Raw genomic sequence first — 144,179 nt, forward strand, 5'->3', positions numbered from 1 at the left:
GTAATTGTCGCATAGTATATCCAAAAGCATCAATAACCACTTTGTAAAAATAAGGTTAGTTGTAGTTTCTTCCTCCTTTTCCCGATGATTCCCAGTCAAGTTCTTCCAATATGCCACACACTCCACTGGTGCTCCTAACGGTTGTTTGGCATAACGAACATGACGCTGGACCATCGCAACTTTGTTTTCACCTGCTCTTTTTGCAGGCAGGGCTCTATACTGTTGCACATCAGTCTAAGTTAGTTTTGACCATTACAACAAAGGCGTGTCTTTGTTCTATTATAAGATTCAATCACTTGCGTTTTAGAAATCTTAGAATGCTGTTTGCCTCTTTTTGATACGCTGTAGGTGTGTTTTTTCCGGGACATGTCAATTTCGAAAGTACTAGTATTTGATAATCCCTGATCTTTCCAGCATTTGTCCCTAAAACGTGTGTGAGTGTTGTGTTGGTGATCGGCGTGTTTTGGTGAGTTATACACTGCTTTTCTGTCTGTGAAAGTCCATGTCACAACAATAATTACATTCTGTAAGTTTGAAAAGATCTTCTTGTAGTACAATACTATCAGCAAGTGATGTTTTTGTTCTGTATACTATGCCATTTTCTGCAAAGAATCGTGTGCTAGTCATTTGCATAGCATGTCTTTGTTGTACATTGTATGTTTACATATGTTTGGCTAGCCTCCTGTGTTCCAATTATTATCACCTAAGAGCAGTAGGTCCGTTTGTGTTTCTCGCTCAATTTTGTCAATATAAACGTTACTATAAAACAATTGGTATACAAGTGGGAGATTTAGCTAGCTATAATACCAGGTTGTACCTACCTTTTTCTTCGGAAGATGCATGTATCAAATCAAGAAAATGGCAATTGCTTTTCACTTGATCCCTTGGTGGATAGCTCTTGATCTTGTCGATTAAATAGACTTACGTTTTGGAAATACCTTTGATTTCGGTATTTTTTTTATGAATTATGTTGCCGTTTATGTCGTTGATAAAATACAAGAAATCGTAACGGTCCGAGTATAGAAATTTTTGTTACACTTCATTGTTTCTGTTGTTCTGCAGTTTACCTTGTATAGTTAATGTGTTTCCCTCGGTTTTAGTTTGCTACCCGGATTTGTTTTCTCTCAGTCGATTTGTGACTTGAATAGTGATATGTTACTGTTGCCTTTATAGTTTAGTTTCTTCGGGGACTCCACTGACCACAGTAAAATTCTCTGATGAATCTCCCTTGACGATGAAAAAGGGACGAAAGATACCAGAGGGACAGTCAAACTCATAGATTGAAAATAAACTGACAACGCCATGGTTAAAAATAAAAAGACAAATAGACAAATATTAGCACAGAATACACAACATAGAAAACCAAAGACTCCGCAACACGAACCCCACTAAAAACGGAAGGCTATCTCAGGTGCTCCGGAAGGGTAAGCAGATCCTGTTCGACATGTGGCACCCGTCTTGTTGCTCATGTTATTACAAATCCGGTAAATAGTCTACTTCGGTAGGTCACATTCGTTAAATGGGAAGGGTATTGTTGTTAGGACATAAAGAACATAAGGGTGTTGTAGTTACGACATAAGAATGACTTGTTTGGTACGATCAATTAGGAATAAAGCCTAGTATATCTGTTCCGGACCATATGAGTATACGCGTATGGTCATGCCCATATGGGTATATACTCATATGGTCGGGGTAATTAACACTCTGTTACGGTTTACTTTTAATACTTCTAAACTCTTCATATGGTATGATCGTTCATTAAAAAGACGCTTTCATACATGATCATATAGGTAATTTTATTATCATATTATAATAAAAAGATAAGCTAAATAAAAATAAGAAGTTTTACATAGTTAATTTTACTTAACAGTCAATTTTATAGTAAACACATTTTATATACGTACCGAGGGTCATTACCGATTTGTTATTACGAGTGAAAAGTAAAATCACAAAAATACTGAACTCAGAGGAAAATCAATTCGGAAAGTCCATAATCACATGGCAAAATCAAATAACAAAACGCATCAAAAACGAATGGACAAGAACTGTCATATTCCTGACTTGGTACAGGCATTTTCAAATGTAGAAAATGGTGGATTGAACCTGGTTTTATAGCTAGCTAAACCTCTCACTTGTATGACAGTCGTATCACATTCAATTATATTGTCACCGATGCTTGAACAAAACAAACAGACACAATAGTCAAAAATGTCAAAAATAGCGGTACAGCAGTCAACATTGTGTTATCATATTAATCACTATAAAAACAACAAATGTAACGAAGAAGCACACATCAAATTAACATCCTCATTTTGATTATATTATACGATTTTATTTGTCTATGTAAAATGCACCCATCAAGGAAGGAGGGTTTTGAGTACTAGTGTAAAATTGCGCGTTTGAAATTCGCACAGGTAGACATGAAATAATTTTGTCGTTCAACGTATGACAAGATGCATAAATACAGTCACGCAAAACAGATATAACAAAAACTGACTAAACAGTATAAAGTAATAATAAATAAAATAATAGTGTGGTTCAAAGTATGACGAGATACATGAGTACAGAGTCAAGTCAAATGTATATCACAAAAAATGGGTCAACAGTAAAAGTACTATTAATAAATAAAATAATTTTGTCATTCAAAGTATGACAAGATACATAGGTACAGAGTCACATCATAAAATAATTTTGTCGTTCAAAGTATGATGGGATACATAAGCACAGAGTTAAGTCAAAAAGGATATCTAAAAAACAGACCTAACAGTAAAAGTAATATTAATAAAGACAAATAAAAGAATAATATAACACGTTATTAAGATGATAAACAACGTCAGTATGCAAAATCTATACTTCAAGACCATCGTGTATTATTTGTGAAGTTGATACGGAATATTTATCAACAAGTTCTGGGTACCTTCCAATGAACTTTTTTAGAAAAAGGACGAGACGTTCTTTGACATACCCCTGGTTCATCAACTTTCTGCTAAGACATTGGTGACGTTTTACAAAGTCTGAGTAGGAGCTGCAAGCTCTTGAATACCGAATAAGTTGGGAAATGTATATTCCATATGCAGGTGAAGTTGGTATATTGCTACTAAGGTGGGGGAAATTGATAATTTCAAAATCAAAATCGTCTCGTTTGTCATAGATTCTGGTACTAAGATGACTGTGTATGTCAAATTCGAGGTATAAGTCTAAAAATGAGGCGGAGGAAGCCGTGTCTGTTGTCTCTTTAATTTCTAGTTCTGGTGGATATATTAATGGAACCCAATCAGAAAAGTTCGGATTGTTAATGGAAAGAACATCATCAATATATCTGAAAGTGAAATTAAATAACCTGGCTTCTTTGATCTTCTTGTTTTTAACAAGTGTCTGAAGGAACTCCGATTCATATGAAAATAAGAAGTGGTCAGCAAGGAGAGGCGCGCAGTTCGTACCCATAGGAATGCCGACAATTTCTTGAAAAAGTCTACCTCCAAACTCAACAAATATGTTGTCGATAAGAAACTCCAGCATACTGACCACTTGTTCTTATGTGTAGCATGTTTTACCTTTTTGTTTGTCACTATTAACGAAATATGCCTTATGAAATCCCAAAGTAATAAATTTATAGCGTATGCTACCATTTTTATGTTGAAAGGCATTGTGGATTATTTCTTTTAGGCGATTTTTCAATTTCACATGGGGAATGGTGGTATACAGGGTTGAAAAATCAAAAGTTTAATAACTTCAGAAAAAGACCGAGATTTAAAATTGTCTAGAAGTTCTTTAGAATTTTTAAGAATCCACATATGGTTAATACCACTACGCGAGTAAACAGTTTCACAGTATTTCTGAAGACCCTCTTTCACTGCGGATAGAATTTTAGTCAATCTAATGGACAATTCTGTAGTGCAATATGAAGATGAGCCAGCAATATACCGTTGTTTGTACGGAATTTTATGAAGTTTTGGTATCCAATACAAACAAGGTATTAAAGTCCTCCGATTTGGTGTTCAATGTAATGTTTATTGAAGCCATGAAGGACTTATGATTTGCTAAAATCTCATCCTTGTCAAATGATATGTCTTTGTATGTAGGATTACCTGAGTGCTCCTTTATACCCAATTCTTTTACAAGACATTCGTAGTAATACGATTTACATACAAAGACAATATTATTTGAAGCTTTGTCCGCAGGAACAACAACATATTTATCATGAAGAGATGATAGACATTTCGTGGCCTCTTTGTCTCTGAAAACGGACTTTGGTCGATCGTTCACACAGTTTTTCAACTTGTGAATGCGACGTTTTATCAGAGACCTGATAGTTTTAACCCATTCTGACAAAGTGTCCAGTTCAACATCTTCTCGCTTAGCCCATGCTCTGGCGTAGTCCTCAATGGAATCCATAATTATTTTGAAGTTATGGTTCCAATTGATGTGTTGGGGTTCTCTAAACTTAGGACCATGAGAAATCACCTTTCGGAGATTTTCATGTTGAATTATGTTTAGATCTCCAGTTATAACATGACCAGAGGGGCTGTAATTATAAGGCGAGTGGGAACATTCACATGTCGGAGGGTTTTTTAAGTATTGTTCTAAGTCAAGGTCCTGCAATGCTTGTTTGTAGCTAAATATTTTAGGTGCAATGGTTTTAGTGTAACTGTAGGATACAATAGGAACAGATTGATTTTGAAAATAAATAGGAATTTTAGATGTTACTTCCTTGTGATGTAGATCGTTGCCGATATTGATTGCATCAATTCCTCTATTGGCAAAATCAACAGGAAGGAATTTCCTCTTTTCCTCATGTAAAGGTTCCGATCTTACTGGTTTGACAGGCGCGTAGCTACGTTTACGTCAAAACGCCCGGGCGTACACTTGAATTTTGGTAAAAAAAAATAATCTTAATAAATTAAAATGATCTGATTTTAAAGCACACCAGTCTTGTAAATCTTTCTCTAATAGCTTGCAATTGCGAATAAAAGTGACGAAATTTACTTTTTATCAAATGGAACCCATTATATATTTCTTCATTTTCTGTCAGTCAAGGTCTGAATCTACTGGGAATTCTTCTTACTTTTCTTTTGTTTAAAGCAATGTATAATAATCTGAGATTTGATATGTGCTTTGAATTTAAGACGAGCCTGTGGCATTTATGACGCGTAGAAAAGAAAAAGTGAATCTTTATTTTGTTGGCGGCGTCAACGTTTAGGTTCAATATGTGGTTAAATTGTTTTTAATATCAACAATTTTGTCAAACCTTCATGAAATTTTACGAAAGTTGGCCGACGTTTTTTTATTCTCAAAAGAGTACTCAGAGCATAATGATGAGTTCATGTTCTTAATTTCCCCGTATTTAACTAAAATGGAATTTGCAGTTAACAAGTTGATATACAGTCTGTGGTTAAAGTTTGTTACACTTCAATTACTTAATCAAACCTCCATCAAATTTTATGAAACATTGGCAAAAGCTTTTTTGTGATTTATGTCTAAAGCAACATTTTGAGGGTATTTTTTTTCATTTTTCAATTGACATACGGACTTATATTTTAGCAATTAACAGAGCCTTTTTCATAATGCACATAAACATCTATGCAAATTAATCATTTCATATCCATTAACGAAATTTTCATAAAAAGGGGTTTTGGTCGAGTTATTGCGTTACCACGCGGGTCCTTTTAAACATATTTCAAAGTAACTGGTTTGGATATTTTCTCTTAACACAATGACCAATAGATTCCAGATCAACACAATGAATACATTAAACATACAAGATTTAAAAAATAGTCTCTAAAGTATGTTCAACTCGCTACATGTATTGATAAGTTTTTAATGACAGAAATGGGTCTCCCCCTCCTCGAACCGACCGTGTTATCATCTGGATCCGATTGGGACTCTTAAAGTGAAACCCCTCGCCGTGGTTATGGCGTACACTTGAAAATTACCGATCTACGCCACTGTTTGAAAAGACGGAAAAGAGCTACATCACAAATAATACTGACTAGTCTGTATATTGCAGAAAATGTATTGGTGCCTCCTTTGTCAAATGCATAATCTCTCAAACGTTTTAGAAAATTAACTGGCAGTGAAACTGAAGAGAATAGTTCTTATGTAATGTAACCCTAGTGGATGATGAAGATGTGAAAACAGGTCATCAAAGCTCCCAGAGGGTGATGTAGATTTGGAAGACTTTTTTTTACATTAGGCCGATGGTAATGTTTTTGCCTTACGACTACGTTGTTGTCGTAAGGTAGTATTAAATAAACTCATTACATTAACATCACTGCAGGCAGGACTTATTTATATAATAGAGAACAATGGACAAAGACCACAGAATGGACACAAAAAATGGAATGAAATAATATGATAAAAATAGAGAATAATATATGTAAACTACAACCTAAAGACAAAAATGTATATTTCGTTCTTATTAGACAAATAATGATGCCTGTCATAAACATGAATGAGGGTCTGGTTTGGGTGTTGATACAACAGAAAATAATGGACATAGACGACAGAATGGACAACAGATGAATAAAAAATAAAGAAATTGAGAATATTGAGTTGCTAGGATTTAAAGAATAGAGAATAATGGGGTAAAATATAACGATAATATAGATAGAGCAGGAGCAACATTACTTTTCTATTTGAATTTATTGTCAAAAAGAAATAATTGTTGTCTCGAGCAGCAACATATATATTATATTCCCAGCTTTGACTTTGCGCCTCTTTTATCTTGTATTGTTTTGCAAATCAATATTTTATTTACTATAAAAAAGACAAAAAATATAAAAGTGTATTCAAAATTTACAAACCATTTAAATTATATATTCCCGCAATCTTACATAAATAATGTCTATCTGTTATTTATCCTTATTTATGTTATTTATAATTAATAAAGTTACATCATGGTATTAATTTTCAATTTAAATTCCGTTAATGAACAAAGGGAAGCAAGTTTAGTTGTTTTACATAGGAGTAACATTGGCAGGTTAATGGTAAAAAATGGTGATCTAGACCTCGTCATCGAGCATATCCCCTATGGAATGCGGGTGTCAAAAGTGGGTGGCGATGCCGTAAAAATATATGGTTCCCTCCACTTCTCCTTGGGTTTTTGAATTGACTATAGTGTGTCACCCCTACTGCTTCTTTGGTTTTATGTGATTCGTTATGGATTCAAATTTAAATTGGTTGAACCATATAGTAATTGAGACAAGTGAATTGAGAATACATATATATACATAATTAAAAAACCAGAATCGAAACTGTTTTCTGCGTCTTCAATATTAAAACGTAGGTGAAAAAAATGTCAAAATAGGTGCAATTAATTAGTCTTTAGATGCAACTTAATTGGTTGACACCCGTTAATTGTTGTGTTGTTCTTTTGTACATTCTCAATTATATCTACTTTTTAATACAACAATATCACTAGAGCCGATTTTTTCATTCAGGCCTTGTGGTTTAATGGTAGACTGAAAATCCGGGAATCCTGCTCAGGTGTTCAGCTTAACGAGCCTCGGTAATCTGTAGAAGTTATTTATAAAACAAATCCCATCTGTACCATTCGTCCTATCCTCAGAAAGTTTTAACAAATATGTGAATAGAAGACCTGCCTAGTTCGTTGCATATTACAAATTTATTTCGGTTTTCTGACTGATTTGCTACCAAAAAATGTCAACAGGAAGTTGGATTATTTTGTGTTGAGAATTTTAATTTTTGACTTCTTGAATGCTGCCTATTTAATAATTTCGATTATTAGGAATGGCACAGTTCGGGAGAGATTTGGACACAGCATGTATAAGAATAATTTCATCCGAAATTGTTGACAAGCACACGGTATTAAAATGGATAAGTGATTTCTTCAAGGAAATTTATATATATGTACCCCTCCCCTTGGAAGTTCAAGACATCTGACCACCAAATTATCTGCACTTCCCACAAAAAAAAAAAAAGAAAAGAAAGAAAAGAAAGAAACTGCCTTGCATCAATAATATAAGTTATTGTGCTACAGGAATTTCACACACATCTAAAGGAAACATGCCAATTCATATATGTCAAGAAAATAGTGCTTAAAATATTCATATCTTCATTTGTAACCAGGGAAGATGATACACATTTTCTTTTTAACTTTGATAGTTTATCGGACCAATGGAAAGACATGATAACAATGATAAATAATTGCTGCAAGAATTTTTAAAATCTTTGACCCTACCAACATGACCAAATTGGCAAAAGAATATGGTTAATGAATAATGAAGATGAGAATTTGTTCTCAGAATAATGCATGTTCATTAAGGAATCTGAAAAGTTTTAATGGGATTTATCTCCCTCTACTACTTGTAATTTGAACTTATATTTTCTCTATAATGAGATCTAGAGCACCGTCCCTTGATGAATCTTGCCCAGTACCAATGTCAACCCTGGCTGCTGTGCATTAGTCATGAGAAGAATCACTATTGGAGTGATCTCATAATATGTCATGTCTGTAGTTAGTTCTGAATGGTCTCCCCTTGATGACCTCTACATTCATTTGACATTGTTGTGATGTAAAAGTCACTCACTGCTGTGCACTGGTTATGAGGAGAAGTACTACAAAATGAGAAACTGTATTTCTGGTTCTATTTATTTTCCTATGATATTAATAAATTTTATATCATATTCTTTTAATTTTTTTTATTAAATCGACCTCAATGCTTCTTACCATAATTATATCCTACATTGTTCATATTATCACTTTATTACGTCGTGTATTATGTTTTGTGTATTTCACTAAAAGCTTGTTTTATGATAATCATTATTCAGGCTTCCCTCTAAGGCGAGTCCATGAGTCCTGGACTTGTTCAAATCTGTCTGGACTCATCATTTTTAAAACTTGTGAGTCTGTGAATTGGATTTCTTTTACTTGGAATGTGTTAATTATCCCACATGTTTTCAGTTGATCACCTTTAATTGTATCATGATTATCCAAGATTTCCTTTAAACCATCATAATTTGTATTTATTTTAGGAATATTTGATAGAGGTTACAGTTGGTACATATACATGGACAGTCAAACACAGATACAGTGATTTCTATGAACTCCATGAGAAGGTTTGAATACACTTAGACTCTAAAGTGAAAACATATAATATTTGACAAACTTACCTATTCAGGAAGTAAAAAATAGCCAGAAAAGTGTCCCATTTGACATGCATAAACATGTACATTGTATATATATATATTGATGAAGTCATATAAAATTCAGAATGGAAATGGGGAATGTGCCAAAGAGACAACAACCCGACCATTGAAAAAAACAACAGCAGAAGGTCACCAACAGGTCTTCAATGTAGCGAGAAATTCCCGCACCCAGAGGCGTCCTTCAGCTGGCCCCTAAACAAATATATACTAGTTCAGTGATAATGAGCGCCATACTAATATGAGTGATAATGAGCGCCTATATATGTATATATATATATATATCAGTCTAAAGATTTGCACAACGGTACTGATATATATATAGGAGTCTAAATTGAAAACTACGTTCAAACCTATGATTGCGCTGGATAAAAACCGCAATTTTTATACGTGTGCATGTAAAACAAATGTCGTTGGAAGGGTCTAAAAACAGCACAACAATATTTTCCAAAAGACCAAAAAAGTGAAAAAGTATATTTAAACAAAACGCATTTGACTAACAGGTCGAACAACTGATGTTCTTTAACCCTGCTGACTGCCATTGGCGATTGCCAAATAAAATTGATCACAAGATGTAACAAAATGGATCTTAATATAAATTTAATACTAAACAGAAAATTTTTTTAACTTGTGGCCACGATGTTATGCCACAAACATACGGTGTCAATATTTTTTTAGTACACCAGATCCAGATTTCGACAATAAATATCTCTTCAGTGATGTTAGGGATCGAAACGGTATTTGGAAGGCCATATAGAAAGTACCCTCATTTTTAGAAAAAGTATCCTCATTTTTAGATAGACTCATATATATATATATAAAGTTTTAACTGTTTCAGCTTGTTTCACAATGCAAAATAGACAAGACTTTACTTCCACCAAAGAAGTTGTTTGGAAACCAGAATGAGACTTTTATCAAGAAGAGACAAACTGAGTTAGAGATCTATCTACAGACAGTATTATTTTACATGACACACAAAATTGCATCACCCTTGGCTGCATTTTTGGAGTTTCATAACTATGTAAGTTTCATATACCAGATATAAATATGTGAAAATAATATTTATGAAAATATTTTCTCTCTTAACAAACATTTTTATGTCAATGAAGGGATACTAGCATAAATATTTATTTCAATGAATAACATATATCAGTTTTTGAAGTTATATATCGTACATTATTCTTTATCCAATATCAACTCTTGATACAAAACTTTCTCCTTTAAAATGATTGGGATAGTTAGAACAAAATAAAGTTACTATGAATTTTACTGGGTTTAGAAAGATATCTGATGAATTTGAACTTACTTGCCAGATGTGGCTTAGAATAGAAAATAAAAGAGGGCCACACAAATACTGATAATTTTACTGCACCTAATGAATTATATTGCTTGTCCTGTGTCTATGGACTTGTTAAAAATTTAAATATAGTATCTGATAAGAATTGTCAACAAGATTCTGAAAATAATCAATGACATTGTATAAAATGAATGTGAATATTGAATGAATCTAGATTAAAATAAGCAAGTTAATTCATGTATCCTTTATGTAATGAACAGGAGATTCATGGCATTACACAGACAATGGCAGAAGATCTTTACAATAAAGGTAAGGTTCCCAACTAAATGTTCATTAATGTTTTTTTATAAAATATTACCTTTCTTTTCCCATGGTCTGCAAAAAGATGTGTCTTTTTATGCGACATGGTCACATTTTTCTTTGTGATTCACAATAGCAAATTCATACGAACATTATTGAATTTCAACCAATAAAAAATGAGATCAAACAAACCATACCTGTTTAAAAAATGATAATCAAGCCATAGGGTAAAAAATAAATCAGTAAATAATTTAGAGAAATATTTATTTTGTTATTCCATTTAAAGTTATATTTTGTTATTCCATTTAAAGTGATACATGTATTTTATTATTCAATTTTAAGTTATACATCATGACGTATTTAATTATTCAATTGTAAGTTATATTTTGTTAATAAAACTTAGTTTTTATTATGTGATTCAGTCCAAAATTATATATTGTTATCTAATCCTAAGTTATACATTATTAAATTTTAAGTTAAATATTTGTTACTTTCATTAGATTTGTTGTTCAAATTATTTTTTTTATATTTTTCTCCTAATTTATAGTTTCTTAAAATCCACACAAGTTACATTTGTTTTCAATTGGAATTTATATTTTCTTATTGTATTTTAAGTTATATGTTGGTATTAAATCCAAAGTTACTTTGTTATAATTAAATCCTAAGTTATATTTTATTCGTCAGGTGATGTACTGCTCCAGTTCAAGGAGGTTTATTCTGTTACGCCATTACAACTACATTGTTTGACAGAAAGACTTAAGTTACCAGAGCCTACATGTGGTAAATATTGTAATAACAGTTAATAAAGTTATCAATTAATATCACTTAAAAACAGCATTGTAGTTACTGCATATCTTTTGTCAGAATTACCTGTATACATGGTATATAGATTTCTGTTTGTCAATAAACCCATGAAAAAGTAACTCAGTGTTCACTAGTATATAATAGAAATTATTTTATAATATCATTGATCAACATCAAGGCATCAGTGTAACCAGACTTTTGATAACCAAATGCCAAAGTGCTTAGATAATTCTTAGATGATTGATAATATTTGAGAAGAAAAAGTCTTACTGAAAATTTAAAACAGACAAATATAAATACTTTAATACAGACAAATATAAATACTTTAATATATCTTTTTACATTTTAGTTCAAGGTATGTTTTTATAAATGCTAGTTTGATTAGAACACTGCTTTGACACTCTAACCCTTACTTTCATTTAATCAGATTTTTTGTATTGTGTGTGTTTTCTTCTGTCAATTAAATCACTTTTCAGAATTTTTAATAGTAAATATTTTGAGTGTGTGGAATTAAATAAAATTATTACTAAAGAAATTAATAGGTACATTTCCTTGAAAAAATACTTTTAAATACTGCAAGTTAAAATGAGATTTCTTGCCCTGGGCTGAAGTTGTTAATGTGAGTTATTAAAATCACTTGTAGCTGTGTGGTTCAATCTCAACATGCTCAAGATAATTTTATTTAGGATGATACAAACTTCAATTAAATCTTCCAATGGTTATATACATTAAAAATGTATTTATCAACTGACACATCAACTTGATTACTGTTACTAAAATCAGGAAAAGGAGGTCTAATAAAAAAAAATCACACACCAGGTGAAATATATATATATACTTTTTGCCATCATGATCATTTAATCCTTTCAAGTACATCTGACAATAGCTTATTTGCCTCAACCAGTGTTATAGAATTCTTTAAGACAGTTGACCATCAAGTTCTGGACATTTCAACTAGAAACTGGTTACACACATTCATTATGGTATCATATGCCAATAAGGGATTTGACACTGATTTTATGGTTCAATGAACATAAGGCAACTGGGCAAGACACGCTTAATTAATGTTTTATTTCACCCAGGAATCCTTCCTTCCAAACACAAGCACACTTCACCCCCATTAAACCATGTGGTTTCTAAGTGAATTATCAGTAATATCACTATGGATTCATGTATATTTTGAGGAAAGCAATTTTTGTTAATATTTGAATAACATGTTTTTTCCCCAAAGTCTGCATACAAGCATATAAAAAAAGTTTACTAAGTTGAATATTTGATTTGTGGTTAACCATCAAATCCATGGAAAATTGGTATAATGCACCACAAATATTGATTATCACAAATCTACAGTAATTGATCATATTAAATATATGGTAGGAGATTTTAAGGCTTATAGTTGTGACAGATCTATTGCAAAATTGTCATATACAGAAAAAGATTACCTGTAACAATTAATCAAGCTAACTTCAGTGAATTAAAAGATATCTTTCTTAAAACCAAATACAGCGGATTAAATACTTTAAAACGCTGCCGAATAACTCTGACTAAAACAGAATCGGCCTATCACAAATTGGACTGTAACCAACATATAGGTACATGAAGTATAATCAATATATATACTAAAATTAAATTACAAAAATATAGGATCATGACAAAACAGACAGAAGTATTAAATACACAAAAATAAAAACATATAAATATAATTCCAAATAGCAAATATATGTTACAAATAAATTACAAATCATCATTTTTTCTTTTCTTTTTATATATATCTTTCTTCTCAATAACCATTTGGACAAGGTATAGTGTATACATATCTGGTGAACGTAAATTTTATATTACACACTTCTAAAATTTAAAAATAAATTATTTAATTAATTGTAAAGTCATAATTAATTTCAAATTAAGTACGGATAATAAATTTCCAATAAAGAAAACAACATCAAACATCATACTTATATTCTTCTAGTAGTCTGAGTTTGTTATACATGTAGTCAGTTTTGGGAGGCCGATTATGTTTTAGGCCAAGTTTGATATAGTCTGATTTTGTTATAGGCCAAGATATCATGGATTCCTTTAAAACACCTAAAGTTTAAAAAATAAAATTAATTAAGATGAAAATCAATATCAATAGCTTGAAATTTAAGTTTATTTTGAAGCAGTTAGTATCTTTTTTAAAGAAAAAATGAATTACGGTATCTGAATTGATGTTCAATGTTCAATTAATGTTTCTTTTGTGACTATGACCAGTATTCATTTATATTTACAGGTTTATGAATTGTCTTTAGGATTTCGTTTATTTTATTTGATAGATGGCTTTAGTTTTATGTATTGAACTACAAAAAATGTTTTAAAAAAAAATTAGTATTTGTAATAAAAAAGATATATATTTGTAATTAAAAAATGAATATAATGCAATAAAAAAATGAATATTTGCAATAGAATAAAAGAAAATTTGTATTTATACCATATGTTTTACAGATAGTGGAGACACAAAGAAAGACATAGGGCATATTTTGGATTTTATAACCAGAGTGAAATGTTTACATGTAAGTATAGTAGTATTACCATTGAAACATGTAACTGTGCCATATTTAGAACATTGTTAAGTTTTTCTACTGTATGGAATCAACTTTGTTATGATATTATAGTTCTTGTCCCTAAATTACATTTTACACCTTTTTTCAATTTGTTATTTGTCATTTTATGCTGTTTTTCATTTTTAGCTCACCTGGCCTAAAAGGCCATGTGAGCTTTTCTCATCACTTGGCGTCTGTCGTCGTCGACGTCGTCGTCGTCGTCGTCTGTCGTCGTTAACAATTTTTCAAACATCTTCTCCTCTGAAACTACTGAATGGATTTGAATGAAACTTTAACTGATTGTTCCTTAGATTATCCTGCACAAAGTGTGTGCTTCGATTTTTGATCCGTCAAAAAACATGGCCGCCGTTACTTAAAATAGAACATAGGGGTCAAATGCAGTTTTTGGCTTATATCTCAAAAACGGAAGCATTTAGAGCAAATCTGACATGGGGTAAAAATGTTCATTAGGTCAAGATCTATCAGCCCAGAAATTTTCAGATGAATCAAACAAACCATTGTTGGGTTGCTGCCACTTAATTGGTAATTTTAAGGAAATTTTGCAGTTTTTGGTCATTATCTTGAATATTATTATAGATGAAGATAAACTGTAAACAGCAAAAATGATCAGCAAAGTAAGATCTACAAATAGGTTAATATGACCAAAATTGTCAATTGACCCCTTAAGGGGTAAATGTCCTTTAATGACAATTTTTCACAATTTGTTCATCATATTTGCTAACTTTAAAAAATCTTCTCCTCTGAAACTACTGAATGGATTTGGATGAAACTTAGCATGATAGTTCCTTAGATTATCCTGCACAAAGTGTGTGCTTAGATTTTTGATCCGTCAAAAAACATGGCCGCCGTTACTTAAAATAGAACATAGGGGTCAAATGCAGTTTTTGGCTTATATCTCAAAAACGGAAGCATTTAGAGCAAATCTGACATGGGGTAAAAATGTTCATTAGGTCAAGATCTATCAGCCCAGAAATTTTCAGATGAATCAAACAAACCATTGTTGGGTTGCTGCCACTTAATTGGTAATTTTAAGGAAATTTTGCAGTTTTTGGTCATTATCTTGAATATTATTATAGATGAAGATAAACTGTAAACAGCAAAAATGATCAGCAAAGTAAGATCTACAAATAGGTTAATATGACCAAAATTGTCAATTGACCCCTTAAGGGGTAAATGTCCTTTAATGACAATTTTTCACAATTTGTTCATCATATTTGCTAACTTTAAAAAATCTTCTCCTCTGAAACTACTGAATGGATTTGGATGAAACTTAGCATGATAGTTCCTTAGATTATCCTGCACAAAGTGTGTGCTTAGATTTTTGATCCGTCAAAAAACATGGCCGCCCTTACTTTAAATAGAACATAGGGGTCAAATGCAGTTTTTGGCTTATATCTCAAAAACGAAAGCATTTAGAGCAAATCTGACATGGGGTAAAAATGTTCATTAGGTCAAGATCTATCAGCCCTGAAATTTTCAGACGAATCAAACAAACCATTGTTGGGTTGCTGCCACTTAATTGGTAATTTTAAGGAAATTTTGCAGTTTTTGGTCATTATCTTGAATATCATTATAGATAAAGATAAACTGTAAATAGCAAAAATGATCAGCAAAGTAAGATCTACAAATAGGTTAATATGACCAAAATTGTCAATTGACCCCTTAAGGGGTAAATGTCCTTTAATGACAATTTTTCACAATTTGTTCATCATATTTGCTAACTTTAAAAAATCTTCTCCTCTGAAACTACTGAATGGATTTGGATGAAACTTAGCATGATAGTTCCTTAGATTATCCTGCACAAAGTGTGTGCTTCGATTTTTGATCCGTCAAAAAACATGGCCGCCCTTACTTTAAATAGAACATAGGGGTCAAATGCAGTTTTTGGCTTATATCTCAAAAACGGAAGCATTTAGAGCAAATCTGACATGGGGTAAAAATGTTCATTAGGTCAAGATCTATCAGCCCTGAAATTTTCAGACGAATCAAACAAACCATTGTTGGGTTGCTGCCACTTAATTGGTAATTTTAAGGAAATTTTGCAGTTTTTGGTCATTATCTTGAATATCATTATAGATAAAGATAAACTGTAAACAGCAAAAATGATCAGCAAAGTAAGATCTACAAATAAGTTAAATATGACCAAAATTGTCAATTGACCCCTTAAGGGGTTATTGTCCTTTAATGACAATTTTTTCACAATTTATTCATCATATGTGAACAACGTTAAATTTTCGTGGTCAAGTCTATATCTCAGATACTATAAGCAATAAGTCTAGTAGATTTGGTGTATAGAAGAACTGTAAAGTGTACATGTCCAACTGGCAGGTGTCATCTCACCTTGACCTCATTTTCATGGTTCAGTGGTTATAGTTAAGTTTTTGTGTTTTGGTCTGTTTTTCTTATACTATATGCAATAGGTCTACTAAAATTGGTGTATAGAATGATTGAAAGGTGTACATGTCTAGCTGACAGGTGTCATCTAACCTTGACCTCATTTTCATAATTCAGTGGTCAAAGTTAACTTTTTTAGTTTTGGTCTATTTTTTTAATACTTTATGCATTAGGTCAACTATATTTGGTGTATGAAAATATTTTATGATCTATATGTCGGTTACACAGGTTTTATTTGAACTTGACCTCATTTTCACAGTCCATTGCTAAGTTTTAAGTGTTTGTGTTTTGGTCTCATTTTCTTTATTTATAAACAGTAAGTCATATATATTTGTAATATTGAAGAATTGTTAGCTGTACATGTTTGCCTGGCATGGTTCAATATGTTCAATAAGGCATTGTTTACCAGCTGAGCGATTCAGGCTCTTGAGAGCCTCTTGTTGCTTATTATCTTGAAAACTGTAATGTATAGGTAAAACAGTGTTCAGAAAAAAATATCAGCAAGATAAAAGTGTCAGGTGAGCAATACTCTTGAAAATTTGGCAATGCAATTTTCATAGTCATAAGTCTTCTCTTAATTAGACCAGATACATGACCATATTATTTTGTGCATATAAAAAAGTTGAATGAATGGGAAACTTAATATCAAATGATGCATTCATATCTGATTCAGATTTTTTAGGGGAATGATGTTATGAAAATTTTGCATTTTAAACAGTTCATCATATTGATATTGTTTTTATTTAGGTGAAAGGTCAACAACAACCAGTAGGAAGCAGTAATATACTAATGGCAAAGTTAAAGTTTGATTTGACTCTGTACAAATCATTGGAATGTGTAGAAGTATGGATAAGGATTTTATTTATTTCTGCAATAGTTACAGCGATTTCTTGTATATACAAGACAAATAGATTTTTTTCTTATTTTTTATTCATGAATACTTTTTTTGATTCAAGTGGTAAATTACATTTTGAACAGATACTACATGCTTATACCACAGCAAAGAGGGTAAAATAGAGATAATTTTTTCATATACCCCATCTGAGATGAAATATAAACGAAATGTATCTGATTTAAGAATAATACATGCAAAATAATCTTACTTTCAACCAGTAAAAATCCGGACACTTATACAAAGTGTAACTGCATGGTGGGAAAATGAATTCAGGTCACAAATAACACCAGTAACAATAATAACATTATTATGATGATGTATTTATTAGCGGCGTAATTCTACATCATGTATATTATACCATTCAACAGTCATTTTAAAGAATTGTAATTTTCCTTTATTAGCATCATAATTGAGTGTCATTTATACTACACCAGACCACAACGGTATTATAGTTATACCCCAGTTATAATAATATAAATTATATACTGTATGTGTTATACTTTATAACTTTGATATTTTCCAGTTAGAGCATTGTGATCCATTATTGATATCTGGTTTAGAGACTAACAAGCAGTCAATAGAACATCTGTTTATACATTATTCTTTAAATTCAATAAGGGTAAGTTTGTCATTGAAGTGAAGAAGAAGTAATTTTTGTTATGCTTTTATTATTGAGTGTTTACATATGTTTCAATATAAATGTCTTCATAATTTCATATAATGTGTCATTCTAAATAGATCATTGTTATCAGATGTTTTTGCTGCTTTTAAATATTTCTAACATCTTATTGATAGTTAGATTAGAAATCAGAACCTATTTAATGTTATTTTCCTTAACTCTTTACCGTTCCTATGACCCGAATTCGGGTCATAAGCACTTTTTTGCGTAAAATTTGGATTCAAACCTTAAGTTCTTTGCCATTTGGCTATCAACAGATTTCACCAAGGGCTTAAATGAAACCTGTGAGTTTTCGCTACACGTTAAAATGGCAGTTGTGTATTTTGGGGTAGATCTTTGTGGTTGAATAAAGCAATTAAACTATCATCGTTTTAAAAAAAATCAGCTAAAATTTAATAGAAAAAAATTTAAAATTATGTTAATCTCGAATTATGAAAATATTGTGTTTGGTTGCTATAAACCGCAAAAATCGGTCCGTTATGGATCTTTTTCTTTCAGGTTTGTGTAAAGTTTAATAAAATGAAGGTTCATTGAGTTATTTTTTTTATTAATTTCTACGAAAAACGAATACAAACAGTGAACATTGTCAACATGTCAGTAATTTTCAGCAACTATTTCTTAGAATTTCTGTGGTTCCAGAGGCCAAATAGTATAAATAAAATGCATTTCTTACTACTTGTGTTACTTGTTTTTGAATTAAAATCATAAAATTTTACAGACGATCCCACATTGTGTGTTCTTTTAAAGATGTAAAAAAAATAAAGTTTTTACGTCTTTCTGAATATCTTGTTATAATCTAATATTTGTATGTGAAAGGTCAACATAAAAATAAATATTACAAATAACATTGAAAATAAGTATGAATTTAATCAATTTTAACCATCTGGTTCCGTAGCTGAGGGGATGCATCTGAGGCTAGTAATCAAGCAATCCGGGTTCGCATCCCGCAAGGATGAATGTACGGTTAAAAAAAAACAATACCAATATTAAATAACTTGACTTGACTTTAATTCTAATTTCAAATTGAAAATGCTTTTTTCCTTGTGACAAAGTTAATTGTCTGTCTTTTGTTTATAGTCGTTTATATAATAATAGAGACATACATGTTAAGATAATCTATTACAAATCGATAACTATGGGATTCTGAAGCGGCAAGACTTTTGTTTTTCTGTCTTTTAAATGCTTGTAGGGATAAGAGTGTGGATGCACTTCAGTTGCACAGTTTAGCTACTTTTTTTACCCAGAAAGCTCGAAAATAGCAATTTTGACCCAAATCACCCACATAGCATGTTTGACTATAAAAATTGCTGTTTCTCACATAAATAGACCACGCAGGGTTCTTTTTCTTAGAGATGTTATTTCTAACATTGTATTTGAATGCTCTGTTGATACTATTTCCATTAATAAATTTCTAAAAAGGACATTTTGTATCGACATTTTACAAATTTCTGAGTATTTTGTTGTTGTCACGTGACATTGGACTGATTATCACTTGATCAAAGATGAAATATATTTTTTACAAACCTGTCATTAATATTACTGAAAAACTATTTTTTATAAAAAGTCTTAGTTGATAAGTCTACTAACAGTAATAAGAAAGTTATGATTGATTGAAATTTGATCGTTCCTCAGCGGCAAAAATAGTGCTATTTTTGCCAAATGGTAAAGAGTTTTAAAATATGAAAGGTCTGTTAGAAAAAAACTGAGTGTTATGACTTTTGACATAAGCATTTTCCAACACTCAGTTGTTAATGTATGTACACTATTGCAATATTGTATCACATTTATGTAAAGTAGTTGACTGTTTTGTTGATTGTTAAAGTAGTTGACTGTTTTGTTGATTGTAAAAGTAGTTGACTGTTTTGTTGATTGTTAAAGTAGTTGACTGTTTTGCTGATTGTTGAAGTAGTTGACTGTTTTGTTGATTGTTGAAATAGTTGACTGTTTTGTTGATTGTAGGATATAATGTTACAAGATATTCCCCATTGGAAAGCCGAGGATGGTACTATGGTTGTATCACATTGGGAGAATTTGATAGAAGTGGATTTTAGTCACAACTCTATATTACACATAGATGATAGTGTGGTACGTTTTATACAGTAGTTTTCAAGATTTCCAAAATACATTAATTACCAGTATGCTTATGATGTAAAAGAGAGCTTGAAGTTCCAAAAACAAAACCAAAAGATTGCATTAGATACTGTATTTTACTTTGTTATTTTTTTTTATATAATAATTTTTGTTAACAGCTGTATAGTTTATATAAAAAACTGTACTTACCTGTCTGAAAAACATTTGCACTTATCCCTTGGTAACCCCTCACAATCGCTAACTTTGGAATAATCTCCCTTAAACGTTCTCCCTAATAGAAGTTCACCTTACCTTTAGCGGACAAAACTAGTTGATTTTATATATTTCAGACTAGCATTTTTATACGACCGCAAAAATTTAAAAAAATTTTGGAGTATATTTGTATCACGTCGTCGTCGTCGTCCGAAGACGGATTGTTTCCGGATAATAACTTTCAATGTTTATTACCACAAAAGGAAGCTTGTGATTGATTTTGGGGGTTATGGTCCCAAAGGTTTAGGAATTAGGGGCCCAAAGGGGCCAAAAACAGCATTTATAAAATTGAGAATGGAAATGAGGAATGTGCCAAAGAGACAACAACCCGACCATAGAAAAAAACAACAGCAGAAGGTCACCAACAGGTCTTCAATGTCATACCATAAATAGAAGGTTGGGATTTATTTTAAGGGGGTATTGGGCAAATAGTCTAGGAATTAAGGGCCAAAACAAGCATTTTTCTAGTTTCAAGACAGTAATTTGTGTGTAACTGTATGGATCTCTCTGACATTGTACCACAAGTTTACACATAACGCAGTGAAGGCTGCATGGATCTCTATAATTTTTTACAAGAAGGTTCAATACCCCTAAAAGAAGGTTGGGATTGATTTTGGGGGTACTGTCCCAATAGTTTAGGAATTAGGGGCCAAAAAGGGGGCATAAAATAATCACTTTTGTAGTTTTCAAACAATAACTTATGTTTAAGTGTATGAATCTCTCTGAAATTAAACCACAAGTTTCCATACCATAAAGGGATGGTTAGTATTGACTTTGAGGGGTTATGGCTCAAAAAGTTTCAGAATTAGGGGCAAAAAAGGGGAAAAACTAGGTATTTCTAGTCAATGGACAATTAAGACAATTTAAAAGCAGGGTAAGGGAGGTAATTCTAAAACGTTGGGTATGTTCAGATTAACCTCCCTTACACTACTTGTATATTATGCATAAAGATATGTTTTTTTTTTCTTTTAAATTTCTCAAATTCCAAATTTTTGAAAAGTAGAAAGAAGAAATCTTTAATTGCACAATATTGCGCAATAGATTTATAAGATCTTGACATTTGTTTTGTGTCAGAAACTCATATTATGTCAAAAATTAGATCGCAATCCAAATTTAGAGCTGTACCAAGCTTGAATGTTGTGTCCATACTTGCCCCAACTGTTCAGGGTTCAAATTCTGCGGTGGTATAAAGCTGTGTCCTGCGGAGCACCTGGTCTGTTTTGATTTGATAAAGCATGTGAATTTGGACTGATATGATATCAAGCATAACAATAGACAACTTTCGAGTTCGATGCATTTCCGTCAAAAATTTTGGTTTTACTGAACATCATTTATGAGCTTAGGGGCATCGTTACTTCCGTTCCCATATTGAGCGAGTGGTTGGGAAATTATGATGCTATAGTGCATGAATTATTCAGCAAATTGAATCCTCATAATCAACAATCAGCACTGCTGTCATTAGGGAATAGTGATTAAGTACCGATGCATTTCCGTCAAAAATTTTGGTTTTACTGAACATCATTTATGAGCTTAGGGGCATCGTTACTTCCGTTCCCATATTGAGCGAGTGGTTGGGAAATTATGATGCTATAGTGCATGAATTATTCAGCAAATTGAATCCTCATAATCAACAATCAGCACTGCTGTCATTAGGGAATAGTGATTAAGTACCGATGCATTTCCGTCAAAAATTTTGGTTTTACTGAACATCATTTATGAGCTTAGGGGCATCGTTACTTCCGTTCCCATATTGAGCGAGTGGTTGGGAAATTATGATGCTATAGTGCATGAATTATTCAGCAAATTGAATCCTCATAATTAACAATCAGCACTGCTGTCATTAGGGAATAGTGATTAAGTACCTACAGAGCAAAAATTATTTTCTTGTTTATCCTGTAATTGAAGTCATAAAGGCGCGCATAATTAACGAGTTCCGGTGAAGGACAAACTCGAAAGTGATCTATTGCCATTGATTGTATTTACTAACAAGTACAATGGATATACACATTATCAGAATTTTCTGTTTTAAATTTGCAGCAATTAATACCACGTGTAGAAGTACTAGACTTGAGTTACAACAAACTGGAATCAATAGAGCATCTGAACTGGCTGAGTCAGCTGACCATACTTAATCTGTCATACAATAACATCAGTCATCTCGACTCACTACATACAAAATTAGGAAATCTCAAGAAACTCAATCTAGCTGGCAATAAACTCAGTAGTCTCAGTGGTAGGTGCAACATTATTATACCTAGACTTTCTACATACAAAGCTAGGAAATCTCAAGAAACTCAAACTGGCCGGCAATAAACTCGGTAGTCTCAGTGGTAGGTGCAACATTATTTTATGACTTGATTAAAGATGCTTTATAAGGTAGACCTTTGCTATATATATACTATATGCTTTCATTTATTTTTGTAGGTAACAGTTTTTGTCACTCATTTAAATTCCCTATACCCTGAAGTCAATGGAAATTGTTTACCAAGTAAAAAAAAAATGACTTTGTTAAAAAATGTCAGGTGTTTTATAGAAATGGAAGAAGGTTTTTGTATTTGTCTTATTTAACAAAGAATTTGTTTTAACGTATTAGTTTAATTTTGTGCAATTATTTCACTCACAAATCATCTAGCTGTATCAGCAGAAAAGTTTGCTGGTCTATGGATACTGATACAAAAAAATGTCATTGTGAAGGAAATACAACCTTCCCAAGAATCACTTGGAGGTTATCGGGCCATTTAAATGTTTGCACATTGAAATGTCTTATTGAGTAAACACACTAACTATTGTTTGAAAGTACACGAGGAACAGAGAACAAAATCTATTGTGTGAATTTAATGGGACAATTCACATAGCAAAAAATTAAATCACAAGATAAACTACAACTGATTCTAAGAGAAAGTTGCATTCGGTTCCCAATAAAAATATCATTTATCCATGATAACACATTCCACTTTTGAGAAAGTCATAAAACATTTCACTTTATTTTCTTTGTAAGTTTTTATGCCCCACCTACGATCCACCTACGATAGTAGAGGGCCATTATGTTTTCTGGTCTGTGTGTCCATCCGTTCATTCATTCGTCTGTTCGTTCGTTTGTCTGTTCGTCTGTCCATCTATCCCGCTTCAGGTTAAAGTTTTTGGTCAAGGTAGTTTTTGATAAAGTTGAAGTCCAATCAACTTTAAACTTAGTACACATGTTCCCCATGATATGCTCTTTCTAATTTTAATGACAAATTAAAGTTTTGACCCCAATTCCATGTCCACTGAACATAGAAAATGGTAGTGGGAAGTTCAGGTTAAAGTTTTTGGTCCAGGTAGTTTTTGATGAAGTTGAAGTCCAATCAATTTGAAACTAAGTACACATGTTCCCTATGATATGATCTTTCTAATTTAAATGCCAAATTAAAATTTTGATCCCCATTTCACGGTCCACTGAACATTGAAAATGATAGTGCCAGTGGAGCATCCGTGTACTATGGACACATTCTTGTTTACCCAATTTCACGGTCCATTGAACATGAAAAATGATAGTGAGTGTGGGGCATCTGTGTACTTTGGACACCTTCTTGTTTAGTTCTTTAATTGGACAGATGACATAAGTAAAAAACTGTTATTAATTTTCTGATATTCTATTGTAGGTTTGTCAAAATTATTTTCATTGGAGAATTTAGATGTTATGGATAACAATATCTCACAGGTTAGTTTGTAATATTGTTTTGTTTTTGTATACTGATTTAAATACATGTATCTATAATACTAAAATTACGAGGTCCAATTTGTCAGCCGTCATCACGTAAAAAACGACGAATCAAAAAATTCAACTTTATATATAACTAATATAGTACAAAGGTGTAGATTAAAAATTACACCACTCCAGGCCCTTTTGTTTTCCACGTAATTAATATTGCCAATAATTAAGAAGTTCCGGGTCGAGTCCGATACCGATACCAATAGTATATTCACCTGTTACTGATAACCTTATCTGTACGTTCCGCATCTGACAGGCGCACCACCAAACGGTGTATTCAGGATTAATATGCTATATAGTATTACACGGGTCATAATCACAGGGTTGACACTACTTAATTGTCAAATTGTTACCTATTGTAGTATTTTAATCAGTTAGACTTTCTAAGATAACAATACGAATACTAAAAATCTGGACTAAAATAAGGCGTATAGGTACAGTTTTCAATTTGTTAGCGGGCATGACATAAAACAGCGAATCAAAGAATTCAACTTTATTTATAACTAATATAGGACAATGCTGTTGATTAAAAAATATTCCATTCCAGGACCTTTTGTTTTCCAACTAATTAATATTATCAATAATTGATAAGTTCCAGTTCGACGGGTTCAAACAGAAAGATTTGAAAGCAGAGAAAACTGTGTATCTTATAATCGGCATGACTTTATCAGATGACAATACTAATACTAAAATAAGGCTTGCGCATAGTTATATACTTTAATTCAGCCACGGACCCGCGATATCACGGGTGTGTTCTAGTTTGATATTAAATAGATGTTAAACTATTATAAACATTTCACTCATTACCAGATCTTAACTTTTATTCTAACATACTTATTATCCTGTTACCTACAAGTTTAATACATTGTACAGTGTAATTGGACTCTTTGTTAGCCTAATGCTGACCTCATTAAAAAAAAATGAAAAAAAAAAATATTTTGACAAAATTTTTAATTATAGATGTCTTTCTTATTCATAATTTGTCATAATTTGCTTTTCAGATACCAGAAGTTAAGTATGTGTGTGGACTTCCATGCTTAGAATGTCTGTATTTGACAGGTAACCCAGTGACTGCCGTATTGGACTATAGAACGAAGGTCTTAGCTATGTTTGGTGACAGGGTTGTTGAGGTATGTTAGATGCTGGTTTCTACAATTATTTGTCATATGTAAGGTAATATTCATACTTTTATGCTCTCAATGATATCCTCAGACAACTTCGTTTCAGAGCTATTTTACTAACTCCTGATGAGAAGCCTTCTAAATAGTCCTTTTCATTCTGGCAACAATTTCATTATGCAAGAGACAAGGCATATTGAGGGCTTTTGGCTCAGCTGCTTTCATATTAACATGTTAAACATTTTGTAACTTAAACAACATATCCTGTTTGTCAGTACAGGTGTATGAATCTATAAATAAAATGTCTGAATAAGGCCATGTTTATGATAAAATATATGTATTACGGGTAAAATTTATACATCATTTTAGGTAAAGAGTCATAAGTATTTAAGAATTGGAAAATGTAAGATTTACCTTAACTTACAGGCTACATTGGATCAAGAAAAACCAACAGAGAAAGAACTAGATACTGTCAGAGTTGTTCAAGCAATACAGAAATCTAAAGAGAAGAAAGAAGAAAGGGAGAAAGAAAAAACAGTATGTTTATTTATGGATTTCCATTATAGAAAAAAATAGGATAGATTGTTGTATATTTTTATACCAAAAACATTTGATCAGAATGCTGCATTATGGGTATGCAGATACACTATGTAAAATAAAAAAAATAAAGGATAAAATTTATCAAAATATTGATAGGATACACTGATACTGTTCTATTGAAGACAGAATAAATGGATTTATCTTACCTCCTATACATTTCTAGGAATATGATTGATTAAAAGCGTCCGCGTGGAGACGGTGTATATTTGATATTAGGTTAGTAGGGAGGCGGGACTTATTTCATACACGGTTAGTAGTGGAGTTACGTCCCTTTATATTCCATATTAGGTAAGAAGGGAGGTGGGGCGTATTTCATACACTGTTAGTAGTGGAGTTACGTCCCTTTATATTCCATATTATGTAAGAAGGGAGGCGGGGCTTATTTCATACACGGTTAGTAGTGGTGTTGCGTCCCTTTATAAAAAAACGGTACTGAGAAAAATCTTAAAGGTTCAACAGACGAAGAAATTGATGATTAAGATTGAAATAAATTCATAAAACACATTTAAACCTATTAAGTTGTTATTGCTGGCATCTGTTTTTATAGGATCAATGAAAGTAGTTTCTTAATGCTAACAGTACTGAAAACTTGCTCATTTTGATATGTCACTAGTCTAAATTTCACACTTAAGATAGTCGGTAAGATAAATTCGTTACGTAGTGTGCTAGTGACCTAATACGGTATATATGGGGTCAGTAAATTCCATATGGGGATTCGAGTTTTGCTCTCACCTATATGGAATTTACTGACCCCATATATACCGTATTAGGTCACTAGCACACTATGTAACTAATAATATTGATAAGATATTTCAATATTGGTTTATATTCATTTTAAATGTGTATGTTTTGTTCTGAATTTTCATCTTATAAGGACCCAATTCTATATTATTTACATTTATTATGTATTTCAGACATCCTATACAAGTTTGAGGAGAGAATCTGAGTGCAGTCAAACTTCAGGTAATGAAGTATGTATCTTCCTTCCTTGTTTACCATCATCTACATACATATACCCTATCACTGTGTTAAGGAAGAATATTGGAATTAAAATATGAAACTATATATTCAAGGAATAAGGAATTGTTTATTTCACAGTAATGAAATTGATAGATTTATCATTATAATCTTCTCCAAATTGTTAAATGATAACTTGGTGAACTTTATATTTTAGCTGTTTCATCTATTCAACATTGCTCTCAATTTCTCTAAAATATCATAGAATAAACTGACAGTTCATGTTGTAAGATAAATAATTAGTATATTCATGCTTTCTGCTGTAATCACCAACTTTCACCATTGCCTCATCCAACTATGTCATTACCAGTTCAATATCCACCTCCTTTTATGACCGTCATTCAAATATAATCACAATGAATTTGCTATAAATGTGTTGAAGACCGTACATTGACCTATAATGGTTTACTTTTATTAATTGTTAATTGGATGGAGAGTTGTCTCAATGGCACTCACACCACATCTTCCTATATCTAATAAAATAATCATGTACAGTATATAATATATGATATCCTCTTCAAGTTTTATAAGTATTTGTATACAGCATTTCCTCAAAATCCTAATAATTATTCTCACATTTTTGTATATTGTTCAACATTTGAAATTAATACAGACAGAAATTTCTTAGTTTGCCTATCAGTAATATCAAGAGTTTATCATTATACAATTATCATGATAATAGCCTTTGTATGAGGTCGATACGAAGTTTATATCAACCTAAGAGAACCATTCTGACTGAGGAAGAAGTCTGAGGTTGATCTGCTTCTCTAGGTCGATATATAATCGCATTGACCAAAGGCTACAATTGTTTTATCATTTATCAACTTCTATTGCCTTTGCAATATAAAATTGGGGATATCTAGAATATATTTTTAGTAACATGCTGTATGCCCTGTGCAATAAGCTGTTTTAGCCTAGAAAAAGCTAAACACAACAGTATCTATGTGCAAACTTAGTATATACAAATGTACATGTAATCAACTTTTAATGACTCACAAATCCTCAAAATTATTTCGATTAATGATATCTAATAATATTATCTAACTTTAGAATGTAAGTTTTATTTTTGCAAAATCTATTCAGTTGCAACACTAAAAAACTTCTGGAAATTTTCTGAATTTACAGTATGGATTTGTTTCCCTTTGGTTTTGATAAAATCAAACAGTCCTATAATCCAGCAGTAAATATGTTTATGTTGACTTTGTAGAATTAGGTTGGAGTCCTATAAACCAGCAGTAAATATTGATGTTTATGTTGACTTTGTAGAATTAGGTTGGAGTACCGTTCGTCCCACTAGTCTTTCATCATCAAGTAACCAAGAATCATCTAACATAAAATCATCAGATATTGGCCAGAACAGAACATCAAGCACTTCAAGCATGGCTTCACTAACTTCATCTTCAGAGGTTAGTTTTATTACAGCAGAGTTTATTCATGCCTCACCTAGAGGCATTATGTTTTCTGGTCTGTGCGTTCATTCATTCCTTTGTTCATTCCTCTGTCCAATTGTCTGTCTGTCCATTCATCTGTCCGTCCGTCCATCAGTCTGTCCAGCTTCAGGTGTTTTGTTTTCAGTCAAGGTAGTTTTTGATGAAGTTGAAATCCAGTCAACTTGAAACTTAGTACACATGTTTCTTGTGATATGATCCATACCCGTAGCCAGGGGGGGTTCGGGGGGTTCGGACGAACCCCCCCTTGAAAACAAATAAGCACTGTTAAAGTCGATGTTCTGTTCGAATTGTGACTGTTAAAGTCGAGTTTGTTAGTCCAACGAACCCCCCTTTGGAAATTTCTGGCTACGGGCCTGTGATCTTTCTAATTTTAATGCCAAATTAGAGTTTTTGCTCCAGTTTCACAATCTACTGAACATAGAAAATGATAGTGCTAGTGGGGCATCTGTGTACTATGAAAACTATGCTTGTTTCTATTCATTCCTAATACTTGCACCAAAATATGTGTATAAAAACCCTAAATTCTTATGGTGTGATGCTAGTGTAATATAAAATTGATTATAATTGATTCTATGGTTCATTTTTGTAGAAAATAATGGGTATTAAATGTTATACAGTAGAAAAAAGTCCCTTGCTTTTAATATACAGTGACACACAAACACAAATATACTTATAAATGATTTTATTATTTTCAGCCTAAACAGGATCATCTGGAAGAACAAACAATGATGTAAGTAAATGTGTGCATATTATAATCCTCCTCTCCCCTAATACCAATAATGGAGAAACAAAAATGAAACAGTTTGTTGCATCCCACTGATAAAAAGTGAAAAGCCTGAAGTTCATCATTTTTTTTTAAAGAAAACATGAATAGAAAAGTTATTGGCTGCTCCCTTAATAATTTACTGGTACAATTTGTATGCCGCCTCCTCGGCAGAGAGTATTAATTGTTACCCTTGTCTTTCAGTATGTCCCAAAATAAGTTTCTGTTATCTGACTTTTGTTTGACTCAACCAAATGTTATGAAAGATTATTATACACAATGCTTATTACCATAAAACACAGATCAACATAGAATTTGTGTTGCTTCACTTTTACAGTTCTTGAGTTGTGTCTCTGTATAATGTTAAATGCAAGCAGGGCCATCATCTGTGTCCCATAGACACATTCTAATTTTTTTTTCTACTGAGGATTGTTTGATATAGATTCTAACCAATCTTGCAGAACTATATAAGACTAAGAGTTCATGTGAGGAGCCTGTAATTCAAATCTATATAAGACTAAGAGTTCATGTGAGGAGCCTGTAATTCAAATTCTACGTTTCTTGTTGCTGTTTATCTTTTGTTTTTAGTTTATTATTTGAACAAAAATCAGGCCTGACATAGTAAATCAGTTTTGTTATTATATACATACACATATATCATTCGAGATGGTTAAAATGTTTTTTATTTTATTTTAGAGGACATAAAATGACTGAAAAAATGGTGAAATTATCCAAAGACAGTTCAGCAATTAACTGTAGTAAATTACCCACAATGCACAACAAAGATTTTGCTTCCTGGATGCAGAATAGACTGTTTGGAGCTTTAACTGATTCTGAGCCAGTGACAGAAAAAATCATAGATATTTTATGGTGCATGGTCGTTCAGTATTCAAATCAACAGGTGATAGAACCAAGTTGTGTTGTGTTGACTGAAAGAAGAATCTTTATTCTAAGACTGAAAAAGGGAAAATCTACATCTATGAACATTCCAGACATGGAGACATTTTACATAATGCCATTGTCAAATATACATGAGGTTTTGATTGGTGCCTGCTACTCATTTATACGATTGGAAGAGTCGTTTGTTTCCTCTAGTGGAACATTTGCATTAGTTGTTACTGATGCAGATGCTGGAAAATCTTTTGCTGATGGAGTAGAAAACTGTCTAAAGCAGGATCAAGCTGTGGCTGGAATATCACCATTCACCAATCATTCTCAGTATGGAGACCTTGCTAAGCATATCTTTAAACTGGAGGATGAACAAGGCTTAAGTACTGGACGATTAGCATTTGCCATGTGTGTAACCATAGCTGGTATAGAGCAAATGGCAATGTTACTGTTATCAGAGAACGGTGTATATTTAATTGATTTAGATTGTCTGTTCTGGCCAAAGCCATCATACATCACAATATTAGAGGATATTAAATCTCCTAACTTCACATTCCTACAAAATCATTCCATTGGCACTAAAATAAGTGATATCACAATCAACATAACATTCAAAGAGAAACATAAAACATTACCACATCAAAATCATATCAAATATGAAAAATATGGATTTTCAATGATATTTCATGAACTGATTGGCCCTGTGGGCTTTCATGTGTCTTTTTTCTCTGTCAAATCCAGAGATACATTTCTTGACAGATTAACTAACCTTAGGTCTGAACATGCTCACCAGATGTCACCTACAATTAGGGAGGAACCAGAAGGAGGCAATGAATCCTCCGACAGTCAGGACATTTCTTCTGAAGATGACGGAGATATAAGCATCAGAGTTTCTCCAGCCAGTAATATGACGGGAAAAGATAGGTCATTTACTATGGCCGGTACAAATGTCCACTCCGAACAATTAGGCCTGTCAGGACTGTCAAACAAAATGTTTGATGTTCCTTATCTAACTCCTGAGTTAGGTTCACACTTACAAGAATCGCTTCAAAGCTACAGTTTGATAAAACCATTAACCTCCAAACTGGAAATGTTAGCTAAAGCTTCTGGTAGTGACTTGGTGCATTACTTTCATTCAGACATTTCTCTGATTGGTTCAGAACAGGAACAATTACATCATGTCATGTGGGAAACAGTTGTACCCTACCGAGATATCAAACATGAAATTGTTACTCTGATCATGTTTAGTACAAGATCCATGTACTTTATTTCCGAACAGCTTGTCAAGTCTCCAGTGGTTGAACGTCCGTCGTGGATGACTCACTCCCGTAATAAATCTGACTCTGTAATTGGATTCCAGGTTAAACATCTTGACAAACATCACAGTTCAGGGATAATTCATAGCTCACAGAGCAGAGGGACAATCATCAGATCATATCACGTCTTTAATTACCGTGACCTCAAACAGGTCAATATTGGCTTATTTGATCAATGTGTTCGTATCACTGGAAAAGATCAGAATTCTGTTTACACAATTGTTACTCGTGATTCTATGGTCACAGAAAAAGTATTGCACTATCTCAATGCAATGCTTTCCATTTTCCAGTCCTCACCCATGTTAGAGAAGAGTTCAAGTGACTTAGAACAAGATTTTTATAGAGCATTTGATAAGCGTACAAAGACAACTATTGAAGGCATGGAGTACACTCACCCGAGTCGAGTACAGTTTGTTTATCCAGGAGAGGATGTTATCACAGATCTACTGTATGTCATTACTGAACATTTACGACTGCCTCTTAATGCCAAGAGAAAGGCAGACATTTTGATGTATCTACAGGGCTATATAAAGTCATCTGAATCAGGTGGGATTGAATTATTGGCAAAGTCAATCGTATTAACCAATCAGTACTTGTGTATTATAAATGAGGATGTTGTAAGTTATCCATTGCCAGACTTTGTAAGGGGAATTCCCAACACTCCAAGATATGTCCTGACTGAATGCAGGAAAGTAGATTTTCTAAAGAGAATATTATTATTCAAAGAAGACAGTAAGATAGCAAGACTGATCTTCTCTGATGAACCAGATGACATTGTGGTCGATGCTGATCACTTTAGTTTAGACAGTGATTCCAAGGGGAGACAATCTCCACCAGAAATAGAAATAATGTTGTTTATTCAGAGTGAAAAGGAAATGGACAAATTTGTTCTGTTACTAAGAAACCAGTGGCGAGATATACAACATGGCAGTGAATTGGAAGTACATTTATTGTAGAACTAGACATGGTGATGAACTGGAAGCTTATTTTCTAAAAATTATTAGATGTTCTATTCCACAGCCAGTTATTCTTTAAAAAATATTTGGCTATACAGCTTTTAAAGTTTATACTAATTTCTTATGTGATATACAGAAAGGGAAATAACTTTTTTAGTAAAGTTTTTAATTTGCTTCAATTGACATTAAAATTGGATCCAGAGGATATAACATTAACTTACTGAGCTCATTATAAAGCTTCTAAAAACCACAAGACTTATTGCAATACATAAACGTCTTTCACAAATAATAATCAAGACTCAAACATGAAAGTTTATTAATATTTTTATGTTTTTGATTTATATATATTTTTTTTATGGTTTTGACAAACAATTGTTAAAATGTGTTTTATCAAGTTCTGCTATATCATGCATATTTTTTTATGTTTATTTGCTTGTGATCAGTAGCAGGCAGACACAAAGAAATTATCTGAAAAAGGAGAAAATGTTTAAAACTGTGTAACAAAATTAGTTGAGGATTATTAAGACAGATTTTTGTTTTAACTGCATTAAGGTTTCCAGCACAATATGTTGTCTTCAAATCAAGCTCTTCAAATTTGCAGCTAGAAACATTTTTAATTTTCAGTGATTTATAACACATCTTTCTTAAATTATCTCTCTATGAATTAATAAATAATTGAGCGACTGAAAGGTTTCAACTACATTGTACCTCTGATATGCAAAGTTGACTTTAAATAGTTTTGCTATTATTATAGGATCATTTTAGTCACATGTTTCAGGAATGATACATACTCATGATACTCACCCTTAAAATATTTCTGCTTTCCTGATCAAGGTAAATCAGAAAATCTTATTTAAATGTTATTTTCAATGCTCCATGTTTTCCCTGTAAACATTTTAAATTAAAAACAAATTGTGTAATTTACATAAAAACAATTAGTTCTGTATTTCAATATAGTTAATGATCCTAAGAGAATAACTGTTTTATACAATGTTATCATGTCACACTATGTTGCCAGAACAATTTTAATGTTTTTATGTTTACTTTAATATATATTTATACACTGCCTTCTGTATATATTTTAACAGAGGTCTGAATAAAATAATGAAACTGATATTCTGGATTTTACTCTAACATGAATTTAGTCAAATAACTTACTCTCAAATGGAAATTATTTTACAGAACAAATCAGTGATACAGCCCCCATATAAAACTTACTGTAAGATGTCATTCTTATGGTCTCACATAATTAAAGCCATCAAATGAAACCATATTTTAATATCTAAACTGCATGTTTTCACAAGTTTTAAAATAATGAGACAACTCTTAACCAGAGATCAAATGACTATAGGTCACTGTAGGGCCTTCAACAATGAGCAAAACCTTTACCATATAGTAAGCTATAAAAGGTCTCAAAATGACAAATTCCAACGAAAATTATGCATAAATAAACACACTAACATTTCAAAAGATAATGAGTATCTAAACATCTTAAATCTCCATTTGGCTTTCAACAATAACCAAATATAAAAAAGAAGATGTGGTATGATTGTCAATGAGACAACTGTCCACAAGAGACCAAAATGACACAGACATTAACAACTATAGGTCACCGTACAGCCTTCAACAATGAGCAAAGCCCATACTGCATAGTCAGCTATAAAAGGCCCCGATAAGACAATGTAAAACAATTCAAACGAGAAAACTAAAGGCCTTATTTATATAAAAAAATGAAAGAAAAACAAATATGCAACACATAAACAAACAACTACCACTGAATTACAGGCTCCTGACTTGGGACAGGCACATACCTAAATAATGTGGCGGGGTTAAACATGTTAGCGGGATCCCAACCCTCCCCTAACCTGGGACAGTGGTATATTCTAATGCAATTTGGATGTAACAATTTTTTTCATTGGCTAAAAGTTGCCGTCATATCCACAGTTGACCAGGCATAACTAAGGAGGGAACTGCCATTTTGAATTGATTGAATCAACAAATATTCGATTACTACTATATAATCGAAAATAAAACAACACCTACCTTGAATTCGTCGTTTAAATGTAATTTTATCCGAATTTGAAGCGTACAGGTACAGGCTACGCGTCGCCAGTAAAACTGCATTTGCGACCATCAAATCTACAATTGACGGTGGCAACTCTTCAACTACAGTACTGTTGTTCCTTGAACAGTACAACATAAGAACAAACTATAAAAATCAGTGAAAAAGGTTTAACTCATCAGATTGACAAACATACAAGTGGATGTGGCTGGGTACTTATACATCCCCACACAAAAAGACACAATGAACAGATCTGAGGGTACTCGCAGTTATCTGACAGCTAGCTCAAAGCCACTAACAACTAATTAAAAAATCATGCATCTAAGACTAAACTATCAATCCGTACACATCCAACATCCAATGGATTTAATGTAAAGACGTCATAAACACCCAAAGAAAAACATATCCTTGTGCAATGCCAAATTACAGGTATCGACAGATTGTAGATCCATGAATATGTATATGTATATAACATACTAGTTAGTAATATTTAGTTAGCTTTTAATTTACTGATAACAAAATCAATATTTATAGACTGGTAAAGTAAAAGTAAGCTATAAGTGGCTCTCTATTAATCAAACGTCAAAATATTATACAAATAACACTGGAAAGAGGGGTATTCACAAATAACACTGGTAGGAGGGGGTATTCACAAATAACCCTGGAAGGAGGGGTATTCACAAATAACACTGGAAGGAGGGGTATTCACAAATAACACTGGAAGGAGGAGGTATACACAAATAACACTGGAAGGAGGGGGTATTCACAAATAACACTGGTAGGAGGGGGTATTCACAAATAACCCTGGTAGGAGGAGGTATACACAAATAACCCTGGAAGGAGGGGTATTCACAAATAACACTGGAAGGAGGGGTATTCACAAATAACACTGGAAGGAGGAGGTATACACAAATAACACTGGAAGGAGGGGTATTCACAAATAACACTGGTAGGAGGGGGTATTCACAAATAACCCTGGAAGGAGGGGTATTCACAAATAACACTGGAAGGAGGGGTATTCACAAATAATACTGGAAGGAGGGGTATTCACAAATAACACTGGAAGGAGGAGGTATACACAAATAACACTGGAAGGAGGGGTATTCACAAATAACACTGGTAGGAGGGGGTATTCACAAATAACCCTGGTAGGAGGGCGTATTCACAAATAACACTGGTAGGAGGGGGTATTCACAAATAACACTGGATGGAGGGGTATTCACAAATAACACTGGAAGGAGGGGTATTCACAAATAACCCTGGAAGGAGGGGGTATTCACAAATAACCCTGGAAGGAGGGGGTATTCACAAATAACACTGGTAGGAGGGGGTATTCACAAATAACCCTGGAAGGAGGGGTATTCACAAATAACACTGGAAGGAGGGGTATTCACAAATAACACTGGAAGGAGGAGGTATACACAAATAACACTGGAAGGAGGGGTATTCACAAATAACACTGGTAGGAGGGGGTATTCACAAATAACCCTGGAAGGAGGGGTATTCACAAATAACACTGGAAGGAGGGGTATTCACAAATAATACTGGTAGGAGGGGGTATTCACAAATAACACTGGTAGGAGGGGGTATTCACAAATAACACTGGATGGAGGGGTATTCACAAATAACACTGGAAGGAGGGGTATTCACAAATAACACTGGAAGGAGGAGGTATACACAAATAACACTGGAAGGAGGGGTATTCACAAATAACACTGGTAGGAGGGGGTATTCACAAATAACACTGGAAGGAGGGGGTAGGTATTCTGCTATATGTCTATAAATAAGGAAATTAGGTGTCGAGCTTCATGTCAGCATGGTTATACTGTATTAGAATCAATTTTAAGCACCTAGGAATCAGATATTCATAAGTTTGAGATAATGTGAGCATGTTATAAAAAAGTATAAAAAAATACTTTACTCCAAGGTAAGTTCAAAAGGAAGTTCAGAAAAAAATTTATAACAAAATTTAGTTTTCAACCAAGGGAACAAGTGATAAATATCTGATAATCCCGACTTGATACAGGCCTTTTTTGAGTTTTGAGTATGACATGTATGACAGTTGTTTATAGTTTCTTATGATTGACATAATTGGGTGGGCAACTCAAACAAACATAACAGGTTAATGGGACAATAATTGGGATCCAGCAGCCAAAACTGAAAACACACACATCTCAACCAACTAAAACTCGCTTTTTTGTGTCTGTTCAAAGACAGGGGTGTACAATTTAGTGGTTTTATTTGGTTGCTGTCTGTCAGATTTCTCATTGCATAAATCAGGCTAATAGTTCTCTCATTTGAATAGTTTCAATTCTGTCAACACGAAACCTTTTATAGCCAACTATAAGTTATGTCTTTAACTCTATGATGATGACCATACAGTGACCTTTATTTACTACTATAAGTCTTTAACTCTATGATGATGACCATACAGTGACCTTTATTTACTACTATAAGTCTTTAACTCTGTGATGATGACCATACAGTGACCTTTATTTACTACTATAAGTCTTTAACTCTGTGATGATGACCATACAGTGACCTTTATTTACTACTATAAGTATTTAACTCTGTGATGATGACCATACAGTGACCTTTATTTACTACTATAAGTCTTTAACTCTATGATGATGACCATACAGTGACCTTTATTTACTACTATAAGTCTTTAACTCTATGATGATGACCATACAGTGACCTTTATTTACTACTATAAGTCTTTAACTCTGTGATGATGACCATACAGTGACCTTTATTTACTACTATAAGTCTTTAACTCTGTGATGATGACCATACAGTGACCTTTATTTACTACTATAAGTCTTTAACTCTATGATGATGACCATACAGTGACCTTTATTTACTACTATAAGTCTTTAACTCTATGATGATGACCATACAGTGACCTTTATTTACTACTATAAGTCTTTAACTCTGTGATGATGACCATACAGTGACCTTTATTTACTACTATAAGTCTTTAACTCTGTGATGATGACCATACAGTGACCTTTATTTACTACTATAAGTCTTTAACTCTGTGATGATGACCATACAGTGACCTTTATTTACTACTATAAGTCTTTAACTCTGTGATGATGACCATACAGTGACCTTTATTTACTACTATAAGTCTTTAACTCTGTGATGATGACCATACAGTGACCTTTATTTACTACTATAAGTCTTTAACTCTATGATGATGACCATACAGTGACCTTTATTTACTACTATAAGTCTTTAACTCTATGATGATGACCATACAGTGACCTTTATTTACTACTATAAGTCTTTAACTCTGTGATGATGACCATACAGTGACCTTTATTTACTACTATAAGTCTTTAACTCTGTGATGATGACCATACAGTGACCTTTATTTACTACTATAAGTCTTTAACTCTGTGATGATGACCATACAGTGACCTTTATTTACTACTATAAGTCTTTAACTCTGTGATGATGACCATACAGTGACCTTTATTTACTACTATAAGTCTTTAACTCTGTGATGATGACCATACAGTGACCTTTATTTACTACTATAAGTCTTTAACTCTGTGATGATGACCATACAGTGACCTTTATTTACTACTATAAGTCTTTAACTCTATGATGATGACCATACAGTGACCTTTATTTACTACTATTAGTCTTTAACTCTGTGATGATGACCATACAGTGACCTTTATTTACTACTATTAGTCTTTAACTCTGTGATGATGACCATACAGTGACCTTTATTTACTACTATAAGTCTTTAACTCTATGATGATGACCATACAGTGACCTTTATTTACTACTATAAGTCTTTAACTCTATGATGATGACCATACAGTGACCTTTATTTACTACTATAAGTCTTTAACTCTGTGATGATGACCATACAGTGACCTTTGTTTACTACTACAAGTCTTTAACTCTGTGATGATGACCATACAGTGACCTTTATTTACTACTATAAGTCTTTAACTCTGTGATGATGACCATACAGTGACCTTTATTTACTATAAGTTATGTCTTTAACTCTGTGATGATGACCATACAGTGACCTTTATTTACTACTATAAGTCTTTAACTCTGTGATGATGACCATACAGTGACCTTTATTTACTATAAGTTATGTCTTTAACTCTGTGATGATGACCATACAGTGACCTTTATTTACTACTATAAGTCTTTAACTCTATGATGATGACCATACAGTGACCTTTATTTACTACTATAAGTCTTTAACTCTATGATGATGACCATACAGTGACCTTTATTTACTACTATAAGTCTTTAACTCTATGATGATGACCATACAGTGACCTTTATTTACTACTATAAGTCTTTAACTCTATGATGATGACCATACAGTGACCTTTATTTACTACTATAAGTCTTTAACTCTATGATGATGACCATACAGTGACCTTTATTTACTACTATATGTCTTTAACTCTGTGATGATGACCATACAGTGACCTTTATTTACTACTATAAGTCTTTAACTCTATGATGATGACCATACAGTGACCTTTATTTACTACTATAAGTCTTTAACTCTGTGATGATGACCATACAGTGACCTTTATTGACTACTATAAGTCTTTAACTCTGTGATGATGACCATACAGTGACCTTTATTTACTACTATAAGTCTTTAACTCTATGATGATGACCATACAGTGACCTTTATTTACTACTATAAGTCTTTAACTCTATGATGATGACCATACAGTGACCTTTATTTACTACTATATGTCTTTAACTCTGTGATGATGACCATACAGTGACCTTTATTTACTACTATAAGTCTTTAACTCTATGATGATGACCATACAGTGACCTTTATTTACTACTATAAGTCTTTAACTCTGTGATGATGACCATACAGTGACCTTTATTTACTACTATAAGTCTTTAACTCTGTGATGATGACCATACAGTGACCTTTATTTACTACTATAAGTCTTTAACTCTGTGATGATGACCATACAGTGACCTTTATTTACTACTATAAGTCTATAACTCTGTGATGATGACCATACAGTGACCTTTATTTACTACTATAAGTCTTTAACTCTGTGATGATGACCATACAGTGACCTTTATTTACTACTATAAGTCTATAACTCTGTGATGATGACCATACAGTGACCTTTATTTACTACTATAAGTCTTTAACTCTGTGATGATGACCATACAGTGACCTTTATTTACTACTATAAGTCTTTAACTCTGTGATGATGACCATACAGTGACCTTTATTTACTACTATAAGTCTTTAACTCTGTGATGATGACCATACAGTGACCTTTATTTACTACTATAAGTCTTTAACTCTGTGATGATGACCATACAGTGACCTTTATTTACTACTATAAGTCTTTAACTCTGTGATGATGACCATACAGTGACCTTTATTTACTACTATAAGTCTTTAACTCTGTGATGATGACCATACAGTGACCTTTATTTACTACTATAAGTCTTTAACTCTATGATGATGACCATACAGTGACCTTTATTTACTACTATAAGTCTTTAACTCTATGATGATGACCATACAGTGACCTTTATTATACCCACCTCAGTTGGACTCTGGTGGATATTTATTTTGTTGTCAATCAAACCACAAACTCCTTATTCTTATGTTTAATCATAAAGTCTTGATCCCCAAATAAAAAGGGGCATCCAGTTTAGGTACTTCAGGAGTGGACATTTATTTGCAGATCTTGTCTTTCTGATCTTTTCTGTTGTTTAACAGTTTTTCTTGGTATATTTATAATTTTAACAAACTAGAGGCCCTAAAGAGTGTGCTGTTCACCTTGGTCTATGTGCATATTATATATATATATAAATTTAACAAAGAACACTCCAACATTGTAAACGAGAATAGAATTACTGCTTTGTTGATCTAGTATTACTGATCATTTAGCCTGTTTTAATAGTTTCTATCTTCTTTAGTTTTTACTCAAACACAAAAGATGGTAAACAAAATCTTCAATTACAAGGCAATCACTCCAATAAATAGTGAGTCTACTAATTATATTGGCACTTGTAAGTTGGTCACGACATTTTTGTGATTTAAAGTGTCCATTTATAAATTAAAATTTTAATCATATAAGGCAAAACTAAAGAAAATTGGTAAAAATTATCATTAAAGGGCACTAACTCAAATAAGGAGTTGAAAGAGAGATTTATTTTCAACCATATTTAGGGATTTAAGCATAAGAAATGGTTATTATTCAAAACAACTAGCAGCACAATGATTAAATTTTTTATTGAAAACCAAAAGATAAATGTAGCACATATAAATATAATCATAAAAAAAATGCACGATTTCTATTTATTAAATATACCACATTTGTCATTTAGAATGAAATTTACGTGTAATTGTTTAAATTTTTGGTAATGGTTCAGTTGACAAATATAAAAAAAAAACTTTAATATCAATAGCTTGTCACAATATACAACTCACTGTTTACACCAGTAGAATTTGCATAATTTCTAATTTCACCTTATACTGAAATTACAGTTGAGTTTCCAACACTATATTAAAAAAAGATGTGGTATGATTGCCAATGAAACAACTCTCCAGAAGAGACTAAAATTACACAGAAATGAACAACTAACTTATCACATACATAAATTTAAATAAAATCTTTTCAAAAATGAATCTGAATTTTAAACATTTATGACATAACAAATCCATGTCAAATTGACATAATGAAGACTAAAAGTTCATAACTACAATATATGCAGAACACATTGATTCAGAGAAATAAAATCATCTATAATACAAAATTAAGCAGACAATCTAATTAAAATTAAATTTTCTACCCCTGCTCTTTTCTTGTACTTGATAGCAGAAATTTAATTTTGTTGATTAGATTGTAATACAAATGTTCATGTATTCTATGCGTTGAAGCTCCAGGTTAACAGTATAAAAGTAAAATATTGCGTAAATATCCAAGTTAATAACTATGAGGCAGCAAGGTGTTCATCGTCACAGCATTCTGAAAGAAAAAATATACATCCCATTGAATTTACAATTTATGTGGTGAATTTTACATGGATTACAACTAAGCAACCACCAACCAGTATACTGTATATATACATATAATTATATCTAATTATTTCACAGTGATTCACTAGTATATACAAATGTCATCTAATAAATAGATAAAATATAACTTATGATATTTTAATTTGGTCATATTAAGGGTAAGGAAAGTGAAATTCACCAATCTGCTATTCTATAAGACATCGTAAATATTTTAAGAGGAGTAACACTGCGGGTGTCAATAGTAAAGCAGGAATAACTGATCTTTTGGGGGAATGTGAATTCACCCCACTCCCCTGTATGGTTGGACTTTGTGTAACTCAATCTTTAACCTATGGTTTTTCATTGCCCCTCAAATATTTTCAATTACAATTTTACTATTGAACCTTTCAACATGTGTAGAGTTAATTATAGACCTAAAGTTTGAAGTTTTTATTTAGTTTCATTCCTTCTGTCAGTTTTACTTGATGTAGGAATGTGAAATCTTTGTTTGAGCTTTCGAACATAAAACATATCAGGGAAATCATCAGAGCTAAAAATAGATAGTATGTGGCCTGAATGGTGTGGTTAAAGCTAATGTCATGTCACCTAATCAATAACAGATTTTGAGGTCTATAGGTGAGATGTTATGTCACCCTATCAGTAACTCCATTGCTTTTGTTCCTTAACATATAAACATACCTTGTAGTCCTCCAATGTCTTGGTCCAGTCTTCCTTTGCTATCTTAGGTATTACATCAAGTAAAACTTTCAGTGCATTTGAGGAGTTCTGTTTAAATATCTTCATAATATTTTCTACATTGACCTAAAATAGTAAAAATTAAATGGAAAATAGTCAATGCATATAAAAAGGCAAATGCATATAATACATTTCTATCTAGACATGCATGCATTCATTTCAGAATTTACTTTTAAATTTCTTAACATATAGTTGATTGGTTAAGTAGAGGTATGAAGGAACAGAATGCATGTCCAGAGACACCATTTCCCATCTTGCACTATCACATGTAACACAGTTTAATGAACTCCTGGAACAAAACCCTACCTGGTATTTATTTTTAACTCCAATTCTTAATCAAGACCCTATTTATGAACTATAATTCTGGATCAAACCCCTATTTTCAGATATTTCAAAACATAGTAAACAAGTGTCCAATGCTTAAAGTTAATATTTAATTTAATAGTAAACAACCGAAGACCAATCTTTATACTGGATTTTGGACTGACAGACAATTGATGCACAGACCTGAAATAAAAACTTTTACTTTTGAAAGCAGGGTATGAACATTTTAGAAAATCATGTTTAATTAAGATTTCTCAAAAATCTTGCCTCACAAATATTTCTGCTCAAATGACATGTTACTGCTACAGAAATGTCTTCAATTGGTAAGAAATTAAACTAGAGGCTCTCAAGAGCCTGTGTCGCTCACCTTGGTCTATGTGCATATTAACAATGGACACAGATAAATTCATGACAAAATGGTGTTTTGGTGATGGTAATGTGTTTGTAGATCTTTCTTTACCGAACATTCTTGTACTACAATTATCTCTATCTATAATGAACTTGGCCCAATAATTACAGTGGAAAATATATCCTAAAAATTTACAAAAATTAAAAATTTATGAAAATGGTTAACAATTGACTATAAAGGGCAATAACTCCTTAAGGGGTCAATTGACAATTTTGGTCATGTTGACTTATTTGTAGATCTTATTTTGCTGAGCATTATTGCTGTTTACAGTTTATCTCTATCTATAATAATATTTAAGATAATAACCAAAATCTGCAAAATTTCCATAAAATTACTAATTCGGGGGCAGCAACCCAACAACAGGTTCTCCGATTTGTCTGAAAATTTCAGGGCAGATAGATCTTGACCTGATTAACAATTTAACCCCTGTCAGATTTGCTCTAAATGCTTTGGTTTCATAGATATAAGCCAAAATTTACATTTCACCCCTATGTTTTATTTTTAGCCATGGTGGCCATCTTGATTGGTTGGCTGGGTCACTCCTCACATTTTTTAAACTAGATACCCTAAAGATGATTGTGGCCAAGTTTGGATTAATTTGGCCCAGCAGTTTCAGAGGAGAAGATTTTTGTAATAGATTATTAAGATTTACGAAAAATGGTTAAAAATTGACTATAAAGAGCAATTACTCCTTAAGGAGTCAACTGACCATTTCGGTCATGTTGACTTATTTGTAACTCTTACTTTGCTGAACATTATTGCTGTTTACAGTTTATCTCTATCTATAATAATATTCAAAATAATAGCCCAAAATGGTACAATTTCCTTAAAATTGCCAAATCCAGGGCAGCAACCCAACAACGGGTTGTCCAATTCGTCTGAAAATTTCAGTGCAGATAGATCTTGACTTGAATTTTACCCCATGTCAGATTTGCTCTAAATGCTTTGGTTTCAGAGTTACGTTGTATAAGCCAAAAACTACATTTTACCCCTATGTTCTATTTTTAGCCATGGCGGCCATCTTGGCTGGTTGGCCAGGTCACGCCACACATTTTTTAAACTAGATACCCCAATGATGATTGTAGCCAAGTTTGGTTTAGTTTGGCCCAGTAGTTTCAGAGAAGAAGATTTTTGTAAAAGCTAACGATGACGACGACGGACGACGACGCCGGACACCAGACGCAAAGTGATGAGAAAAGCTCACTGGGCCAGGTGAGCTAAAAATCATACCTGCCAACTTTTGAAAATGCCCATGGGGGTTTTAGCGCGCGACAACAATTTCAAAGTTTAAAATTCTTTGCGACGCTTATTTTGCGCGAAAAAGTGTCATTTTTGCATGATTTGTAAGATGAGCTTACATCCCTTTTTTTAAGTTTATTTGCATGATTCTAGTTATTATATCAGCAGAAAATATGAACATGTAGCTGTAAGACCAGGAATTATTTTCATGTGTAAGGATACTAAATAGTTGTTGACTTTTCCAATTTAAAATTATACACAAAGAAGGACTTTTATCAGGTTGGGAACAACACATAGGGATCCCCCCTCAATGTTAGGACATTAAAAACCACTTTTTAAGTACAAATGAGCATTCATATTATTTGAAGAAACTTTTCCCAAAGAACTGTACATCTTATGATCTATCATTGTCTATCTGGTATTATATGGTCAACACATGTCCAAGAATTTTGATATGCTCTTGGCCTTATATCTTCTTTATTATTCAAAATAATAGGACTCTTCATTTAGAAAAGCTGTTCCAAATATAATGTCAGAATTTCCCATTTTTAAGTTAACAAATCTACATTTTCCTATTTAATTTTTACAAGAGTGACCCCTTGACTAAGGGTTGTCCCTCATTTAAGGGATTCCTCATGTTGATGTGGGGGGGGGGGGGGGGTTCCATGTGGAAAATAATGAAGAGTACATTATCCTTTAAATGATTGAATACATAAATAAAATTATGTTACAGTAAGTGTACATGTAATGTCAATAAATTAGTGAATAAACTACTATTTATTATATTCATGGTAGTACTGCATCATTGAAGTTTGTCAATCAGCCATGCTTTTATTCTTATTCAGTGTAAGAACCTCCTTGCAGTTGAAAAATCATTTGCCATGTTCAGGTTTTTACAATTCTGACCAACAAACAGAGGAATACAACACAAGTTCAATATCTAGCATGTTAAAACAATCTTGAGAGAAAACGTTTTTGATTGGCTGATTAATTTGATCATGAGAAACGCACAATTTGATTGGCTGAACACGATTTTCCTCCATTGGACACAGTTCAAAATCGGGAACAACAATATTTTTCGTGTAAATTTTCACCAAATCGTGTTTTAGAGGGTTTTTCAGGAACACGATCGTGCAATCGTGACAAAGGGTCAAAATCGTGTAGTACACGCCTAAATCGTGAAAGTTGGCAGGTATGTAAAAATGAACATTTAATTTATGTTTTCTATCTATATGGTTCAAGTTTGCTGTAAGGATGTGTTTATGTTGACTGTTTAATTTTATTTTTTCTTATTTCAAAAATTCCATTAGGGAAAATATATTACATTATTGTAGTAATAAACCATTATTTAAGACATTCAGCCATTGGCCTTCTTCAGTTTCTTTATTTTTCTTCTTAACTCCATGGTAGACATTTTACCCAATCATGTTTGATATTGTTATGTTGATGTCCTTACCCCTTCTTCTCCTTCCCTCCAACTGTCATAGTCTGTTACCAATGCCAAGGCACCATAGCAAAGACCAACTTCTTTTGCAAGTATCACCTAAAATATCAAAGGGGACTTCATATTATTGAACTATGTATTGTCAGATGTAAGTAAGATATTGAACCTGTAAGTTTTTGTGCAGGGCTGAGTTTGTCTATTTTTACTATATCTCTTACACCAAATCAAGAATTTAAAATTTACAGGATGCACTGACCAATTGATGCACAAATTTTACCCCTATCCAAAAAGTGTATGCATTGTAATGGTGAAAAATATCCACATTTTCAATACTTTATCAAAATACCTTAAAAAATCAAATCGTGTCTTGGTCATTATGCATCCAATTGAAACCTGTAAATAACTTCCAATTTTTATTATCATAAAAATGTATTTCATTTTATCAACAGTATTTTATTAACTATGCCAAAATTATATTTGAATTATGGATATGAACATATCAATTTTAAAAATTTTTAAAAAATAATTAAGAATTTCTTAAAATTTCTCACCCACAAAACGCCCACACAAAAGACACATGCTTACCTCCGGTACTGTTGTCATGTTAATACAATGTGCTCCCCAGGAATTAAATAATTTACTTTCAGCTCTCGATGAAAATCTGGGACCTTCTATGGTTAACATGGTACCAGTTTCTCTTACAGATAAACCTAAATTCTTCCCACTTTCATACAACATCTGTAAATGTATATAAATGAATTAAAGTGCTCTTTAAGTATAAATGTAAAGAAAATCAAACAAATAAATGCAATGTTTGGATGAATCATATCGGAGCTCTTTTAGAGAAAAAAAGACTAAGTGTGGCATAAAATAAAAATAAAACAAAAATAAAAAAATTATGTAACGAATGCAACACTTTCAAAGTGTAAAAGAAATATTGAATGATTTTCAATTTTGCCAAAACCCAATGATTTCTAATGTGCAACAAAAATTATAATCTTCTATCCACTCCCCTCCCCTCCACCCTTGGCGGATTAAGGTGGTACCCAACACCTTCACTAAAATTAATTTGGTTCGTTTAATTTTCATATATATTTGACAAAGTATTTACTTTGACCCTTTGACAAAAATATAAAAAAATTCAAAATATTTGAACCAACCAATTTATCCAAAAATTACACTAGTTATTTAGCAATTTGACAAACACAAATTTTGATCAACGACACAACGTAATATAAAACATTTAGCTGATTTTACAGAGTTATCTCCCTGTAGTGTTAGGTACCACCTTAAGAGGAAATTTTGGATCCATGAGATAATGATTTTCATTGGTTGCAGAGGTAACTGGCTGCATCCAATAAAAAAACTGCTTATAACATGAACGTGTACCGGTAAATGTATAAAATGTAGGTAAACAATTGTCACTTGCTGATTGTGCAACCAATCATTACCCTCCTAAACGTACCATGCTATTTAGTGACAATTTAAATGTTTTTAATCAACTAATAGAAGTTCCTGTGTATGTTTCTTGCACAAATGTTGGAATGTAAACGTATATAATTGTTTCCTGCTTAAGTTTGTAAACTCTAGACGCTACCATGTTTTCACCCCCACATTAAAGTGTTCAAGTGCTACCATTGGTCAAGTATAATGTATTCTCAATGACTTTAATCAACCCATAGATGAAGCAACATTGTTATCACAAACTTTGGTCTAATCTGCCAAGGGTTGTTGTGAGAAAGGGAGTGGATCATAACCCTTAACTAGCGCATAGATGCCAACCCCTTTTGACACAATCAGTAACAAACTATCAAATTTTCCGTATTTTTGACAAGTTTTCAGTAATCATTCATAAACGTGCATTTACCAATAAAAATTACTGACGAGTGGTTGCAAAGCGATGTGCACAAAAATTTGTCGTTTAACATGTTGTCTGTAGTAGCATTCCATTCATTAATTGTTCAGATGTTCTCTACTCGTACATTTTCGTTTTGTCAAGGAGAAGAAGAGAAAGGGGGAAAGCTACTTCATAAAATGCAAGTTTGCCTCTTCGGAAGTCAGTTAGTTACCCCACAATAGGTTGATAACTCCCGAGAAACCGGAAGCATTACATTGGCGTTTTCTAAATACCGGACCAGGACGGAAAAGTAATGATAAAAATCCGCGTTTTACAAAATTGAACGGCGATGATTGGGAATCCGTAACTATTCGACTTTGACCGTAATAGCGTAGTTTTAATCGCAAAATCGGAAAAACTACGGAAAAATCGTAATGGTTGGCATCTATGCTAGCGAAGGTGCAGAACTATGAAAACACCTGGTGTTTTCAGGAGAGAGGATTTTGAAAATGTTTTCAATTGAGCATAACAACAGGATAAAGGCTGACTATAAGTCTTGATTAGCATTTAAATTTTTTACCGACGAATTTTAAATACAGATAAAATTGGTTATACAAACACTTAACTCATACAAACACTTGTCTTTTATTTGAGTTTAGCAATTTCAATTGATATTTTATGGTGTGTCTTTCTATGTTGTGATGTTACACTATTGCTTCAGATAAGGGTGAAGGTTTGGTACCTATTAAAATGTTCAAACCTGCTGCACTTGTTTGCACCTGTCTTAAGCGAGGAATCTGATGTCCAATAGTTGTCAATTGTTGATGTGGTTCATAAGTGTTTCTTGTTTCTCTTTTTTTATATAGATTAGACTGTTGGTTTTCCTATTTGAATGGTTTTACACGTCATTATTGGGGCCCTTTATAGCTTGCTGTTTGGTGTGAGCCAAAGCTCTGTGTTGAAGACGTTACTTTGACCCATAATGGTTTACTTTTACAAACTGTGACTTGGATGGAGAGTTGTCTCATTGGCAATTATATCACATCTTGTTATATCTATATACAAAGTTACATTTTCTTTCATTACAGCTATTTGTTCTTACCTTACTTGTCCTAGAACAGAAAGGGTCAGCCATTGACATGTGACATATACCTAAAGGTGAGAGGGGTTCTCCATCAAAAAAGGTCTGAATTCTTTTCTGTGTTCTAAATAAAATAATTAATATCTTTAATTTAGAACATAACAAAGTCAACAAAGTGTGAGACCACAAAATGAGGCAATATCAGCAGTTTAAGCAATTATTCCTTGAATACAAGAAGTTATAAAAGTCTAAAAGCAAATTTGAAATACATTTTATTACTGATATTCTGTCAGATATGAAAGTATAAAAATAACTGTTTTATTTAATTACTTATAAAAAAAATGATGAAATGTTTGAATTCTAACAAAAGTATAATTTATCATACCTTCTCCTTTTACAAACCTTAAAATGTGAATTAGATCAAAATTGCTAATCTTTATATTAACTTTGAAAGGAATTCTGTTTCTGAATGTTTTACCTATCAATGAACTGATCAATAACTACAATATCCCCAGGGTGCATGCCTTCTTGTAATGATCCACATGCTGTCGTTACTAATAAATGAGTACAGCCCAATTCCTTCATAGCCCAGATATTGGCCCGGAAGTTTACGTTGGTCGGCATAATTGTGTGTCCTCTGCCATGTCTATAATATAAAAGAAAACAATTTTCATGATAAAAACCTTTAAAGCATGAATACAGCAGCATTGTTTTTGGTAATTTGTACATGTTTATAAATAAAATCAATTCAAAAATGCTTTGTAAATTTAAAAACTAAAATATGATCCAAGTGACCATGTTTTGCATTTAATTTTCAGTAGCCAGTCATGACTATTTATGAGATCTTTATTCAGAATATTTTAGAGCTGAACTATTTGATATCTTAGTAAGGGTAAACATGATCTACAAAGGGGATTCCATGGGGAGGGCCCCATTCCCCTCCTTTTTTCATGGTTGATTATATATATATACGGAATCATTGAAGCATGATTGTAGCTGGCCCCCTTTTATTGCAATCAGTGGGCCCCACCTCATAAAAAGTTTTGAATCCACCACTGATCTATATATTACTTCAAATTAATCTCTGTATTACAGAGACAGGAAGCAATACTGACAAACACGTTTGATTCCTGATCATTGCTTATGATCCTATCCCAAGTCAGGTGCCAGTAGTCCAGTGGTTTTCATTGGTTGGCATCAATGTCTTATCATAAGTTTACGTCTTGTTACTAGTTTTCTATTTTGAATTGTATCACATTTTGACATCAAAGTACCTTTGAAAGCTTACTCAACAGTTTTGCTCATTTTAAAGGTAGGTAAGCTAAAAAGTCTAACTGATTTTTGTAGTTAGCAAGGGCCTGTATGTAAAACTGAAAGTAGTCCTTCAGCTTTGTTCTCCCAGGTAACTGACATTGACCTAACAAATTATGCTTACCTGGATAATAAAACACAAGGTACTCCCTCTATCTCACCACATATCAAAGCATCAGATGGCTAAAACAATATATAATAAATATTCTATTATCATTAATGCTCTATCTCACCCCATATTAAAGCATCAGATGGCTAAACAAATACATAATAAATGTTTTACTAACATTATAGGTGATTATTATTGATTTAATAGGTACACAAAAAAAGACTATAAAACTATTGTTTAAGTTGAAGAGCATTGGGGATCCAACATTCCAAAAAGTTGTGCCAAATAGGGCTAAGGTAATCTATGACTGGGATAAGAAAATCCTTAGTATTTCGATAAATTCATACTTTTGTACACAGGAAATTTAAAAAAAAAAAATTGACCATATAATTGATATTCATGTGAACACAAAAGAGCTGACAACTGGGCTGGTGATACCCTCGGGGATGAAACGTCCACCAGCAGTGGCATCGACCTAGTGGTGTAAATAGTTATCAAAGGTACCAGGCTTATAATTTAATATGCCAGACAGGTGATTCATCAACATAAGACTCATCAGTGATCTCTACATAATGACCCATCAGTGATAGCCTGTCCTAAGTCAGGAGCCTGTAATTCAGTGGTTGTCATTTGGTGATGTGTTACATATTCATGATATTTGTTTCTCGCTAATTTTTTTGTACACCAATTAGGCCATTACTTTTCTTCATTTGAATTGATTTACATCTATCATTTAGGGGCCTTTTATAGCTGACTATGCATTATGGGCTTTGCTCAATAATTGTTAATTTCTGTGTCATTTGGTCTCTTGCCAAGAGTGGTCTCATTGGCAATCACATCACATCTTTTTGATATCGTGTAGACAAATCAAATTTGGTAATAATGACATGACGATGATGATGATGATGAACACTGTGTTACTTATAAATTTGTACAGTTATGAAATTGAAAGGAGAAACTCATACAGGTCAAACATCTTACCTTTCCAAAAGGTGTGTTGACTTCCTTTTCCTCTCCCCCTTTTAATATATCTGGTTTAGATAACCCAGATCCTCCAATGATGCCTATCTGTAATTATATCAAAACAGTGCAAATATAATTGTAATCTATGTAATCACAAGAGAGGTAAATTCTATAGATTCAGAATCTATAAACACAAAGAGACACTCAGACATAAAATGTATGTGATTTTGACCTTCTTTTATATTATATGCAACCTTGTTACCAAATTCCCATGCAATAAAATATATTGAACTGCTTTACAGTCCTTAATATACTATATAGGATCTGTCGTTTACATCTCTGTATAATTAATAATCATCAACAAAAAGTCTTGCATTAATTTATTAGCATGATTAGTAACATGTTTTGGTTAGTCATTAATTAATTGGACTTAAACTTTGAGGGACACCATAATCAACAACTACTTTCATTTGACTTCTGACAGAAAATTTAACACCAACAAGTTCCACTCTTTCCAAAAAATAATGTTTAAGAAATAATTGATGCAAGCTATACTTTATTGTAATTTTAACATGGGTAGGCATTATATTTGTGATTATTTTTGCCCAAGCGATAAAACAATATCATTATTGAAATAAACTCCCAAAATTATAGATTTTAGGCTCACTGACCACTCATACTTGTGTGTCAAGGATGTGCATTCACTGATATTTTCAACTATAACAACCACATGACTTTGGACAAATCTTCAATACAATGAAACATCCAACCCTGTCAACTTTCAGCAGTGAACTAACTAGATAACTATCTACTCGTAAAATGAAAACAATAATCAAGCATGCATGACTAGCGGGAAATCTACCCGGACTAAACTCATTTGCATAATAATGTAAAGGTACTTCCCATTATATAAAGAGACCAGCTAGATTCTATACAATAAATTCCAACACTTTAATTAAATGATTGAAACAATTTATTAAAAGATTTAACTGCTATCTTTTTATTATTTATTTTCTGACTTTTATTATTTTTATAGCAATGGTTTTACAATAAATTATTTTAATTTTTTTAAATACTTTTATTTCATAAAATAAAACACATACGGTATATAAAATTATATTCACAAACATCACAAGAACACTAAAATGTCACTATTACACCATGTTAAAACTACAATAAAGTATAGCTTGTATCAATTATTTCGATTCTGATTAGAACAATTAAGGTAATTTTTATGTCCGATGTGTACAAGTGTAGATTGTTTGTGTAGGCTCTTTCATGAACCTCCCTTTTTTGTTTGTAAACAAGCAAACGACTGGCAATGTGATTTTTCAGAGGGTGGAGTTTTGAACAGCAAGCATGAACAGTTGTCGTATCTAGGTCAAATATGTCAATTTCGAATTGCAACTGCCAACACATAGATGCCAACCCCTTTTGACACAATCAGTAACAAACTATCAAATTTTCCGTATTTTTGACAAGTTTTCAGTAATCATTCATAAACGTGCATTTACCAATAAAAATTACTGACGAGTGGTTGCAAAGTGATGTGCACAAAAATTTGTCGTTTAACATGTTGTCTGTAGTAGCATTCCATTCATTAATTGTTCAGATGTTCTCTACTCGTACATTTTCGTTTTGTCAAGGAGAAGAAGAGAAAGGGGGAAAGCTACTTCATAAAATGCAAGTTTGCCTCTTCGGAAGTCAGTTAGTTACCCCACAATAGGTTGATAACTCCCGAGAAACCGGAAGCATTACATTGGCGTTTTCTAAATACCGGACCAGGACGGAAAAGTAATGATAAAAATCCGCGTTTTACAAAATTGAACGGCGATGATTGGGAATCCGTAACTATTCGACTTTGACCGTAATAGCGTAGTTTTAATCGCAAAATCGGAAAAACTACGGAAAAATCGTAATGGTTGGCATCTATGCGGCAACACGTTACAGTCATAATAAAGGAATTATAGTAACAACATGTGCATCTGACATTTAAGAGGTTGGAAGTGTTTTAAGTTAATCAAATATATTAAATGCATGAGGGTTTGGATGGGGTTAAATGATTAAAGAATAATGCCCTTAAAATATGAAGATTAGAGAATAACGGGCAATAAAATATGAAGATTAGAGAAATGCATGGTCTAATTTTTGAAGATTAGAGAAAAAAGGGGTGAAAATTAAATGTTTACAGAATAACAGCAGTGGTCAATATACACATGTGCAAACAAATTTTATTGGATTTAGAGCATGCATGGGTTTATTCACATAGTATAGTAGCTTTTACATTTTTTTATAAATCCCAAAAAGGATCATTGTAAGGGTCTCTATTTTCTGTACTGGTTTAACTTCATTAGTTTTAAAATTAACGCCTTGTAGGACATATGTACAAATAAATAATTAAAAACTGGTCTTTTAGCAGTGGCGTAGCTGGGTCATATTCACGTCTACGCCCGAACTTTGGCGAGGGGTCTGAGGGGGTGACAAACCACTCAATGCCAACCCCCCTGCTGGTAGTGGGTCCAAGGGGACGGAGCCCCCGAAAGCGATCGAGTTATCGAGAATGACATACCATTCCTGTCAGTAAAAAATCATTGATAGTTACATACTTTTGAATCTAAATGGTATATTTTTATGTTTAATTTTGAGAACTTATTCATTGTGTTAATTGGAAGCTAACGGACATTGGTTGTAGAGAAAACTTCAAACCAATATTACTTTCAAATTGTTTAAAGTCGTGAGTGAGCATACAATCGACAAAAGCATCTTTTAATGAACACGAAAAAAATATTTCTTAGAGATGCAATATAACATCTGGAACACGATTTCTTTCCATAAGAAGTGAATCAATTTACCAGTCTTTTCCAGGAATTTTAAAAAAATCAAAAATTTTCTTTATTATATTTTCTTGATCTGGAATTTAATGTGTGCCCATATATATCACATTTTATGAAGGTTTATAAATTGAGCAATTAATTGCGCAAAGAAAAGTCCAGCTATCAGTAATGAACAGAAAAATAAACGAAAACATACGCTTTCAAAATTTTGCTTTAGACATTAATCATAGAAAAAACTTCTTCCAACTTTTCATAAAATTCGATGAAGGTTAGACAAGTAGTTAATGTAATTAAGAAATAAAAAAAAAATTAAGCCCAAACTTTGACCACTTATTAATTGCAGAAAGAAATACCTTTTATCCGTAAAATGTGGGGGAAATTAAAGAAATAATTGCATTATTATATTGCACTGGATACTTTTTTGATCATAAACAGTTTTTTTAACAGAGAGTCATTCAAAAAACTTTGTCCTCATTCGGAACCTAAATATTGACTGCGCTGATGACGCTATGTCTCGCTTTTGCAGCATAAGTCACATGCTCGACAACAATGCAAACCGCATATATATTGAATCTCAGCAGATAATGAATTGCTTTAAATATAAGAAAAGTACGCAGAATTCACAGTAGATTCAGACGTTTACAGAAAATTGGAACAAATATATGAAATGAACTATTTGATTAAAGTAAATTTAGTCCCTTTTTATTGAAAATTACAATCCATTGAAGAGAGAAGCACAAGGCTGATGTGTTTTTGACCAGTTTTTTCTTATTATATTTAGATAAAAAAAAAATATTTTCAAAATTCAAGTGTACGCCCGGGCGTTTTGACGTAACGTAGCTACACACATGTTTATGTCTTTGCTACAGGAAGGATTAAAATACAAATACAAATATTTTATTGGCACAAACTCATTAACAATTTAAAATGAGAGTTATTACATCATTTGCAATATATAATAATATTTCAAAAATCCTAAATCTGCCCCTGCAGATTTATCCCTTCTAAGAGTAAGAGTACATTTTTGTGACATTTTTACAATTTAATTTAATTTGTAGCCATTTTGAATTTAATATTTAGATTTAAACCTTAAATTTATTTTCTGACAATTTATTCTAACTTAAAAATGCATTCATTTCTACATAAGCCAAGATAATAATTAGAAATGTATCCACTAAAATATAAAACGCATTCATATTGTCTACCTTTACTTTTGTCCCCATCTTCCACGTGTAATTGGGTGTATCGAAGTGCTATTTTAAGATACCACAGGATATTTCTACTTTCGGTTTGTTGTGGAAACTAAAAATAAACTACGAACTTCGGCAGATTCCGCTAATCCGAGCTACCAAAGTTTGCCGAATGCTTTCCTATAACCATGCAAAGGCTGTATAGTCAGTCAAGGTCGTTTAAAACTTCCATTTGTTGAATTTATTCCCTATTAATTGATATCAATAAATCATTTATTATATCAAAAATTATTTTCTAATATTATAACTCGATTTTTTAAAGTCTAAAAATATTTTTTAACATAAAAAGTTACTATGAATAAATAGGTTTTATTTACTAATATTAAAAAATCTTTTTTTTATATATTATAAATTCGATTTATTAGTATCAAAAAAATTATATTTCATATTACAAAATATCATACCATACCATTATACAATATATGAGAAGAACATGACCCGTATGACTATCATGCCAACAACTGGTTTTAGAATAAATGCAAAAACCATATGAGTGAATCAATATTAATACCAACATATGCAATCCTTAATGACCTGACAAGTAACTATATCCTTTCCGAATAAGTCTGGTTTAAAGGTTTGGTTAGCTTTTGAGGTGAATGCAGACATTTTTGTGCTTTGTAAAGAATATTACCACAAAATAATGGATGTGAAATACCTGAATGTATAATATGTCTGCATTTTGGTTTATATTTACCAGGGCCGTAACTACATTGAGGCAAATGAGGCAAATGCCTCGTGTTGGAAATTTAAAAAAAAAAAAAAAAAAAAAAAAAACGGAAACAAAATATTGTCTTCATATCAAATTGTTTTCACTGAAAGTCTCTTGCAAGAAGCACGTTTTCTTTACTATCTGTTGTTGCCCCTGCATGTTTTCGTGATCCATGTTTCTATTTTACTTTTAGTTTTCGGAGTAGATGGTCTATTGTTTGTACTTCTGTGTCCCGGGTTTTTCTTTTGTTTGTACTTCCGTGTCTCGGGTTTGTCTTATTTTGTCATTTATTGTCCTACTTTATGACTATAGTCTTGAGTGTTGATTTTCATTTGTAAGCGTTTGGTTTTGCAATAATGCATGTCCACCGATGTCCAGACATTGTGTGAGAAAATATTTTAAGAATATACGATGCTATACTGGACACAGCAAAAAACAATGTCGTTTCTGCATGGAGAATTGAACTTGATATCAAAGTAAACTGGCTCTTTTTTGTAGAAAAAAAATAGATAGCTGACATGGTTTAAATTAAAGTAAGACAACCTCTAATTTCCTCGTATCAAGTCATCTATATAAATTATAAAAACATCAATGCATTGCAATATGACCTTTTACATTGAAGGGTTAAACTTGCAATAAGTTCAGACCCTTTAACAGAAAATAAAGGAACATGGAGAAACGTGCACGGAACCTAATCTCACACAAAGTCAATGCATAGAAACAAATACAATGATCAATGGTCAAAGTTTTTATTCTTGTTCTTAATCTTGATAGTTACTGGAGGGTCTTCAACAATAAAAGAATCATTAATACCGTAAAACAAGGTCAAGATGTTCCTTAGTGACGACTTTTCAGTACTAGTATAATTATAATACTGCACTGTCACTATATTTAAATCTAGTAAAAAAAATAATAAAAAAAGTCTAAGCACTATACAAGACAACAACAGATCGACAGACAGATCCGGTTTTAATGATCATGAGATTTACGATTTTTGCTTTATCCTACATATCGGTCTACTTTAATGTTGTCCCTGTGAAACCTAAAAGTCTTAAATTACAATTAATCTATGTTTTAGCTTTGAGGCCAGAATATTGTCGAAAAAATAGCTAAAAATTAATTGCGTTTCAATGTAAAAAAAAAAGTCCGGGAAACGCTCAGAATGCACGATTTTGCGTTATTTTTCTCAGAGCTTCAGACCTCTCGCCAAAATTTTTTCGCCTCGCTACGCTCGGCAAATATATTTTGCCTCACTATTAAAAGAGGCTAGTTACGGCCCTGTTTACGAATGATGTCCTTATACTATTGATAGCATTTAGTAAATGTTTTGACTAGTTTGTGATTTTGAAAACCCTGGTGTAATAATTTTTCAATACTGCAGAAATTTCTTTCGTTGAAATCAAATACGTTGTTACATACACGAGCGAATCGAACAAATTAAGATATATGAACACCATATATATATAAGATGGTGACAAGGGAACGTCACCATCTAAAATGGTAAATTAACAATAAGAAATGAAAAATCATCTCTTTTATCATAAATTTCGTTAAAGATATAGATAGTCAAGATCCAGGAAAGGCCAGTGTTCCTTGTTTGTAATTAGCTTTATTAAAATCAGTTCGGCAGATGATAAATCTCTTTAGTGTACATACTAAAGTCGTCATTATCATGATTATTGAGAGTAAGTATATCATCTAAATATTCTAAAAGTGTTTTTAAATTTTTGAATCAGATGTTGTATCAATGGGTTTTTGCTGATTTTAGTCATGAATTGTAACTCTTTACAATACAAAAAACAGGTCCGCAATAAGTGGTGCACAGTTAGTCACCATTGGAATTCCGATAACTTGACGATATACGGAATCTTCATCCATAACAAACAAAAATGTTATCTCTATACCGAAACAATAGCTATTTAACGAAAGGTACCATCAGACGAAATCAAACTTGAGTTTAAAGGGGCACTAGCTACGAGATATGAGCAAAATTAGAATGTGATTTCGTTTGGTTCAATCAAAAGTATAAAAGTGCAATAATATAACAACAATTCCTTTTTATCAGCCAATTTGCTGCAATTTTGTCAAAATAAGCAAAGAAATATAGCTGATGAATAATTCACTTGCAAGTGAATAATTCGACCTCATTAAATCCGTATTCGTGTGACCTCCAATTTAACCCATTATCTAGCTAGAGCCTGGCTACGCACGCATAAGTCGTGTTCAGCCATTAAAAGGGGGGAAAAAACGTCAGTGATGATATAGAGCAAATACACAACCGTTTCTGTAGATTTGTTTTAAAACTAAGTAAAAATGTTCCTTTAAGTTTTTTATGTGGTGAACTAGGTCATTTGCCTATGTATGTCTCAAGAAAACAAATTATTTTGAAATATTGGCTTCATATTATTGTAAATAAGCCACCTATTGTTTATGATGTTTATCAACTTTTATTAGAAGATGCAAACAATGGTAAAAAGAACTGGGCGTCTAGTGCTCGTGACTTATTGTTTAATCTTGGTTTGAACTATGTTTGGACTGCACAGAATTATGTAAATATACAGTTAGATGTTATAAAAACTCGTATAAAGGACCAGTATTTACAAACTTGGTATGCATCAATAAATGATTGTGAAAAACTGTGTATTTATAAACACCTCAAAACAGACTTTGTAATAGAGAATTATTTAGATTTTTTTTATTAATAGTAACTTACTTACAAAATTGAGAAGTGGTACTTTGAAACTGAATTTGGAATTAGGGCGATATAAAAATATTCCTAGACATATGCATCTATGTGAATGCTGTAATATGGCTTGTATTGAAAATGAATACCACTTCATACTTGTTTGTCCAGCCTACAGAACTGTGAGACAAGAACATTTGCCAAAATATTATTGTTCTTGGCCAAATAATTTTAAACTTTTTCATTTACTTCAATCAAAATCAATCACAATTAAACTGTGTTACTATCTGAAATATGCTTGGAAAATTAGATCATGTATTGTGAATTAATTGTACCTTTATTATATTATGTATTGTTCTCTGCTATCTGTTGTTTTGTCACATATATATACTTGTTTATGTATTGCCATAGCATATTATTTATGCTTTCGAAAATAAAATATTCATTCATTCATTCAAATGTGAACTATTTCGTTGACTGATTCGATCCCTATCACCCCCAAAAAATCATTCTTATGCAGACCTGTAAAAACGTTAATTGACTTAATTGTTTAACCTATATCATGAAATCAACAAACCTATAAAAATCAAATTGCACGAGGTCGCAATCATGCTATTTATATTCATGTTTATGTTTTCATCAGGTTATGTGACCGTCGGCAGTATTCGGATGTAATCTCGATAGTTAATTAGATAGCGTCTAGACCAAAATACACACGAAATTCTGATATATACTATCGAGTACATGCTTTCACAACTGTTCATTTCAGACTTATTATAACTTGGATATACGTTTTAAGTAATAAATCTAATATCGGAATTTGAGTCAAATCGATGAACATGAATTATATTAACAGCTACTGCCCTTTTAATCCAAAATTTACAATATAGATGTGTGATGAATTCTTAATTCTGTGATTAGATCTTAACAAATTTTAATAGTTTCTTGTTTTTTTTTTAATTTTACCAAAATATAGATCACGATATTGACATTTTTTAAACAAGGTTCCAAATTTACAAATTCTATTAAATGTACAGCTACCAAAAACTGTAATGTTTCTAATCTAGTATTAGTCAATTAAAATAATTTGTAATTGTTCAAATATAGATATTCGTTCAGGATATAAGAAGTTGACTAATGAATGACATACAAATGATGACATACACATTAAGATAATCCTATTAAAGCTATATGTTTGATGCAGGATTTGATTATTTCAAACTACAAAATACGACAATGAATTTGTATACATTTTTGGTCGCGATTTTACTCTTTGGAAACGAAATTAATGGGTCAGGTAAGACAACTTACTGTAACATTTGTCGCTGGCGGGAAACAATTCTTACTCCGTAACCTGAAATGTTATATACGTGTAGCCGTACAACTTCTAAATCTTGTTTTTAAATTCAATGTTATTCTACATAGTGACGTTACGGAGATGAAGTGACATAGCATACACGTTACTAATCTTTCAGTATAACATAGAATTTATCATATATATAGTATACACATGAGTTTGACTGTCCCTCTGGTATCTTTTGTCCCTCTCTTATAAAAATGAATGTTCCCTCTCCTCATCAACCCCCTTTTTTTTTGGCCGATCAATGTATTTGAATGGGAGCATATAGTTGGAACCCCCCCCCCCCCCTTTTACTCTGGGTTGGGAACCCCCCTTTTTAAAATGGCTGGATCCGCCACTGCAATTTGTGCATTCATGTGTCTCTTCAGCAATATTATTGTCTCGGTGCTAACTGATGTACCATCATTTAATAGTAGACCCCTGTAGACTGTCGGAGGTCAAGGTTTCAAATGATGGGTAAAATTCAGACTTCTTAATGGTACATGTTGCCTTTGAGTAAAGCATGTGTTTTTCTAGGGTAAAGACATGTTGGCTCGGAGTCATACTGTTTCCTTATAAGTTTGTTTTCTTCTTGTGTGGTTCTTTTTTGTTGCGAGTTGACACTAATTAAGTATACTGTGTGTTAGTTAGAAATCCTTGCTAGCACGCTAAGAACTTGGAGTAGATTAATGATATACACCTATTAAAAATTATTTACAGAAAATTTAGCCGTTAACAGACCAACAGATATGAGTGAACCTGAACAGGAATATAATCCTGAAATTGTAGTAGACGGGGATACTGATCAAGGGGAATGTATTCAAACGACTACACAAGTTGCTGAAGCTTGGTGGCAAGTTAGACTTAGAGAAGTTTCTGCTATAAACACTCTACACATATTTTACAAGGCAACAGAAACACCATTTGTTCGTAAGTACATGTATTAACATTCCGAGTCATGGGGAATATATATGGAGGGACAATTGCATAAAGAATAGATATCATTATTAGTCATATTTGCACGGGGAATAGATGCTGAGAATAGGGATTAGATATAAGAAATAACATTTACGTGGGAAATAAATATATGTTGGGAGCAATATGTTCTTGGGTAATACGATTGTTATAAAATTAAGGTAGAATTGGTGCGATATAGAGCCATCATTAGACACCCATCTTATGATGAACACTGCATGTTGTCTGGCAGTTTGATAGCGTTTAGTGATATTTGTTTTCTTTTTGTATTAATGTTCAAATAACTTAAACGCCTCAATCATTTTTATTATTGATATTTACAGAGAAGAGACGATTTGCCGGATTTTCAGTTTTTGTTTCCAATGGTACAGCAGTTCCATCTGGTGAGAGATGTTATCACCACGGAGGAGACAAATATCCAGAGTTAAACCAAGAAATCCAGTGTAAAGCTGTAGGGAGAATTGTCACCATCATTATACAACGACCACCGGAAGAGGATTTCGCCAATTCTCTCTGTGTCTCTAATCATGCTCTTCTGGAACTGTGTGAGGTGGAGGTTAATGGTATGTATAATGCAATTAAAAAGTCTTAGATTAAAAAAAAGGAAATGGAACAACTTTATCTTAAAAAGCAAAAAAAGTCCCTATCGAAAAGTAAGTAAAATAAAGTGGAGTTTGGAGTTCAAATACTATATATGCACAAAATGTTTACTATACTTTCGACAGAAGTTCAGTTTTAGTTTAGTTTTTTTTTTTACTCTCCTCTCTATGAAAAAAAAGTATAAAGGTTAAATTTCATACGTCTCAGTAGTCATATATATATATAACAAGTACACACCCGTGATATCGCGGGTCATCTGATAAAGTCATGTCGATTATAAGATACACAGTTTTCTCTGCTTTCAAATCTTTCTGTTTGAACCCGTCGACCTGGAACTTATCAATTATTGGAAATATTAATTATTTGGAAAACAAAAGGTCCAGGCTATCCAGGAATGGGGTATTTTTTAATCAACAACATTGTCCTATATTAGTTATCTTAGAAAGTCTTGCTGATTGCTGAATAAAGCTACAATAGGGAACAATTTGACGATGATTGAATTTAGTAGTGTCAGCCCTTTGATTATGACCCGTGTATATAGCAAAATCCTAAATACACCGTTTGGTGGTGCGCCTGTCAAATGCGGAACGTACAGATAAGGTAATAGCTAACAGGTGAATATACTATTGGTATCGGTATCGGATTAGACCCGGAACTTGTTAATTATTGGCAATATTAATTATGTGGAAAACAAAAGGGTCTGGAGTGGTGTAATTTTTAATCTACACCATTGTCCTATATTAGTTATATATAGAGTTGAATTCTTTGATTTGTCGTTTTTACCCGATGACGGCTGACAAATTGGACCTCGTAATTTTAGTATTATAGATACTTCGACCTTTTCTAGGCAGGGTTACACCAATGTTCAAGTTTATGGGAGGGCTGAGCGCTCCCAACCATGTTTAACCCGTACATATTTATGCACACCTATCCCAAGCCAGGAAACCTGGTGTTCATTGGTTTACACTACCAAGATATTTAAATAAAATTGAGAATGGAAATGGGGAATGTGTCAACGAAACAATAACCCGACCATAGAACCGACAACAGCAGGAGATCACCAACAGGTCTTCAATGCAGCGAGAAATTCCCGCACCCAGAGGCGTCCTTCAGCTGGCCCTAAGCAAATATATATACTAGTTCAGGGATAATGAACGCCATACTAAACTCCAAATTGTACAAAAGAAACTAAAATTAAAAATAAAACAAGACTTACAAAGGCCAGAGGCTCCTGACTTGGGACAGGCGCAAAAATGCGGCGGGGTTAAACATGTTTATGAGATCTCAACCCTCCCCCTATACCTCTAGCCAATGTAGAAAAGTAAACGCATAACAAAACCCCATTTTAGGTATAGATAGAAAAAACTGTTGATGCTATCCTTTACACTAGATATATTCACACACAAAAAAGAATTTCAAAAGCTGTAAATAACGCTCCGGAGTTTGAATATTATTTTAACAGTAAAACCTTTCATGTCTAAGGCATGCATGTGACTGGTAATACTAAACTAACTAACATATTGTACATTAAGGTTGTGGTGTTGGATTTTACGGAACTGAGTGTACTAGTGAGTGTCCAACAGATTGTGTGGATGGTCAGTGTGACCCGGTAACTGGAGATTGTAGATATGGCTGCGTAGATGGTTACTTTGGACCCAAATGTGAACAAGGTAAAATTCTGTACTTTTGATAGTTTGAATTATGAATTTGCTTTATGGCATATAAATATGCTCTAAATAAAGACCATTGACATATATATAGTTTATTATGAAAGATAGCATTATATTAGTGCATCAACTCCATATCCTTGATCAGTATGTTAACGGTCCCTGTACTGTCATATCATCTACATGTTATCTGCTCTTTGGTTGTTGTCTCTTTCACACATATATATTCCCCATTTCCCTTATCAACTTTATTTTATATACATCATATATTGCACTAACATATAATACCAAAACATATTGAATTAGAACTTGTTTTCTATACTTCAGACTGTGAGAATGATATCACAGGATGTATAGGAGAGGTGTGCCCAGTAAACTGTGCCTCCCAAGCCTGTGATTTGTTTGGAGCATGTCGGGAAGGTTGTCAAGCTGGTTGGCAGGGCACTGATTGCACATCACGTAAGTACAAACCTGTGATTTATTTGGAGCATGTCGGGAAGGTTGTCAAACTGGTTGGCAGGGCACTGATTGCACATCACGTAAGTACAAACCTGTGATATATTTGGAGCATGTCGGGAAGGTTGTCAAGCTGGTTGGCAGGGCACTGATTGCACATCACGTAAGTACAAACCTGTGATTTATTTGGAGCATGTCGGGAAGGTTGTCAAGCTGGTTGGCAGGGCACTGATTGCACATCACGTAAACACAATACATGTTATTCCTTGTCAAATTCATTGTATGCCATTATAATTAATATTAATTCCTGCACGATATTTCAGAACGTTTTCAACGAAAACTGTAGTACATTTTTTTTACCCATACTTTTAAAACTGGCCTCGCTGAACTGTGTTGACAGCAGCAGGTAGTTCAATCTTGCGAATCTGTTCTTCCAATTATAAACAAATGTCTATAATAAAAGAAAATAATTTAAAAGAATCTTTCAGTTACTACCTCCAAGTAATTAACGTATAGTATTTACATTACAGAATGCGGAGCTGGGTTTTACGGAGAAAACTGTGAAACGCGATGTTTTTGTGACCACGGTGCTTGTGACAGCCAGAATGGGAGTTGTCCAGATAGTATGTGTTTAGAGGGTTGGGAACCACCTACTTGTAGCAGAATAGCATTACAACAGTCTGGCAATGGTGTGCCAGAGGGAATGGTCAACTCCTCTACATTTTATGCTGTTACTGCTGTGGCTGTCATCATCAATGCTGTACTTCTTGGGACAGTGGTCAAATTAGCATGCAGGTAAGCATTCATGTATGACAAGTTTCTTCTTTTAAATAATCGACAGATGACAAAAGAGTGGCGAAAGATACCAGAGGGACAATCAAACTCATAAATGTGTACCTCAGAAGGTAGGGTAGAGTTTGTAAAACAATTTATATTTTCACTTGTCTATACATTTGATGTGTGATTCTCTCATAAAATATTACCATGATTACCTTTAAACCTACCTTGATTTGATTTTTTATACACTTTCTAGGGCAACCCTGAATTCTTTTGATATCTTTAACACGGAGTACATCACCCCTATATAAGTACAATTTACTGGAATGAATCAAAGTTCTCAAGTTATAAAGCTAGGTGACTTTTTAAATTGATTTAGATGTTTAATGCTATCCATATTCATAATAACGTTATTGTGAACAATACAATACAATACATGTACGATAATGTTATTGACAATCAAAGACGCCTTGATGTTTATTTTTATTTTCCAGACTAAAGTTATTTAAGAAACTGCCAGGAATAAAAGGTATGGCTTACAATGACAGTTTTAACATTTGTTTTTACCAAATCCTCACACATATACATATACATTTCCAATTTGTAGTTTAACCTTTTAACATTCAAAATGCTCTACTCTTATCATATTTTATGTTTCGAATTTTTATTTACTATTTTTAAGTGACTGAGTATAAAGAGGTCTATAAATATCACAAAAAGCTGGGTAGTGTGAAAAAAATAACGTGAACGCTTAGGATACCATATCATAACGTGAACGCTTGGGATACCTTGTCAAATTGATTGATTGATTGATTGATGGATTGGTGGTTGCTTGAGCGACCCAGTGGCAAATATTGCATGGATGTTCAGAACGATTAGAAAACTGAAACCAGGTGCTCCGCAGGGCGCAGCTTTATACGACCGCAGAGGTCGAACCCTGAACAGTTGGGGCAAGTATGGACAAAACATTCAAGCGTGATACAGCTCTGAATTTGGATTGTGATCAAATTTTTGACATTACATGGTTTTTTTTACACAAAACAAATGTCAAGATTTTACAAATCAATTAAAGATTTCTTCTTCAAACTTTTTAAATCTAAAATTAAATAGTTGACACAGCATAGGTTTCTGACACAGAATGAACGTGGTCTAATGAACTTAAAAGTTTTTTTTTTTGCCTTTGAGCATTTCACTATGCTGTTGAATATTAATCCTCTCAAAAAAATGTTTGAAGAAATTTTCTTTTTATTTATGAAATCTGAAATGAGAAAAATTTAACCCCCCCCCCCCCTTTTTTTCACATCCCTGTTTCCCTTTTTCCAAAACTGATATCAATTCAAATTTCTAATGGAGTTTGCAACAATAACTACTCTTTTAAATACATCATAAAATATTAAAATGTAAAATAAAGTGCTTGTTATCACTGAATGGTAAAGATTGGTTGGTAGTAATAGTGAATATACATTGTTTATTGTATAAAACAATAAAAAAAACTTCATCAGCAACATTTTATATTGGCAAATTTCCAATGAAGTTATTTAAATAAAGTTATTGGCAAATAAAAATAGAAAATGACATCATAGTCATGTCTGGCAAATGTCCAACATACATTATCTAAAAACATTATAGATAAGATAAGGAAAAAAAGCTTCATCAGCAACATTTTATATTGGCAAATTTCCAATGAAGTTATTTACATAAAGTTATTGGCAAATAAAAATAGAAAATGACATCATAGTCATGTCTGGCAAATTTCCAACATATATTATCAACTACTATTCTATACAAAGAAAGATAACTCCAATTGAAAATTAATTGCTATTGCACAATATTGTGCAATTAGATATTTCTTGCTATTGTGCAATACTGTGCAATTGAAAATTTCTTGCTATTGCACAATACTTGATATGGAATCCTGATTTGGACCAACTTGAAAACTGGGCCCATAATCAAAAATCAAAGTACATATTTAGATAAAACAAATCAAATAAGCCCAAGAATTTATTTTTTGTTAAAATCAAACTTAGTTTAATTTTGGACCCTTTGGACATTAATGTAGACCAATTTGAAAACTGGACCAAAAATTAAGAATCTACATACACAGTTAGATTTGGCATATCAAAGAACCCATTTATTAAATTTTTGATGAAATCAAACAAAGTTTAATTTTGGACCCCCATTTGGACCAACTTGAAAACTAGGCCAATAATTAAAAATCTAAGTACATTTTTAAATTCAGCATATCAAAGAACCCCAAGGATTCAATTTTTGTTAAAATCAAACTAAGTTTAATTTTGGACCCTTTGGACCTTAATGTTGACCAATTTGAAAACGGGACCAAAAATTAAGAATCTACATACATAGTTAGATTCGGCATATCAAAGAACCCCAATTATTCAATTTTTGATGAAATCACACAAAGTTCAATTTTGGACCCTTTGGGCCCCTTAATCCTAAACTGTTAGGACCAAAACTCCAAAAATCAAACCCAACCTTCCTTTTATGGTCATAAACCTTGTGTTTAAATTTCATAGATTTCTATTTACTTATACTAAAGTTATTGTGCGAAAACCAAGAATAATGCTTATTTGGGCCCTTTTTTGGCCCTTAATTCCTAAACTGTTGGAACCAAAACTCCCAAAATCAATCCCAACCTTCCTTTTGTGGTCATAAACCTTGTGTTAAAATTTCATTGATTTCTATTCACTTTTACTAAAGTTAGAGTGCGAAAACTAAAAGTATTCGGACGACGACGACGACGACGACGCAGACGACGACGCCAACGTGATAGCAATATACGACCAAAAAATTAAAATTTTTGCGGTCGTATAATAATGGTACTTCTTTAAAGTGTTCTAGGTAAAACAAGAAACGACTACTGGTTTTAAGACTTTTTTTTATATCATTTTCATATATATTTCTGATATAACAAAGAGATCTACACCAAAATCTGCTATAGTATACAGTACTGCAAAAATTAATATAAGTAAATATTCCCATGTCATCTCGAGTAAACTTTCCAGTGTTTATGATATCTGCTTTAAATACGAGGAAAATAAAGTTGATTTAAAATATTATGTTATGAATTGGGATAAGGAATTTCCCACCAACATTTTAACACATCAATTTCCTTATACCGACTCGGTACCATAGTCGACAAGTATGAAGTGGAGGTGTATAATCTATTCTGTTTGATATCAAAATCTTTCCGACCAATCATAAACATGTGCTATAGAAAAATTGAGATTTTTAGGTCAAATAATTGATATCTTCAGTTTTTATCCCTATTTTTACAAGAATATCTAAGGCATTTCGTCAATTTTTTTACAGGATTAGAGCCCATTTATATTTTATAACCACATTCATGATTTGACCACCGAGTATTCCAACAAGTAAAATAATTATATATAATAATTGTTGATATTATATAGGGCAAAAGAAAAAGGTTCTATCAGTGTTCAAGAGCAAGAAACAAAGCAACAGTACAGACACACCTAAGACAAAGAATAAACAAAAGCAACTACCATCAAGAAAAGCAGTAAATGACTACACTCCACCTCCCAATAAAGACTACTATCTAGATCCAGTCAACACCAGTTATAATGAAGTTATCGACAGGCAATCAAAGGCTGACATGAATATTTATGAGGGATTAGATGATGAAGATTATTACTCAGTCTCAAAGTAAAATGCCAATCAAATATAAAGACACATGTTTGCATTGAGACATTAAAATAGAAATCAAAAAGTTGTGCTAGCCTACTCAATAATAAAATGGAAATCATTAAGATGAACTATAATGTCAATTTGAATAGTTTTAATTTGCTAAAATGTTATTGCAAGAAAATAGTATGTAAATGCAATCAACTCAATATGTATCTAGAGGTATTAACTCAAAGAGAATCGGTTATAAGTGCTAGTCATGCTCTTAAGTGATTGCACTGTGTCTCATACTACTTCCACTTTGGTATCTGTGAATACTTTTCGCTTGTGAATATTCCTTTGTAAATTCGATTATAGACTGGTGATATGTCCTTCTCTTATACATATTAGTATGTATGCTGAATTTAAGATTGATTTTTGTTCGAAATCTTTGATCAGAAATGAAGATGTTGTTCCGGTTATATGTTTTTCCTGTACATGAACACAATCCGAATGTAAGATTTTACTATCTTATCTGTTGGACCTAATCTTGTGAGGTTGGACATTGAAGCGGAAGAAACCCTGTCTAATTTCAAACATTTTAAGTACACATTGTTTGACAGATACTAGTAGTATAGGTTTCTATTTATTTCTTTTAAAATTACTAGTATTATGAAGCTTTCTGACAAGTTTCACGCAATCCCATTTTAAGTTATCTTATTCTTAATTTTAGTGGGTTCCATATACCAAATATAGTTGACATGTTACTCATAGTGACGAAGAAACGGACCTAACAATGAAAAGTTTAAGATGCCAAATCAACCCTGAAAAGGTGGTTAATATCAGATGACCGCCTCTAATGCAGGATGTCGTGGGTTTTATCTCAGTCCAGGTCAAACCAAACACTTCAAAATTGGTTTTTGGGAGTAAGAACAAGAATGGTCAGCTTGGAATCGTAATAATGTGTCCGGTAGGATATGTGTTCCTGAGGACTTAACCGTGTGAACAAGAAAGTTAAAAATTCAGCTTGATCTGTCAGTTGAATACAAAGCAATGTCTACATTCATATCACGTTTTTAAAATATGTTTTCGTCCTGAATTTGCATTTAATTTGGCACTAATATAACCATCCGTCAATTAATCCACCTTACCTTCGGAGGAAAATATAGTTTAGCTAGATAAGACCTTTTTGAACTTTCTACTTTCAACAAATTGAGTCAAACAAGCTGAACAAAAGGCTGACCAACTTCTGGGTGCAGGTAGCAATACTTCATTTAGTTTATTCCTATGCAAAAGGAAAATCTAGTATAACATTGCTCTGACATCTGACAACTTTATTTGCAACTTGCTTGGGTCATGTAAGTCCCAAATGTCTGTCAGAGGTCTGACTAAATAAAGACATAAAACTAGACTTAAGGCATTTAAGCATTAGTTTAAAGATATTTGTTTATAGTGGATTGGGAAACAAGTTTTGCAACTTATATTAATCCCTTTCCACTTTGCGGGTGCGAGTGCTGTCTTGTAGCGGCATTAGCCTGCTCTTTTTCGAAATCTACAAGAGTGTCTTTAACGTGCAAGTGATAGGGCTCTCTCTTAACATGGGTCAGCTATTTATCGTCCCCTTCCGACGGACTATCATCGTTTCCTCGAGACCATACTCGCAAATGGTGTCAAGGGAGAGCCGAAAATTCAGTCCCTGAAATTTGCCTCCCAGACGAGAATCGAACCAGGAACCTTTGTGTTAGTAGTCCGATGCACTATCCACTACACCACGGCTTTTAAGAATTAACTGGTTGTTAGCTTGAACTATGGCAAATGGTGTGCAGAGCACTAAGTAAACTTGATCTTCATTTCCTAGAAGAGGGCTGTTTAATTCCTTAATAGTCATAATACCAAATTGTATGTCACTCAGTCAGTATCTAAAAACTGTGCCAGAGTATAAAACACAACTTTAATAGAATTGATGGTAGATGTCAAAGGTGCTACTCTCTTTATTCCTATTCAACTCGATACAAGACACAGGAAAAAACAATCCTATTCTGGTTGGCTAAATGGCTACAAATTGTCAACACAATTTATAGCATTTTTTCCTCATTTATTCATTACACATAAACAAACATTTTAAAGACTTATAAATACATACAAACCAAGTACATTATTCATAAATAACGGCAAGATTTCCTTTTAAACCTGTTTAAAATATGTACATCTTTGCTAAACCTATCAACACTAAGAGATTAACTTTATTACTGATAGAAAATATTTAACGCAATGATGTAGTTCAAAATGGTATAGTCTTTGACACTACTTTCATGATAAACTGTATTTTGCAATTAAAGAAAATATCAGTCTATAAAGAAATAGGAAAAAGTACAAATATTTATGAAAATAATCATTTAAAAATTCAGGTTGGATAAAAAGTAGAAAATAATAATAATCCTCCTAATGTCATACATGTTGACAAAACAATATCAACATGTTATGAAGAAATTGTTTTCCCTATAATTAAGTATTTAAAAACTTATTTCATAAAACACACATAATTTTATCCTATGGACAACATTTGACAAAATAAATATAATCATTTCCTCTGTCTGATTGTGTTTACATGAACAGATCCGCAACATCTATACTAAGTGAAAGACTGACATCAATGATGTCCAGGAAATAACTAGCTATCAAAGCACAATAAGTTGTAATAAAACACACCTCAGAAATGTAAAAAAATATAATTTGTGGGATTTGTACTAATTTGATTGATGAGTTTAAGATACAAGCGTCTCTAATTTCAATATAAACATCCATGTTTCAAATGTAACAGTTCAACTCATTCATACATACTTTATGTGCCTTTATCAAAACAATTGGAAACGGTCACACTTTGGACATTTTTGCCCAGATACTAGCTTCCACAAATACACAAAACAAATAGATTCAGTAATTATAGCCTTTTCTTTTTGCAAATTCTTCTCTAACAGCATCTCTTTCATCCGGAGGAGGAATTGAAGGTTTAATGCCTCTGAACAATCTTTCCCAGCTTACACGATTCTGTAAAGATAAATAGAAACTATATCATTAAACTGTCATTTACATTGATCATTCTATAAATAAAGGCAACAGTACTAGTATACCGGTGTTCAAAGTCAAATCAAATATGAGAAAACAAACTAAAACCGAGAGAAGCACATCAACTATAAGAAGAAAACAACAGTGCGACAAAAACAAACGCTAACATACATAGAAACGACATCTATGATATATAAAGCCTTATAAAATGTAAAAACACCTGCAACTCATAATCTCCGAAATACGTTTCTTCTTACCTAATGTGGAACCATATTAAAGTAGTTCTAGTCCGAGATTGCTCTGACGTCACGTCCAAACGTATTTTAACCAGACAAGCTTGGCCGTGGGAGCTTGTCTGGAAAGACACCCGTTGGTCGCCACTCAGAGCAATCTCGAGGTAAAGTAGTTCATTTTAAATGACTGATGGAGATGGGGCTGATAATCTCCATTGATATGAGTAGTGATGTGTTAATACAACTACCTTTCAATTATCATTAGTATTAATCCGATCACATACAATGGCATTAACATTACATCCCAGCTCCTTTGTTCTAACAGGAGTGATCTGAGCCGGATCATCCCTACCAGATCACCCCAGTTTGAGTTTCTTTGTTATGCATGCTTTCCTTTGTTCTGTAACATTTTGGCGGGAATGTCAAATCCACTATAAAACTTATAATTAATTATACGGAAAAGACTATCTATCAAAATTCACGTAGAAAAAATCCAGTGTATATGCTGGAATTCGAACTCAAGACCTTTAGCATATCAAGCCAAGATACATATACCACTACACCAGGATAACTGGATACGAACAAATAGTAATTTGACATACTTAAAGGAAGCAAGATCTTTTTATAAGTGGGGCGAGTTGTCAGACCATTATTCAGTGGGGTTTAAACCTTTTTCGTTAATAAGTGAGTTTTCAGACTGATTGGTCAATTTGATTTTACACTTTTTCAAAAGTGGGGCTAGTCGGTAAACAAGAGTGGGGGATTTTTTATAAAGTGGCGATAGAGTGTGGGCCGATTGGCAAGTGGGCGATTTGACATTGTTTGATATCCACTCATAGTGTTTGGGGGTCATAAAGGGTATACATTATAAAGTAATATATAAAGTATATTGTTGGGGGTCATAAAGGGTATACATTATAAAGTAATATATAGAGTATATTGTTGGGGGTCATAAAGGGTATACATTATAAAGTAATATATAAAGTATATTGTTGGGGGTCATAAAGAGTATACATTATAAAGTAATATATAAAGTATATTGTAATGGTTGTGTAGCGTTCTAAACTAGATTTTATGAATTGTAAATGGTTTCTCGTCTAATCTAAAACAGCTGGGATGTAGAATAGTTATCCCATTCGGACTTGGTGTGTCAGTGTTAGATCACCCTCTGGCCTCCGGCCATCGGGGTGATCTTACACTGACACACCACGTTCTTGTGGGATAACTATTAATGAACCATCTGAACCTAAGCAAATGTGTCAAAGACAAAAGCGTTTGTGTAACGTCCTCTATTTATAGTAACCATAACCACCTTTACTAGGAACAGAGGCAGATTTGAAATCAACCACTGGTCACAGTTACGGGATCATTTTGGCAGGGAACAGTGCGAGAAGTGGAAATTTGATTTAGATGCATGATTTTATTTTATTAGTTGTTAGTATCATTCAAATATATACTTGGTGTCATTTTGTTGTTGGGATGTACCAGTACCTGTCAACGTCCATTTTTTGTCAGGAATATGACAGTTGTTAACCATTCGTTTGATGTGTTTGAGTTTTTGATTTTGCCATTTGCTTAGGAACTTTCCGTTTAGAATTTTCCTTGGAATTCTTGTTTTTTGTCATCTTACTTTTTGTTAGATCTATGTATTTCTATTGTATCCATCGGAAGAGTTCAGCCTTTTTCAACTGATTTTATAGTTTGTTCTTATTTTGTACTGTTTCACCACTGTCCGAGGTTAGGGGAGGAATGGGCGCTCGCTAACGTTTTTTACCCCGCCACGTTCAGTATGTGCCTGGCCGAGTCAGAAGCCTGCATTTCAGTGGACGCCGTTTGTTCCAGTGTTACATATTTGTTTCATACATAAATTAGGGCGTTGGTTTTTCTCGTTTGAATTGTTTTACATTTGTCATTTCCGGGCCCTTCATAGCTGATTATGCGGTATGGGATTTGTTCATTGTTGAAGACCATACGGTGACCTATAGTTGTTAAATTTGGTGTCATTTTTGGTCTCTTGTGGAATGTTGTCTTATTGGCTATATACCACATTTTTATTTATATCTACTCACAGTAATGGTTAGGAACAGTGGAAGAAAAGGTAACAACAACCTCTTACAATATTAGAAATCATGGTTGGGTACAATTGGAGAAGTGGGAACAACGCCTACTCATTAATTAACGGGGAACAGTAGATAATTGGAAACAACAACTGGTACATTTGTAACAGTAATGGATACCATCTTTGCTGGGAACAACCTTTACTCGTAGAAATGAATATCACATCGGCTTTGAACAGTTTGAGAGTTAGAGACAACCTCTGGTCACGGCAATAAAAAAAGTCTTGGACGGGAATAGGTGGTAATTGTCCAAAAACATTGGGAGCTGAAAAAAAATACTCTGGTAATGGTAAGAGGAATCAGCTTGGCTAGAACATTGATTTTGGTTGTCTTTGTTGCTATATATCATATGTGTTTGTGTTCATTGTTCTATTCATAATTCAGATAGTAAGTTTCCTGGTTCGAATTGTTTTACATTTTGTTATTGTTTGGCCTATTATAGTTTGTATAGTTTGTATAGCTGACTATGCGGTATGGGTTTTGCTCATTGTTGAAGGCCCAATGGTGACCTACAGTTACCTGCTATGACATTTGGTCTCTGGTGGAGAGTTGTATCATTGCAAGCATACCACATCTGCATTTGTTGTATTAACCTACAGTAAGTGAAATCATCTTCGCTGTGAACAGGGGAAGAAGTGGGGACAACGTTTATTCAAAGTTATCGAAATAGCTTTGGCTTGGAACAATGGGAAATGTGAAATAGAATACAACTTTTGGTCACAGCAACGGAAATCATTAAGAACAGTGGGATATATGGAATCAACATCTGATCATAGTACTAGAAATTATCTTGGCTAGGAAGAGAGGGAGTGGAAACAACTTCTGGACACACCGATAGGAATACTTTTGGACGGGGGTATGTGTAAATGGCTAAACTATTTCTTATACAGTTTTGGGAATCATCTTTACTAGGAACAGTTAAAGATGTAGAAACAAAAATTGCACACAGTAATGGACATCAAATTGGATTTGGGCAGTTGGAGGTTGGGAAACGATCTCTAGCCGCAATAATAGATATAATCTTTGCTATGGACAGTGGGAGATGTGAAAAAATCTCTGGTCACAGTAATAGATATCATCATTGCTAGGAACAGTGAGAGGTGTGGAAACAACCACTCTTCGTGATAATTAAATTCGCATTTGCTGGTAAAATGGTGGTGCGGAAACAACCTCTAGTCTCGGCAATATTAAAAATCTTGGACGGGAACCGTTGGAAATGGCGAAACAGTAATTGATATCACATTGACTTTAAACACGGGAGATGTGGAAACAACAGCTGGTTACAGCAACATGAGCAATGGAAATAATCTTGGACGGGAATAGGTGAGGGTAGCGAAATAACTTACAACGTATTGTCCACAAACATAGGGAAGTAAACAAACCCTCTGGTGCAGGCAATGGAAATAATCTCGGCTACGATCCGTGGGGTATGTGGAAACAACATCTGGTCAGAGTTTAAAAGCAAATCGTATTGGCTTAGAACAGTGGGAGAAGTGGATACAATCGCCAACCTCTGCTCATAGAAATAAAAATCACTTTGACTAGGAGCAGTGGGAGATGTTTAAACAACCAATGTTGACGGTAATGGAAATCGTCTAGGTTTTTTAATGTGTTATCCAAAGGCCCTAAATATTAAGTCTTAATCCATCAATCCGAAAAACAACTTCAAGATACTAGATGATTCGGTCAAGGAGTATTCCAGGCAAAGACTCAGGCGAATACGCTCTTTCCGAATGAATTAAGACCGTGTGATCATTGATCCAAATAAGAATTCTAAAACTGAGTTAGTCTACCAATACACATGCTACACTAAATTGCAAATGTAAATGGGGAATGTGTCAAAGAGACAAAAAACCGATCAAATAGCAAAAACAGTATAATGACACCAATGGGTCTTCGACACATGATTTTATGCTTTCATACTATAGGTCGGTGCTTCTCTGCGAGCACACCGGTTTCCTCCCCTTATAAAACTGAACGCAACGAAATAGCACAAAAGTGTTGAAAGAAGTGTTTAACACCAATCAATTCACAAACCTGTTTCTAAGTCATCAACATAAGATTCATTGGTAATTCAAAACCGAGCTTCAAAGTTTTATGAAACTACCTATTCTAAAAGCGGCGGGAATGGGGGACGTGTTTTCAACAAACAATCAACATTCCAAAGGGAACCAACTGTGTTCCTTTTCTTGTCGACTTTTTCCTTTATTCAAATGAGTCTGACTTTATACAAGAACTTATTTTTACGAAGAATGAAAAGAAGCTAGCACTATCCTGTAACTTTACTTTCAACTACATATATGCTGTCCTCTCACTAAATTAGTGTGGTTACTATGTTGAACGCATCTATTCAATCAAACTGAAATCAAAGGATTTAACGAATACAGTTTAGTCTGCATTTGATTACATCTAGAAATTGACAAAATGAGTCGGTTGAGAACAAAATTTAATGACTAAAGAGATTTTAGCTTCTTAATTGAGAACTTTCAATTTCTATGTAGCAACATCCCAGCATCGCATCCGTATAGAGAATACAAATTTGCCAGTTAAAACGATGGCTTGATTTCCTATTATGATTTCGTTGATAGAGGGTTGCTGTTCACAAGAACATTTTTTACAAAGTCTTCCAAGTGATAAAGTCGAAATTATCCTTTCGAAAACCTAAAGTACGCCAACTAGATTTGGTTGACTGTTGAGCAATATATGTTTCATAGATGACGATGGATATACAATCATCGCAACTGTGTAATCATGTCCTCTTCTTCCCCGAATTTGATCTACCTCATTTGACTCATCACGATTTTGTACTTACACGAGGACCACGACCGGTGCTACATCTGCTTAAAATACCTTTCCGGAGCAACGGAGATTACTACAGGCAACAGGTGTTTGTGTTGCTCAGTCTTTAGTTTTTTATAAACATTGTGTTTTGTTTACTGAAGGACACCTACGGGTGCGGGAGTTTTTCGCTACATTGAAGACCCATTGGTGGCCTTCGGCTGTTGTCTGCTTTATGGTTGGGTTGTTGTCGCTTTGACACATTACCCATTTCCTTTCTTAATTGCTTGCTGGAAACATTCGGAAAAGTGTTAACATTCTCTACTCTCAATAATTGATATAATGTTGACTGGGATGAATGCTTACACTAAAGGAAATCATCATGGCTTTGAATAGTGAGAGAAATGGAAACACCTGCTCTCACATAAACGAAGACCTTCTTGGCTGGAATTAGTGGATAATGTCACTGTGGATACATCTTTTCACAAAAGCGGAAAACAGTTTTTCTAGGAAAATAGGCAGATGTGAAATCAACTTTTACTTACAGTAATGGAAATCAGTTTAACAACACAAGGAACATAGGCAGATGTGAAATCAACCTCTACTCCCAATAACTGGAAACAACCTATACTCACAGTAACAGAAATCTTCTTTACTAGGTACAGGGGCAGATGAGAAAACATCCTCTTCTCACAGTAATGGAAATCATTTTAACAACACAAGGAACTGTGGCAGATGAGAAACAACCTCTACTCCAAATAACTGGAAACCACCTTCTCACAGTAAAGCCACGGTCACACCTTACCGGATAGCTCGAACGGACGACTTTTTTTTCAATCCGTTCTTATCCGTTAGCATCCGTCAAAACTTTGAACGGACGTCCAACGGATAAAATGTCCGTTGAAAGTCCGTTTGGCGTCCATTTTGTACGGTACTCGTCCGTTTCGTTTCCATTTTGTATCCATTACGTGTCCGTTATACATCCGTTGGAGGTCTGTATAACGAATAAAACGGATGATGAACGATCTGAAACGGATAAATGCAAATTGAAAATTCTTATTCAGACCTGACACTGCCCTTTGGCGGAATTTTGAAGAATAAACCAAAACCAGTTACACAGAAACATTTTGAATATATATGTGATTTACATGTATTATTATTGTCGCCTTTGATTTTTCCGTATATCTTGTTCATCCGTCTTATCCAGTACGCTTCCGTTAGGTGTCAATTTTGTGCGGTACTCGTCCGTTGGATGTAGGTTCCACATCCGTTCTGTCCGGTCTGTTTCTCGTATGTTGCATATCCGGTGTGTGTCCGTTATGCATTCGTTACACATCCGTTTTATTCGGTCAGTACATCAACGGACTTCCAACGGATTACAATTTTGACAACGGACAACATTTATTTTCATCCGTTAGGCGTCCGTTCGTGCTATCCGGTAAGGTGCATTTTGGCTTGGAACAGTGGAAGATGTGAAATCGATCAACCCCTATTCTAAGTTTTGGCTGTGAACAGTGGCAGAGGTGAAAACAAATTTGATTCACAATCAGGGAAATCATCTTGGCTAGGACCAGGGCAGATATGGAAACAACTTCTTCTCACAGTAAAGGAAATCATTTTGTCATGGAACAGTAGTAGATCAATGTGGCAATAACATTCACTCACAGTAATCATGGTAATGGAAGAAATCTTAGCTGGTAAGGCAGCAACCATTTGATTTTCTGGGGGGGGGCTATGGTGTTTTTTTCTGTACAAACTTTTTTTTTCGCCTGTGGCGAAAAACAATCTATTTTTTTCGCGACAAGTCGAAAACAATTTTTTTCTTTCAATTTTAGCATTCCATATAGTGGCAGCTGAGGGTGAAACAAACAATTTTTTTTTCTCAGAATCAAAAACAAATTATTTTTTTCTCCAAAAACTGGAAACAAACTTTTTTTTCCAAAAAAAACCATAGCCCCCCCAGAAAATCAAATGGTTGCTGCCTAACTGTGAGTGATGTGTAAAAACAACATCTCATAGTTATGCAAATTTTGGCTGGGATCTGTGGGAGATGTAGAAACAACTTCTCCTCGAAGTAATGGAAATCATCTTGTCTAGGAATAGTATTGTGTTAATGCTGATAGAGAAACAAGAAAATACTTTGGTTCAACTTATTGTCTCAATGGATTTATTATCAACCAAACATATTAATACACAACTAAACCTCATTTGTACTCAAATGTGTTATCATTAAAGGGGAATAATTGACCAATGTTCCTCTTTAATGTAGCTGATGATATATATTTTTCAAGATCAAGGGATCTCAGTGATAGTTCAAACAAATGTCAGAACCTTTTATTGTTGACTTTACAGTATGGCTTTTGGTTACTGTTAAAAGTTGTATCAGTGTATGATGACCTATAGATGTGTAAATCCACATCATTTTGACTTTAGTGGATACATGTAGTTGTGTCTTTTGCAATCATACCACATACATGTACCATTTCACGTAAGTAACGAAGCACAATCATTCTTGAAAACAATATAACATGTTAGAATTTGGTGATGCTTGATAAAAAAAAATCAACTGTACATGTACAATGATCATGATGATGTATATAATGACTGAATAAGCTAAATATTTAATAGACATTTAGTTTAAAACAAAATCGCAAAAGTTAACTTAAACAAAACTATTTTGATTAAAATACTTGCCCAAAACTTGGAACAGTTTCTGTAATTTTCAAAATACATTTCACATCTACCTCTATCATAGCCATTATCTTCTAAACATTGATATGACATTTCTTTTTCCTAAAATGCAAAAGATAAGAATATTCACATTCAATTTGACATTTCTATATTATACAGTGTACATATTATAGCAGTCATGAGGCAGATAAAAATCAATATAAATGTTCAATAATTTGTCTTTAAATTTTCCTAAAAGCGATTTTGATATCTAGACTCTCCTTCTGTTGTAGACGTGTTCAGTTACATTAATTCATTACTCAAAATAGTTAATTTTAGATAAAAAATTCAACCATTCAAAGTGGGGGAAACAGTGGAATTCATGGACAAAAAAGAGGGGGAATATTTTCCATATGGTTTTCATCCTTTTTGCCCAAAAACCTAAGCTAACTAGTTTGCATGTACTTTACAAATTAAAACACCAAAGGTTCATGTGCAATATGTAGTTATTTAAATATAATAAATCATGGAGGTAACATTAAAAACATAAAGTCAAATAAAAAAAGTAGGTGTAGTTCTGGTTTTATTAAATATAAAAGGTCACAGATTAGGGGGAGGGTTGGGATCCTGCTTACATGTTTAGGCTTAAATTAAAATATTGATTGTTTGCCCTTTACCGACCGACCCTATAAATTCGTTGCGCCTGAAAATCTTTTATTTGTATTTACCAGCAAGATTTTATTTTATTTAATTTTTTCGTTCCTACCAAAAATCTTATATTTATATTTCCCGCTCAAAACTATTTTATCCGGAATTCTCGGGTTTTAAATTTAACGTATAAGGTCAAGTCCGTTTGGAATCACCTGAGCGTTTGACATGAACACTTGCATTTGAAGTTTCAAAACATTTGTTTGAAATCGATGTTCAGCATGTGAACGCTTCCTGAAATCATGATATGACGTACGCTTCTCTGTACCTTTATACTTAAAGAGCAGGGTTTATTTACAAAAAAGTTCGTTTGATACAAAATTATCCACGGGTGTACAAACTAATTTGTAAACGGACGTTGTACCATTCTATGTAGGGATGGCCTTTTGTGATCCGCAGATCAGGATGATTATGTTAACGATGCTGCTATATACACCTTATCGCTATTAGCCTACTCGGCCGCTTGACCTTTTGACGCATACAACAATCACTTTTCCATTGTAGCATCAGATATTTTGTTTTATGATGTCAAAATTTTACGGGAACCTGGTAATGGCGGACAAATAGCGGTAAGGTGTATTATTTATATCTGATATGCATCAAAAGTGACAAAACCATGTAAAGTGGAGAATATCTGGCAGTAAAATCGCCAAGTTGTCCATACAGATCATTTATAAATGCGATGTAAAATACGTGACAATTGTCAGAGTTTTAAGTCTTGTAGCATTTTTATTGGAAACAAAGGCACACACGATGTTTTTAACACTCTAGGGACTTTTCTACTAGTAATATATGTCTGCCCGGACATATCTTATCAGTACAAAGTTATCTTTTACAGAAAATCTTAAGGTAAGCATACAAGGTACGTAGTACAAAATATAAGTGCAAGTTCAAACTCTTCAAAGTTCCAGGCATATAAACGTTGAAGATATGCGGCACAGCTCTATATTTTGATATTTGAAAACAAAATAGTAGTGCATATGAATTAGCTTCACATTCTACGTGATATTTTTTTTTTAAACTAATGGTCCCAGAAAACTTATTTGCAAAAACAAAACGGACACAAATGACATTATGCAGAGTTTGTATCTATAAAATAAAATATTATACCTACCTGCCTACCCATGACAAATAATATACCGAGCCAAATTATTTTTTGGGGGAAAAAAATAAAATATTTTACCTACCTACCTACCCTGTTTCAAAACATAGGGTCGGAAAAGGGCAAACAAACAATATTTTAATTTAGGCCTTAACCCTGCCACATTCTTTATATATGTGTCTGTCTCTGTCCCAAGTCAGGAGTCTGTAATTCCGTGGTTGATATTTGTTTATGTGCTACATATTTGTTTTTCGTTAATTTTTATACGCCTGTCAAAATTTTGCAATTCAAAATTTTGACGGGACGTAATATGGTATACAAATGTCCGGTGTCCGTCCGTCTGTCTGTCCAGCTTAAACATGTCGCACCGTTACTTGAGAACGACTTATCCAAATTTCATGAAACTTAATATAGTTGTTTCTTATGATGGTCAAATGATCTGTATACTTTTTGAGTTACGGCACTTTGTAACTAAAACAGGGGGTGTTTTTTTTCACATGTCGCACCGTATCTCAAAAACGATTCTTGATTATGGCTTAAAACTTTAAACACTTCTAGTTATATTAATCTTAATATCTGTTTACTTTTTGGTGATGATTCAAAGTTTCATTTTTGAGTTATTGAGTATTTTGTAAAAAAGGGGGAGGGTTTTTTTACATGTTGCACCATATCTTTAGAACAATTTATGATTATTGCTTAAAACTGTACACATGTCTTTGTTATATTAATCTTAAGATCTGTATACTTTTTGGTTTTGATTCATATTTTATTTTAGTGATATTTAGGTTTTGTAAAAAAAAAACAGGGTGGGGGTTTCACATGTCCCGCCGTGTCTCAAAAAGAATATATGGTTATTGCTTAAAACTTTCTCAGAAACTATTTATGATTATTGCATAAAACTTTCTCAGAAACTATTGATGATTATTGCATAAAACTTCCACACAAGACGTCGGGCGTATCATGCGCTCGTGGCGCAGCTGTTTATTTGTATTTAAATTAGGCCGTTAGTATTCTCGTTTGAATTGTTTTACATTTGTCATTTTAGGACCTTTTATAGCTGACTATGCAGTATGGGCTTTGCTCATTGTAGTTGTAGTTGTTAATTTCTGTGCCATTTGGTCTCTTGTGGAGAGTTGTCTCATTGGCACATCTTCTTTCTTATACATGTAGGTACGGATTAAATTATTTTTTTACATTTTTTTTTAAGAAAGAATGATATTCCCTTATCTTTATCACATTGATTGAAAATGTAGTTTTATACATGTAATCTCAATATTGGTTGATCCAAGGTGACCAAACCTCAGAATTTTAATTAGGTGTGACTTCTTTCTGAAAGCTAAACAGACAGGAGAGGTGACATGTGACATCTGTATATACATCACTAATATGCAAAGAGTCTAAGACCCATCTGACAAGCAAGTTTTAAATCAGTCATTCAACATGGTATTCATAGTCATATACCTCTTTGACTGCAGCATATTTAAAATGAACATAAAGTGTCCTAATCAGTGTTTTATATTATAGGATGTGCAAAGGATTTCAGAAAACCTCTTCAAACTACATTTTTAATGTAACCAGCATAATGCCTTTATTGTTTGAATTTCAAGCATCCTAGACTTTATCTTATCATCATTTTTTTTTGTAGTTCCAAGTTTGAAATTATTCTTTAAATTGCTTGAGAAATTTTCAACATACTCGTCTTGATCTAAGAAGGGACATTTTCATATAAGATCCTATCACAGACTGCTAACAAAGGATGTATGTCCCTAGCGAAATCAAAGAATACAACTTTACAGGTGAAGATTAAAAGGATACAATTCAAAATCTTGAAGCCATTACTCAAGATATTTTTTAATTGAGAGAAAATTAAAAGCAATGTAATGTAAAACTTTCATCACTTTCACTAATCAAACTTGAATGCAAAATAAACAGTTAACCCTCTTCCTGCGGGACACATGTGTCCACACTGGCTGTGCCGTAAGAAACATCCATGGTTTAACTTAGGCAAGCTTCTTATCATTGTATCTCTTTCAATTAAAAGACTGAGGATTAAACAGTGTAATATCCTAATATATATCATTATGGTGTGACGTCATCAAATGGTCATATATCAAATGTAGTCATTATTGGGCATGTTGGGCATGTAACATTATAGATGTCTAGCTGTTGTATTTTTTGGCACACAAAATGCAACCATGAAAAATAATTGGCAAGAAAAGGGTTTAAAACGGTGGTATTTCGAAAAAGTTTAAAAAGCATTAAACCAAAAATAATGCAAAAATGCTCAACTGGTTAAAATATGCATAAAAAATACCCAATTCATTCCCCCCAAAAAAAATTATACAGAAATCCCCAAAAATGTAAACTACATTATATACATTTAAGTAAATATTTCTTAACCATGTTGACAAACCCCTTATTTTTTTTGGCTTTTTTTTACTTGAATTCCATAAATGAGAGCGGTAATGTCAGAGGTACATTCATGAAGAATAAAAAGTTAAAAAAAAAAATGCCAAATGAAATGAGGTTAACAATAATTTTTGGTGCATGACGATAAAAAATTAAAAGGGCACTTTCTTTTAGACGATAAAAAAAATCGACTAAGTTTGAAGAATCACATTATTTTTTTTCCAGTAATGATCATGATGATGGTAAGGATAATTATTTGAGACATATAATGAACCATGATAAGGATAAAGGACGAATTACAGTGAATTTTAACTGATTTGATGCTAACGGTCCAATTAATGGCTGACGGTAAAGGCATACACGTTATCCTTAATCCCAGCTGACCCGGCCGCTTGAAATTTTGACGCATACAACAATCACTTTTCCATTGTGGTGTCAGATATTTTGTTTTATGACTTCAAAATTTTTACAGAAACATATATGATATCCAGTAATGGCGGACAAATAGGGAAAAGGTGTTTTACTACCTCTTAAATACAGGTTCCAGACACAAAATGTCACGGCCTCTGTTATCAATGTGAGTGCTCAACTACTGAAAGGGCAATTAGTTAGTTGTCTTACACGATTGCATGGATGTCTTAGTACAGCTTCTAATTTTTCTTTAACCACTCTCTTTCTATTTTCTTCTACAATCTCATTCACCCTCTTCCTCTTTTCTTCGATTGTTTTTTTCCGTCGTTCTTCGACTATCTCGTTCGCACTCTTATGTTTTTGGTCCAAATCATCTGAGGACGTTTCTGGCATATTTTTAGTTATTTTTACTACTACTTATGTAAATGTCCTTCATTCGGTTGTTTGTTTACATTCTACATGGGCGCTGCCATCTTGGAAAAGTGACGTAATTTTGTGTTGGCGATCCCATAATGCAATGCGATAATGGCCATCATTGGGACAAAACCCTTCTTTGTCTACAAAACAAAAATAGAACGTCAAAGCTTTGGTTAATAAGGGTAAGAATCATATTAAAAAGTCTGTCCTTTGGTTCCTTGAAGCTTAACAGCTTTGAAGGAACGGATAATAATGAAACTAATAACCCGTGCACCCGAAAATGCCTCTGAATGGTTGACCCCTCCCTGGTACCTCCACCGACTGTGTTGCTCGAGAGTGGATTCAAGGTTTCTAAATTATTCTGAATAAAATACTTTGAATTAACAACAAATTATTTCCCATAATCATTGGATTAACGTTTGTTGTGTTTTGAATATTTCAGTCTACAGCTGTTATGAAATTTTCTTTCATGAAATTGGGCTTTGTCAGCATATTGGTCATTAGAACATATGAATCAATATGCTGTGTGGTCTTATGGCCCCTAATAATCATGATTATTTAAAGGGAACACACATTAAATGTAAATGGATAACTTTCAAATAAAAGTTTAAATGATTGCTCAAGATTACATAAAACCAATGAATGCAACTGATCATAAAAGAGAAATCATATTTATAAAAAGAAAAAAAAAAGAGATTTATAATGAATAATATATAATGCATGTATGCATTTATTCAAAATTATGAAAATAAAAGTTAAATAGTTTTAATAAATTTTTAAGAGGGTAGAAATGGGGGTAATGGAATACATGTAGGGAATATTTAATTAATTTTTCATGAATTGGAACCACCATACACCATGTGCAAACTAAATCAAATGAACCATTTGTTTTTTATTCGTGTGCAAATGAAATATTTGCCAGAATATTCATGTATATTTAGAATGTGGGTTGTATTTACAAGAATATTTTTTTACCAGTACTTTGGTTGTGTTGGTTTCAACTTTCAATTTATTGAACACTGTAGACTAAAATTCTTTCACTGTAAACAAATTCCTAAAAGGTAAATGCTTAAATTTCCTTTTGATATAAATCATACATAAAATAAAAGAAGTTTATGGTAAAACACTCATCATTTTTGTCGAGCCTTCGACTTTAGTCGAAAAAGCGAGACTGAGCGATCCTACATTCCGTCGGCATCGGCGTCGTCGGCGGCGTCCACAAATATTCACTCTGTGGTTAAAGTTTTTGAAATTTTAATAACTTTCTTAAACAATACTGGATTTCTACCAAACTTGGACAGAAGCTTGTTTATGATCATAAGATAGTATCCAGATGTAAATTTTGCAAAAATAAAATTCCATTTTTTCTGTATTTTACTTATAAATGGACTTAGTTTTTTTCTGCGGGGGAACATTACATTCACTCTGTGGTTAAAGTTTTTAAAGTTTTAATAACTTTCTTAAACTATCCTTGGTTTGTACCAAACTTGGACAGAAGCTTGTTTATGATCATAAGATAGTATCCAGAAGTAAATTTTGTAAAAAAATAAATCCATTTGTTCCGTATTTTACTTTTAAATGGACTTAGTTTTTCTGCGGGGAAACATTTCATTCACTCTGTGGTTAAAGTTTTTAAAATTTTAATAACTTTCTTAAACTATCCTGGGTTTGTACCAAACTTGGACAGAAGCTTATTTATGATCATAAGATAGTATCCAGAAGTAAATTTTGTAAAAAGATAACTCCATTTTTTTCTGTATTTTACTTTTAAATGGACTTAGATTTTCTTCCAGTTAACATTACATACAGTCTGCAGTTAAATTTTCAAAACATTTATTAGATTCATTAACTATCCTAAATTTTTACCAAACTTGGACAGAAGCTTCTTACAATCATAAGATAGTATCAAGAGGAATATTTTTATTGATTTTTTTCCTCATTTTTGTTGAGCCTGCGATTTACATCAAAAGTAGGCGAGACACTGGGTTCCACGGAACCCTTACAAATTTTTTTTTTACTCACTGATTCGACATAAGATGTATACATTTACAGCTGAGCCTGAAGTGAAGTGAACAGAAGAAATTTTGCGTAACGTACTCAACTAAATATTTCCAATTTTAACATACATGTAGTCAAAACAGATTAATGGCCATTATAAACATTAAAAGAAATTCATACCTGTCGGCTCTGATATCAATTTATAAATTAAAAAAATAAAAGGAAGAAGTTTTACATCATGTATGAAGATTATATGCATATATATACAACTTTGTTATTTTTTCAACACAAAATTTTGCCACAGTAAAACTTAATTCATGTATCTTACTTTCTCTCTCAATTTTTTTTCTGAAAAATAGAAAAATCTCATAATTTATAGAATTCAATAAAATTTTACTATCATGCCTAACTGATTTTCTGTGGACTATTTTTACCATTTTTACACAATTTATTTTTCATTTTTAGATTTTAGATCAAGTGAAAACTTCATAAGATAGGGCAAAGCAACTAGAAATCAAAATGACAAAATGGTCAGTCAACTCTTTATAAAAGTAATTGCCCTTGAATGAGAAAATTTCCAATTTTTGCCCCTTTTCACAGAAGTAGTCTTATTGCATTCTACCTAATATGGCAGGGTTACCGTTTATGCAACAATGAGTCAATGATACATGAACACACAGGCTCCTTGGTTAAGATAAGATATACATGTTATTAACATGATTAAGAAAATTATACTTATTTATACATGTACATGGCCGGTTCTCAGGAGAATTACATGTTACATTAAATTGTTGCTAATCTTTGATTTTAAAATATGAAGGGAAGTTAGAATACACTTCAGGCTTGCAGTCGTTGCAGAAGTGAATTTTATTACTTTATTGTTTTAATTTGACAATTAAATGATAAGTTTTTTGCTTACAATAAATATAAATCAATGTAATTAGTACATGTAGTAAGGTACATGTACATTGTAGGTTTTACATTAACTGTGGAAATCTGGACCTGGTGCAAATAAAATTTAAACACCTCATGTTTGTGGTTTACCATCTTTGCCGCAAGTTTGTTGTTTTATGTTTGGTATTAAATTAGTAATAAACATGATAAAGATCCATTTTGTTACATCTTTGGGATCAATTTATTTATATTTTGGCAATCGTTTATGGCAGTAAGTTGGGTTTAAGAACATCAGTTGTTCGACCTGTTAGTTTTGTTGAAATATACCTTTTCAATCATTTGGTCATTTTGGAAAATGTTGTTTGTGCTGTATTTAGACCCCTCTACAAGGAAATTTGTTTATATATTAGGTAGAATGCAATAAGCCTAACTTGACATCTGCACACATATAAAAATTGCAGTTTTTATCCAACGCAATCATAGGTTATAACTTTCAAGTTTTCAAGTTAGACTTGTATATATATATTCATATGATCACATTGTACATGTAGTTGTACAATGTACATGCATACATGTATATAAACATTTTATCAAGCACATTGTGTTGGCTTTTCTTATATATATATCTACATATCATATTGTTTTTTTCTTTCATTTTAGTGTCTACAAATAGGATTGGCTAAGTAGCCATGTCATCCCACAAACAAGATGAGTTGTGTAAGTAAAAAAAAACAAATATAAAGCAGCACATGTACATGAAAAGGACTGAAGAAAGTAGAATATATATATATCTAAATACAGTACAACCCTAAAACAGATAATTTTTTATAATGATACAATCTTCCCATAAGCATAAGTTGGTGATTGCTTTAATAAGTGCTTCAAAATCTTTCAATGTCTTGACTATGATTAAGGCCTAGAATGGAATGCAACAGACATTTCAGCAAAAAATAAATAATTTGGAAATGAGAGGAACCATTAAGATTACAATTACAAGCAATGTGTTGCTATTAGTATTACATGTACTTAAAACATAGAATCATCATGTACATGATGTAAAAAGCCAAACATTTTCATTTAGCATACGTTTTATCCGTCTATATCCGTTCTGTCCATTTGAAAATTTTGAGCATGTTCAAGGATGAAATGTCCGTTGAACGTCCTTTTTGTACGGTACTCATCCGTTTCGATTCCGTTTTGTATCCGTTACGTGTCCGTTACACATCCGTTGGAGTCTGGCAGATAAATTCTCCAACGGACTTCTAACGGATGAAACGGATGTTGAACGAATGTGAAATGGATGTATAACGGATAAAACGGATGATGAACGGATCTGAAATGGATAAATGCCAATTGAAAATTTCACGTCAGAAATACCAATTAGATTTCTTAAGGTTCATGAATTCTTATTTTTCACAATCGATCTTAGAGTAAGGGCACGTCTTCACAATCAAGCAGATCTTATTCAGACCAGACACTGCTGTTTGGCGGTATTTTGAAGAACAAACCAAAACCAGTTACACAGAAACATTTTGAATATTTATGTGATTTACATGTATTATTATTGTCGCCTTTTATTTTTCTGTATATCTTGTTCATCCCTTTTATCCAGTACATGTCCGTTGGATGTACGTTTGACATCCCTTCTGTCTGGTACGTTTCCATTTCTCGTACGTTTCTCTCGTGTGTGTCCGTTATGCATTCGTTAAGCGTCTGTTTAATGTGCTCAGTACATCAACGGACTCCCAACGAATAACAATTTATGTCAACGGACAACTTTTATTTTCATTTGTTAGGCATCTGTTCGTGCTATCTGGTAAGGTGTGACAGAGGCGAGGCTTTAAAAGAATATGTTTTATCACATGGAGCATAGTACAATATAAGACATTAATAAACAATAACAAAAATAAACAACAATAGTCTAGTATATGACTAGTATATGATCAATCTGAAATTTTCTCTATTCATTAAGATATCCATGCATTGTATGTTTTTAGGACTAATGCAATTACAATGAGACAAGGTAAAGAGAAGATGTTTATAATTATTTCCTTTTTTTAATAGGGTGCCATGACTGTGGGAAGAGTGTACCAGGAATATGTAAGAAACATGGTGGTTTTACACAAGTTTTTGATAATGCCATACCATCAAGGGCAAGACTAACATGCCCAGCTGGTCTTGTTATTAAGCAAGTGAAGACGGAAGATGGTAAAACATGTGAGTATATCATTGTCATTGTGTATGAAAAGATACACCAAAAAGTAACCATTGTAACTGTTAAATTAATAAAACAATTCAGTGAAAATTTTGTTTTGTATTTAAGAATTTCATTGGAGGTTTGCAGTTACAAGGAACCGACAGGAAATTAAATAAATTTATCATCTTTATAAAATTTAATGTTGTGATAGGATTGCCAATGAGAAAAGAGCTGTCAATCAGAGACTAAACAATGAAAAGACACTAGCGGCTACAGGTCACTGTCTGAAAGTAGTTCTGTAAATTATTTGTGGTTTGTGTTGCTAATACAGGGAACATCTGGTAAATAGAAAACTTCATACATAGATTTAACTGCATTGATACATATTGATGAACTTTTGTTTTAATTAATTTTGCATTTCAATACTTTTGTTTTACAGCTTATGGTATCTTTGCCAAAAGAATAATACAATGCAGATCCCAGTTTGGACCTCTCTATGGACAAGTTAAATCTACAGAAAAACATACTCCAAAGAAAGAGACTACAGATGTTAGTGGAGATGAAAAACCAGCAAAGGAAACCATTGAGGAAGGAGCACCTAGTGTTCAACTCATTGAGCCAGAAATAAATAACCAAATTCCACAAAATATTCCTCAAAATTCTCAGCAACAAGAAGCTGACATTCAAAGACAATTAAGCATTGAACCCCAGCAACAACAACAACATATTAACAGTTCTGAAATGATCCCACACAATGACGATGGGCATTTATTGTTACAAAACATTGACGGGTTTGATACTGCTAATATGCAACAACAGTTAGTATCTCAGCAATATTCACAACAAAACAACAATACTTTTACACTTCAACATCCGAACATTGACAAGGCTACACAGATAATGAATATCCAGAACTGTTTACATGCTGGTCCTTACGGGGATGCCGGACTACAACATCTAGCTGGTGGCTATACTCCACAGCAGGCGTTAGACATAGTGACAACCTTGTCTGGAGATACAGCTGCCAGTCAGTTTGAACAGCCACAATTGTCACAAGACCTAACATTGCAAGCTTCTATTGAGGCTGGAATAACACCAGCTGATAGTTACGTTAGTGAGGGATTAACAGAAACACAGCTCTTAGAGCATCAAATAGCTGTAGCCACACAGGAACTTCAGAATATGACTTCTGATCAACAACCCTTACCACCAAGTAGTATGTCTCTTTCTTCACTGGAGAATACTACTTTACCTTCAACTGATCACATGCAACATAATACTACTGAGTCCTTACAACAAAATGCTGTGCTTGCCTCAACTGAACCTTTGCCTACAGAACTTACTAGTGAATCAGAACAACAGCCACAAAATTCTGCAGATCAGCCTCTTGCCACAGAAGTTACAGAACAGACAGGTGAAAAGGAAAAAGAAACAGAAAAAAAAGAACTAGATTATACCTACGAGATTAAGGTTCGGTTTTGAAACATTTTTCAACATTAACACTTTATGAATCACATTCATTTTGTTAAAAGGTTTTGAGTTGTTGAAACAATGATTCTTACACTCTCTTTTGCTCAGATTTATTATATAAAAACTGTGCTTTCTACTACAAATTCATGTACACCTAACCCTAGGACAGTGGTCATACAGAACAATGTACAAACAATTAACCAAAAACAAATATGTTAAACTTAAAAATCAGCAGTCAACAACCTCTCTAGATCAATTACAGTCTAAATTGTAGTTTTTTTTTTAGAACAACAAGTTTCACCATCCAAACACCTGAACTCTGTTTGGTCATATAGCTCCTTTACATATCTTTGGCTTTGTAATGTTTAGGTTTGATTGTTCCTGATGAAGGTAAATGTACTTCAGATGCACACATTTTATAAAGTGTTAATTTGATTGACAAGTATTATTTAATATCATGCATGTATTTGATAAGGATAAAGGTTTTGTTAATGCTTTTGGTCCCTTTTCAGTTGAACTAAAAACCAATTCTTATCAATTACAGATATTTAAGGATGATGGCTTTGTTGATAATATTGATATCTCAGATGAAGATAAAAGTAACTGGATGATGTTTGTTAGACCAGCCAGAAATACAGCTGAACAAAATGTTGTTGTCTATCAACAAGACGAGCATATCTTCTTTGTATCTATAAAGGTTTGTACATGCAATATTTTTAACCAAACTCATATATTTGAATATATTTTAGTTAATCTGTCCCTGAAGGGCTATTTGAGCTTAAAATACACAGAGAGTGTTGTGATTCCGATACCGTGCTCACCTAAAACTGCAGCATGTTCATGCAGTGGTAGAATATTAACAATTCAAACAAAACTACAACCATTCACATATTTTACATTTAGAATGCATGCATCCTGCAACAGTGGGTTGTTATATACAATGGTAGAAAAGCTTTCAAGGAAAATAACTCATTCATGACAAGAGAGAGTGACGAAAGATGCCAGAGGGACAGTCAAACTCATCAATCAAAATAAACTGACAACGCCTTGGCTAAAAATAGGGGAGACTAACAGACAAATAATAATACACATGACACAACATAGAAAACTAAAGACTCAACAACACGAACCCCACCAAAAACTAGGGGTGATCTCAGGTGCTCAAGAAGGGTAAACAGATCCTGCTCCACATATGGCACCCATCGTGTTGCTTATGTTATTACAAATTCAGTAAATAGTCTAATTCGGTAGGTCACATTCATAAAAAGGGAAGGGGTTTTGTAGTTACAACATAAGGAACATATCTGATATCATCAGTGAAACGGTTATTCCATAACGGTCAACCAACTCATGATGGCGTGACTGGCGTCTGTAAAATTTACGAAGTTCATAACAAGTTTCATATGTAAAAGTTAATTTCAGTGTGACTGATTGACTACATCATAAGTTTACTGTGTGTCAATGCATTCACTACAAAAATTCATACTATACATGTGTCTTAGTCATACACAGGTGTTAAACAAATTAAAATTTTGAAAAAAAACTTAATATGTCATGTTTTTTAAAGTTCCAGGACATAGATAGTATGATTTATGTATGAATTTTAGGGAAAATTTCCCTTGAAAGAATGAGTAGGTGAAAGTACATTTCAGAATTTTAATTGATAAATTTTTAATTCTTCTTTAAAACAGCCAATTCCCTCTAACACTGAGATAAAAGTTTGGTATTCTGCTGAGTATGCTGAGATGATGGACAAACCACTTCTCCCTGATCCAGAACCTATCATCACAGAAACACCGGATCAGGAAGCTACAGGTACAGTGGCTATTACCTACATGTAGTTAGAGTGCTTGGTATATAGTTTTTGATCTGTCTACCAGTTCTCAAGTAAAAGTCTGTTTATCAGTCTGTTAGTTGTTATACTTATAGTTAGATACTTGAACAAAATTGAAAGACCCACAGAAATATCATGAATATTTATACTTCCTTAGTTAATTTAAAAAACACACTTCACAATATTATTATGTGAACTATGTAAATATGATGGTTACTGTTGTTAGCAATTATAGGATTCAAGTCTTAACAGTCTTTAATTCATTTAATTGTAAAATAGAAGATGTGGTATGATTGCCAATGAGACAACTCTCCACAAGAAACCAAATGACACAGAAATTAACAGCTATAGGTGACCGTACAGCCTTCAACAAAGAGAAAACTTATACCACATAGTCAGCTATTAAAGGCCCTGAAATAAAAAATGTATAACAATTCAAATGAAAAAAACTAAGAGCCTCATTAATGTACTTAAAAATGATAAAAAACAAATATGTAACACATGAATTTAAAGTTAGAATGAGTAACCATGGAAGACATCTTTAAAATAAATAGCTCCAAATGTTGCATATTGAAAGCTCTCCTTACACTAGAAATAGACAACAATTGTTAAGTAAGGCACTATTACACTACCAGGGTTCTCACTAGGAATTTTTCATGGTGAGTCCTGGGACTCATCACTTTTAGAAATGGTGAGTCCCAAAAGATTTTGATGAGTCCAGGATGCATGTATTTTTTTGTGTCATAATATAATGAAATATGACGAAATACAACTGAAACGATGCGTGTTGGGTTGGTAGTTTTTATTAAATCAATAAAAATTATGACCTCTTAAAAGTTATTGCTCAAAATATATACATGTAACAGACTTCTTTCTGGGTCTATCATATTCTTGATGTGGGGCCACATTGAAAAAAAAATGTTGGTTTGTCAAAAACAGAGTTCCATAAAAAACATAAAAAAGATCAGGGCGATAGGTAGGGTTTTATTTTTTTTTTTTAATATGAATGGACTATTTAATAGTAAACTCAGTTAAAGAATTTGTCTTGTCATTTTTAGTTACCAAAATTTATTAAAATTACAAAAAAAAATAACCTTACAAATTAACCCCTTCCCCTCTACACCCTTTTCCCAATTAAATAAGTGTAGAATGAATTATAAACACCAAGTTTAACTACTTTCATGGCACTACCATATCAGCTGTTTGTTTTAAATGTCTATAAAATTATAAATATCCAGACAGAGTTGTCTGTTACTTAGGTGTTTCCCCAAGTATTTTTTCCCGCCTAAAATGATCATGTGACATGTTTGTCAACAAAAGAAAACATTTGGTCAAGGAATTCATTTAATTTCTGGATTATTCTGCTTTTAATCCATTTAAGGTAAAGTCAAGTATTTGTATTTAAAAAAATAGTTTGCAAACAATTTTTACTTTCAATTTGACAAATGTCTCATGATCACCGTTCATTGGCTTGTTCAACCATGCAGACAATGTAAATTATGTAAATTATAAATCTATCAGCTGTCAAAAATATTGATCTACACATCACATCGATGTTTTGACATCGACTTCCGGTTTAGTTTCTAATCAAAACAACGGCTCAAAACAATGTCATATCATAAATCTTCTAGGCAAAACGATGTTTCTGGGACTCAGGGGATACAATCAGGACGCGTCCCATGGACTCGCGGGTTTTAAAAATGACGCGTTCAGCTCGATTCCCATGCGTCCAGGACGCGTATATGCGTCTTAACGAGAACCCTGCACTACCAATGCTTTGAAATGTATTGGTACATGTATTGTTATATAATTTGTTGTCATTGTGAAGAGAATACTATTTTGCATTTTAGGTGTGGCTGCAAAGTGGGTGTGTTCAGTCTGCTATGATGGTTTCAGTGCTTTTGCTGACCTAGAAGCCCACTTGTGTCCAGGATTACCACCTGACAGTCGTAGATTGAGGGGCAGACCAAGGAAAGGGAGACCAAGAAAGTATATCAAACCATCTAAAACTTGGAGAGCTAGATTGGAGAAGTCAAGAATGTTAAAAGCTAAGGTTGTAGATCCTTCTCAGTCTCAGCCTCTTCCGCCAAGGAGGAGAGGGAGACCACCCAAGAATAAACGACCTGCCTTAGATATACCTCCACCCCTACAAGTGGAGGAGACACCTGATGATCAGGTATTAGACGGGGAACCAGAAGATAAAGCGTACATGGAACAAGTCATGGATGATGATGAAGATGAGGAGAAGACTACTACAGAAATGTTAGATGAAATATTGGGAGCAGACGAAGATTATCCTGAACCTATGCCACGTAGGCGTGGTCGTAAAAAAGGAAGGATTCCACGTGGACCAAGGGCATCTAGACGGGAACCAATGCAATGTCCTCATTGTACAGAAACATTTACAAAAGAAGCATTGTTTGTAATTCATGTGTCCGACCATACTGGAGTCAAACCGTTTATTTGTGAAGTTGCTGAATGTTCTAAGGGATTTATGTCCAAATTTAAGTTAGAAAGACATCGCTTGATTCATACATGTCCCCGTCATCACAAGTGTCCATATTGTGACAAGTCATTCAATCGTAAAGATCACCTAAAAAATCACATGATTACTCACGACCCAAATAAGAAAAGATGGGTGTGTGAAGAGTGTGGCAAGGAATATTCTTACAACTTTTCCTACAGAACTCACAAGGCATTTCACGATGCTGATGCAGGAAGGTCTACAGAGTGTGGAATCTGTCACAAGCAGCATGAGACAAGGGAAGAACTATTGTATCATTTGAAAGTACACAGTGGCGCCCGTTCAGTCAAAAATTGTACAGAAAAAATACATGCTTGCCCTGAATGTGGAAAGAAGTTTTATACGAGGAAAGATGTGAGAAGACACATGATTACGCATACAAAGAAAAAAGACTTTCTATGTCAATACTGTCCACAAAGATTTGGACGTAAGGATCACCTGACTCGTCATTTGAGATCCTCTCATAGTGGTGACAATGCTAATAAACCTCCTAGAGCTCCTAGAGGTGAGAGGAAAGAAAAACTGAAGGAGTATGAAAAAGTTAGTGCTGCAGTGTTTCAAGCTCTTAATATTCCGAGAGAAGATCCAACAGTGCTGGTCACATCACAACCAAATATTAACAGCATTTATCATACCATGCAAACAGCTGACGGACGTGAATTAGCCGTTCCTATTCAATTGTATGAAAATAATGCTCAGTCAGTGATTAATATGTCAAATATGCAGAATATACACCAACAACAACATATACCTGCTCAAATGCAAAGTATGCAGGTAACTTCAATTGGATCACAGATGCAGCTAACAGATCAGAGATACATAGATGTCAGTGGGGGTGCCATACGTCACCAACAGCAAGGTATGGATCCAAACGCCCAAACTAACGAGTACCGACAACATCAGGTGCAAACACATGGCACAATGTACCTGACAAACCAACAGCAGCCGGCACAACAACAAATTATAAACAAAGATGTTAATTTAGATATGATTAGAACAAATGGTGTCATACCGGCTGAATACCAAGTGAACCGTGACCAGACCAATCGACCAACCGTTGTGCAGACAAATGATAATAGACAACAATCTCAGACATTTTCCACACTATTAGGATACATGGAGACTTTAAGATTTTTAGAGAATCTACCAACCACTGCCCAAGGTGGTGTAATAGCTCAGATAGAAGGGGGACCCCCTACGATGGTACCTATCCAGTCGTCAGCGTATGCAGGTAATGCTCCACTTAATATGAGCCATCAAAATGAGATGCAAAAACGTATACAAATACCTGTGTCACAACAGATTATACAACAACAACAGCAACAACAACAACAGCAACATACTTATCAACCACAGACATAAATAATTAGCAGTGTCGTTACACCACTATATGTCTAGAATTCATAATTAAGTTGATTCAAATGTCTCAATTTAAAGGTTATGATTTTCCTAAATGTTGGAGAATTTTAATATTTTTGTTTTGTTTTCCATTTATTTTAAGTTATCAGAGAGAGTCGTTTTGCAGTTTCACTTATAAACATATGATTATCATGATTATTTTACTCAAAATTTCTTTTTTTTTCTGAAACTGTCAGTATTAAAATGAAATATAACTTTTATACAACAATTCTATTTGTATTCAGATGTTTTAACAGATAAATTCCTCAAGACAATGCAAGAGGTCAACAGTTTCCATTTTATAATATTTTAAATGATTTTAGTCAGCTTTTTGTTTCTAAAATTGTTAGTGCCTTAAAACCACATATTTTGTTGGAAAATGTTTTTTATATTGGTTTTCACTTTATATACTTGAAAAATCCTTTATTTTTTTTATATGCAAACGTCACAACATTGTCAAAGTTGAATATGAATACATGTATATTCCTACAGTTCATGGAATATTACTGTTCCATTATTGTTGTTTATTCATTTAAGTACATAATTAATATTTGATATTTTAAGGTCTGAAATCATACATGATTTACCAACTGTCTTGCATGTATTCATTGCTATTTTGATTTTATCAGAAGCTGTTTTAAAATATATCACATTTTGGAAACAAATTTTCTATGGTTGAAATTTGGATCAATCTAAATCTCAAAGTTGTAAAGGTTGAGTCTTCTGATATTTCCTAAACATGCAACATGACTTGAGAAATATCAATATAATACAATTTCTTGAAGCAAAGGTTAAAAATCAAATTAAACTATATTGTATTAAACAAAATAAGTAAACACATGTATGATATTTGGTGTGAGGTTATACTATTTTCCATGTATAAGTAACTTTAATAACAATTTATCCCTGTGAGCTCATTAAGCTGCATGGCTGTAGTTGATATTGGACTTTATCCCTGTGCGCTTACTCAGCTGAAAGGTTGTGGTACTGTTTGTTCACATGTTTTTTAAATGAATCATTATTTGCATTGTAAAGTCTACATTCAAATAAAATCATTCATTGCCATTTCAAAGACTTGATGGATATTCAAGATTTGTATAAGCTAGCTAGGTTAGATGGTCGGGTTTTTAATCTACACAAAATACCAGACCAGACACATCACAATGTACAGTAACCATATTATCATTAAATATTTGTGCCATAAAGAGGTGATCATTCATCATATATATTCATTGAAAATCTGTCCTTAAATTTAGACTAATATTCCTCTTTTTTTATCCAATTGTGTCAAACAGTATATACTTCAAGGCTGTGTACAAATTGCAATTTTTCATTTATGTGTTTATTTTGTAGTAAATCAATGAAAACACATGAGCAAAATTATCTTTTTGAATCGAGAAAATTGTCAACTTACTACTGCTGAATTTTGTTGATTTTTTTTTCGGTCTGAAACTTTCAATTATTTAATCTGATTATGTGTTGTAAACAATGTATCAGTTTGTGATCAGTTTAAGAGGAAACACTTATAATAAGTCAATGATGGTTGGTTGGTATGCACCTGTATTGACATTGTCTCATCTCATTTCCATAAGAATATATTGCCTGGAAACTTAAGCATGTTCAGTCACATTTCATTGACTTGGAAAGTTTTGTATAATTTTCCTTTTAGTATTACAAATTAATTTCAACATTTGCATGCTATCAAAACTGAACAAAAGTGAGACCTAAATATATGTCAACATTTTTTAAAGGTAAATAGGGCTTCTAATCTAATACTTGCATAAAACATTTTTTGTAATTAACAAAATGAAGAAGACTTAAATTTACAGTTATTGAGATATGATTTTTCAGTTGGGACTAAAGGTTAACATGTTGTACATGTATAAACACTGTTGTAAGATACTTCATGTTGTCCTCTAAATATTTTTGCTATTTTTGTTTCCGGTTTGCTGTCTCATTAACATTTACATCCTTTCTGTTAGTATATAAATTTATAAATCTAATTTAACTTGATTCATTTTGGCATTTATCCAGGCTCTTAAAACATTTAAGAGTTTATAGAACAACAATTATTTAGAATTTCATTTCAGATGCTTTTTTTGACAAGTTTGATGCAAAATTTTATTTTGAAAAGGTGACAGTTTATTATATTTTTTTTCTAAAAGTTTATGCATTTATATTCAACTGACATATTTTACAATGTACATTTATATAGCTCTTGAACATAAAAAGATGATAAAGCATGCCATCAATTTCTGTTTGAGTAAGTGTAACAGCTGGATATTTTGTATACTTGCCATAGTTTAAATGTACTTCTTATATCATGAAAAAGATGGAAAGTTTGGTAAAGATTTTTGTCAGACTATCTGGTGATGGTTATACATGGCTGCTTTGTATGATATATACATGGGGAATAGGTGCTTTACTACATCTCTCATTCAAACATTGTTATAGGCAACATTAACATCCTGGTCCTTTTCAAAGGATATTAAATGGGTCACATCTTTTTATATGGAATTAATATAATATATTTTTTTTCAATTTCTGCAGTCCGTTGTATGAAAATGATTCCTTAAGAAGTGTTGTATAAAAAATGAAATGTAAGAGCAATATATGATTAATAAGACATAATAAATAAAGGTTACATCAATTTTATATAGGTTGTTTTTTGTTTGAAATGTTTGTTATTGATAACCTGGTATTCTGTATAAATAAAAACTTTTTTCTTTTGACTCCTATACTTATAATGCTTGAATGAAATTGTTACCGTGTACAAATAATGTAGATAATGTAGACAATATTGTGTTTGCATTTAAAGTTACATATTATTAGAATGTATTAAATGTGAATATCAGATTTTATTGTGAAATTACAGCTTTAAATTATGTATGAGATGTGATAATTAAGACTTTTTAAAAGAAAATATTCATCTTATCTTGTTAGATGTCATCATCTTTAGTCATGCTTGAAAAGAAAAATAAAAACTGGAGTAAATTCTTGTGTTTAATAATTGTTTTACATATATATGGATGTTATGCATGGGGTTTCTGTCAGCACTGATAGAAAAAAAAGAGGTTGGAACATATAATCTGATAATTTACACAGCAGATATTCAATGAGCAAGGTTCTTGATTTGGAATCTGTACCAATATGTATAGTAGATAAGGTCTTGTTTTAAGAAAAAATATTTAGTCCAATGAAGTTGAAGGGGACTTCTGTACTCCATCTGTGAGCTGTCTGTCCATTCTTCAGTCCTTCAAATCAGTTCTCTGCAATAATTTGTACATTGTTTTATCATGACAAGTTACAGATCAAGTTATAATTGTGTTTCAGTCTGAAGATTTTGTGCAGTTAACCGTTGACAACACAAGACTTAAGATTTTCTAGGCTGCACTTGTGTAATAATTGGTTTTTACTGATACAGATATCAATTTCTAGTAATGAAAGCTTACCCCAAATAACTCAATTTGTGGAAGTAAAACCTTATTTTCATGTAGGCCAAGCATGAAATACAATACTGTTATCTTCTAATTATCTTCAGATACTGTTAATATCTTTTAATTGTACTCAGATACTAGTTTGTACTATAAAACTTAAGTATAATATACAAAAAGCAAATTGCATCTGTTGGGTTTCAAGTGTCGCCCATTTATGAAGTTAGAAAGAAATTGTATTGTATGAATAAAATTGAGAATGGAAATAGGGAATGTGTCAAAGAGACAACAACCCGACCATAGAACAGACAACAGCAGAAGGTCACCAACAGGTCTTCAAAGCAGCGAGAAATTCCCACACCCGGAGTCGTCCTTTAGCTGGCCCATAAACAAATATATATACTAGTTCAGTGACAATGAACGCCATACTAAACTCCAAATTGTACACAAGAAACTAAAATTAAAAATAGTACAAGAATAACAAAGGCCAGAGGCTTCTGACTTGGGACAGGCGCAAAAATGAGGTGGGGTTAAACATGTTTATGAGATCTCAACCCTCCCCTACACCTCTAGCCAATGTAGAAAAGTAAACGCATAACAATACGCACATTAAAATTCAGTTCAAGAGAAGTCTGAGTCTGATGTCAGAAGATGTAACCAAAGTCTAAAGAAACAAAATGACAATTATACATAAATAACAACAGACTACTAGCAGTTAACTGACATGCCAGCTCCAGACATCAATTAAACTTATTGAAAGATTATGTCTTCATTATATGAATATCAGGCACAATTCTTCCTGTTAGGGGTTTAGTATCATACCATCATTATTTATAATTCTTGAAAAGCATCATATTATACAAATCATAATGCAATACTGAGCCTAATATAGCTGTATGAAAAACACAATGTCTGCAGACAATCAAAATATGAACCAATGCTGCTTATTTAACACAAAAAGTCAATTTGATCACTTTGAAACTGTATTTGTCTACTTCACAAAATATTGTCAAACACTATTGTAGGAATTACACATGAAATTTAACACCCTGTAATGACCATCTTGTAAAATCTAGTGGAGCTATTTACGCAATGCATATATAACACATTGAATGATCCTTCTGTAGTGATGGCTAGCTGTTCTGGCAAGTATATTTCTATGTCCGTGGTATTGTAGGTGGTTAGTAGATAACTACTGTTATTCAGTATGTGTAATGTATGAATTTCCATGTCAACCACAATAACATTGTCAATTGGTGTGGTAGCTACTGATGATGGGTAGAATCTTCTTTTCCAACTGTAGTTAACTGTACAATTTTCTCTATAGATATTGATGATTTCTGTCTTCCCAAACACAACCACTTTATTTTCACCTGCCACAAATATATTCCCATTATTGGTGCTGGTAATGTATGTTATTATACGCCTGAATAGTGGTTCATTGTCATTGTCCTTTTCATACCTTGTTAGATGTGTACCATCTGTATCCATAACAACGACCACAAAATCTGCTTCTACTATCACTCTTCTATCTTTTGTCACATGCACTATGACTACACCATTTGATCCTAAGAAGTATATAGAATCAGTTACTTTATTAGATCCAGCCTTGATCTACTTCAGTCTTGGGTCAAATGTAGCCAGTAGAATATCATTGCCAGGAGTAACATCTACACAAAATGCAATGATGTAAAAACTTGATATGGCTTTTACTTTATCTCCTGAAAGTTTAACATTATGTAGTGCTGGTGGTGTTGTAAAAGGAGGGGAACCTTTTACCTCTTCTCCACCAATCCATAGAGAATTATCATTGGCTACTGTCAAATTCATGTAGTAATAATCAATAGTCGGATATTCCGTCACATCTAAAATCTTTACTTGGATTGTTGTAATGCCAATAACAACATGTCCATTTGCAGAACGATCTTTGTCTTTACATCTGTCACACAACATTGAGGCACATTTTTCACAACTCCATTTGCCACACTTACAGCCAATAGGAATTTGTTCTAGCTTAAATGGCTCTACTGAACACTGTGACCAAGGCTGGGCCTGCGGCTGGGTCTGAGGCTGGGCTATAGATGTTGATGATCCCATTATCTGAAAATATGATATAAAAGTTATATATATATAAGCAACTAAATCTAAACAAAAACAACATAACACGTTATACAGAAAATTCATTAAACTGGAGTCTATGATAGTGATGATGATGACAAAAACAGCAATAGAAATGAGGAACAGAATATAGAGGAACAAGACCCTGTACAAACATAATTCTGTGTCATTTTATATAGGGTCTTCACTTTTCTGCTTGACATTTATTTTGATAGGATCTATCTTTAAAAATAAATTTCAAGCAGAAAACTTGAGCGTTGTCTCATTGGCACTCATACCACATCTTCTTATATCTATAAAAGTAATATGTAGCTTCGTAAAAAATTTCATTGATCAATCACAAGTGGATCCTATTAAAATAACTTTTAAACAGAAAATTGGAGAGTTGTCTCATTTGCACTCATACCATATCTTCTTATATATATGATAGTAATATGTAACGTCATACAAAATATCATTGATCTATGACAAGTAGTTCTTATCACTGACTGACTTAATCAGAAAAAATACTAATTAATTCAAAGTCACTAGAACATGACTTCAAAATTTTAACTAAACTGATATGAACTGATAGTAATACAACTTTATATTATACAAAATATCATTGATCTATCACAAGAAGATCCTATCAAAAAACTTCCAAGCAAAAAAACTTAACAATTGTTGACCAAGGTCACAGTGGATGGAAAAGCAATCCCCATGTCTCGCATTCCAAGATCTTCTTCACAGGCTAGACAAAAATAAGCTCAATATGTGAACATGTATAAGTTAAATTAAAATGTGTTCTGTTAAATTGTAACGCGATGATGACTGTTGACTGTTTTGTTTATTGTGTCTGTAAGTGTTGATTTCAAGAGATTTTCAAAGATTAGCCAAAAATCAATAGAATGGAACTTAACATAAATTTGTTCTGTACTATGTGACGTATACATTTTCTGACGTCAGACAACGAAGCAATGAATGTGTTTTTAATTTGATAGATGCTTTTGTGCTTTTTTTGTAAAATTGTTTCTTTTAAAATTGTTACACAGTGATGACTGCCGTACCCATGTTTTGACTATTTTATTTATTATGTCTGTTTTGTTCATGCATCGTTGTAAATATAACGAAATTTGACGAGACTGTTGTACAAGTGAGATGTTTAGCGCTATAAAACCAAGTTTAATCCACCATTAATGCCTGTACCAAGTCAGGAATACTAGTATGACAGTTGTTGTCTATTCGTTTGATGTGTTTTGTCATTTGACTTTGTTATGTGATTAGGAACTCTCCGATTGAAATGTCCTCGGAGTTCAGTAGTTTTGTGATTTTACTTTTTATCATAGTTGACAAGGTTAAAATTAGACAGTTGTTTTGTTTTCTTAAATATTTTAAATACTCGCATGGAATAAACCATTAACATTTCAAGTTTTATTTTTTTTTTGTTGGCCAAACAGGCTGTTCATGGTAATCAAATGCTGCTTCAGGTGCAATATTTTGATTTACTTGTTCATTATCATCATTTTGCATTTGAGGAAGCTGTATATTTTGCTGATGATCACTTTCATTTTGTACTGGGTCTTGTTCCTCTATATTCCGGTCCTTATTTCTATTGTCGTTTTCCTTATCATCATTACTATCATAGATTCTACTTTCGATAGATCAATGATATTTTGTATGAAGTTGTATTAGTATCAGTACATATTAGTTTTAAGACTATGTTAAGGCCCTGACCCCTAGGACATAATAGGAATAAACAATTGTTAATATCAAGTTTTCCTCTTTGTATTGATAGGAACTTACAATATTTTCTATAATTAACACTTTCTGACCATCTATTTCTGTTGACCATTTTCAGGCCCTGTTCATGGTCAAGTAATTCAATTAATTAATAAGCAATGATTCTGTCCATCAGATTGTCTTTATTCTATTCTTTATTTTATTTATAGACTAAGCGATCCTACATTCTGTCGGCGTCGGTGTCGTCGTCATCGTAGTCGTCGGCGGCGTCCACAAATATTCATTCAGTCTGTGGTTAAAGTTTTTGAAATTTCAATAACTTTCTTAAACTATACTGGATTTCTACCAAACTTGGACAGAAGCTTGTTAAAATAATCATAAGATAGTATCCAGAAGTAAATTTTGTAAAAATAAAATTTCTTTTTTTCCGTATTTTACGTATAAATGGACTTAGTTTTTTCTGCGGGGAAACATTACATTCACTCTGTGGTTAAAGCTTTTAAAATTTTAATAACTTTCTTAAACTATCCTGGATTTGTACAAAACTTGGACAGAAGCTTGTTTATGATTAAAAGATAGTATCCAGAAGTAAATTTTAAAAAAAATAAATCCTTTTTTTCCGTGTTTTTCTTTTAAATGGACTTAAATTTTCTGCCAGAAACAACACATTCACTCTGTGGTTAAAGTCTTTAAAATTTTAATAACTTTCTTAAACTATCCTGGGTTTGTACCAAACTTGGACAGAAGCTTGTTTATGATTAAAAGATAGTATCCAGAAGCAAATTTTGTAAAAAAATAAATCCATTTTTTCCGTGTTTTTCTTTTAAATGGACATACATTTTCTGCCAGGAAACAACACATTCATTTTATGGTTAAAGCTTTTAAAATTTTAATAACTTTCTTAAACTATCCTGGATTTATACCAAACTTGGACAGAAGCTTGTTTATGATTATAAGATAGTATCAAGAAGTAAATTTAAAAAAAAAATAAATCCCTTTTTTTCTGTATTTTACTTTTAAATGGACTTAGATTTTCTGCCAGGAAACAACACATTCACTCTGTGGTTAATTTTTAATTTTTTTTAATAACTTTTTGATACTATTTTTAATTTGAACCAAACTTGGACAGAAGCTTGTTTTTGATGAAAAGCTAGTATCTAGAAGGATATTTTGTTAATACTTTGTACCTGTGTATCTGTATTTTACTTATAAATGGACTTTTTTCTTCCAGTTAACATTACATACAATCTGCAGTTAAAAATTTTAAAACATTTATAATGTTCATAAACTATCCTGGATCTTTACCAAACTTGGACAGAAGCTTCTTACAATCAAAATATAGTATCAAGAGGAATATTTTTATTGATTTTTTTCCTCATTTTTGTTGAACCTGTGATTTACAGCAAAAGTAGGCGAGACACTGGGTTCCGCGGAACTTTTACAAATTTTTAAAACATTTACGAGTTGACATCCAACGACACAGCTCAGTAGTTTTCATTGTAGCTTGTTTAAGGTGGTACCCAACACCATCACCAAAATTAATTTGGCTCGTTTAATTTTAATAAAATTTTGAGAAAGTATTTACCATTTGACAAAAATATAAAAATTTCAAAAAATTTGAACCAACCATTTTATCAGAAAAAATACACTGGTTATATAGCAGTTTGACAAACACTAATTTTGATCATTGAGAAGCTTAATATTCCTTTAACAACACAACGTAATTAAAATGTTTAGCTGATTTTTAAAGAGTTATCTCCTTGTAGTGTTAGGTACCACCTTAAATACTCAAGTTTAATTAGAACTTTTAAAAATATTGCATTCACCATTCAAAGAGTGCAGAAGTCCCATATAGTAGACAAAAAACATGAAATAACTTTCAAAGTTCGTTAGAATTGATTATTTTTTTATTAGGGGAAACATTTATTATTTGATATCTTATTGTTCTCAATTTAAATTTATGTTTTATAATAAATAAGTTTTAATTTTTAAAAAAAAGTTTAAATGTTGTAGTCATTTCTAGTTTGGCAAAGTTTCAAACTATGTACACTCATGTTAATTTAACCGTCCTTCAGTGTTTTGGATAAATGATTTCATATTAAGTTTAATAGGCTGCAGTTTTGTAGCTAGCTACCAAGGAGGCCTTTTTTACATACATTTAGCCTTTAAAACTGTGACATGATGTTTTGCATTACTTTTGATTGAAAAAATAGAGTTGACCAATTATTTTTACAGGAGTTGTGCCCATGAACATATATATATATCTTATGTCTTGGGTGAATTTCAAAAACAGTGCTCTGATCAAATATTTTTACATGAATTACTTCCCTTCACATGTATTTTATTATAGAAAGTAACATTTTTTTTACAAACTAAATCATTTTGTTAGAGTTTTAAAGGTGATCCAGAAAAATAACAATTTTTCTTCTAATTTACTTTCAATTTCATAATATCCAATGGTCGACTGCATTATTGTAATAAAATTGCATCCTTAAACTTTTCTTGCCCAAATTTGGAGTATGTTGGCGGTGCAGGATTAAGAAATATGCAGCCAAGTCCAAATCTGATTGTGGATGTTAAATGCTCGGCCTCATATGTAGGGAAAGTACTGTTATCTCAGCAATTTTTATACGACCAACAAATATTTTGGGTTCGTATAATGCTATGATGATGTCATTGTCGTCTGTGAAATCTTCAATTAAACTGCACTGTGTTATAGATTTTTAAGATCATTGACCACATTTTGTGTCAGAAAGCTGTTTTACCAATTTATGTCAAAAATTTGATCACAATCAAAATTCAGACAGTATCAAGCTTGAATATTGTGTCCAAATTTGCCCCAACTGTTCAGGGTTCAACCTCTGTGATCGTATAAGGCTACGCTTTGTGGAGCACTTTATTGGCTTATATCTCTGAAACCAAAGCATTAAGAGCAAAGCTGACTATGCTAAAAGGTTGATCAGGTTGACATCTATCTGGCCTCAAAATTTCAGATGAATCGGGCAATCCGTTGTTTGATTGCTGCCCCTGAATTGGTAATTTTAAGGAAATTTTGCCGTTTGAGGTTATGATATTGAATACTTTTTTAGATTGAGATAAACTGTAAACAGTAATTATGTTCAGCAAAGTAAAATTTACAAATAAGTCAACATAATCAAAATTGTCAGTTGACCCCTTAAGGAGTTATTGCCCTCTATAGTCAATTTTTAACATTTTTTTGTAATCTTTTACAAAAATCTTCTTTTCTGAAACTTCTTGGCCAAATGAAACTGAACTTGACCACAATCATCATTAGGGTATTTAGTTTTAAAAATGTGTCCGATGACCCTGCCCGCCAACCAAGATGACCGACATCGCTAAAAATAGTACGTAGGGGTAAAATGCTAGTTTTGGCTCATATCTTTTAATCCAAAGTATTTAGAGCAAATCTGACGAAGGTAAAAAAAAAATAATTTGTCAAGAACTATCTGCACTGAAATTTTCAGACCAATCATGCAGCCTGTTGTTGGGTCGCTACCCCTAAATTGGTAATTTTAAGAAAATTTTACAGTTTTTGGTTGTTATCTTCAATATTATTATAGATAGAGATAACCTGTAAACAGCAATAATGTACAGCAAAGAAAGATCTACAAATAAGCCAATATGACCAAAATGGGCAATTAGTGGGGCGGCTTAGTACCGAAATTTGACAAAATCATGCAAATGGTGATACAAGCAAGGGATTTGGCATAGACGTTCATTAGGGAGTACTTTATTATATTAGAGGGGTAGCCATCATGATTTTGATTTTTTTCACGGCGGCCATCTTGAATTCAAAATTGACATCATTTTGCTCAATCGTAGAGATTGAAAAACTGTCCTAACCATTTTCAACACTATATATATGTCATAAAAACTATTTGATATACAATAAACTGATATGAAAATATGTCAAACAGACAACAATTGTAAAAATAAATCACCACTTCCGGTTTGGGTCGTAAAAATTCATACACTCGAATGAAATAATAGTGGTATAGATATACGATAAAAATGTCCGTTTGATATATCGGTAATTATGAAGGACATGCTGGAGGATCGATCAGAGTAATAATCTACGATATTTACGATGTATTCCGTTTTAACAGCTACATGAACACAATGTTGTACAGGTCAAGCCAGATTTGTAACACTTACCAGAACAAGTTTTCTTGCAGCCACATTTGTGTAACTCCTGGAAAGATGCAGCTATTGCTGCTAATTGTGTCCAATGAGGAATCCACATTCCATCTGCTTTTTTCTTAACTCATCCCCAATCACCAGGACTAGGTAGATGTTGATCATGTGTGACTGCCTGTCCCCATACATGGCGACCTTGGTATGTAGCTCGTTTGGTATGCTCAAGTAGTGCAGCTCTAGTGGGTGGAATGGTGTCATATTGTCTTTGTTTGCGTGCAAACAGTTCAAGTCTGGATTCGTTGATGTCAAATGTTGTTGTAGTTCTGTCGTACATAACCACAACAAATGCCTCTATCAACTCCATATCAGCTTCACTGACTAATACAGGTTTCTTACTTAATCGTTTAAAAACCTCGGTTACATCATTAAATATTTCCCACATCTGCCATGCCGATTTTCCCCCTTTCCATGAAAAGCGGAGACCGTGTCACATCCAGTGAAAAAATGAAAAAAAGGCAAAGCTTCTGATTTAGAACCAAGAGCATGATTAATTTCGTGATTCGGACGCCATCTCAGGTCTTTTCCTTTTCCAAAGGCAACCCAAAGTGTAGGTGGTATTTACTGATTCCTTCTAACGCCGATATTATCTTTCATTGGATGTTGAAAAATAGAGATTCCGGTCCCACGAAAAGATGATTTTGATGTTGCTGAGCTTGGGTTGTGATCTATGATGTCGACTGCAGCTGTGGTAAACACTTTGCCCTTTAATAAAGGCGGGCATACCACACCTTTATTTAAATAACGTTCAACAACAGCTTCACATAGTTGAGTTGATATTTCCAGTACCCGATCGTAAGAGATACATAACCCATGTTGAAATAATGTATCTATTAGATGTCTCTTCCTGGTTTTTGCAAAGAGTAACAGTCCAAGATACACACAAAATGGTGTCTCGCGATCAGCTGAATGTCTTTGTTGAACTGTAACCTTTTGCCTGTTTGGATGATAATTAAACATTAAAAGTTGGGCCAGAGCTGAGTCAGACTTTATAGAAACGTTGTCTAACTGCGATTTAATATCAGGTCCATGTTCTATCTTTTTCACCAACTGTAACAAAGGAGGGGTTATGCTATCATCGATATCTTCAGAGACCAAGAATCCTGAAAATGTTGTCCTCTTTGTAGCTAATTGGCAGCGAATCAATTCGGCCGTCTTTGCCATATGCATGGTGTCATTATAATCACAAGCAAACACTATAGCTGGTCCTATTTCTTATTCATACATCAAAAGTACATCTCTGCCCTTTGTGTGTGCTTCTAATTCAGGCATCTTCTGCAATAGCTTGTCCTTCAGTTGAGTAGAATGTACCTGTGAAGAAGAACCAAGCTGTGCCAATTTTTTCTCGTACAGGTTTGCCAAGTCTGCTTATCGAAACACAACCGACTCTTCAGAGTTTCTTTGAGTTTCAAAAATGTATGTAACCAGCTCAGCTAATGCAGTTTCTTTCATTATAGTTTCCTCCTGTGTGCAACTTTTTTCGATCTCTAGTTGTCTCTTCTTTGATCTCTCTCTGTTATATACAGCTGCTGCATTACTAGACGGATAATACTTCATCTCTTGTGCTATAACATCACCACTACTCAGCTTTGCCAACAGTTGTTTATCCTGAAGAGCTGTTGCACAATCCACTAGTCGTTTGTTTAGTTTCATTGTCATTACCTCTCTTAAGACAGATAAAGGCGACTCTTTATCACAAATGAAACATTTATGCACATTTTCAGCTGGATTTTGTTGTTGATATTTAGAACGAAGTGTACACCTAAAAAGTTTAGGAGACGTACAGTCACTAGAAGTTCAAGATGGTATCGGTGACATATTGCGTTTCTGGGCTCACTCAAGTTTAGTATTATTGAACTTTATCCTACACAAAGTATGGTACTTGATATTTTCTTTTTTCATTGTGCTTTCAATACCCTCTCCATGGTTTAATCGCCGAATATCAACAGGGATAGGGAGGGCATTTAATACATGAAAAAGAGGGATATTTTTGCCTAACATTGTATATCCTTCGTCTAACGATTTCAGTAGGTCTGCTGTGAACTCCTGACACAAACAACATTTTGTTCAATCAGTTTCCCAACTATCTGCTGAGGAAGCTGATAAGCGAATTCGTTTCGCCATTTCAAAAACTAAGTAACTTTTATATAAACAAAAGTAATCAACAATGAACTAATAGAACAATGACGCAAATATTATCTGAGCAATGAATAAATGCAACAAAAAACTCGAACCGAGTGAAACTAATCAACTATTAGAGAAGTGCACAAAGTGTGTGTGTCTGTAACATGAATACATTTACGCAACATAGAGTAACGTAAAATTCTAGAAATTGTATACATTTCAAGATTACTTTTCTAATTATGTTATTTGATGTATTAACAACATTATTATTATAGAATTGTGTTAGTAATAGGGATAGAATTCCTTCAAATCAATATCCGATCAGAATTGCAAATAAAACTTCGTAACTAAAAATATGAACGGTGGATAGACAAATACCGAGACACGTCTTATAACAACGAGAACACACACTCTTTAAAAAAGGTTAACTAGAATAAAATTGCGCCCTCTATTGCCTATAACCTATCGAACCTAATGTAGCAATCGAAGATTAGTCGAAGATTTGTGGAATATAAAGACTGACATTATTCGGGTTATAAAACAGTCATATTCGGGATATTCATAAAATCAGGAGTGAGTTATCGACCGATATTTGACCGAAAGTGATGCTTTATCTTATATAACAATGATTTACTCCATTTTGTAACATTTTGGATACAATACAAGCAAAACGGATCATACATATAATGTCTTTTCTCTGAGAAGACGCCATTTCGAAAATTCAAGATGGCCGTCATGATCGGATGATTTTTTTTCGTGGCTACCCCCCTAATATCATTACATACACCCAAAGGCATGTCCTTACAAAGTTTCATGCTTGTATCACCATTTGCATGATTTGTGTGGTAAGCTGCTTAACTAAATTGACCACTTTAGGAGTTATTGCCCTTTATAGTCAATTTTGTAAAATTTTGTAAATTTTTACAAAATATTTTCCCCTGAAACTACTGGGCGAAGCAGCAAAAATATTCAGTGAAGTAAGATCTACATACACATCACCATGACCAAAATACAATTTTGTCATGAATCCATGTGTGTCTTTTGTTTAATATGCACATAGGCCAAGGTGAGCGACACAGGTTCTTTGTAGCCTCTAGTTTCAATGAGCTTTGAACTTTTAAGTATTTTGGCCTCGAGCATCACTGAAGAGACAATGATTCTTGAAATACGGATTTGGTGCAGAAATGTTATTATTTTAAACTTCTCAAATAATGCATCATGTTGGTGTGGAGTTTTAATTCCCCGAGGTTATCACCAGCACAGTAGTCAGTACTTCTGTGCTGACATGAATAATAATTGGTACAGATATATTTGTAAATTAACTGTTTACAACTCTTTCGTTTTTTTTTTGTCTCGAAATATTAAGGCTTTTCTACCTTAGAAATAGACTACCTTAGCTGTATTTCGCAAAACAATTAGGAATTTTGATCATCAGTGCTCTTCAACTTTGTACTTTATTTGGCCTTTTAAACTTTTTTTGATTCGAGCGTCACTGGTGAGTCTTTTGTAGACGAAACGCGCGTCTGCAGTAAATACAAAATTTAATCCTGGTATCTATGATGAGTTTACTTAAAGTATATATTCTAGATACTGATATTCTTTATCATTTTAATTAAATGTAATGATGCTTTTGTTATAATTTTAACCCCTTCTGTTTAATTCATTTTTAGACATACACTTTTAGCGTAGATTAATTAGTACTTAAACATGCCACCATTGTGTTATTATTTTGTATACTTGTTTTTTAATTAGTACTTTGTATATAGAGTGTATATAACCAATTTCGTTTTTCTAAGTTGAAATAGTTGAAAAATTTTCCTATAGTGATTAAGATTATATAATAATGTTGACTGCTGTACCTTAATTTTTTTTAAACGTTAACTTATACTATCTGTTTATTTTGCTCACACACCGTTGTCAATATAATGGGATTTTATGCGATTGTCATACAAGTGAAAGGTTTACCTAGCAGTTAAATGCACCATTGTGTATCTTCGGACATGACTGTACCAATTTAGTAATATGACATTTGTTTACATTCGTTTGATGCATGTGAGCTTTTGATTTGTTATTAGCCCTTTTTAAAACTTGGTTCAACAGATCTTATAGCCACCAAACTATTACAGAAAAGGCTTTAGAAAAAAATTCTATTTAACCTGTTGAAAAGTCGTACATTAACAATTTTCAACTCTCTCAGCATCATGATCATCGGTAACTGATACCGATACATTATAAACTTGTACGGGTTGTGTAATCAATGTAAGACGGCAATTGACGTCATTATACATTATACATTTCAGTTTTAGATACAGTCTTCTATTGTTCATTTCCTCTCCAAAGGAATACACATGCTGAGAAATGTTGATGGAAGAAGGAATATATTGATCAAAATCACCCTTTTACTCTTTACTGAAATTTAAAAATATAAATTCTGATGATAAATGTAAGGTGTTTTTGTTCAGTTCTAAGAAGCACGTGTCATCACTGAGCATATTCCTGGATCTTTTAATTAAAAACATATATAAAAAAGCGAACATAAGGTATGTAATCTTATTACAGTAAGCTAGAGATGTGAAGATTTAAGTTGCTTTTTCTGATATGTTATTTGATTATTTATATTCTTTATGCGTTTTCTGTTTTAGCGGTTCTTCAAAGTTTTATACAATTCATAACACTATTTAGATATCCAAAATGTATCGTTATGGTGTATTAAAATTTGAATCGTTAATGAACTTGTACTAATCAGTTACCAAAAATAAAACATTGTAATACCGAGTAGCTAAAAGAATTAATTGATAAGTTACCAAAAGGAGTGTTGTATTTCAAAAGAACAATCATAAATTATCGTACAACATGGTAACCAAATAATTACACTGTAATACAAATCAAGTAAGCAACAAATGAAATAGTTCTGAAATTAAACGATCTAACTGAATAATTTCTTGACCTGTTTCCGATTTTATGCAATATGTAAATATTCATCAATTAAGCAAAAGTGTGAAGGTTAATATCAAACAATGGAAAAATAAAGGCCAACAAAGAACACATGTGTTTGGATAACTGAATAATTTCTTAACCTGTTTCCGATTTTATGCAATATGCAAATATTCATCAATAAAGCAAAACTGTAAAGGTTAATATCTTCATTTCATTTCTGTTTATATAGCAAGTGACGCGTTGTTACTCTGTCGACGCACTTAATCTCGCCGCTTAAAGATTTACAGCGATTCCGCCAGTTATTGTTTGTTTTCTTGATTTGTCTATTCTTAATTGATTTGCGATATTTGAACATCGATACACTACTTTCAACTAAATGTTAATTATAAATTTAAGATGGACTAATCCACAAATGTCTACATAAAGAAATGCCTGTTCCAAGTCAGGAATATGACAGTTGTTTCCCATTCGTTTGATATGTTTGAACTTTTGATTTTGCTATTTGATAAAAGACTTTCCGTTTTGAATTTTCCGTAGAGTCCGGTATTTTTCTTTGAAATATCTAATCAATATGAATGCGAAAAAATGATCCAAATAAACTCATCAGCGTTTGCAGACAGAACAAATAACTTTGTTATTAGAATGTCAGCGTGTCACTAGAAATGATTCATTAACGGATTTAAGTTTGCATGCATAAAAGGTCATCCACACATGAACCCTAATTTGATGCTTCAAATCCTACGCGTAGGACAAGTATTTATCTCTTTGGTTGTCGTTTGTATTTGTGTAACAGATTTGTTTTTCGTGAAATTTTGTACATGAATAAGGCCGAGACAATTATTTTTTTTAATTTCTCATTTCAACTTAGTTTCAAATTTTTGAGGCAAAACATGCTCACAATTCCACATGATTTATATGTGACTGTTTCGTGTCAGGTACTTAATCAGTAGATATCATATTGTAATTTCAAATAGTTCAATGAAAACAAATTCACCACAATTATGTGTACACTTTAATTTAAACTGTAATTGTACTGCTCCTCGGGGCGTCTTGATTGACAAATACAAAAATGCTGACGTTGTTGTTACGAGGTTTAATAATAATATGTGTCTGTACAATTACTGAAGTGGTTGAGTCTGACATACTGTTGGGTTGCCGTCTCATGCATTTCCACTATGATTTAATTATTCTAATTTCTTCTGAGTGTCAGGAAAACAAAAACTCAATCAGGTGCTCTTCTTGAACATGCATGAAATATTTGTCACTGGAAGTTAAGAAACCAACACTCAATCAATTGTCGATCAGAAACAGACGTGACTAGCGCACATACTACGTATAATGATATTGCTTTTTATCGTAGACTTCATTTCACATTCCCACTGCTTTACATCTGTCTACAACGTATATCTTTTACATAACGATCTGTATAAACTTAAGATTAAGTTTATCATCATGTTGTGAACTGAATATTTTTTGCAAAAGTACAATTAACTATAATAGCAAGTAAAAAAAGATTACCAAGAGTCTTAAGTTATCTGAGAAAATTTGTTGAAATGTCATAAACACATTATGTGATAAATCTATAAGTATTTGATAGTTCATCATTTTATTTTTTCACTTTTGTTGTGTCGTTTATTCAGCAGTATGGATTTAGTTTATAAATTTCTAAACTTAGCATTTTATCCATATTCATTCGTCTAATTTGACCTCAAACACCTATGTGCTTGAAGTTTAATGTTTACTGTCGTTTAGTCTTTTCATCGAGTCAAGAAATTATATACAAGTACAGTCCTACTTAACATAATTGTTCTTTTTTATGTTTTCAAACTTTAAATAATGTTTTATGATTTGATTCGTTCGGTACAATTTTATATCGCGAAAATAAAAGTCTTTAGAGAGACAGAAATATCAAAGACTTATTCAAATTCATAAATAGAAGGCAAACTCAACGAAATGCGAAAAAAAAACACGACGGGCGAAACATGCGAAGCAGGATCTACTTACCCTTCCGGAGCACTTCCAGCCCCCAGTTTTTGGTGGGGTTCCTGTTGCTTAGTCTATTTTTTTTTATGTTGTGTCTCGGTACTATTATTTTTCAGTTTGTTTTTAGATTTATAATTCTTTAATGTCCCTCTGGTATATTTCGCCCCTCTTTGAAGAGTACGTCTGTCGTGCTATGCATACATTACACTCAATGCAGAACTCATTAAAGATGTCACACTCGGTAATAGGAAACAATCAATATCTTAGGATGTCATGCCTTTAATATTACCTTCTTTTACATTCTAAAAAAATTTAGATTATTAAATTAAAGTAATTTAAACTTACATCGTTGACGACATTTCTTGAAAATATTCAAATAATGTAGATGTTCAAGTGTTGAACACAAACTCTTTATGTGAATACTTTTGTATGTACAAAATTGATCTTATTTTCCAATTTGATGTCTCCTCATATTTTACATATTCATAGTCTTATCCAATGATATAGTTATGTATATATATATATATATATATATATCCCCGAACAATTCAATTATCACACATGTTATAAAAATCATAAATACAAACGGACAAAATATGAACATGCATAGACATCATGTGATTACAAGAAAGCAAGGACATACACCATGTACACGTAGTTAATGCAACCTCAAGAAAAATGTGAGGAAAATGTGATTTGAATAAAACTGACAATCAATCAACCCGTCATAAAGTTACTTTTTCTTCATTTAGATACCATATATAGCAGTCTATACACGTCATAACGTAAAACAACAAATATTTCTTGTCACTTGATTGAATGCCAAGTAATCCCCAAGACAATTGTACAAACGAGTCACAACACCAATGTACATCCAAGACGTTTTGCACGTTTTACTTCAAACTGGAGTTCTAAGGACGGAACAATAGTTTTCTGATGGATTGGCCGGTAAATATTACGTTTAATTTATTTATAATGAACAAAAAAATGACGTTTATCTCTTTATTAACTGTTATTCCAGCGGTATAATGACGTTAATTTCCAGTTATAGACATGTAGAAAAAACTCGTTAGCTAAGAGGAATGACGAAGAAAACAATACTACATTCAACTAAAGATTAAGCAACACGCAACCTACCAAAACTAGTTATAGACGCAGTTTCTCCAGCAGGTTGTGGAATATCTAAGATCATAAAACTCAATATAAATAGTTAAGTTAAATATATGATATTCAACTGAGTTAGAATTTAAAGAGTCAAGACGTTTTTCCTATCACAACCAATTCTATATGTTTGTATGTGTGTTTGTTTACTGATGACAGATGAACTTTACCTAAGATGAACGAGACTGTAAATAACGAGTCAGATAGAAGCCTGGTACAAACAGCTGAAATCTTGTTGAATCGTGAGGATCAATGGGTATACCTTGCAGTTGGTCTAGTCACACTTGTCATCGCAGCTGGTTGTGCAGGTATGTGAACTTTTTCCTATTTGTTAAGAACAATAACTTCTAATTTTCGGAATCAGCATTTTCACTTTTGCCCCATAAAAATGGTGGCATGAGAAATGCAAAATAATTTTTTTGAAAAATATCTGAAACTGTTAAATCCGATATCTTCTATTATGTGCGGAATGATAGCCTTTATTTTTCTCTAGCGATTCAATAACTTTTCATATGGTAAAGTATTCAAAATCGATTGACAATTTCAGATAAAAGAAGTCAAAGACACAATCATTAATAAAAATGTCCTGTATCAAGGCAGGAATGAGGCAGTTGTTATAAATTAATAGTCCGTTATAAGTATGTTGGCTTTTGATTATGGTGCAGTTCAGTGTTTATGTTGTTCCGTTGTTTTCCTGTTATAGTTGATGTATTTTCGAATTAGTTTTAGTTTGTAACCCGTTGTTTTCTCTTAATCTTTTGACCTTTGAAGAGCGATATACTTCTGTTGCCTTTATTTATATTATTTGAAATTTTGCAGAGAAAAAAACCTATTGAAAATGAGGTATACATTTCTTGATTGAATGTCCTCAATATAACACAATTAGATGTAATTATAAAATCAGTGATATTAATTCAAATAATTGGGATGAGAATTTTATCAAAATTTTGAATCCTATGTCTTATATATGTGTTTGTGTGTTTTAAGTAAAATCATGAAAATCTACAATAATCATGCTGTATATGTGTATAATGGTTTTACTGTGAGTTTTGAATGTTATGGTGTCCATATAATTTACTTATAACTTGTTGTTTTATGGATCTATATGTTGTTGTTTAAATATATCATTGTCTGTATTTGGATCATGCCTCTATTGTGCTCTTTTTAATAAATATTCAATTCAATTGAAAAAAGAATATCAATGGAATATTCACTATCACAAGTCGAAAACAAATAAACAAAGCAATGGCACAAAAACACCCCAAAACGACGAAACACAAACAGTACCCAAACAAACAAATAAACAAAGCAATGGCACAAAAACATCCCAAAACGACGAAACACAAACAGTACCCAGACAAACAAATAAACAAAGCAATGGCACAAAAACACCCCAAAAATTTAGAAATGTGTCTCCCTGGCGAATCGACTTTTTTCCTTCCCATTTGGTTTTATCAGTTGATCAACATTTGTATTATCTTTTGGAGTTAGGAATTTTCGTTCATCACTGAAGATATGTTGTTTACCCAAATGCGCATCTAGTGTAAACATACCGTTTATGTTATAATGTTGCATGTTACATACATTTGATAATGAAATAAGGATACATTTAGGAGTTTTAAGCAGTGAAAATGCTATGTATTGTATATGGGGAAATCGGGGAAAGTTATACTAACTCTTGTGGAACAGTTTTTTTATTTTTATGTCGCCTTACAAAGAGTACTTCAATTGTCTTATATCTTTTAAACTGACCGAGTTCTATATCTCAATATGAACAGTCTCAATTTTACTAAAATAAACTGTCGCGCTTCCTTGAATAAAATTTCATATGATCTTATCTTTCCACAATTTCTAAGATAAAAGCATACCCTATTTTGTTCAATTAAACAATTACAAATAAGATCATTCTTGTTCCGTTTTAAATATCCATTCTTTGTCGGTTTTCAATAACTCATTATTTTTCAATCTTGCAGTGCCAAAGTGGAGTGCGATAATGACAATTAGGTGGAACAATTTTATTTAACAAAAACAGAAGGTTATCGTTCTTTCTTTTGTATCTCTCATTTTTAGTTGGTTTAGTCTTTGGATGGGTATGCTGATCTGTCATCAGTTGTATTAACATGAAGGCAAAATGGCCAGGTGTTAAAAAAAAAAAGTTTTCATAAATACATCCAAGGTTGGTGGAGTCAATAAAACCAAATGCTCATTATTACTGTTTGTACCTTTTTATTCCACGAGTCAACGATGATTCTTTTGTAGACAAAAACGCGTCTGGCGTACACAATTATAATTCTGGTATATATGATGAGCTTGTTTATACAACTGTGATATTATGGATAAGTACCTCCTCTTTTTATACATGAGATATATGGTGTATTCATACCTGTATAACATGGTCTATAGCTTAACATAAGTCAAATGGATCTTTTGTGGGTGCTTTCAAATGGATTTATGAGGACCACACAAGACAAAATTTTCATATATTCACAATTGCTGTGTTAGCATTTCTACATATATGGTTTCAGAAAACTCCTCCGTGCCAATGTGGGCAGCAGAATAAGAAGTTCTTTATTGACAATATTTAAGATGCCTATAATGACCAACAAATAAGAGATATTATGGATAAATGTATGACACAAAACCCCTACACTTAAAAAACTCAAGCCAAAGGTATGATTCATTTTTATGATGACAATTTCAATGGCATTGACATTATCAAAACTGCAAATAATTGATTCAATGCTTTATACAACATATCAATATCTCCCTCAACAGTTGACATAGTAAACTTAATTGTTTTATCGCGTGTTAAAATATTGTCTAGTGCAATAAAATGCAAGATATTATCGTTTTAATTTGGATCTAAATTAAATGTGACAAATCATAATACTAAAAAAAATTAAAAGCAACACAATAGTCATATCTTTGAGTTCAATTTTATAACGCATAATAAATATTGTTCAAGAGAAGAAAAAAAAAGATAAGTCATACTAAGTGTATATTTTAAGTAGAACGTCTGCAGATTCTTATTCATATTCGATTGCCATGGCAAGAATTATTTATCTATAACGACAATAGGTTCAGATTAGTGTATTATAGTTGCCAATAATTTATAAAATTAAAGATCACCACAAGCTTTTGGTGAGGTTATTGTTGCTTAGTCTTTAGTTTTCTATGTTGAGTTCTCTGTACTATTGTTTGTCTGTCAGTCTTTTTTCATTTGTAGCCATGGCGTTGTCAGTTTATTTTCGATTTATGAGTTTGAATGTCCCTCTGGTATCTTTCGTCCCTCTTTTATAAAACGATTATATTTTGAAAGTTGTATAGCATGTATCTCATCAAACTATCATTGATATTTAAGACAAAAACGAGTTAAATTCACTTAAACAGTCGCTTTTCGTACGGAACCCAAACGATTTTAGAAAAATCTACCTTTCTTCTAAACGATGACGCAAACCTTGTTATAATGTTGGTCAGATATAGTAAATGTCCCTTTTTTCTCTCAATTGGTTAGTATGTGTATATTCTTATTTATAATTACACACAAGTCTTTAGTAGATGAATACATCAAATTAGATGGATAGTCCGTGGATTGTTTGAATTCACAATCAAATTACATAAAAGAGGGGCGACAGATACCAGAGGGACAGTCAAACTCATAGATAGACAAATAATAGTACACATGACACAACATAGCAAACTAAAGACTAAGCAACACGAACCCCACCAAAAACTGGGGATGATCTCAGGTGCTCCGGAAGGGTAAGCAGATCCTGCTCCACATGTTGCATCAGTCGTACTGCTACATAAAATGTACTTGTGTCAAATTCATGTGTCTTCTTACAAAACTTTCATCATTTAAACGTTATGAGTCCTGTAAAAAGTTCCAGATTTTTTAATGTTTACATTTCAGGAAATGTTATGGTTTTGTTAGCAGTAAGGAAAGTAAAGAAACTACAAACAGTGTCAAATATCTTTGTGATGAACCTGTCGGTCTGTGATTTGCTCAGTGTTTTATGCGTACTACCCTTCAATATATATACATATGTAGCCGATGGATGGTTTATAGCAACGTCTTTATGCAAATTTATAGGATTTCTAGGGTACACATTAACTGGTTAGTTGCATTAAACTAAAATATCACACCTCAAGAAATAAACAAAAACCAACAACAAATACAACGAAATAACCATCAACGAATAAAAAAACAAAAGCGATAACCAATAAAACAACAGAAAGCAGACAAGACGTAGAACGTTTTTTTTTAATATTTATAATGGCAAAAAGAACTTCTTAAGGTAGATGGGGTGTCTAAATTATAATCCATAGATTTTTTGGATAATTTGCCAAAATGTAGTTTATATTCTGCTTGTTTAAAAACCTTAATAAAAATAATGGGTCACGGGACTTATTTTCAAACTACATGTTGTGCAAAATTGACAGATTTTGTATAGATTATGCATGGAAAACCCAGTTTTCCGCCATAAAACCAAAAACTACACCATAGAATTTTGAGATAAAATATGAGAACATAGCTCCAATATTATGCTTTCAGATAAGAAAAAGAAAAAACGGGGTCATCGGACTCATTTTCTTGCTACATACTAAAATGGGTAAATTCCTAACACAGTCTATTGTAAAAGTAACACTATTTATATTATCTGCCCTTGCATTTGAGTTGCCTCCCCTTGTTTGCAAAGTTGGAAAAAATTGAATCAAACAAAAGTATTCGGGTTTTTGTAAAATACAACCATAAAGATGATTAAAACATGGCATTTTCTATATCATAATGAACATTCTTACACATGAATTACCTACTACTACTCAAAATTTACACATCTTATCAAAGATCTAAACCTTTATTTCTGGTATTTCAAAATCCAAGATGGAGGAAGACACCCTATCTACCTTAAAAAATCTCCAAAAAGTAACTCTTTGCTATTACACAGCTATAATAGAGAAAATCTTTTGATATATGTTTTTCTTAAATATAATCTTACGTACAGTTATTTCCACCATGTCAAAAATCAAATGATTTCCAGATTTCTGACGTATTATTCATTACCTTTATATAAAACAGTATGAAAAAAATATAAGTCTATCTATTTTCTTTCAAATATAAATGCCAATTTCTATATAGCTTATGTCATCACTTTATATTTGATTTGGCTATCTAACTGTTTTGATTCGAGCGTCGCTGATGAGTTTGATGTTAACGTGATGCAATTATGATGTACAAATGTATCTTTAATGTGTTTTTGAACTTCTTTGATAAACAGAACAGTATATTTAGAATTGAATTGATTTTTGGTGTAAACTATATTATTCTATGTAGACAGTATTTCCCAAAGTGTTTTTTCTACCTAATGAAAGATATGTATAGATGTCAAGGTTTTGGTTCAATATATTTTGATTAAATCGTATGTTTTTTTCTTAATGGAATGTTTTCTTCTTTACATCATCTATATTAACGGCGTTACTTTTTACTTAAGATCCATTTGTACAAACAGTTATCCTGGAAGAATTTCATGAAATGGTTTCATATATCATGCTTATTGACACATACAGTAATGCCATGACTAAGGTGTGATTTTACTTATGACTAAGGGGTCATTTTGTATTGCTAGATGACGTAGTTTCGCACTTCATAGTAAGCTGTAATAAAAACAAAGTAGATGCTGCATTATTGAAATGGATTAAGGATTTAGACGATCTGTAATTATTGAAGACAATTGAGATAAAAGTATAAATTTTATGTTTGTACTAATAAATTTATTATCAATCTATATTTTAGGAACGACAATTATAACTATAACCTTGATAGCATACAATCGATGTAAACTTGTACTGGATCCAGGTGGCTATAAGACATTGTACACAAACCGGAACATCACTATAATGTTAGTTATTGCTTGGTTTGTACCAGTCCTATGTTTAGTTCCAGCGCTTACAGGCGTTTGGGGGAATTTTGGTTATGTTGCCATGATGGTGTCATGTAATTTATTACTGGACCACAAAAATCAACTTTTTAAAATATTTCTTATGATTGTCAGAGCGGTGATTCCATGCGTACTTATTGTCTTTTACTATGTGAGAATATATCATACCACGTTGAGAAGTCATCACCGTTTAAAACAACAGAGTCGACAGCTTTCGTCGCTTGGTATTCATAACCAGCGATTAGAAATGCGCATGACAAGAATGATGTTGATAATATTTATAGTGTTTGCTCTTTCCTATTTTCCATGTACAATTACTGGTATTGTGGACTGGAATACAGTTTTATCGAAGCAGTTTCACATGTTTTGCCAGTTATCTGTATGCATAGGAAGCGCTATAAACCCAATCATATATGGCTTGATGAATTTGCAGTTTAGAAATGCATATATTCGAATATGTTGTTTGAAAAAACTATCAGAAACGGAACTCAAATCAAGGACACTCAACCGCATATAATCTAAGATAATTTTATCTGGAGACGAACAGCCAAAAATTATCTGAATACTTCCAATAGATCAACTTCTAAATTTGAAATTAAAAAAACGGGTAATGCATTTAGTCATTATGAAATATGTAAAGTATATCGAACAATAAATAGCTTGATATATCCGTTCTCGAAATAAAAGAATACAAAATAACCCTGCAATGACTCGCCTCTTAATAATTTTAACTTCAGAAATGTACGACGTAAATACGTGTTTTTTTAAAACTCTTTAAATGATATTGATATAAAATTCATTGGGTCCTGATTTTGGTTCCCGAATGAATCGTATATGTCAAATCTTTTCCCAACTTACATTAAATTGAAACTCCAGGAAAAGATGCGTGTCTAGAAATGTCCTTTGTAAATCTTATTTTTACCAAGTTGGTGGAAACTTGAGATGAAACAAAAATATTGGTAATGAACTCACTTTGTCAAAGCTAAAGTCAGCAGATTTAAAGACTGGAGTTTGGGAACGTTTTCGTTTTCTAGATAATTTAACATGAACTGACAACAGAGTGGTGATTGCTTTACTATTATAATGTGAAATTTATACTGCATAAATCAATGATTATTAGCTTGAGAATGGTATTGAGGAATGAGTCAAAGAGACATCAACCCGACCATAAAGCAGAAAACAACTCAAAGCCATCAATTGGTCTTCATGCATTACACAGCGAGAAAATCCCGCACCTTTGCCCATAGTTTCAGAGGAAAATATTTTGGAAAAAATTTACAAAATTTATCATGTTTATGAAAATTTATAAAAATTGACTATAAAGGGCAATAACTCATTAAGGGGTCAACTGACAATTTTAGTCATGTTGACTTATTTGTAGATCTTACTTTGCTGAACATTATTGCTGCTTACAGTTGATCTCTATATATAATTATATTCAAGATAATAACCAAAAACGGCAAAATTTCATTAAAATTACCAATTCAGAGGCAGCAACCCAAGAACGGGTTCATCTGAAAAATTTCAGGGCAGATAAATCTCAACCTGATGAACATTTTTACCCTTGTCAGGTTTGCAGTAAAATGAGTAAATGCTTTGGTTACAGAGATATAAGCCAAAAACTGGATTTGACCGCTATGTTCTATTTTTAGAACCATAGTAGTTGGTTGTCGGGTCATCGGACACCTTTTAAACGAAATATCCTAATGATGATTGTGGCAAAGTTTGGTTAACTTTGGCCAAGTAGTTTCAAAGGAGAAGACTTTTGGAAAAGTAAACGAAGACGGACGACGACAGACGCCAAGTGATAAGAAAAACTCACTTGGCCCTATGGGCCAGGTGAGCTTAAAATATTCATAAGGTCAATGAACGTCATACTTAACGTCAAACCATGTGAATGAACTAAAATTAAACAAGAGTGTACACGCTGAAATGTCTCGCTTTCTTTAGTAATCATTGATGTTATGTTGATAGTTCTAAATATAAAGCTTTACTTCAACTATCACATTAACTTAACTTAATCCAGGAAAATGAGGTCAAGGTCATATACACCAAAAGAGATATAAATGCACACCTTACAATCATTCAATACACTAAATATAGTTGACTTTATACTAATAGTTTCTAAGAAACAGACCTTACAAAATAAAAAAAACTAAACATTGACCAATGAACGTTAAAGTCAATTGAACCATACTAGGCAGACATGTGCAGCTCACAATCCTTCCAAAGAAGAATATAGTTGACCTATTGCTTATAGTTTAGGAGAAACAGACCAAAACACAAAAACTTAGCACTGAGCAATGAACCGTAAAAATGAGGTCAAGGTCAAATAAAACCTAAGAGAGTGACATGTACATCATAAAATGTTTTCATACACCAAATTGTTAGACCTATTGTATATAGTATTAGAAAAAAAAATCAAAAATTCAAAAACTTAACTTTGACCACTGAACCATGAAAATGAGGTAAAGGTCAGATGACACCTGTCAGTTGGACATGTACACCTTACAATTATTCTATACACCAAATAAAGAAGACCTATTGCTTATAGTATAAGGAAATCAGACCAAAACACAAAAACCTACAAATAACCACTGAACCATGAAAATGAGGTCAAAGTCGATGACACCCGCCAAATATACTAGACCTATTGGTTATAGTATCTGAGATATAAACTTGACCACCAAAACTGAACCTTGTTCACTGATCCATGAAATGAAGTCAAGGTCAGATGACAGCTGCCGGTTGGAGATGTTCACCTACCATCATTCCATAAACTAAATATAGTAGACCTATTGCATACATTAAAAGAAAATCAGACCAAAACATAAAAAACCCAACTATAACCAATGAACCATGAAAATGAGGTCAAGGTCAGATGACATTTACACCTTACAATCCTTCCATTCACCAAATATATTAGACATATTGCTTATAGTATCTGAGATATAGACTTGACCACCAAAACCGAACCTTGTTCACTAATCCATGAAATGAGGTCGAGGTCAAGTGAAAACCGTTTGACGGGCATGAGGTCCTTGCAAGGTACGCACATACCAAATATAGTTGTCCTATTACTCATACAATGAGAGAAATAAACATTAAAAAAATATTTCAATTTGTTTTCAAGTAGTCACTGAACCATGAAAATGAAGCCAAGAACAATGGTCATGTGATAGACGGAAACTTCGTAACATTATGCATCTATATATAAAGCCTGAAGCATTCAGGTATTTCACCTTCTAAAATATAAAGCTTTTAAGAAGTTAGCTAACGTCGCCACCGCCTCCAGATCACTATCGCGATGTCCAGCTTTTTGCGACAAAAGTCGCAAGCTCGACAAAAATATAAACAAGACTGACATAGAACAGAGGCTACTGACTTTGGACAGGAGTGGATATATCTATCCAATATAAAATATGTCTCTTCCGTGATTTTCGAGGTCTAAAATATTTGGAAATTCAAAACTTATTAAGAAGATGAAAAGCTATAAACTTAAAAGGACAAAATTTGTAGCCAAAGCCAGGCAAGGAACCAGAGCTTTGCATGAGGGAGATACATTCCTTATTTTAAAATAATTTCAATAACACAAAACCAATACGTACAATTAAACTCACATTTGGACCTATGTTTAGAATCGATATATAGATTAATAACCTTTCACAAATAATGGAGCTATCCAATTATCTTGAAAAATATGGCTATTCTCAAGATTTTATATATCGTGTTATTTCCTTGTTCAGTTCAGTAATGATGGAAGGTTATTATGACTGAAGAAGAATATCAGATATGATTTCTGACACACTTTTGCTATAATGGCCAATCAGCTCATGATTGCGACCGTAAAAGTTCTTGAGCGATGACCTTAAATGATTCATAGCCCTGCCTTAGCAACTTTAGAGAAAGCAGTATTCCTCGTTCAACAAAATCAACGTTCTTTGAGCTAGCTCTAGAGTAACGTATCAATTGAGACACATATACTCCATATGCTGATGCCGCTGGGATGTTGCTACACAGAAATGGAAAGTTGACTATATGAAAATTTAAATTATCGTGTTTGTCATAAATGTTGGTATACAACCTACCATCAGTAGTCATTTCGAGAAAAAAGTCTAAATATGAAGCAGACTTATCTGTGTCGGTAGTATCTTTAATTTCAAGTTCACTTGGATATATTAAATGTAATTGATCACTGAATCTATTATTATTAGAGACAGTACATTATCAATATACCGAAAGGTGAAATTAAAAGACTGAGCTTATCTTTTCTGTACAAGCCCTTGGAAAAACTCAGTTTCATAGGAATACAAAAAAAAAAATCTGCAAGAGGAGCGCAATTGGTACCCATTTGGGATTCCAATAGTCTGTTGGAAGACCAAACCTCTAAATTCAACAAATATGTTGTCCATTAAAAAGTCCAGCATGACAGTGATATCCTCTTCGGTGTATTTTTTTCTTGATTCTGTATGATTTTTCACAAAATAAGCTGAATTCCTGCCCAAAACTAGATATTTAAACGTCTAGTGCCCTTTTTGTTAAAGAAACATAAGCTGACGAGTTCTTTCAGACGAGCTTTAAATTAAGTATGTGGAATAATTGTATAAAGAGTTGAACAATCAAAGGTTTTAATGTTGGTACAATGTTTTAATGATTGTGATTGTAAATTCACCAATAACTCTTTTGAATTTTTCAGTATCCACATCTGATTAACATCACTTCTTGAATATGCCGTTTCGGAATATTTAGGAAGTCCTTCTTTTACTGTAGTGAGTATGGCAGTAAGAACTTTAGAAAGGGGTTTAGTGGAACGCTTGGAAGAACCTGCAATATACCTTTCCTTATGAGGATTCTTGTGAAGCTTAGGAATCCAATATAAGGATGGAATATCCTGGTCTTTATCTTTTGGATTAAAACTAAAGGAGATTAGAACCGATTTGTGGTTTTCGTGGATCTCCTGCTTCGTAAGAGTACTTAGTGTATATGTAGGATTTCCAAGTGTGTTATTTATCCCGAGTTCCTTAATCAGGCAGTCAATGTAGTGTTTCTTGCAAACAAAAACGATATTGTTTGAGGCTTTGTCAGCTGGAACGATAACATATTTGTCATGGAGGCAAGACAACTCCTCTATGACTTGAGGGTCTTTAAAGATGGAAGGAGCTAGGGTGCTCATTGACCCTTTATGCTTACTTACTCTTATCTGAATCAATGACTTCACTGATTTTACCCACTCCGAACGAGTGTCAACCTCAACCTTTTCTCTTTTTGCCCAACAGAATCTTTTAGTTGTTTGGAGTTCTGTTTTCAATTGATTGGCTATGGCTCTGTATTTCGGACCCTTGGACAAAAGTTGTCTCAACTTGTAGTTGTTGACTGTTTAGGTCTCCAGAAAATACATGGTCAGCAGGATTATACACGAAATGGGAATGTGAACAGGCACAAACAGGTGATTTAGCTTTGAGGTCATCAATTTTTTTTTTTTTTTTTGTGTGATTAAAATGTTTAGATGCAACAGAGTTGGTGTAGGAAAACGATACTATAGGAGAAGAGTGATCCTTAAAGTAAGAAAGAATGTTGCCTTTTACTCTTTAATGGTGAAGAATAAATTGAAGAATGAACGTTTTTTGCAGTTTCTCCGAATGTTCAAAAACGGGTCTGAATAATCTATGGTTAGCAATATCCATCACCAAGGCAACTATTTTATACTTCGTAGATCGCCTATCTGTAGTGTGGCATTCTTCACACACTTTCAATAGAGAGTTCAGTCTTGAAAGCGGAAGTGACTTCAAGTGAGTACAGTTTAGAGCGAATGTGATGAAGGTTTATTGATATGTTCGGCAAGGCCATCTATAGAGACATCATGCATATCAGGTGAATTATAGCGACGATGTCCATGTCTCCTCGGCCGACGAAGAGACCTATTGAACAAATCCATCACATTTACTGAACTACAGATAAGGGTACTCAAATTACCTGATGTATCTATTTTATCGTTACATCCATAAGGTGTTGCAGTACCTAATTCTGATCCAGTACTCTTCTCTTTGTCTGCGAAACGGTGTACTTAATGTTGGATTATTGGTGTGGTGATAATTTTTTTTCTAAAATGCGAACTTTAATGGAATTTCCTGAATGGTCAATTTGGTTGAAATGTTGGTAAACGATTTGTTGGTTATGAATATCGTTCACACAATGAAGAGTTTTATATTTATGAAAATCATAACCATTGATAACTAATTCAGTGTGTGAAAAAGACTCAAGGTTTTTGTTCTGCTTTTTATGAATTGCAATCTGTACCGAAGAGTCATGAAATTGATCATCTTGATAACGTGTTATTATTTTTTGTTTGTCTTTGTGAATATTACTTTTACTGTTTGGACTGTTCTTTAAATGGTATCCATTTGACGTGGCTCTATACTTCCCGTCTTTGTGTTATTGTTCTATGATAATATTTGTATTCTCGTCTTAAATTTTTGCTTTTATGCTTTTTCTGATTCATGGTTACACATGATGTGGCTCTGTACTTATACAACCCGTCATTGTTCTATGATAATTTCTGTATTGATCTCTATTTTTTGCTTATGTAATTTGTATGTGTGCCTTTTTGCGTTTCTTGCATATAACGTTGCTCTCTACTCATACAGCCGTCATTGTGTCATACTAAATATTTGTTTATATAATTGTTTGTCTTTACAGTGATTGAGATTGACTGCAGTACGCCTATTTTTGACATTTTTACCTGTTATGTCTGTTTGTTTTGTTCACACATCATTATCAATATAATATAATTGTATACGACGGTCATACAAGTGAGAGGTTTAGCTAGCTATAAAACCAGGTTTAATCGAATTTGTTCTATCTGTAGAAAATGCCTGTACCAATTCAGGTACATGGCAGTTGTTGTCTATTCGTTTGATGTGTTGGAGCTGTTGATTTTGCCATTTGATTAAGGACTTTCCGCTTTGAATTTTCCCTGTAGTTCAGTATTTATGTTAATTTTCTTTTTGCAAAGACATGTATAACTTTGTATACAAAACATCAAATTGATTTTTAAAATACTTGATAACACTCAAAGGTCACAGTAGCTTTAATAGTCTAAAAAGGTCACCTTAAGGTTTTCATCTTATTTACCATGAGTTGTCAGAAGGCATCAATACAATAGTGCTCATGCTGAAATGTGGTCAAGGTAAGATATTCGAAGCCAAAAAAACATGTACATCTTACACAAAAATAGTTGATCTATAACAAGACTTCGTACTGCTAGTGGATTCAGTCGAGGATCAGGCAATAGCTAAAACGCGAGAACGAAGGCGTAAAAAATCTTTTCAATGGTTGAAGGCTGTGAGGTCGTTGAAACAAATCAGAATTAGAAGACGAAGTCGGTCTAAAAATACACATGATACATTAGTCTTGAAAAACCAAAATGTTGCAAAGCACCTGTACTTTCTTCATGACAAATATGTTGTTATCCCCGTATTACATTAACTACTAGATAAATAAATTAAGTATTGACAATTCACTTGGAAACTCAACATAAACCCCAACGACACTTACCAAGGAGGAAATCCTGGATAATTATGTAAAGGTATGTTCACTGTTCCTTTGGAATTTTAACCAAAGACGAGGAACTAGATCTTCTTTCACTGTATTGAAACCTCATTTACACGCGTGTACTTACAGACAGCGTTTCAAGTGATCCACCAAATATCTTTCTAGATTATTAACATCAATCAGCAATCAAAAAATGGAATTCAAAATTATTTTGAAACTACATATTCTAGAGGCGGGATGGATCAGATGTGGATACTTAAAATTGCAAATATCTATGACAGTACATACAATCTAAGACTGTGTAATCTTGCTATAGTCTTAAAACATTTGACTTTTGTACACTTTACACAAAATTTCGCCATTTTAAACGAAAAGACAAATTGAAAGAGTTGTTCCCACTTGGTTTTATGAAAAAGAATGGCCAAACGAAGATACAAGTATCTCTTCTTGAGGAGGAAACAATCATAATATGTACAAATGAACTCATCATAGATTAAATTTTGTATTTCTGATTCAAACAAACAATTTTCTGAAATTGACATCAACAATAAACTCATCATAGATACCAGAATAGAATTTTAATATTTAAGTAAAAAAGACCAAATAAAGTAATGAAGTTGAAGAGCATCGAGGACCAAAATTCCTAAAAGTTTTGCCAAATACAGCTAAGGTAATCTATTCCTTAGGTAGAAAAGCCTTTGTATTTCAAAAATTCAAAGTTTTGTTAAAGGTTAATTTGTAAATATGAACATATCAATGATAACTCAAGTCAACTCAGAAGTGCCGACTACTGTACTGGTGATACCTTCGGGGAATTAAAACTCCACCAGCAGTGGCATCGACCCATCACTGACCCAGTGGTGGTAAATAAACTCATAATAGATACCAGGATTGAAATTTTATATTTACGCCAGACGCGCGTTTTGTCTACAAAAGAGACTCGGCAGTGATGCTCGAATAAAACAATGTTAAAAAAGGCAAAATAAAGTACGAAGTTGAAGAGCATTGAGGACCAAAAATTGCTAAAAGTTTTCCTTAATACAGCTTAAATCAATATTTGTTAGCTTTTGAAGACTTTTCAACAAACAATCAGAATTTCCATAGGAAGCAACTGTTCACCTCCCCTCGACCATTGTTCCTTCATTGATGAGGCTGATTTATTACAGGCACTTCTTGTGGGAAGAATGAAAACACTAGCACGATTCATTTCTCTATAGAAATAATGTATTCTCACTCAATAATTCAATGTTAACCTTTCTTTAGTAACAATGTTGAATGCACCTATCCCATCGAACTTGAAATGAAGTTAACAACAGATACAATTAAGGCTGTCTTTATATCTTGATTTACATCTAGAAATTGACAATGGTCAGTTGAGAACAAACTTGACGACAAGAGATTATTTCTACTTAATTCCCAATTGTGAACTTTCCATTTCTACGTAGCAAAACCAAATAAGCATCTGAATATGTATTATATATCTCCCCGTTGATAAGATATTCCTGGACTTGTATTTCCTATCATGATTTCCTTGATAAACGGTTGTTGCTCACAAATGACCTGTTAAACCAGGAGTTCCAAAATGTGGAGTTGAAATCATCTCTTTACAAATCTAGATGCCACCACGAGTTGGTTGACCATTATGAAATGTTTCACAGATGACGAAGGATATGTTCCAATTGTCCTAACCATAACATCGTCATCCTTTTCCTCAAAGGCGACCTACTAAAGTAGACTTATCACAGAGTTTGTACTTACACAAGCAACACCTTAGAGGTCGCCCCCTTTTTATTCGTGGGGTTCATATTGCTCTGTCAGTAGTTCTCTATGTTGTGTTTTGAATACTGTTGCTTGTATTTGTTTCTTTTTCTTTTTCCCTGGCATTGTTTATTTTCTCATTTGAGTTTGAAGGTCCCTTTAAGTATCCTTTGCCTCTGTTGTAGTATCCCAGAAATAGACTTCAGATACAGATTATGTCCACCTTATAGTCATTTCATACACCAAATATAGGTGACCCAACTGCATACTGTAGTTGAAAAACAGACTGAAAAAAACAAAACTTCATCTTGAACACAAATCCATGAAAAAGATGTCAAGGGCAGATAAAACCTGTAAAACAGACATTAAAACCCTGCAATCACTTCAAATACCACATACTGTATAAAGTATTTGAGAAATGGACCTTACCATGTAACTTTAGGCTTGATCACTTATCCATGAAATGAGGTCAAGGTCAAGGTCAGGTAAACCCTATCTGACACACATGTAAACCGGAGACCTTGCAAGGAACCCATATACTAAATATATCCATGTATGTGAAAAACTAACATGACAAATATCTATTCTATACAGTTCTTATGCAGTGGCTGAACCATAAAAATAAGGTTAAGACTATAAATCTACATGTGACAAACGACCACATATTGAAACTTCATAATAAAAGGCATCTGCAGACAAGGTATCAATCAATTTACCTTCTGAATTACAAAGCTTTATAAATATGGTTTAAAACACCATTCTGAGAATTTTGATGCAACAAAACAGACAAAAACAAACTAAGACAGGTGATTTTGTTCCTGTATCTGCACACTGTGAAATTGTTTAAGATGTGGTAATAGTCATAGTTTGAAGGATTAAAAATAGAAATAAAATTGAGAACCTGTTTATTATATAATATAACTAACATTATAAAGAAACATTTATATAAGATATATAAGATATGATGAAGATAAGGAGCTGCTACAAAATTGTAATCCTTATGTCTCACATTTTGAAATTTCATAGCAGGCAAGTCAAAAATGATTATTATTTATCTATATATTCTTTTTTTGATTTCTTTGACAGAAATAGAAAGGTTTTTGATATTCTGATTTTTTTTATTTATCATAACTTCTAGACATGCACAATCTTTTTTAAATGTTTACTCAAATTACTACTTTAAGATAATTATTTAAAACTTAATATTTCTTTTGAATACTTTGCTGGTATCAAATAAATGATAGTCTGGACCTGTAAAATCAAACATATATAGAATTTATATTTTATGCTTATTCAAAACTCTTTTTCTGTATAAAATTTCTAAAAGGTGATATAACATTTTTTAAGGCACTTACATGACTTATCTTCAATGTCTATGTATTAAGGCACTTATCTTCAAAGTCTATGTATTTTAACTAAACAGGATGCTAACTAATCAAATTTTAAAATGTACAAAGTTGTATTAGCTGTTGTTGAAGAAAACCAAGAGATTTGAGGAAAATCTCGCAATATTAGATATTTTCTTATGAGACTTTCAAGTCTGGATGTATACTTCTAATACACTTATATAATTTATGACCTTTTCACCATGCCAACTATACTGTTTAATAGTTTACTCTGTTTTATCATTTCTCCAATAGCCAGATGGGTCAAGTTTACAACTGATGCATTCTCAAAACTAATGTTTCCATTTAATGTGTAAGTATCACACTCTTTACTTGCAATAATGAATGTAACATGAAGATGTACAAAGCCGTCCATCACACTTTTTAATACCTTTAGAGATTCTCCTACAGATCTACCTGTATCTATGGGACCTGTTGTCACTTTTACTAAATGTAATGTGGGCAAGCTCTCTTGTCTATCTTTCTTTGCCTTTTTTGCTCCATCATTTGCGGTTTCTGTGCAATTGTACAATATATAATCAACACCTTTCATGCTATCTATTGTTGGATGAACAATTAGGCAGCGCTCTATATTCTTTTCAATTTCGTCCTTTAAAAAGTATGCCATTTTTTCAACATTTCTGTTACGACCTTGACATTTTAATTTGGCAGAGACTTTTTCCAGATGAGATGCTGTAAGATTTATATAAGTTATCTCCCTTAGATTTGAAATGATTGCTACAGATTGACACTGAGGTAATACACATCTGACTGATACATCCGATATCTTACACTTGGTTTCAGAGGTTGAATCCCTAATATCACCAGGAACAATTAGTGTCCTTAACTGATACTGTAAACGAACAAGTTCATTCTCCATTTCTTTCCTAATTCCTTCTGAATGAAAACAAATATCTAACATGTTTTCAACCATTATTGCATCTTTGTTTTCAATAATAGAATGTACATCAAAGGGAAATAACTTCTCCCAATGCTTCAATAGCGCTGTAGGTGTAATGGTAACATTCACATATTTATCTCCATTTTGGAAACCATTTTCTAGAAATCTTGTATCCTTTTCAATATCCTTTTCTTTTACTATACCGTATTTACAATGGAATATATTGACTGGAATCTTGAATGGGCAGTTCCTTTCCAGGTTTAAGAGGATACCTCCTGTGATTTTAACCTGATTTAAAAGGATTTTTGAATTGAGAGATAGCTCACTACATAGATACTTTTGTTGCAGCTTTCCACATTCCATCATTTCCAATAGTCTTAATCTAAATTCTGTAATATCTTTTCCTAAACTAGATCTGTATCTCATAATAAAATAATCAACATCTTTTCCGTCCTCCTCATTTGGGCTATATTGATCACCATCAATCACAAAACATATATGTACTTTATGCAGTAAACGAGGTGTTAAAATATATTTGTCCTTACAAGTATCATAAAGTTTTGTGATAAATATTTCTTGGTTTTGTAAGTTTGCAGTATGCTTTGTCTTTCTCATTGATTCCAGCCAGATCATTCTGAACTCTTCATGGGTTAACTCCCATTCGTAACCAATAGAGTTATCAAACTGGTTCCTTGTTGCTGAAAACCCTGATTTAACATAAATTATTTTACTCATAGGTACCAGACATTTAATATCTGCTACAATACTTCTGTTAAACAAAGTCACATGATCAAGAATTAACACACTTGATGACTTCATTTCCTCAGCATACTTTTTCAACCTATTCATCTGTGTCTCACCTTTAACCAAGTTTAAGTCAATATAATGAATGTGTTTGATACCTTTTTTGATGCAGGTAATGACATAATAGACTAAGGTGGTTGTTATTCCTATTCCCTGGACACCAATTATACAGTTTTCATCTATACCATGTAATGTTTCAATTTTATTTTCTATCAATTCATAAAAGAAATCATGAAATGTTGTTTGAGCAAAATAATAATTTGCACTATTATACTTGGCAATATTCATAAAGTGTCCAATGTATGGTGATACCATCTGAGAGTTTGGAACTTCCCAAATACTGGCATCTAACTCCTGAAAGATGAAAAAAAACTTATTCTAAAAAAAATCACTTGCATGAAGTTTAAAATGTTAAATACTTATCATTGATGAAGTACCACATGTACAATAACATAAACTATGAAAGTTCAATAAAACTTACAATTGTAATAGATCCTAATATATAACATTTATGTGCAGCATGGTAGGACCATGTCACACAGACAATAAGGTTGATGAAAAGTGCATTATACTATATATTATAAGTTTGAACTTTGTCATGTATGTTCGATAAGATAAACCAGTTTAAATTAATATACAGAAGTATTCAGATATAAACCAAAGTTTCTAGACACACATTGTACTGGGAAGAGGCTATAAGGAGCATGTGTTGCTCATCTGGCATTCTTGTACAATTAATTTCATGTTTAAAAAACTTATCACATCAACTGAACATTTGTTTTTAAATCCATGACAATGAGGTGAAGGTCACATAAATCCTGTCAATCAGGCATGTACACCTTAATACAATTATTCCTTACACCAAATGTAAACTGTAGTTGACATATTGCTTATGTTTAGTGATGAAACAGACAAAAACTCAAAAACTTTACATTGACCAATGAACCACAAAAATGAGATCAAGGCCAGATGATACCTGCCCGACAGACATGTATGCCTTACAATGATTAAACACACCCGCAAAGTGGAAAGGGATTATTATACGTTGCAAAAGTTGTTTCCCAATTCACTATAAAGAAATTTGTTTAAACTAAACTAAATACACCAAATAGATATGACTTATTCTTACAAGTATTTGAAAAATAGACCAAAGCACTCAAACATTGACCAATGAACTAGGAAAATGATGTCAAGGTCAGATGAAACCTGCCAGACTGATTCCATACACCACATATAGTTGACCTATTTACTTTTAGTATTTGAGAAACAGACATAATGACGAATTTAACCTGGATCACTGATTGTATGTACTGATCCAGGTACTGAGGGTTTGGGTCTGACAGACATGTAAAAGTTGCAAGGAACCAATTTACCAAATATAGTTATCCTCATACCAATAATAAGTGAGAAATTCACATGACAAAAAAGCTATATTTTTTTAAGTAGTCTCTGAACCATGAAAATGAGGTCAAGGATAATGGACATATGACAGACGGAAACATTAGGTATGTATAAGTATACAGCGTATGAAAGCATCCAGCTTTTAAACCTTTTGAAATATAAAGATTTATACAAACAGTTTATATCAATACAAAATCTATTAATACCTATGATCTTTCATCGACAGAAAATTTGTAAGGGTTATATGCGGCACCCTGTGTCTTGCTTACTTTTGCTGTTGTCTATGTTCTAAACTTTAACTGCAGACTGTATTTAAGGCCAAATAAAAATATATGTGTGGTTCCAGTTACATACTTTTAAAAAATAGGGTCGGTAGGTAGGCAAATTTTATTTATTTTTTTCTAAATTTTATTTTGGATTTTCAAAATCTGGAAAAAAATCGTGTTTACCCAAATTGTTTCCTGTATTATACATCTCAATACAGGAAGTCGGCCATTTTAAAAGTGTTTAGTTTTTTTGACAACAAATTGTTATGAATTCTTGCATTTTATCAATAACCGATACTTCTGATGGAAATTAAGATGACAGAAATCTACAAATTTTATTATTTTAATTCACAATCTTCAAAATTTGATCGTTTGAAAATTTATTTTTCCGAAATGAAAAAAAGGTTCCAGGGTCAGGGGGTTTAAACTAGGGTCAGTCGGGTTACTGGAACCACACATATACTTTTATTTGGCCTAATGATAAATGGTAGAAAAACTAAGTCCATTTACATATGTAAGTCATGTACGGAAAAAAGGAAATTAATTTTTACAAAATTTTGTTATAGATACTGCTTTTGATCATAACAAGCTTCCGTCCAAGTTTGGTACAAATCCAGGATAGTTTAAGCAAGTTATTAGAAATTGATTAACACTTTAACCACAAAGTGAATGTAGCGTTAACTGGCAGAAAAACTAAATCAATTTATAAGAAAATACGGATAAACAGGATTTTTTTTACAAAATTTACCTTTGGATTCATACTATCTTCTGATCATAAACAAGCTTCCATCCAATTTGGAAGTAATCCAGGATATTTAAAGAAAGTTGTGTAAATTTTAAAACTTTGAACAGAGTGAATATTTGTGGCCACAACGGAATGCAGGAACGCTATGTCTAGCTTTTGCAACAAAAGTCCCAGGCTCCACAAAAACCTCCTATTGGAACAGGAGTGCCTCACATGTCAGTTTTCTGCTGAACATTTTTTTGATAGTGTGTATTGGGGGCCATTGAAAAACACAAAATTAATGATCGAAAAAGTGCAACATGCTTAAATTCTAACTGAACAATAAATCAGTTTTGGTAGTTAATAAATCGTCTTTGAGTCTCAAAAAATTATCATCTAATTAATTGTGGCAAACATATGCATGCTTCTTCTATCAATGTACAAGCATCATAATTGTAAAAATGCATTTCTAGTTACAAGCAGATACAGATTTTAAAATGCACACAGCAAAGTTGTCTGACAAATAATTTTTAGTACAAACAATCAGCCTCTGTTGAAGTGCTAAACATGTTCAACATATCACATAATGCAGAGAGATTGGTTATTGTAAGTTATTGTATTTAAAAATGTACTCTTTTTATTAATTTTATTATTACTTACATTGACTTCCATCACAACAGATTTTTCAGCTAAACAAGTGGTTATCCTAAAATAATAAAAGAGGACTCATAAGATAACATATGAAATTGTGATCAATACAGTAATATTTGGAAAGATCTTCATTTAAGGAGCACTTCCCTTACAGAAATGAAAAGTTTGCTGCAATATTGCAACAATATAGCGGCAATATTGCGGCAAACAAATTTGTTTGCAAGAAGTGTTTGCAAGAAAGTTGCAGGTTGTTGCAGCTACCTGCAATATTCCCGCAATGTTACTGCAACAAAATTTGTTTGCAAGAAAATTGCAGCAAGTTTGCTGCAATGTTGCAAGAAAGAATTTGTTTGCCAGAAAGTTGCAGGAACCTTTTCTTTTATTATTTAAGGAATGACTATTTGCAACAATTTTGCAAGAAAAGTTTCTTTAATAATGTCAGACATGTAGTAATGCACCAATATTTCAAGCATTTTAAAATATTACATATTACTTTTTTTTTAAAGATTTAAGGTTCAAATAAAACACAACATATGGTTTCTTTGAACATTCGATTATGGAATTACTTCAAATTATCTAAATTTGTTATGGTCATACTTTATTTTACTCAGATATATCTGGATATTTGAATAATTTATTTGAAATAATCTTCAAATAACAATTAATGCTTATAAAGAATTCCTAAACTGCACGTTTATCACAATTATATGATATTTTGTAAGGAAAGAATACTTTGGTATTTATTTCAACAAATTTAATCTAAATAATTGAGTCATAATAATTTTTGTTCTATATGTATTATTATGCCTTTTTGTCACTTTTTTGTGACATTTTTCTTTGAACAATATTTTTAATTATAATATTTTCCATCAAATGAATTTAGCCTCACCTGCAGTTTAATTTCTAGTATCATTATTTTAAAATTATTTATACACAAATTATCTTTCTCATCTCAATTAGTAATATGAGCTGGTGATAGAAATGTAATGTGCCATGCCCATCTGGTTTTCATTTATCTCTGTGTAGTGGTAAAGACAGGAAGTTCCATAAATTAATGTACACAGAGTTTGAGGCCAAATTAAGGGCAGAGCATTTCTTCTTTGTATATATTTCCATTATAACTTATAACACCAAAGATAAAAAAAATGTATTTATAATTAAAAACCAATTGTTCAGAGAACAATTGTAGGTCTTTCCACTAGTAAAGATCTATTTTGATATTGAAATATTAAAAATCAGTTTAAAATATTAGTTCCTATGGCTTTATGATGTATTTATATGAATTTAAAGCAAAGGTCAAAATCTAGAACGTCATATTAACCTATGACCTTGACCTCAATTTCAAGTTCACAAACCAAGGACCTTAAATCAAAAGACCCAAGGTCTTTAATATGTTTGGTTTATTAGTAATATCACTTCATGCGTAATTCTATATGTAAGATGGGCAAAAACTCCCATTTATTGTCTGCGCACCCTTTCAATCAAAATATATAAGTAAGGACATGTCGCAACTAACAATTTATGAAAAATTATTTGTCGATATGTCATAAGGTATTTGAAAATAAATGAAAATAAGCCAAAATCAAAATTTAGAATATGACCTTGACCTTTGACCTTGACCTCATTTTTATTATTTTCGACCAAGAACCCCAAATCTAAAGACCCTATGTCTTTATCACTTATAGTTTACCATTTAGAAATGCATATCACTTAATTAAATGGAAAAGGGGGAATAACTCTCATATGGAGTCTCCGTAAAGCTTCAGTCCAAATGAATATCCTAATCCTGAAGATGTAACGAGCAATTTGGTAAAATAAATTTGTCGTAATCTTTAACGGTTGCGAAGGAGTAGTGGCCACAAGAAAAACAGTGTTTGGGGAGATAACTCTTACAACGTAAAGTATTTTGTTACACAGTTGTAAATTTTTAAAGCGTATAAACTATACGATACCATATTCCAAATATCTAAGCGACATCTTTTGAAACATCAATAATACGCAAGAAAAAAAATTAGGCGGAAGAAAAAAAAAAAAAAAAAAAATAATAATAATAATCAGAACAAATTCAATAGGTCTTTCCACGGAAAGGTGGAAAGACCTAATTATTTTCTATTATAATAAATAACAAATATTCAAGATTTAGGCAATTGATATTTATAATTATGGGCAAATTTCAAAGGGATCACATTGAAACAACACCCTAAGCAACCTTGATCAACATATATTCAAAATTTGAACTGGACATGAACATGCATACAACAAACAAAGATGTCTTCTATCAGGAACAAAGTAATATGAATTTTACAATGGATTTAGACATGTTAGATCCAAAAGTTCCAATTGATTCTATTGACACTGGGTAGTGCAGATGATAGCCTTCAGTTGACATGACTCTTGGATTCAGGAAGATTTGTGTTTACACACAATTTGGACAACATATCTTTTGGTAAGTACAATGGATTTGAATGTCCACCATTTTGAATAAGTGCATGCTCTTTAACAGTTCAAATAGTGATAAATAAAGAGTCTTCTTAATTTAATAGAGTTGGCAAAAGTATTATACAATAGATTTATGCACATGAATATATTATCAAAATTGTGTAAGACAGGAGATATTTTTTTAAATCTTTTTATTACTGTATGTTTTAGAAATAACATTACTTAAATTGAAACAAGAAATCTTCTAATAAAAGTAGTTTGGTATTAAATTGGAGATCTGTGATTTAACTGCCAATAAGAGGTTTGTCAACAAATGGCAACAATGTATAGCTTTCATATATATATATACACAACTTATCACAAAAATTAACATTTTAAAGAATAGACAAGACCAATTATGTTATAGTTCAATGAAAAACAAATATTCAAAAAAACAATAACAACCTAGTACTGGCATGAGGTTAAATGTATTCAATAGTTATATGCAATTTCTAGAAGGACTTAATCACTTTTAGACATTGACCCTTTAAGTGAAACAAATTCATGCATAGCAAGTCATTTAACAGTGAGCACCAAATTTTTTATGTTATTTTGAATAGACAGAAAAAATATTACAGTCATTTCTTATAATTTAATTCTAAATTCCATTTTAAACCGTAAAAAACTATGAAAAAACGTTGATGACATCACGGTCACATGACTAAATTATGTATATGGGCTGATAACAAAATAACGTCAGCCAATCAGAAGACACGTTACATCCACAATTAATTATATAGTAGTAACTTATATCTGTATATCTTTATAATTTTAGTTATTTTTTTTATGTCTACTAATTAAAATTCTTCAACTTTTATTTTGCAGTATTTTTGAAATCAGAAAATTCAACTTTAAGGACAGTGAGACTTACAGAGAAACAGAACTAAAAGCTACACAGATGTAACACGACAACCTATAGAGGACAGAGACCATTTTCAACCTATAGAGGACAGAGACATTCTTTTTTTTTTTTTATTAAAACATAAATTTTTAAATTTTTAGTTTTTAATTCAAATTTTACACCTGAATTGTTGAAAGATTTGCTGCAATATTGCCGCAATATTGCAAGAAATTAATTTTCCTGCAATATTGCTGCAACATTGCAGCTAATGAACTTGCCGCAATATTGCTGCAACAATCACAGCTACTGATTTTCCCGCAAACATTTGCAGCAATATTGCCGAAATGTTGCAGCAACTGTTTGCAAGAAAACTAATTTGCATACGAAAAATGAATATTTGCAGCAATATTGCCGCAACTATTTGCAGCAACATTGCCGCAAATATTTGCAAGAAGCCTTATTTTTCTGTAAGGGTTGATGTGCTTGACACATACAAGATCTTTATTTAAAGAGCAGCTGATATGTTGTATTGTGCATGTTGTGTATGTTAGGACTCCATAATTGAAAAAAAACTTGTTTACTTTCATATTTCATCATTGGGTTAAGACATTAGATGCATCTAAAGTCCCAATCATTACTACTGCAGTACATATAAAAAAGAAGATGTGGTATGATAATGTTGCCAATGAGACAACTCTCACAAGAGACGACAATGACACAGAAATGAACAACTATAGGTCCCCTACGGCCTTCAACAATGAGCAAAGCCTATACTGCATAGTCAGCTATAAAAGGCCCTAAACTGACAATGTAAACAATACAAACAAGAAAACTAACGGCCTGATTAATTTATGTACAAAAGATGAACGAAAAACGTATGTAACATAAACAAATGACAACCATTGAATTACAGACGGAATCCTGATAAAGGTCCTATCCCCCCTTGAATGTGGCAGGGGTAAACATGTTAGCAAGATGCGTGTAACAGTACAACATAAGAACGAACTATGTATAATTTTACTGTTGAATATAGCCAATTAAATTTCTTAGTCTTGTTAATGTATTTGTAAATATTACCTTCATCAACATTGTTTGGAAACAACTACTTCAATTTGAAAAAAATGGGGTATGGCTTTTTTTTTCAATAAAATATTATAAGAGGTCAATTTTAAGCTTTGTATTATTTGTTTTGAAGAAGTTTTTAAAGATGGGGAAAAACACACTAGAGATTATGTTGGTATGTTGTATGCTATGCAGAATCAAAATAACGTTTTTTTTTTTATATTATATTCTATTCATTATTAATTATAGGCCGTATTGATATAGACCGAACTGTTATGGGCCGAAACTACCTGGCGCAGTTTACACATCGACTCTTCCCGCCATATTTTACTTTATTCATCTGTTCAGTATTTGAATAAGTTTAGACTTTTACCTCGAACTTTTATCGGAGAAGATATATCTTTACAAATTTGCTTTGATGGTATATTTTATCGTAATCGTTTTATCCTCAAAAGTCCAATCATAATTGACGATGATATGTCCAATTACCTGCTCAAGTTGATGACACGTCCAATTACCTGTTCTTATCTGTAACTCCCTCCTGCTATTGAGGAGCACATCTAAAAGGACCAAATTACAAAACAAATTATGAACGAAAGGACTCGTTATTAAAATATTTTGAAAATTGTCAATTGAACCTTTTAGTTGTATTGCAGCCAGCTACAGGAAGTATCTAGTATATAATACATTATAATGTAATATTCGTATAATTTGGAATTGAACATGTTGAATAAGAAAAGTAGCAATCAAAAAGTTGGCCTGTATTTATTGGGCCTTTATTAGTCATGTTGTTTAGTAAGGGAATGACCCTTTCACTTTGAAAAAGAGGTGTTTTTTTTCTTTCAAAAACTTAATATATATTAATGGCAAAACTTAAATGATATGTTCCTTATGTCGTAACTACAATCACCTTCCCTTTTCACGAATGTAACCTACACAAGGCTATTTACCGGGAGTGTGATAAGATATCAGTGGAGCAGGATCTGCTTATCCTTCCGGAGCACCTGAGATCGGCACCCGCAGTTTTTGGTGGGGTTCGTGTTGCTTAGTCTTTAGTTTTTCTATGTTGTGTCTTAGTTGTGTACTATTATTTGTCTGTGTCTTTTTCTTTTTTCATCCATGGCGTTGTCAGTTTATTTTTGATTTTTTTAGTTTGACTGTCCCTCTTGTATCTTTCGCCCCTCTCAATGATCTTTTTCCTTCATCTTTTTTTCTTTTTTTTTGTTTTGTTTTGTTTATTTTGACGTTAGATATAAGAACACAGATGTTACATGTTTGGAGAATTTTAGATGGATTCCACTAGAACCTCTGCAACGACCAAAGACAACACAAGTTTCATTTCTAAAGCGACACAGTCAACAGACTGAAAGTATGAAAATTGAAAAAAAATACAGGCACTGGATAAAACGATACACTCAGTAATAGTTTACGGTTGATTTGATGTATATATATTCTTCTTTTTTAATATAATTTCTTTTGCAATCTATAAGACAAAGTTAACTCGTTTTACAGCCCATTAGCAATTGTTTGATAAGATTTGGTATATGTTTCTGTGTCCCCTCCCCGTAAAAAAAATAGGAAATAAACTTTTCTCTATAAGGAAAATGCATATGCTGATAATTGGGGGGAAAACCTTCTTAAATGCAAAGATTTAGTTTAGCTCTTCAACTGTTTCGGTTCTTATACATCTTTGGCTTTCAAATATCTGGCTTTATCATTCCTGATGAAGGTAAATTAAATACAGAAATGGTTTTGTTTGGTAGGAATTAGTTGACGGTAATAGATATCTTGCAAAATCACATGCTAGTGTAGTCAGAAGATTTATATCCGTTTTCTGATAACAAGGTAACAAACCACATTAAAACAATGCGGCATGCTTTTCATTCAATGACATTACTAATGAACTCAAACCATGTTAAACGAACACAACCACATGCGGATTCCGTCTGTCTTTTTAAGTTTCCATTCGGAAGCTTATTTTGCTACGTGCATTTTAACATTACTATCATGTGCTACTCGCATCTGTTACATAAACAATACAAAGAACGTTTTGTCAGTGCAATGGGCGTGCAATGTTTATATGACGTAAATTAAATTTAATGCAATGTGTAAAATGACAATGAATAAAACATTGCACCTAGATCGCACTTTTCTTGAACGATATGAAATGCAGTTTATCATGTTTATAGATAAGTAATAAGATATAACGTCCTCTATGTAGTTCGACAAATGAAATGATTTAATTTTTTTTTCAAATTGTATAACGTGTTTAACTAAACTATGTTGTAACTCTTTATTGTGTGTGGGAATTTTTTTTTAAAAGGTTCATTGTATGTTTCGGAGTTCATTGTTGAAACCATTTCACAGAAATAGAATACATTATTGTTTAGGTGCCATCTGAAGCCCGCCATTATTGCGGGATTATCTCGCAGCATTGAAGACCCAGTGGTAGCCTTATGCTATTTCCTGCTTCTTTTCGTTTGTATTATATATTCTATTTACTATGTGCAGTGAAGGTGATAATTGTGTTTAAAACTTTTTTGTATAAAGTATAACGTACAGTTACCCAAATTGCACATTTTTTGACAGTTTCTTCATCTACGTTTGTTTTATGCTATAGACAAAAGTTTCCATTCTGTGTCTTTTTTGTAGACATAT

General features: G+C 32.7%; 6 protein-coding genes and 1 long non-coding RNA gene across 10 annotated transcripts; 4 read left to right on the plus strand and 3 right to left on the minus strand.

Annotated features, from left to right (window-relative positions):
• Positions 1 to 7,617: 7,617 nt before the first annotated feature.
• LOC143063246 (nischarin-like) lies at positions 7,618 to 33,453 on the plus strand. 2 transcript variants are annotated; one of them, XM_076235267.1, is made up of 17 exons: positions 7,620 to 7,824; positions 8,995 to 9,078; positions 10,004 to 10,186; positions 10,723 to 10,771; positions 11,447 to 11,542; positions 14,048 to 14,115; positions 17,308 to 17,403; positions 17,979 to 18,074; positions 20,094 to 20,219; positions 22,515 to 22,710; positions 24,119 to 24,177; positions 25,230 to 25,358; positions 25,773 to 25,883; positions 26,861 to 26,909; positions 28,230 to 28,369; positions 29,110 to 29,144; positions 29,874 to 33,453. In XM_076235267.1, exons 1-17 carry the CDS (start codon positions 7,750 to 7,752, stop codon positions 32,335 to 32,337), a joined length of 4,056 nt encoding a protein of 1,351 aa, XP_076091382.1. In that variant the 5' UTR covers positions 7,620 to 7,749; the 3' UTR covers positions 32,338 to 33,453. The 2 variants fall into 2 exon arrangements, with proteins under 2 accessions (XP_076091391.1, XP_076091382.1); XM_076235276.1 differs by lacking the exon at positions 28,230 to 28,369 and having other exon boundaries at positions 7,618 to 7,824; positions 26,861 to 26,917.
• Positions 33,454 to 40,653: 7,200 nt separating this feature from the next.
• On the minus strand, positions 40,654 to 55,094 carry LOC143063261 (S-methyl-5'-thioadenosine phosphorylase-like). Its single transcript, XM_076235301.1, has 9 exons — positions 54,948 to 55,094; positions 50,927 to 51,013; positions 49,961 to 50,019; positions 49,004 to 49,171; positions 48,547 to 48,649; positions 46,193 to 46,345; positions 45,620 to 45,706; positions 42,135 to 42,257; positions 40,654 to 41,406 (listed from the first exon to the last, which is right to left on the minus strand). Exons 1-9 carry the CDS (start codon positions 54,963 to 54,965, stop codon positions 41,365 to 41,367), a joined length of 840 nt encoding a protein of 279 aa, XP_076091416.1. The 5' UTR covers positions 54,966 to 55,094; the 3' UTR covers positions 40,654 to 41,364.
• A 4,433-nt stretch (positions 55,095 to 59,527) lies between these two features.
• Positions 59,528 to 68,007, plus strand: LOC143063212 (uncharacterized). The gene is made up of 8 exons (XM_076235214.1): positions 59,528 to 59,684; positions 60,447 to 60,656; positions 61,025 to 61,264; positions 62,834 to 62,971; positions 63,296 to 63,427; positions 63,955 to 64,219; positions 64,696 to 64,730; positions 67,633 to 68,007. The coding sequence occupies exons 1-8, from the start codon at positions 59,579 to 59,581 to the stop codon at positions 67,887 to 67,889; spliced, it is 1,383 nt and encodes a 460-aa protein (XP_076091329.1). The 5' UTR covers positions 59,528 to 59,578; the 3' UTR covers positions 67,890 to 68,007.
• Positions 68,008 to 69,880: 1,873 nt separating this feature from the next.
• Positions 69,881 to 83,835, minus strand: LOC143063219 (coiled-coil-helix-coiled-coil-helix domain-containing protein 7-like). Its single transcript, XM_076235226.1, has 3 exons — positions 83,548 to 83,835; positions 78,732 to 78,830; positions 69,881 to 70,891 (listed from the first exon to the last, which is right to left on the minus strand). The coding sequence occupies exons 1-3, from the start codon at positions 83,728 to 83,730 to the stop codon at positions 70,778 to 70,780; spliced, it is 396 nt and encodes a 131-aa protein (XP_076091341.1). The 5' UTR covers positions 83,731 to 83,835; the 3' UTR covers positions 69,881 to 70,777.
• An 11-nt stretch (positions 83,836 to 83,846) lies between these two features.
• LOC143063204 (uncharacterized) lies at positions 83,847 to 99,063 on the plus strand. Of its 2 annotated transcripts, none has more exons than XM_076235192.1 (7): positions 83,847 to 83,936; positions 87,307 to 87,363; positions 88,711 to 88,863; positions 89,283 to 90,313; positions 90,858 to 91,010; positions 92,005 to 92,128; positions 93,998 to 99,063. In XM_076235192.1, the coding sequence occupies exons 2-7, from the start codon at positions 87,336 to 87,338 to the stop codon at positions 96,031 to 96,033; spliced, it is 3,525 nt and encodes a 1,174-aa protein (XP_076091307.1). In that variant the 5' UTR covers positions 83,847 to 83,936; positions 87,307 to 87,335; the 3' UTR covers positions 96,034 to 99,063. The 2 variants fall into 2 exon arrangements, with proteins under 2 accessions (XP_076091307.1, XP_076091314.1); XM_076235199.1 differs by lacking the exon at positions 83,847 to 83,936 and adding an exon at positions 86,265 to 86,282.
• A 12,933-nt stretch (positions 99,064 to 111,996) lies between these two features.
• On the plus strand, positions 111,997 to 122,398 carry LOC143063228 (G-protein coupled receptor moody-like). 2 transcript variants are annotated; one of them, XM_076235238.1, is made up of 5 exons: positions 111,997 to 112,219; positions 115,352 to 115,547; positions 115,920 to 116,068; positions 119,674 to 119,877; positions 121,555 to 122,398. In XM_076235238.1, exons 3-5 carry the CDS (start codon positions 115,936 to 115,938, stop codon positions 122,214 to 122,216), a joined length of 999 nt encoding a protein of 332 aa, XP_076091353.1. In that variant the 5' UTR covers positions 111,997 to 112,219; positions 115,352 to 115,547; positions 115,920 to 115,935; the 3' UTR covers positions 122,217 to 122,398. The 2 variants fall into 2 exon arrangements, with proteins under 2 accessions (XP_076091353.1, XP_076091362.1); XM_076235247.1 differs by lacking the exon at positions 115,352 to 115,547.
• Positions 122,399 to 131,896: 9,498 nt separating this feature from the next.
• LOC143063239 (uncharacterized) lies at positions 131,897 to 142,028 on the minus strand. Its single transcript, XR_012974980.1, has 3 exons — positions 141,895 to 142,028; positions 137,150 to 137,195; positions 131,897 to 134,452 (listed from the first exon to the last, which is right to left on the minus strand). It is a non-coding gene; the product is annotated as an uncharacterized LOC143063239 (long non-coding RNA).
• Between the last annotated feature and the right edge of the window lie 2,151 nt (positions 142,029 to 144,179).

Source organism: Mytilus galloprovincialis, chromosome 1, assembly GCF_965363235.1.
Source record: "Mytilus galloprovincialis chromosome 1, xbMytGall1.hap1.1, whole genome shotgun sequence".
NCBI classification, from domain to species: domain Eukaryota; kingdom Metazoa; phylum Mollusca; class Bivalvia; order Mytilida; family Mytilidae; genus Mytilus; species Mytilus galloprovincialis.

Coding starts and splice junctions, on each gene's coding strand:
- LOC143063261 (XM_076235301.1), bottom strand. Junction 50,020..50,926: donor TCAACACACCTTTTGGAAAG/GTAAGATGTTTG, acceptor ATATTGTTTTAG/CCATCTGATGCTTTGATATG. Junction 46,346..48,546: donor TCTGTTCTAGGACAAGTAAG/GTAAGAACAAAT, acceptor ATACATTTACAG/ATGTTGTATGAAAGTGGGAA.
- LOC143063228 (XM_076235238.1), top strand. CDS start 115,936: ATGAACGAGACTGTAAATAACGAGTCAGATAGAAGCCTGGTACAAACA. Junction 116,069..119,673: donor CATCGCAGCTGGTTGTGCAG/GTATGTGAACTT, acceptor TTTACATTTCAG/GAAATGTTATGGTTTTGTTA. Junction 119,878..121,554: donor TCTAGGGTACACATTAACTG/GTTAGTTGCATT, acceptor TCTATATTTTAG/GAACGACAATTATAACTATA.
- LOC143063212 (XM_076235214.1), top strand. CDS start 59,579: ATGTTTGATGCAGGATTTGATTATTTCAAACTACAAAATACGACAATG. Junction 59,685..60,446: donor AAACGAAATTAATGGGTCAG/GTAAGACAACTT, acceptor AATTATTTACAG/AAAATTTAGCCGTTAACAGA. Junction 62,972..63,295: donor TGGACCCAAATGTGAACAAG/GTAAAATTCTGT, acceptor TCTATACTTCAG/ACTGTGAGAATGATATCACA.
- LOC143063219 (XM_076235226.1), bottom strand. CDS start 83,730: ATGCCAGAAACGTCCTCAGATGATTTGGACCAAAAACATAAGAGTGCG. Junction 78,831..83,547: donor TAAGACATCCATGCAATCGT/GTAAGACAACTA, acceptor TTTGCATTTTAG/GAAAAAGAAATGTCATATCA. Junction 70,892..78,731: donor GAAACTGTTCCAAGTTTTGG/GCAAGTATTTTA, acceptor TTATCTTTACAG/AATCGTGTAAGCTGGGAAAG.
- LOC143063246 (XM_076235267.1), top strand. CDS start 7,750: ATGGCACAGTTCGGGAGAGATTTGGACACAGCATGTATAAGAATAATT. Junction 10,772..11,446: donor AGAAGATCTTTACAATAAAG/GTAAGGTTCCCA, acceptor TTTATTCGTCAG/GTGATGTACTGCTCCAGTTC. Junction 28,370..29,109: donor CACTAACTTCATCTTCAGAG/GTTAGTTTTATT, acceptor TATTATTTTCAG/CCTAAACAGGATCATCTGGA.
- LOC143063204 (XM_076235192.1), top strand. CDS start 87,336: ATGTCATCCCACAAACAAGATGAGTTGT. Junction 88,864..89,282: donor GACGGAAGATGGTAAAACAT/GTGAGTATATCA, acceptor TTTGTTTTACAG/CTTATGGTATCTTTGCCAAA. Junction 91,011..92,004: donor TCTTCTTTGTATCTATAAAG/GTTTGTACATGC, acceptor TCTTTAAAACAG/CCAATTCCCTCTAACACTGA.